The 121,793-nt window shown below is 39.2% G+C and overlaps 1 protein-coding gene across 4 annotated transcripts; it reads right to left on the bottom strand.

Annotated features, from left to right (window-relative positions):
* Nucleotides 1–9,078: 9,078 nt before the first annotated feature.
* LOC111143098 (interleukin 12 receptor subunit beta 2) lies at nt 9,079–76,169 on the bottom strand. 4 transcript variants are annotated; one of them, XM_022496571.1, is made up of 16 exons: nt 76,005–76,169; nt 73,976–74,087; nt 71,908–72,195; nt 64,585–64,699; nt 63,473–63,657; nt 61,998–62,140; nt 60,317–60,467; nt 50,921–51,000; nt 39,476–39,695; nt 31,168–31,368; nt 26,405–26,503; nt 26,156–26,314; nt 21,462–21,599; nt 18,181–18,271; nt 15,037–15,136; nt 9,079–9,967 (listed from the first exon to the last, which is right to left on the bottom strand). In XM_022496571.1, exons 2-16 carry the CDS (start codon nt 74,049–74,051, stop codon nt 9,428–9,430), a joined length of 2,586 nt encoding a protein of 861 aa, XP_022352279.1. In that variant the 5' UTR covers nt 74,052–74,087; nt 76,005–76,169; the 3' UTR covers nt 9,079–9,427. The 4 variants fall into 4 exon arrangements, with proteins under 4 accessions (XP_022352279.1, XP_022352278.1, XP_022352281.1 ...); XM_022496570.1 differs by lacking the exon at nt 76,005–76,169 and having other exon boundaries at nt 9,110–9,970; nt 73,976–74,051; XM_022496573.1 differs by lacking the exons at nt 15,037–15,136; nt 76,005–76,169 and having other exon boundaries at nt 9,110–9,970; nt 73,976–74,051.
* Nucleotides 76,170–121,793: the final 45,624 nt, after the last annotated feature.

The raw sequence follows: 121,793 nt of genomic DNA, 5'->3' as shown, positions 1-121,793 counted from the left end.
GGGAGAATATTAAATGCTCATTCTGATTTTATTATTTTTCTAGTTGCTAGAGGTCTTTGCACTGAAATAGAAAAGTTTTACTGTGCCATTAGGGAGTTGCATAAAAGTATAAATATTATGTATTGGATATTTAAACTATGGCATATTTAAATATGCCTTTAGAGCATTAGTATTATGTGGAAGGAACCAACAGGTATTAAAAGGTTAAAAAAAACCACACAAGTGTGAAGCTACTGGAACCTGAATGATACTAACTACAAGGTAAGATTATATCAGGTATATTAATGGTCGTCTGTCCCAACTTGGATGCAGCCGGTATGCACATCCTAGGGTTCTCAGGTATACTTAAACTGTACTTTCTAAAGAAAGTAAGTTAATGCTTAGATTTTAACCCATACATTTGTAATTTTGAAATTAACCTGTGTTGAGTGAGTAAAAACATAAGCCACATTTCTAAATCAGCTGGAAAAAGCCCAGAGTGTGATTAGTAGTACATTTTACAGAACGTTTAGTGACAAGTTGTAAAATGATCTCTTAACCAAATTTTCAGACCTAGTAATTACTGAACTAATTTTTTGATGTGATTTGCAAAATTGTCAAAGTTTTAGCATTAAGATTGTATTGACTGGCAGCTTTTAGAAATTTGGGTGGTTTCTTTTTGTTCAGCTTAGGTTTACCTTGGTCATGTTCTCTCATGTTGAAAAATCCCACTTGAATTTTAGGTTAAATAGAGATGATGTACAAGGACTGATTGAAGTAAGCATGTTTCAGGCTCGGAGGAATTCATTATATCAAAGAATATAAGGAAAGAAAAATTGTAACTAAAGGATGAGAAGCTCAATTTCAGGAAATGATTAGTAGGATATAAAGATACATTAGTGAAGCTGTCAAGATTTTGGCCTCAGAAAGATGACATTGGAAATGAGTACTGTTTAAATAAGTTCTATATCTAAGCTAGGAGTCCCCAAACTAAAGCCTTTGGCCTGCTTTTGTACAGTTCATGAGCTAAGAATACTTCTACATTTTTAAAGGGTTAAAAGCTTACTATACAAAAGATGGATGTAACCCACATCTGTCCCTTTATAGAAAATCTTTCCTGACTCCTGATCTAAGCTGTCATTCCCAGGTCAACATAAAAGAGTTCTTTCAAATGAAAGTTTAGTTCTAGGTACAAATTAAATCATCCTACCCCATGGGAAGTTGTGAAGTTAGAAGTATCTTAAATCAAGTTACCTCTTAAATTCTACAATCAGAATAAGGGCAAGATATCTGGTAACATCTAATAAAGATGGTCTTGTTATTTTAAGAAAGATTATATAACTTGTAATTTAAATATATGTCCTGAAAACTTTAGGAAAATATAAATTTACTGCAAGTATGTTTAATGCCGTGATTACAGTTTGTTATTTATAGTACTCGTTTTTGTCAGTCTAAACTCCTGTTCCAATGGGTTTTTCCTATGAGGTGAGACTTATGAGCATTTTGTATAGGTGAGAAAACGAATGTCTTTTCATGAACTCCATAGGTTGAGTTGGGGTTGAATTGCTTCTTGATGACTGAGTTCTCAGAGCTGCTTCTGAAGTATATTCATTTGGGCAGAATTTAGATTTTGTGCCATTGATTACCTCGTAAATAGCTAGAAGTCAATATTTCTAAATGGAAGGAAAGAAAAGAGGAAAAATGACCCATAGAAGTTAAGAAATTACCAAATTATGTTTTTGTTTGAGGTGTTACTAATTATGTAGGTACTTAATTAAGTGTTTTAAATTGTTAACATTGTCCCTTTTGCTGCCTACTTGGCAGGGTGTGGTATTTCCTAGTATGCTTAGGTGTATGCTGAGCTTCGTGCTTGAAGACATATAAAGATAATTGTGATAACTAATATCTGATAATTCTGATTAATTATGGATTTCTTGAACCTATTGGATAACTGATACCAGGTGTTGAGAGAGGTGCTCTGACCTGGTTTTGATAACAGTTTTATTTCTTGAATAGCTGTATAAAGTGTTAATGGTATGGGAAGGTGGAGAGCAAAGGGCTAATTAATATTCAGGATTTTGATACTTGGTGAACTGAGTACTGGAAATGGACAGTATTGATTACACTATATTACCCTCAGTTGCATTTGTAGCTGATCATTCAAAAATTTTAGGACTTAGCTGTCTTAATTTGAAGAAATGGCACTGGTTTTCATCAACCTAGCATGAAGATTCCTTATAAAGTAGTCCACCTGAACGTGGTTCTTGACATTTGAGTGCACAGAGTTATCTTGGGCATAAAATTTGTTAGCTGATGAATAATGTCAAAAACTTTGTTTTGGGAATTTGCTGAATTTGTTTTACATCTTAGGTGTAATAATCTATAGTGAAATATTTCTTTGACAACCTCACTCAAAGTGCTGAGACTGCAAGAGGTGGTTGTAGAAATTGATGGCTAAACACATCAAAGAAGATGGTAGTTGTTGCCACCCACCCACCCTGCTAACTTCCAATTTCTTGGCTGAAAATGCTGATGCCAGTATGATTGGTAAATTGAACTAAACAGATAACCTTCCTGTTTAGAGAGAGAGAGTTGGTTTGTCTTTGATCTAGAAATACTGAATTTCCAGTGAAGCTTCTACACTTTTTTTCCAGTAAAGGAAGAACTTTTCCAGAAATTACAGATAATTTTGTTTCAGCATGATTTTATATACATAGTTACCAAGGTGTTAAGTGCTAAAGTCTAAAGAGTGAAGAGTGCATGAGAAGAATGGATTGGATAAAGGTACTTTTACAACCTGTTACTGGTCACTAGGAAGGAAATCAGCATAATTTAGCAGGTATATTTTATTCATAATGGATGAGTGGCATTTAGTCACTGTATTAACAAAACCCAGTAAATTTTTTTTTTTTTTTTTTTTTTAAACAATTAGACCCCCTCCTTCCCCCCAACACACATACTTGGGTCATGGTGGAACTCTGGAAGTCCTGTTGACTGAAGTGGAGAAGGGCATTGGATGCTGTGTAATGCTAAGTGAGATAGAATCTGAGAAGACATTCCTTTCAGGAGAAAATGGGCAAGATTTATTAGAAGATTGCCAATATATTGTTGATGAAGAACTGAAATAACAAGCACCTCCAGTTAAGGGAGGGCATTGATGTTCCCCCTTTTTCCAGGATCATCAGCCTTGCTACTTAAGAGTTATTAGACTTTAAAAATAACTGCAGATTTTTAGAGGAAAGAAATCTGAATTGATTTGAAGATTGCATCTGTAGCTGGAGAAATGACTTATGACTTAATTATCCTTGCAAGTTATTTTAGTCTATTGGAAGCAGGTCAAAGTGGGTGTTTTCTAAAAACTGTCTGCAGCTGCTTTGAAATCTACCCTGCCATAGACCAGGGGGCCTAAACTAAAGGGAGTGTATAGGAATGGAAAGGAATCTAGTCATAATGAAGTTGTAGTGCAAGTATGAGGAGTAAACCTTTAGGAAAAGTATTTTATGCAATGTCGTGGAAAGGTGGCAAGTGATTTTTTTATTCATGATGGAATAATCTGTTTATAAATGATACCTTGTGACACCCTATTTTCACCTTGAGAGTTTTTGTTTGGGGAGGACTAGGGATGGGTTGTCTTCAGGCTCCTTGGTTTAGGTGGCACAGAAAGTGCGCCCTCAGCCTAACAGGCCACATTTGCTATGATTGCCATTTTAGCAGGTGAATTGAGATTTTCTTTCACAAAGAACAAGTGTCTTATGTTACTGGTTTTCATCTGATTTTAAGAATTTTTTTTGCAGCTTTTTGAACTAGTAAAAGTATCCTGCTATGGAGCGTTCAGGGCTTTTGAGAACAGTTTTTTTATTCTCTGAGAAACCCCTGATAGTTATTACAGTATTTCTTTGGGGTCCTATTATTAACTTATAGTCAAATGTCTGAAATTGACAAGGGAAGAGTATTTTGAACTTCATCTTACATTCTTTTGCCAGGGGTAAGGCCAGGGTCTCTTATGGAAGAATTACTTAAATTTGTGGAAATTAAAAAGAGGCATGAATTTACTTTTAAAGGGAACCCATGACAGCACATGAATAAGTTTGTATGTCACTTAGAGATGTGATTGGAAATCTCAGTAGAACCAACTTAAGAATGGTTTTGCTGCCATAAATAAATGACCACTAGCAAAATGTGGAACCAATCACCACAGAATGGAGGAACAATTCACATACACAACAAAAGTCAAATGCAGCCCCAAGAAAGCCTTTGTGGAAAAAATTAATAGGTAAGTTGGGTGGGGTAATAGCTATTTTAATTAAAGAGAAAACACATTGCTCTGGTTATTTTTCATTTAAAAGCATAATGTACTTAGAGCTTTAACTCAATTTATCAACTCCTTAAGTAATGGGCTTTAGTGGGAGTGTTACCTCCTTTCTGTGGCCTAACTGCCTTCCATTACAGGATTTAGATTAGCTGGGTAGATAAATTTGCAAATTCAGGAGTGACAGATATTTTCTGATCATTTGAGCTTTACCATGGTTTTAGGTAGCTTTCTCAAGAATCAGTAATCTAGAACTTCAGAAGTATGGAAATGCCATTTTTTGGTTACCTAGTAAAAATAGGAATCAAAGATTTTTATGGCATTAACAGCCAATTACAGTCAAAACATCAGTTGATATAAATTTGTAGAGCAGTCTTACATAGGAAGGAGTTACACAGTAAAGTTTATGCTCTGAAACAAGACTGTTCAGTATCAAGTACTAGTTATGTGACTTAGGTTGTTTGTTTTCCCACCTCTATAGTTTGAGTACTGCATCACACCCTTCAAAACTGCATGTACTAAGGACTGTGTTAGATGTTATTGATCGTTACTCTTGTTATAAGGGGGATTTGGGAAACGTTGGCTTGTCATATAAACTTTGTATTTCTAAGAACCATCGTTAAGTTATTACTCTAAAATTTCCAACACCCACCCTCACCGAGTGTGTCATCTACTTTGCCTTTTTCACTTTTCTGCTATGCCTTCTGACAGGAGTACTATTGGTCAGTGAAAGTGCCAGACACGGTGGAGGATGAAAGCGACATGGGCTTAAAGTGCTCAGTAGGGTCTGTCTCTAGATCCACTGTTTTCAAGTCTTCGGAAAGAAATTGGTAATACTTCATATTTTATTAACTTTTTCCAATTATAAAAGTAATGAGTATTTGGTGAAAAGAATGCAAAAATGTAATTTATAAACCTATGTCTGGAGATAACCACTAGCATTTTGGTGTATATTCTTCCAGTTTTTGTTGTGTTTTGTTTTTGCATTGATTTATAAAAAGTGAGAGGATTCTCTTCAGCCTTTTGTAACTAACCATTTCCATGTCAAGTATCTTTATACTTCTATAAAGACTGTATAGTATGCTTTTCAAGCAGTTCTACAATCCATTCCTATTTCAGGCATGTTAAAATGGGGGGTGGGTAGGGGGAACGTCCATGATGGAAATTGATGAAATATTAGTTTAATTAGCAGTTTTTCCTACTCTGAACATAAAGTAATGTATCTGAAAACTGGTAGAATCAGATTCCATGAAATTGAGTGTTTCATTATATGGATTATGCTATAACCAGTTTCCTACTGAAGGGCATTTAGGCCCCCTCTCCATTTTCATCTGTGCTGTAATCAGTCCTTTATCCAACTTAATTTATACTGTTCTTTAGTCTACGTTGCTAGGAATGGAGTTACTTATTCAAGTCTTACTGAATATTATTGCCCAACTGCTTCCCAAAAGGAGCCAGCTAACATTCCTATTTGTGAATACCAGTGTCTCTGGTTAATACTGGCTAATTTTCCCCTTGATTTTGCTAATTTGGTAAGTGGAAAAATGGTATTTAACTTTCATTTCTTTGATTATAGGTGATTGTTTCATGTTTCTTGGGCAGTTACATGTATTTTGAGTTGGCTCGGTCCATTTTTCTTTAGTGTTTGCTTTTATATTAATTTCTTAAAAACACCTACGTTATTTTGGGCATATATTGCAAATATTTTTATCTAATTTGGTGTAAGTATTTTTGCAAAGTTTTAATTATTCTTTATTATTAGTTTATTCTTATTTAGGCTATGATGTTAAGATCTGACGTTAAGATTGACAGTCAATTGATTGAGACCTTTCTGCTCGCTAATTATTCTAGAGAAGTGATTTTACTTTAGAGTTCACCTATCAGCCTTTCATAGGGTAGGTAATATGAATGTCCAGGAGTCCTTAAGATCGGGAAGAGAAAAATGGGGTTCTTTTGGAATGTTTGGGCTGCAATATTGGAACAGATCACAACTGTACCAGATGAAGGAAAAGGCTAATGGAGAAAAACCAAGAATCAAACATAAGGGATTGACTAGAATAGAATGTGCCTAGCTTGGCATGTCTTTCACTGGCCTCAGGGCATTGGTGAGTTGCAGCTGTGGGCTATTAATGGAAGCTGAGAAATTAGGACAGAATGGAAGGGAAAAGTCAGTAAAGGGAAAGAACTAGATAACACTAGTTAGACTTTATTGCCAAAAAAGAAGACAGGCCCAGGAAATAGGATCTCTGGCTTTTGGGAAAGAGGGCCCTTTTGAGGGGCAATTTAAGATAAGGATCTCTGCACAAGAATTAGTGGTGGAGACTCCCATGTATCCACTAAGAGTGAACTTGAACTCTATTTGTGGTATTTAGGTCTCAGAGAATAAGGAATTTGATGTGTTTCAAAGGAGCAGAGATTTCTGGGTTGGCTTTGGGATGTGTAGAAGGAGTGAGGATTGAAATAAAAGGTAATTTTCCTGAGTAATAAAAACTGAGCATAAGAGTATTCATGAGCCTCTCCTAGTCCTGGTTAAAGGAGGCAACCTGATTTGGTATTTTGACTGCATCTGCAGGATGAGGGGATTGTGAAAACTACTTGGCAAGGGCAGAACAACAGTTACACGTCCTCTACTGTTCATGAGAAGAGGTATTTTATCTGGCAAAGTGAGCAGCTAAAGCTCAAAGAGATCTTAAAGAGCTGCTGCTACATGTATTATATAGCAATGTCAATGAACAGTAGGGTAGAATGTTGGGAATGAAGAACAAATACAAACTCGGTTGTCCCAATAAAGAGGAAGCAGGCACAGCTAGACTGGCTTCTGGAACAGAAGGAACAAAGTGATAACAGTGGCAGGTGATGATTCTTTGTTTTTATTGATGGCCTACTATGAAACAGGCATGTGCTGGGAAGGCAGATTACCATCGTTCCTGCCTTCATGTTATTTACTGTCCAGTAGAAGAAGTAAGTGGGCATCATGCTTAGGGAAGCAATGAGGGGGTGAGACCTCTGCAGTCTTAGAAGGAGCCTTTAGGAATCAAGGAGGTCTGTCTTTTTTAAATGACTTTTTAAAAAAACTTTTTTTTTACTTTTTAGGAAAACAAATGCATTATCACTCAGAGACAGGAAAGAGTCTCTAGGGGGAAATAAGATTGGAGCTGGGTGTTGGGTCCAAGGGAGGGGGGATGAATGTCGAAGATGAGTATCAGGCAATCAAAATCAGAGATAAATAAAGCAGGTATTAGAAGAAGAGAAGTTTGCCCCCACTGTCAAGAGGTGGTAAGTTATCCAGCTTCTAAGGAGGTGGCCTTGTCTGTTACAACCCAGTTTAAACAGTCAAACATGGGGCACTAAATCCTGGGTATAGACAAGCCAACACTGAAGCTGCTGAGCTGGAAGAAACCATGTGTGAAGGTGTTAATTCTTAGCACCTAAATAGAGAATAGAGATGTAAGGAAGGAACTTAAGCTTTTCAAAGAAAGCCTGTGGAAACTAAGTATGTTTGGAGTGTCAGGGAGTATAGATAAAGAATTAAACATGAAAAGGCATAGCAGATGTTCACGATTTCAATTTCTAAAGCTCTGAGGGACAGCTGGGAAAACCAACACTGTCTCAGTCCCCATGTTTGGGTGGTGTCAGGGTAAGGGGTAGGCTCCAGGGCTTGGCAGGGATTTAAGAAAAAGGTTCTTGGACCTTTCTTCCTATTTGGGAAGGACACTAAGCATTTTGAAGGACTTCCCTACCAGCTTTGCAGAAGGGCCTATAGTGAAGGGACAGAGGCATGATGGAATAAGGAAGGGGGAAAACCAGGGCCACAGTTTTAAATGAGTAAAACATATCATGTTCCAAGTTCATGCTGAGAAAAAGAAAAGTATCTTATAGGCTCAACTTGGAAGACCAGCTCAGTCTTCCTGAGGAAGGAAAAACAGGATGACTTGGGGGGAAAGGGATGACACAAATATAACCTTAGTGATTCGGGTCTTAGACCCTGAGACAGCCCTGATCCTGAAGGCAACAGCTGCTGCAGCAGAAGGAAGAGGAAACAAGGTGTCAGCCTTTGGCCCACTACTTTCCAAGACACTGGATTTCAGAGAGGGGAAGCTGTTGGCCCAGGGTCTTCACGGAAGGTTTATGGTAACTTTCCACCATCAAGCTGCTCTTGATTCACTGAAAGAGGGTGACGATGAAACAATAGGAAAAAGGTACATTTGTGAGGGTTTCATAAGGATAGTCACGACTATCTTGGGGGGACTTTTATGTCCTTATCTGTAAAACAAGGTTGATCTGTTTTGAAAACTCCCTATAATGCTTACTGGTGTATCCGTCATTTTGATCTGTGCCCTCCAATACAGTAGCCACTAGCCATGTGTGACTAATAACAGTCAAAATCTGCTTACTCCCTCAGTTATACTACACAAATTCCAAAGTGGCCAACAGCCAATGTGGTTCATATCTACTGCATTGAACAGTGAAGATATATAAACATTTCTACCTTAGGCCTATTGGATGCTACTGACTTAGGTGTATGACCTGCTATGGAGTAGCTCTGTTGAGTGAACAGTCCCCTGCACTGTTAGTGATTGCTAGTAAGAGCCTTGGTTTCCACTCTACCCTTTCCCTTCCCAGAGCCAAGAAGATGTAGGAAACCAGATTGGAGTCTAGGTGCACAGTGTACACAAGTGACCATTGGACAACATGGGTTTGAATTGTGCGAGTCTATTTAGGTGGATTTTCTTCAGTGAATATAGTATAGTACTATGAATATATTTTTTGTATGACTTTTGTAACATTTTCTCTAGCTTTATTGTAGAATACAGTATATAATACATCAATAAGAGTGGTCATCAGGCCAACAGTTATCTTTCTGGGGAGTCAAAAAAATATGCTGGTTTAAGCTTGTGCCCCTAACCCTCACATTGTTCAAGGATTACGCACAATCCCAAGGCTCTCTAGAGAAGGCAAGATGAGGTATCTGGGTTAAGGCCAATTCTCAGTTCCCAAGATTGATCCTAAGCTGCTTGTCTGCCCTCTAGTTGCAAACCTGATGGTAGCACCCTAGAGGTGTTGGCCACTGGAGTAGAAGGCTGGGGAGGTGGGACACATTCAGGGTTAGGGACACATTGACTGTCCAAACTTCACCACTTACAGCATGAGGGAGTTGCATCCCATCTTTAACCGATCCAGAGTCAGCTTCTTGTCACAAGAGAAGGTGAGTGGGTGAAGGGAACTTGAAGGGAAAATGGAAAGAGGTATGTGTTGAGGCTCTAGTTCTTCCATAGGGTCAGTTATAGGAACCTCATGTGAAGGGAGATACTCTATGTTGGAGGGTAAGTATCCCTCATGGGTGGGAAGGTAGTCCACTGGGAGAACTGTCAAGGGGCTCGCTAGGTGTCCTGGCTTTGAGTCAGGGCCCCTGCTCCCCAGCATCTTGTACAGATCCACTAGTTGTCCTGTCTCTGCTATGAGAGCTTTTGAAGGTGGTAGGCTTGAAGCACTGTACTGTGTGTCTTCCTCAGAGGTATAGTGACCTTGGACTCCTTGCCCCTTGACTGGCCAGTTGGGGTGATAGGGATGTCTGAAGAGTGGGGTTACTTGATGAAGGACTTCAGTGATGACCAGGGTCTCAGGTTCTTCAGGATTGGGCCGGTCTGTCAGGAGCCTGTCCAAGGGCAGCTGCTGCTTCTCCTGAGAAAGGGGAGGGAGAGACTGATACAGCTATGTTATGTAAGTAGCCCTAGGCAACCGACTTTTCCAGGGTTATGAAAGGCCTCGCAGCCTGCACTGCCTAGTTGGCTCAAGGTGGGACACTGTGGGCCCTTGACTTTATGACAGGAGTGAAGCAGTTAACATCGTCAGGGAGCAAGATAAGAGCCATGGACTCTTTAACGCCTCCAGCCAGTGAGTGAGTCGCTACGCAGCTCAACCCTCAACCAGACTTTCTGATGGGTCCAGCTGCACTAGCTATTTCTCTAGGATAGAGGGCATGGTAGGTGCAAAGCCAAGGCTGGGCTTGCTCCTGTCTAGGGGAGGAGCCAGGAAAGCCTTTCAAAAAGTCACATTGGAGCTAAATCTTGAGAAAGGTAACTTTTCACGTAGGGATGTAATGGATCAGGAGGACTGGTCTGTTCTGGAACCTGTTAGTTCTTTTGCCAGGCAAACAGGCTTTGGAAATTTGAGGTCACATGATGAAGAGATTTTTTTTTTTTTTTAAGGGATGCTAATGACTTTGGGCTTTGCTGAAAGGTTCAGGGTAAACTGGAATCTGGAGTTCCTTGGAAAAAATGTTCATTCTTTTTTCCCCTATGGCTGATTTTGTCTGCTACTTCTCTGCCTTCTCTTTGTCAGTATCACATCAGTTACTGACTCTTCAATATCCTAATTCTTTCCTTTCCCAATTTACTGCAGATTCCCGAGTCCAAGTGCAAGCACTTTGTTAACATTTCTCTTTCCATGCTTTAGTGGGCTCTACCTGCCCCTCAAAACTATCTTTCCCACTGACTGCTTGATCTTTCTAAAGCAGACTTCCAAAGCCTTCATCAACTCAGACTTTATCTGCAGTGAAGCTTCTAGCCCTTAGTCAGGCACCTGCACCTTCCTCTCCTCCCCATGTCTCCATTCAGACACTACTTAAGGCACACCATCCTGTTTTAAAATTTTTAAACACATTTTTTCACAGTGCCACCACCACATTGGTGCTTCCACTGCTAGCCTCCACCGTGCTTTTGTTTGCTGCACCATTTCCTGCTTGATGCCCTTCCTCTCTCATGAAGCCCCTCCTGATTGTTTCTGCCACTGGACTCCTACAACAGCAAAGAAACCACCATCAGGTTCTTGGCACATGGTATTTTATACAATCGCTTTTTTTTTTTTTTTTTTTTTTTTAGCATGCCCGTATACTATCTATAAACAAGGATCATTCATGCCTTAAGAGAGGAGTAGGATGACAAAAAAATAGCCTTGGTACAGTGGTAACCCTGAGGACTAGTCCCAACTCTGATACTCTACAGGCTAGGCAAATTCCTTCAACCTCTCTGGCCTTTGGTTCCCTCATCTGTCAAATGCCAAGTTGTGTAAGAGTGTTTAGGTCTGGATTGGCCTCTGATGTCCCCTTCTTTCCTCGAGCATGGCAAGCATCCAACAAGTGAATGATGGTGCTGTCTCAGGACACACTTCCACAAAGGACACTGACAAGCTAGAGGGTAAGTGTGTGTTTCTTTTTTGGGAGTGTGCTTTTTCCTGATCATCACCCAAACTGGCTGTGGCAGAATGGTCTGGCTTGGTAGATGGCCTTCAGCTCTGGGAAGCAGAGCTAAAAAAGCACTGTAACCCAGATGTGGGAGAGACTATACAGAATGCAGAAATGGTTTGTTTCTTTTGTAAGGTGAGGCATTTGCTATGCCTTCTTGAAAGCTTTGACAATATTGATAGGGCCTGCTCCTCAGAGCTTGTACAAAGCAGGCCCTCTGGCTAACAAGGCCTGGGGCAAGGCCTCTGGGACCACTATTAGCTCAGGTACCTTATGGACACCGTTTAGTTTCTGCAAGTTCAAAATGGAGAACATCCCTGCGATAGTCTTTATGATTTAGCTTTTTCTCTAGAGCTTGGAGACATGTTACATTTTAGCCACATCTTAAAAAGTGGTAAGGGGGAATCTAAGGCCTGGGAACTCAAAGAATTCTGAGAATTTTGTTAGAGGTGAAAGACATAGTACTGTGTTTCTAATGTTTGCCTCAGCCTATTGCCAGGAGAACAGTTTGGGTCTTTAAAAACAGTCCACCTACTTTAGAGGTCAAGTGACATGGAGTTCTGAGGCTACCTCAAGGCCATCATAACAGATGCCATGTTTAAGCAAAATTTTTCTAATTTACCAGTTATTTTTTCAAAAGATACATATGCTCTTAGTTTTGTAAAAAAAATTTTTAAAGTTTGAAGGGACTTCGTAATGAAAATTAAGTGACCCTCTTACCTCCAACCTGCTACCCAAAGGCAACCAATATTAGTTTCAAATGCAGGCTTCCAGAAATATCCTGTACATATGCTGCAATTGTGTATGTGTATAAAATCTCCCTCCTTTTTATACAAATGAGAACCCATTTTAGACAACTGTTACAAACTTTTTTTTCACCTTCAAATATCTTAGGGATTTTTAGACATGTAGATCTCTCTCTTTTTTTTTTTAGTAGTTGCTTAAATACTATTGTATGGATGTACCCACATTTAATCTGCTCCCCTGGTGGCAGGCTATATTATGCCCAATTTTTTGGCTTCCATTTACAGTGCTACAATGAACATATAAACTATACAACCTTGGACACATGGATGGCAATTTCTATCTTTTCTCTGTGCTACTGTCTCTAACCTTTTGTGTGTCTTTCCCAGCATTTCTTCTAGGTTTTTACAGTCTTCATGGGCCCTACATGCCTCTGTTTCTCTTCATGCCCAAACAGGCAAACAGACTATGACGCCAAAGCTGTAATTTTGGGAGCCAGGTGTCCGGGACTGACCCAGAGATGCTTCCCACCATGCTATTTCAGGCTCTTAGGATGTGGAACTGTGGAATCTCAGCAATGGAAGAGAGAGATCTTAAAGCTCAGCTGATGGAGCTTCTACTTGGATCCTCTCTGACACAGACAATGGCATCCTTATCGAATGCATGCCCATAGGTCATCACAGGACTGCCACCAAGTGAGAGCCCAGTGCGTGAACACCTCTTCGGTTAGTCTGTTCAGCTCAGAGGTATTGACTCCTAGAAACCCTCCCCTGACCCTATGCTTAAAGATCTTTAAGAGCATGTAATATAATGGCAGGTAGCACATCCTACTTGTATATGAATCCAGGATCCACCATTTACTAGCCAACTAGTGTTGGGCAAGTCACTTAGTCTTCTGTGCCTCAATTTTCTCATCTGAGAAGTGAGGATAAAAATAATACAAGCTAAAAAAAAAAAAAAAAAAAAAACTAATACAACCTCATAAAGCTGTTGTATGGATTAGATTTTAATGCATGAAAGAGATTTTTAAGTGCCTGGCAATGAAAAGCTATATGGCTATATATACCTTATTTTTTCATGCTTGGCTTTATTGCACTTTGCAGATACTGTGATTTTTGCAAAATGAAGTTTTGTGGTAACCCTGCTTCAAACAGGTCTGCTGGCATCATGTTTCTAACAGCATTTGTTCACTTTGTGTCTCTGCGTCACGTTTTTATAATTCTTGGAACATTTCAAACTCTCATTATTATATTTGTTATAGTGATTTATGATCAGTGATTATGACTTGCAGAAAGCTCAAATGAAGATTAGCGTTTTTTAGTAATAAAGTATTTTTTAAATTAAGGTATGTATATTGTGTTTTTAGACAATGCACTGAACACTTAATAGGCTACAGTATAGGATAAGTAATAACTTTTATGAGAAACCTAAAAATTCATTTGACTTTATTGCAATATTCACTTTATTGCAGTGGTTCAAAATCAAAGCAATAAATCAGAGGTATGCCTGAATATATGTATACGTAAACATATGAATATATTATTTAATAATACAATTATATACTGTATTACATATAATACAGTATGTATATGACATATATGTAATTAAATATATGTCTACCTATATAAAAGCTACTGTTGTTATTATTGTTCTTGCTATTGAAACTTAACAGGGACAAAATTCCTCAATAGTGAACGATGTCAAGTGTGAGTCTTCCTGGGAAGAAAGAACCACCTTTGCCTTGTATGATCCACGTGCCTTACGTGACATCTTCATCCTCATAACCGTTTACATGAGAGATACTGTCAATTCCTGTTTTACAGAGGATGAAACTAGGGCTCAGATCATCAGGACAGTTGCCCAAGCACAATCCACTATCATAAGTGGCAAAAGTGGGGTTTGCACCCAGACTTTATTTCAAAGGCACTAACAGCAGTGACTTCAGTTCTCATTGAGGCAGACATGGCTGAAACCTGCTCTCTCCCTGAGCAACAGCTGGTACCACTGGCTTCTGGCCTGAGGAAGGGTGTGGATGAGAGAATGTGCTGTGTAACTGAGGAGAAGAATCTTGGAGGAGAATGGTTATGAGGTGCAAGGAAGAGTGTGGGGCTGCCAGGATCCTGGGCAAGAATGCTGGCATACCGCCTTCCTCCTCTTTGCTCCCCTGAAATGCACAGTCTTGCTCCATGTTCAAATGCCTCCAACTCCCAGAACCCCCACCCAAGATGGCCATCTTGCCCACAGTGAGCTATTCTTACCTCCTTGGGCTGTGCGGCAGTGCCCTTCTCATCCTTTAGTCTCCGCTTTCCTATCTACTAGTCGAGCAACCTCTCCTTCTTTAAAACCTTTTCCTTACACAATGGAATGACTTACTGGCTTCCTGCCAACACCAAAATAGTCTGAGCTCTATTTATCTGTTCTATGCTCAGGACAGGAAATGTCACGGTAAAGCTCCAATTCTCTTGAATTTGGATGAGTCAGGCTAGTGCTCAGCAAAAGGCAAAAATACTTGCTTTTTTATTTCTTTTGAATTAGTTGAGGTGAGGAGGGGAACATAAGGCAGAGAGAGGAATGAAAAGCTGTGGGTCTTTTAGTCTTTTGGTCATAAGCTTCAGAAAATTTCTGTGCATGGGAGTGGTGACTCAGTAACCTAGCACAGGGGGTTCCACCTATTCATAGGAACTAAGCACTTGGTAACTAGAGTGGGAAAATTACATCACTGGAATCCCATCAGCTCACCAGTAAGCCTTTATAACCTTACCTCCACGATGGGGTATTTCTTGGCCCAGGTGCTGTTCGCTGGGTCTGGAATTTCTTTACTACACCACTGAGGTCTGAGGGCCAAAAGGAGAACAAATACCCTATAGATAAAACAATGACATCTGGTTAAGGGTGCCCACAGTGGCATGACAGCACTGGTGCACTGATTTCATTGTAGAGGTAGTTCAGTATGGGGGTATGCAAATGAATACAATAAAACCCTGAAGGAGAAAGATGATGCATCATTCAAGGCTAGACTAGTTTTCTCTGAAGTTTGGATAGACGATAGAGTCATGATGCAGCCATTTGGGGTTTGCTAAATAAACAATGAAACTTTTACTCAATGTAATGTTTAGCTGTCACTATCCAGCCGTGCATTCATTTCTCAGTGACTAAACTCCTAATGTGTGATGAGCACATGCCACATACTGGAGATGGAATAGCAAGCAAGAAGACATGGCTCCTATCCGTGGAGAGTTTACTATTTAGGTTAGAATGTTTATAAAGTGTTCATGATAACAGGTAAACTATTATGAAAAAGTTAAAAAAAAACACAAACCCTTAAAGAACAAAACAGGATACAAATGGCATAAGTAGCTTGAAAATAACCAAGTTTTTAAAAAATGCCCAGAAAAAAAAGCCAGAGAGAAATAATCCGAACTGTTAACAGTAGTTGTATTTGATAATCAGAAGAAATGTGGGTCTTTTTTTTCTTTCTATCATTTCTGGGTTTTTGAAAAAAAATTTTTTTAAAGATTTTATTTACTTATTTGACAGAGATCACAAGTAGGCAGAGAGGCAGGCAGAGAGAGCAAGAGGAGGACGTAGGCTCCCTGCTGAGCAGAGAGCCTGATGTGGGGCTCGATCCCACGACCCTGAGATCATGACCTGAGCCGAAGACAGAGGCTTAACCCACTGAGCCACCCAGGTGCCCCATTTTTCGAAAATATTTTAAAATGTGTTCATATTACTTTTGTGACATGGAAGGAAAAGATTCCTAAAATTGTTTCTTATAAATGCCTGTGACTTAAATGTTTTATTTTTTAAAATTTGAAACTAATATGAAACATTTTTGAAAAATTGGCTTTAATAAGCTTTGATGTTTAATAAGAGTAGAAAGCTTCCAAGATAGTTAGTCCTTTGAAGCAAGAGATGTGCCCCTGTGACAGTTTTTCTCCAAACAAATGTGAGCAGATCATGCAGATGAGGACAGTGCCCAAGGGATTGGGGGCCAATAAAAACCTGGAAGAAAACGGGATCCCTAATGGTTGTGTGGAGCACAGCTGCCAACCAACCTGGATGACTCACGTCAGGACTACTCTGTGGGAGAGCAATAAACTATTTTATTAAAGCCACTGATCTGGGGATTTTTTTTTTTTTTAACAAAAAAGGCTTCACCCTAACTGGTATTTCCCTGAAGAAGATGAATGTGATCCTCCTTGACTCTATTCGAATTAAACTTTTTCAAAGTCTACCTAAAGAGAACTTTGCTTTGAAGTATCTATCACACATGGGAGCTTCAATAAATGCAAAGCTTTTCAGTCAAGTTCAATGGCTAGTAGAATGACTTTGAGCTTGTATTATTTTGACCTCTCCTTACTTTATACATTTGGAAAAAACTGTATCGAATAACTCATTAAAAAATTCTCTTCACAAAATCATACCTGTTTAAAGAAATTGTAGAAAATAGTCAAACAGGACTACAATCACCTGTTATTCTATCCTCTGATAGAACCACCATTAACATTTTGGTGCATATCTCTGAGGTAGAGAGTGTTAATCAGTTCCCAATACTCCTTTACCTTCTTCCTTAGGTAGAGGACCCTGATATACTGGGATGACAATGAGCCCAGATGTAAGACAACAGTTTTAAGTTTCCCTTACTCTACCACGTTCTGGCCAATGTGGTGTAACCAAAAGTGTCCTAACTTTTTCATTAAAGGCTCCTCAACAGGGATGTGTGGGCGCTCGCTCTCCTTCTGCCTGTAGTTGTAGAATGCAGACATGACGACTATAGTTCCTGCAGTCATTGGACCATGAAGTGAGCCAAGGGATGAAAGCCAAGAGAGGATAGTGGCACAAAATGACAGAAGGAGCCTAGATCCCTAATGACTACATTGCTACTATACCAGTCCTCAACCTAAGTTTACATCATTAACTTGGGTGAGAAACAGTCAGCTAGTTTAAGTCCTATAATTGGCTTTTTACGTTACATAGAACCAAATTTATTTTATTTATTTATTTATTTTTAAGATTTTATTTATTTATTTGACAGAGATCACAAGCAGGTAGAGAGGCAGGCAGAGAGAGAGGAGAGAGGAGGAAACAGGCTCCCCGCCGAGCAGAGAGCCCTATGTGGGGCTCAATCCCAGGACCCTGGGATCATGACCTGAGCCGAAGGCAGAGGCTTAACCCATTGAGCCATCCAGGCGCCCCCATAGAACCAAATTTAATGCTAGCTGATATATCTTGCATATGGGTGTGTGTGTGTGTGTGTGTGTACTTCTTAAAAAGTGAAAGTATGTAATTCTTTACAACCTTTTTAACATGTAATATTGCGAATATTAACCATTTAATTTTCTTCTACCTCTTTAATGGATATAATATGCCATACAGCATGAGATACAGTTTGATGTAGGAAACCAGTCCCATATCACTGGGCATTTAGGTTCTTTCAAATTGTTCTCCCTTAATGAAAAATAATTCGGTGAACATATTTGCCACTAAATATATGCATATACTTACGATACACTTGTAATAAATTTCTTCTTATAAATTGCTAGGTCATAGGTATGTTTTAATTTTTTTAAAAGATTTTATTTATTGACAACACAAGCAGGGGAAGCAGCAGGCAGAGGGAGAAGCAGGCTTCCTATTGAGCAAGGAGCATGATGTGGGGCTCGATTCCAGGACCCTGGGTTCATGACCTGAGCTGAAGGCAGATGCTTAACTGACTGAGCCACCCAGGCGCCCCAGTATCTTTCAATTTTTTTAAATTAATATACACTGTTGTCCAAGAAAGTAGAATAAATTTAGTCTGCTACCAGAAATGTTTGAGAAAACCCATTTCTCTGACCCATAGTGGCAACAGCTATTATCATTAAAAAAATAAATTTACTGAAATTTGAAAATGTAACCAACTCACTTTTGCCGGAAGTAACGCATTGAGAAAATGCCCACTATGACGACAGCAACACAAATGCTTGGTGCCACAAACACACTCCAACTGGCTTTACCTGAAAAGTTAGCAAACCCTGTGACTTAGTTATCTGCAATGAACATATAAAAATACATTTTCGTGAACCCTCTGGCACCTACCCACAACTACTGGTTAGCTAGGCTCAAGAACAAGGTCAACTTGTTTTTGTCCCTTCAGTTGGGGAAAAGGGGCCTATGGTTCTAAGGAAGGGGCTCCAGCCCTACAAGGGCTCCTTCCTCTAACAGGGGCAGAAGGAGAAGGGGGTGTGGTACACAAAGCATTGGCTGTGAACAGGGAGGCCAGAATTCTAGTCCTGGCTTTGCCACTGACGGCTATGAGATCAGTGGACTTCAGATTCTTGATCTATAAAGGTTGAATGATGACGTCTACCTTGCAGGTTGCTGTGAAGATTAGAGATGGTGCATATGAAGCACATGGAGATGTATCTGAATATAAGCAGCCTTTGAGAAATGGTATGACCTATTTCACCAAGCCATTGGAAAAGCCTGCTGTTTTTTTTTTTTTTTTTAAGATTTTATTTATTTAGTTGACAGAGAGAGATCACAAGTAGGCAGAGAGGCAGGCAGAGAGATGGGGGGGAAGCAGGCTCCCTGCTGAGCAAAAAGCCCGATGCAGGGCTCAATCCCAGGACCCTGAGACCATGACCTGAGCCAAAGGCAGAGGTTTAACCCACTGAGCCCCCTAGGCGCCCGAAGGAAAAGCCTTCTGTTTTTGTAGGGTCTTTGAAATTGTTCTGATTCCTTGCTATGAATATGCAGTTTGCAATGTGTTAGGATTCTTCATTAATTCATCCAGTTAATGAGTACTAACACATTAGGCCCTCTTGGGTGCTGGGTTGCACAGATCACTAGGACATTGGCTCTGCTGACTTAAGTCATGAATCTAGTCCAGGAGACATGTGTAAACATGTAAATAAACCACGATGCCATGGGGTATACATAAAGGCATGTACAAGGCAGTGTAGCAGGGATCAGCATGGGAAATGATATCAAGGGGAGCCCAGGGTGTTCTCCCAAAGACACGATGTGAAAAGTGACAGATCTGAAGGATGGAGCCAGCAAAGCAGACAAGTTAGCGAGGCAGACTAGACACAATTAGGCAAAGGCATGGAAAGAGCAAACAGTGTGGCACTTTCTGGCAACTACGGGTAGCCTGGTCTTGCTTTCAAGTATAAGTGATGAGCGTATGGCAGAGGACGAAGCTACACAGGTGAACAGGAGCAGATCATGCCGGGCTTGGGAGGGAGCAGTTTGAATTCCGGCTTGAAGGGCCTTGGGGAAACACAGGAAGTGGAATGTCAGCATGGAGCAGGGTGTCTTGCAGAAAAATTCTTCTGTTCCACAGCAGGGCAGGTAGAGGTGGGAACCCGGGGGTAAAGGGTGAGCAAGGAGGGATGAGAAGCCACAGCCCTGCCAGCCCCCATGAGAGGTGTGTCACGGGGGCTGAAGGGGGGGAAAGTTGACGCAGGCAGCTTTGCTACTCCCACCACTCAATCAGCACGATCTGACATTTCTTTAGCATCTGCTGTCCTTCCTGGGCAGATGGGACAAGTCTGGAGTATCACAAGTAGAAAGATGCTGAGTCGTTAATCCAATTAATCCCTCACAAGTTAGTTTCCATGGGAGTACTAGGAGATGGGGTTTGTCAGCTTTCCCAGTGGAGAAGTACCTGGCATAGAACAACAAAGTCCCGAATGATCAACCTGATACCCCATGTTGCAAAGCAAGAACAGCTTGTTTCATGCTTGGAGCAGATACAGACAGGTGCTGCCAGAGAGGACAGCACAACTTAGCCCGCAGAGGGAAGCGCATGTTAGCTAAGTCACTTATTTATATACTCCAATTTAACTGAAGTCACTAAAATCTAAGTTTGAACTGTAGTTCTACCATTTGCCACTTCTACGACTTTGGGTAATTTTCTGTACCTTCTCGGCCTTATAAAAAGGCATCCTCATTCCATATTTCTTTATTCATTTTGAATAGAGTGCCTCCTGGTACTGTAGCCAGGTACAATCATGTAAAGCAGACACTTTATGTGGCTGTGGTCAGGATTAAATGAGTAAAAGCATGTGTTACACAGGCTGAATTGTGTCCTCCCACCCCAAAAATACTATGTTGAAGTTCTAACCTCCAGTACCTCAGAAAGTGACCGTATTTGGAAATGGGATCACTGCAGATGTAATTAGTTAAGATAAGGTCAGACTGGAGCAGGGTGGCCCTAATCCAGTATGATCAGTGTCCTTTTAAAAAAGGAAATTTGGGGACGCCTGGGTGGCTCAGTTGGTTAAGCAGCTGCCTTCGGCTCAGGTCATGATCCCAGCGTCCTGGGATCGAGTCCCGCATTGGGCTCCTTGCTCGGCAGGGAGCCTGCTTCTCCCTCTGCCTCTGCCTGCCACTCTGTCTGCCTGTGCTTGCTCTCTCTCTCTCTCTGACAAATAAATAAAATAAAAACAAAATCTTTAAAAAAAAAAAAAAAGGAAATTTGAACAAAGACACACACAAGGAGAATTCCATGTGAAGATGAAGACAGCGGTCCATAAGCCAAGGAACACCAAAGACTGCCACTCAACTTGGAGGGGAGAAGCAGGGAGCTGATTTCTCTCATAGCCCTCAGAAGAAACAACTCTGCCGACACCCTGAACTCAAGACTTCCACAAGTGTGAGAAAATAAATTACTATTGTTTAAGCCACTCAGTTTGTGGCCCTTTGTTACAAGAGCCCCAGCAAAATAACTACAGTATGCAAAGTACTTAACACAACGACTGCTGCATAGTAACTATCTGATATGAAATATCTGCTATTATTGAGATTATTCTCATTGGGCACTGGAACAGATATTTAGTGAACAAGTACCGTACTAGACCTTGAAGATAAACAGATACCAGTTCCTGCCTATTGGATTCAGAGTTTTGAATAGGGGTCAAATGTAGTGCATTATGAAGGAATTATGTTGATGCATTTGGGAGGGTTTCCTGGAGGAGGAAACATTTAGGCTGAGTTTTGAACGGTAAGTAGGTACTATCTCCAAGCAAACCATGAAGTGGTAGGGTACTCCATTTAAAGGAAACAGCAAGTGCAAAGGTGTAGCAGCAAGAAGGTAAGTGATGAATGAGAGAAACTCTGATCATCTCTATGCCAGACATAGTGGGAGTGTATGCCCACGTAGGGTTCCAGGGTGGACACACCATCTTTGAAGTTATTTCTTACCTTGCAGACAAAACTCCCTCTCGTTTCCTGGGGGGCTTTCCCCAGCCGCTGTCAGAGCTGTCATCCACAGGACATATGTCACTCTGGGCTGCAGATTGTCTATTGAATGTGAATTTAGGGATACCCTGTAGGGAATTTCTGAAAGAAGGATAAAGATAAAAGAAGAAAGGCATGTATTAAAGGAAATATTTGAATGTGAGCTTTACTTATTTTTATTGTTGTTGTTAATGATTTATTTAATTTGAAAGAGAAAAGCACATTGCTGTTTTATAAGTACTAACTCATTAGTACTTAATACTTTGATAGGCCCTAGACACTGTCATTTATGGCGGTCCTACTTCACAGCATACCAAAATAATTAAATATATTTTCTGTGGTAAAAATCTTTTGAAAGAACTTTTATCACTCTGCCTTTTTTTTTTTTTAAAGATTTTATTTGAAAGACTGAGCTTGTGCATGCACAAAAGCAAGAGCCGGAAGCGGCAGAGGGAGAGGGAGAAGCACACTCCTCGCTGAGCACGGAGGCCCAGGCAGGGTTCCATCCCCCAGGATCATGATGTGAGCCAAAAACAGACACGTAACCGACTGAGCCATCCAGGCGCCCCTATCATTCTGCTTCTGAAATTATTTAGCTGTAGTAACTCCTTTTATTTCCCATGACTATAACGTTTCTAACATTTTTAGATATCTTTGAAAATTTGGGGGAGGAAATTAAATCACAAATTGTTTTCAATAGAATTTTTAAGCAAGCTAAGTTTGGCAGTTAGTAGACAGTTAAGTAACATTAATTTTTATTTTCTGCTTTTTTTGGTAGGTCCTGGATACTGGTCTTAATGGGTTTAATATAATGATCTGCTTTGACATAAAACCTAAAAGTGGGAGCAATGGTACTTAAATTAGATTTACTTGGTGGTTTAAGCCTAGATAATTGGTCCCTTTTGCTCTCAACACTCCTACAGAGTCTCAGCAAGGAAGATGTTGTGTTTTTTGGGCAATGCACGGGTGTTGTTTTTCTCCTCCTATAGTACACAGGCAGTCTTCTCCAGCGATCTGCCGGGTGTGAGTTTTGGAGTGACTTCTCAAAAGCTGGGGATACGGGGGCATGGGGACTAAAAGATCAAGGGCAGAACTTTGGCAGGGGTTGCCTCCTGGCTCATTCAGCAGATGCGTCTGTGCTGGTGATCAAAGTGGAAACTAGAACCCAGCACTTTGAGCCTCAACATCAGTTACCAGCTCACAAACCCCAGGGCAGGTCAGACAACACTCCTGTTTGCTAAATTTATTTCAACAGTCACAAATATTTATTGAGCTTGTGCTCTTGACGAGTCACCACGTATACAAAGGCACAGAATCTGCCTCAAAGTGTTCAGCATCTAATGGGGAAAACAGACCTCTTGTATTCCCACACCCGTGTTTACTATGGGTAACCAGCAAGAAGGAGTCCTGTAATATCATGGTCACTTCACCCAAAGGGGGTGAGGTCTGAGCAGATCACCTAACAGCTGTGACTATCAGAGCACTCTCTATATTCAACATCCTGTTGAGAAAAAAGTACCATGTGGAAAATTGCAAGCCAACTCTAACCTGATGAAATTGTTTGCACAGACTTAACCAGTCTGATTGAACTCAAAAATCTCTTTCCTTATTCCTAAGGCAGGGGATTAAAAAATTAATTTTGGAGAGACCTTCTGCTCATCTTGCTGTAGCAAAGCATCAGTGAGCCTCAGAGTCAGCTCTCTGACTGCGTGAAGGCATCTCCAGCTCCGAGAGTGAAATGAGACCTCAGAACAGAAGGGAAGGGATTTGAATGGTTTGCTGGTCAAAGAATGGTCAAAGAAGTTTACATGCAAACACACACACACACACACACACACACACACACACACACACACACAAGCTTGCGCATATATTTGAAGAACAAAAATCGTAACTCTGTGGAGGGAGCAATGAGGTGGTTGATGGAGCCAGCAGTGTCGCTAGCAAAATAATTTGTGTTGAGTAATGGGACAAAGAAGTCACGCCAGAAATACTGGTTCTGCTGCCTGGTCCAGACTGTGATCTCCAGCAGAGATAAAAGGGGGCATTTAATCCATAGGGGTCTGAAATTTTAGGCTCCGGTGGTGAAACAAGGAGGCACCAGTTTAGGAAGATGGGATAGTTGCCAATCTTTTGAAAGGCTGCAGGTAGGAAGGTCAAGTGCTACCAGACAAAACTTAGCTGCAGTTACTGGAAACTAGTTCTAACCTGACAGTCTCCACTGGTTTAACAAGTGTGGGGCAGTATTCACTCATGTGTCAGTCAACAAATACTGTTTTTACGCACACCTCCTATATGCCTGGCAGTATGGTAGGTACAGGGAGACAATGATGAGCAAACCGCCAGGGCTTCTTCCTTCAAGATTCTTTGAAACTGTTGACAAAAACAGCCAGGAAGTAACAATGCACAATGTGTGCACTGGTAGAGACATGCGCTCTTGGAGCCCATGGCAGTGTCGGCATGTATCCAGTGGAGCAGCTGTGTGCCAGAATCCCCTGAGCAAGATACTGACATTGCACAGCTGCACCCCTCCTTTCTGCTCAAGCAGGACTATGTACTCCTCCTGCACTCCCCAGGCTCCCTTTGTGCTGCTGCCTGGGGTGGGGGGGAGCACCCAACGACAGAGGACAGGGCCCCTTCCTCCTTGGCACTCCATCTTCCTCTTCCGTTTGTGATGTCTCTTGGACGTCTTTTTCCCTTGTCCTCACTTGCTGCCCTCTACCGCTCTCCGGAAACTGTACTTGTGGGTCTGCCAATGATTGCTGGTTGCCAAATACAGTAGGGAGCTGTCAGTCCTTGATTCTAGCGGTTACATCACCTTTGTGGACCTCTCCATCTCCCTCCGTAGACCCAGAGCTCTCGGAAGACAGGGCACAGGTCTGATTCATCACCGAGTGCTTACTGAGCAAAAGGAAAACTTATTTTAAACTGGTGTGAAGTAGGATTTTGAATCTCTACCTCCTTTCAACTTATTTTAAAATGCCCTTACATAGGGGGTGCCTGGCTGGCTCAGTCCCTGGAGTGTGCCACTTTTGATCTTGGGGTCTTGAGTTGGGTGTTCAAATTACTAAATAAATAAATAAATAAATAAATAAAACAAACTTCAAATGCCCTTACATAGACTTTAGATTCATCAGATTTGTGATAAAATAAGGTGGAGATTTTCTTCAACATGTCTAAGAGTAACTTTAAGAACCAATTGACTGTGTTGATTGTTAATAGGCATCGTGGTCTTAATTCTGTAAAATGACAGTTGGGGGTGGGAGGAAGGAGCACATTTCAAGTGGAGAATTCCAAATGGCCCACAAAGAGGTCAATGAAGTCACCAGGTTCTGGGGTGCATTTCTGGACTGACTTATCCATATAGGCCCAGTAGGAAGCAGCTCTGTTCAGTGATGGGTTCTACTTACCAATGGTGGATTAGTTAAGTGACTGCTTGCAAGGCCTTATAATAGAATTATGTAGAGCTTTTGTTAAAAAAGAGTGATGCAAATCCATACGTACTGATGTGGACTGATATATTATTGAGAGGTAAAAAGCAAGGTGTAGATCAGAATATAGATGATGGTCCCAAATATATGCTTTTATGTGCATTAAGGTTTTTTTTCTGGAAGAACATGTGAAACACTGCTATAGCCTAAGAATGGAGGAAGAGATAATTTCCATTGTACAGCTTTCTCAACTATTTGAATGCTTTTACCATGTGCAAGGGTTATTTATATAATAAAAATAAACTAGCATTAAGTGCTAGCATTAACTAGCACTCTTAATGCTAGTTCATTTTTATTATATAAATATTGAAAAATATTGAAAATCAATATTGAAAAATCAATACTGAAGATCTGCTGAGGTCAAGAGAAAGGACCATCCTGTCCTATCTCCTAGGTAAAAGTCCCTCTTGCAGAAAGCTCTCTGGCGCCCACATCTCAGCTTGGATTTGCTGCATTCTTCCTGGACCTAACAGCTCTCACGAAGGAATAAAAATATTGCTTCTTTATGATAAATGCTCCTGAAAGAAAGCCAGCTTGCTTATGAAATAAAAAGAAGGTCAAGCCAGGAAGAAGAAAAAAAAAAACCACGACTCTGAATAAATCAAAGATTAGAACATCAAATCTGGCAAGGAACTTGGAGCTGCTACATAAATGAGAGATGAAATCATCTGAGATAATGTCCCAGCCAGAATTTAATTGCTTTCGTTTTAGAGTTATAGAATAATTACAGGTCAAAAGAAGTTACTTACCCTGTATTGTATTTTACCTATTTTAAGGAGAAAATAATATGCTATGATAGTATTTGCAAATGTGAGGATTCAAAATTTCTCCCAACTCATCCCCTGCAAACCTCAAGGGTCTGCATAATAGTATTCAAGTGCTATTACTGCTTTCTGAAATGCCGTCTCACTACGTGAGCCATTCCTAAGAGCCTAGTCCATCACCTTCACTTCTATTTGCTGGGCACTAACATAGTCAGTCACTCTGTGTGCGTGTGTGTGTTTATATCTTTTATTTTTCTTCATTCAGTTAATTTCACGGATATTTAGTAAGCACCTACTATGTGCCGCTCATAGCGCTAGTACCTGTCAGAATGCACATGCGTGATGTTACATGTCCCCGACACCTAAATGAGAAAGACCCACTGCATTTGTCTCTCCCACATACCGCACACTTGAGGCTGGGAATTGGAGTCCTGTTCCTTCCAGTATATCCTGTAATGGAGGAGGCAGCCCATTTGCTCCTGGGCTGGAATTTCGTTCCATGAAATTACCATACTCCCCTTTTCCTCTGAGATGGCATTAATGTGGGGGCCACTCCGTGGTGCTGCAAAGTAGAACACAGAAGGCTTTTGTCACCCTCCAAATCCAAACTGTTGAACAAAAGCAAAATTTGGCAAAAGGTCCCAAGACTCACGTATGTGCTTCGAGTTACCCCGGATGGAGCTGCACCCTCTCTGGTCCCCGGATATCGCACACACGCTGATTTCATAACAGCTATAGGGTTTTATGTTCTCTGTGGGGAAAAGGGAGTTCTTATAACAGGTTTGGCATCATATGTGAGTCACTGAAGGGAGACATTTAAGTATCTGATATGGATGCATTCAAGGCACTCCTTTGCTCTCCTTCATTTGAAGATAGTTCAAGGACAGTCTGGGCTGAGGGTGAAGGGATGACCTAAGTCACAAAATCTCAGCATCCTGTTTGCCACATCAATGGCTTCAGGAAGCCACTGCTCCCACCACCAAGCCCAAGTTCACCTCATGGTGAACAGACAGACCAACCTGAAGTGTCTTTTCAGGGTCATCACAATCAAGGAGACAAAAGCTATTCCACTTCCAACAAAGATCTAAATATAACCACACAGACTGCTTTTGAAACAGAAGTCACTTTCTCTCTCTCTCTCTTTTTTTGAGATTTTATTTATTTGACAGAGATCACAATTAGACAGAGAGGCAGGCAGAGAGAGGGAGGGGGTAGCAGGATTCCTGCTGAGCAGAGAGCCTGATGTGGGGCTCAATCCAGGACCCTGGAATCATGACCTGAGCTGAAGGCAGAGGCTTCAAACCACTGAGCCACCCAGGCACCCCAGAAGTCACTTTCAAGAAAAAGAAAAAGAAAGAAAAACCATGGACTTCTACAAACCAATTGTTTGCTATTTACAGAGAAGTGCAGCTGGTGTTTTCCAGCACAGAACCTGGACAGGCCTTCTTACTCCAGGGATGCTTATGGGGATCTGCCCCATGCGGCTGGGACACACTGGGACAGCTCAGGGCAATGCAGCCTCTCCTGCTGCCCTCTTCCCCTGAGTTTCCCTCAGCTCCAGTCAGATTTCACTTGGTTCACAGCCTGGAGATTAGTAGGATACCTGGGAATGTTAATGCCAATTCCTCGCTTTTAAAATGCCAAACTTTGCAATTTTCTGTTGGTCATGAAGTTGGCTGGCAAGTTGCTCTTTCCTGTCAAAACTCCTTATATCCATGAATTTCAGATTCTACTTCTTGTAAAGAAAAGGCTCTTTTTGGGGCACCTGGGTGGCTCAGTCCTTATGCGGTTATGCATCTGCCTTTGGCTTGGGTCTTGATCCCAGGGTCCTGGCTCCCTGCTCAGCGGGAAGCCTGCTTCTCCCTCTCTAGCTCCCCCTGCTTGTGTTCCCTCTTTCTCTGTGTCTCTCTCTGTCAAATAAATAAATAAATAAAATTCTTTAAAAGGAAAAGAAAAGGCCCTTTTCACAGATACTGTGCATAACATAGCTTTAAATTCCCAAGGAAATTTAATGGGAAATGAGAAAGAATCCTTACCAGACAACGATAGGGTCACATGGTCAGAGTAAGCACTCTCTCCCACAGTGTTTAATGCCCTGTCATGAACAGATCTGGTCCCCTCCACTGACAATTGATTAGGGCATAACATTTTATTTTTGAGGAAGAGGAATTTTGTATCACAGAATAATTTACTAAATAATGTGTGTTTTATATGAAAATCCATTGTCCCTTAACTATCCCAGCAAGTATCACATAAAGCTCAGATGGCAACAATACTGTCAGAAGAGACCACAAGGAGATCCAAACTCATGCCACGGTGAGTTCCCATTTGTATTCATGAACCAAGTGATACAGAGAAAAGGACATGGTCAGCTTAGTTCGGTCATCCAAAGATTCTTCGCCATGGCAGGCAGACCCAGAAGCCTAAAGGGCAACTTGGAATACAGAATCATATTTCATTTGGGAGAGGGTTGGGCCTGGCCGCTGTTTCTAGTCCTGGAAGCAGCCGACCAGCCACCGTGTCATGTGCAGGTGTGGGAATTCCAGAGGAGCTCATTAAGCAATTAGTATCATTGCATTTTGCCATGCAAAACGTGAGTTCAGGGCAGAGGCCTTGAGACTGCTGTGGGTTTCTTGTGAACAGCCTACCCTTAGTGGAGGAGGGAAGAAAGTGTGGCTCTATAACTTAGCTGGTATTTCCCTTTGCATGTAGAAAAGAGTCCTAAAAACCTTGTTCCCTGATTCAGACTTTAGGGATTCCTGTTTTATTGGCTGGTTCTTACACAAACATGCCCTAATCATTAGCCTTCAGAAATTCACCTCACAAAGTCCTTAGCTTTGCTGTCCAGTGTACAACATCCACATTCCTGAGATTTTTCTTTCTTTCTACACGCTGGCCCCAACTTCCAGGCTCATTTCCCACTACTCCTGTGCCTACATATATACCTCCCATCCTTGGGCAAAGGCTCTGACTCCATATTTATAAACTACCTCTTTGGTGGATTTTTTGTCAAAAGCTATTTTCATCTATTAAGTATGGGAGAAGACAAACATTAAATGATCAATAACGAGGAGTCATCACCGAGGAAATAGAGTGGGAGCATGCAGAAGCCCAGGCATCGGGGAAGGCATTTCTAGACACCTACGGATTCTGACATATTTGTAAAAGGAGTGGCTCTGTATGGTTAGAATCATTTTTACCCACAAAAGACAGTACTGACGGTCTCTAGCTTACAACCAACCTATAACCCAAGAGCTGGACTGTGTTCTGGCCTCCAGAATATACTCCAAAACACCAGTGCTGCCCTGGCAGCTGGGAAAAGGCTGGTAAGGATCCTAATGGCAAGGAGTCACCTTACTGACCGGAGAGTGCCATACTGAATTCATAAATATGAATTACTTAACTTTTTAAGTGTTTATTTCCAGAATGTAACATCAACACTAATAGCTAAACAAGTGTTTTCAAGCAGGGAACAACTTTAATTAACAAAGTTATTTTACCCAGTATTATACTGATTTCATTCAAATGAGTATTTCTAAAGTGCTTAAAAATATTTTAGTTCCCTAAATACGCAAAACATTCTCTCTTATCATCTCTTTTATGGTATTTGAGTGTTATTACAGAAATTCTAAAAGTAAGAAACTATAGGGGCCACAGGGTCTAAACTACCCCACAGAGGTCAATCCTAATATAATTTATAATAAGCGTTTACAATTTTGTAGCAGTTTGGAATTCAGTAAATGCCTTTTCTAGCCGCTGTTTCATTTGATCCGATAGGCGTAACAGTGCTAAAGGGAAGTTGCTTCTACTGCAACAGTTCTAGGGACAGGGAACACATCGCCCTGAGGGCCAACTGATTGTCCTCTTAGAGACTATCACATGTAAGGCAATTTCTTTCTCAAAACTGAGCTGATACCTGGTTTATAATGTCTATGTAGAGGACTTAGTTTCATTCTCCAGAGCAACAAAGGACAGACACATAGTCTTTCCCACATATACATCAAAGCCAGCAACAGCCATCAAACTGCCCACCCATATCTAGAATTGTTTTCTACAGGATGAATGGTTCCCACATTATTACTATTACTATTACTAGTATTATTACTATAAAGTAGGTTCTACACCAAGCATGGAGCCTGGTGTGGGGCTTGAACTCATAACCCTGAGGGCAAGACCTGAGCTGAGATGAGAGATGCTTAACCAACTGAGTCACTTAGGCACCCCTAAATGGTTTCCATATTAAAAGTTCCAGACCCCCAATAACTAGTTCATCTTCTTCTGATATTCTTTGGGTTATCTAGACAACACCATCTTTAGGTGTAGTGATTATATCTGAACACAACCCACTAGAAGTCTGAACAGTTAACCTGTACAAGAGGCTCACGGTTAAGGACTAGCTCACATACTGTTTGGTAGTGTGGTCTGTTTATTCCATTTGTCTTGTCTCCATAGGTAGGGCATGTGTATCCTCTTGGGGAGATGTAATGATGGCCACGGTGTAATAAAAATATTATAGAGTTTAGAGTTTGAAAACCTATGAAAATCTTAGCCCTGTCACGTATAACAGTAACAGTGACAGCTAAATTATTGAGTACTTAAAATATGTGAGATATTGTTCACAATGTTTTCTCTCCATTAATTCAGTCAGTCCTCACAATAACCAAATGAGGTAGGTATTGTTATTTTCCTCATTTGACAGTAAGGAAACTGAGGCAGAGAGACATTAAGTAATTTGCCCTAGGTCACACAACCTAGTAAGTGACAGAGCCAGGGCTTAAACCCAGATAGTCTAGCTGCAGAAACAGCACTTTTTAATACACTGAGTTTATTCCTAAAAGTGACATTGACAAAGTTCTGTCTGATCATTTTACTATCTTTTTGGATGCTTTCTATCACTTGATAGAAACCACTGACAGATTTGGATTTGAGGACTGGGATGCCAACTATCATATAGATAAATCTGGATTTATTATCACACAAATAATATGCAACAGAATTGGGATTGAAAGATCTCCTGGTTTCCTCATCTGTCCAAAGGGCAGAGTTAAACACTTGTTGCGCATGATTGTTCTGAGAATTACGTAAACTCCCACGTGGAAGGTGCCTGTCACACTGACGGGTTACAACCTAGCTCTCAGCCATGCTTGTGTGGGTCAATGATGCATTTGTCTTATATGGCTCTGTGCCAGGCACATGAACTATCCATAAATACTAGAGGCTTTGGTCAATCAGCTGGTCTTCCATGGCTGCAGTGCTGTGTTTTAAGGTAGTGTCCTAAAGGACTCAAGGTCATCACTGTCCCTCTCATGCAACTGCCTGTAATTGAGGAAGGTTCTGGGTTCCCATCTGCGTGTTCTTTAAAAAAAAGGGAGGGGACTTAATAGCTTTTGAAGAGGAAGGTGAACAACTAAATACCTGAAATCAGAGCCGACACGTTGAGTGGGGTACACCGCAGCCAGTTTAGACGGGGCTGTGTGCCACCCCTAGGACGGAGCTCCCTCCATTCCACCACATACTCCTGGACAGCAGGTGCAGCTTTCCCAGGAGGCTCCCACGTCACCATAATGTTGTCCACACCCTTCGAATTTGCAGAGACCTGGCGAGGAGCCAGCAACCCTTTGGGGGAAAAATGGGGAAGCACTAAAACAAAATCACAGGTGGATAAAGATATAAAAAACAATTCATCCAGCAAAGTGTTAGGAAAAACCAATTTCTTGTTAAGAACTTCAGATTTGGGGCACCTGTGTGGCTCAGTGGGTTAAGCCTCTGCCTTCAGCTCAGGTCGTGATCTCAGGGTCCTGGGATCAAGACCCGCATCGGGCTCTCTGCTCAGCAGGGAGCCTGCTTCCCCCCGCCCCCCCCCCCCCCGCCTGCCTCTCTGCTTACTTGTGATCTCTGTCAAATAAATAAATAAAATCTTAAAAAAAAAAAAACCCTTCAGATTTGTTTTTATTAGTGCAAGGACCCTGTGCAGGGTTATTGGTAGAATTATTTTCCCTTCATCTTCCACTTCTGTGTCCCCAAAGGTAACTGCTGTAGTGATATATGCATACTTCTAAGCCACCTCCCAGATGTTTATTTAGATATCTATGTATCCTTGAAAGTTAGTGTGGCTTTGTGCTTGTGTTCTGTATTTTCATGAAACGTGCTGGGAGTAAATTTAATGCTTTTTCTTACTTTTTTCCTTCCCACTCAATATTATATTTCTGGAATATGTCCATCCTGCTGCTATATGTAAATACAGCTCATTCCTTCCAACTGCACCTCAAACCTCTTTCTGTCCAGTCTCCAAGTGACGATCAGGAGGTTCCTTCCAACTCTCAGCTAACACAAACAAGGAGGCAATGAACATTCTTTGGCATGTCCTCACGTGAGCCTATGCAAGAGTGTCTCTGGATATATCTGCACAGAGTTGCTCAGTTATAGAGTAAATCCACACATTATTTCATTAAACACAGCGAGTGATCTTTAATATAGCCGGTCAATTGACACTGCAATAAAAAAGGCATGAAGATTCTTATTTCCCCACCAACACTGGGTATTATCTGACTTTCAAGTTTCTACCAATCTGGTACATGCAAGGGGGCATTTTACTGCGGTTTATTTTGTTTTTCCGATTTTTTAAAATAAATATGTTTTCCAATTTTTTATGAAGCTGAGCTTATACATGACTAGCGATCTGACTTCCCCCTCTGTAAACTCCCTGCTTATATACTTCACTCGTGTTTTTTGTTGAGTTTCCTATCTTTTCTCTGATTTACAGTAATAGGTTTTATGTTCTAGATATTATTTGTTAGTTTCCAACACTAGAAACATACTCCAGTCTTTCAACTCTCTGATAACTTTATGATATGTTTGTTGCACATAAGTATTTACTTTGATATAGGTGAATTTATCTATGGCTTGTGCATTTTGAGTCTTGTTTACAAATTTCTTCCAACCTGGGATGATGAAGATACTGACCTACATTTTCTCTTATTGGCTTTTGGTTTTACCTTTCCCATTTAAGTTTGTAATCCAAATCTAGCTAAAAGGCTTTTTTTTTTTAAAGGGAATAGATTTTATTATATTTTTCCATACTGTGAGTCAATATTTCCAAATGTGATGCCATCCCTAATATATACCAAGTTCCATACATTCATGGGTTTGTGTCTGCAGTCAACTTCTTTGCCAGAACACACTGTTCACATTACTAGGCACTGTGATGTATGATTATCTGGTTGATAAAGTCCTTTCCTCATTTTGCCCTTCATTTTTCAAAGTGGTCCTGGATATTTATGACACTTTATTCTTCCTTTTAGCTTTTAGAATCAGTGTATCAGAGTCCTCAGAAATGTCAGCTGGTACTTTTTATTGGAATGAAGTTAAATTATTCCATTTGTAAATATGCTGTTTCATTGAAATTATTCAGCTCCTCTTCATAAGCCCCAATTCCTCCTTAATGGAGGTAAGGCTTTTATGCATTCTTTGTTACAGGCTAATTCCTAGACACTTTATATTCTGACTTTGCTTTTTAAATGGCATCTTATTTTCTACCATCTATTCTACCATTAATTTGCGTGTATTATTCTTATTTCTGGCAAGCCTGCTAAAATTTCTAATTAGTTTTAGTAATTTGTCCACTGCCCTTGTTGAATTTTCCATGTAGTAATCTTATTAGCTCCACATGTGAAATATCTTCTCCTTCCAATCTTCAATCTCCAATCTCTTACTTACTATTTTGTTTTTATCTTGTTGCAAATTTTAAAGAGAATTTGCCTACCTACCTTCATAAGGTGATATTTGCTGTAGATTTTTGGTAGAAAGTGTTTAAAAAACTAAAAAGTTTTCTTTTTCTTCATAGTTTTCAAATAGGTTTATTTTTATAAAATACTTATTTACTAAAAAATTTTTTTTCACCAAATACTTTTCACATCTGTTAAAAACATATCCCTTTTCTCTTTTTTTATTATTGTGATGAGTTACATTAATACCTTTTTCTTATGTTGATCCATTTTTGTATTCTTGGGGTCAAACCTCTTGATCATTCTGTACTAGTTTTCTTCTCTCCACCCTCCCTTCCCCCTGCTTTTTTTGTTTTTGTTTTTTTTTTTTTGGCAGAGACTTTTCAAAAGCAGATTTTATGTTTTAGAGAAGTGTTAAGTTCACAGCAGTGTTTTCCATATACTCCCCAAACCCACATGGGGACAACTTGTCCAGCTGACAATGTCCCATACCAGCATGGCACCCCAGTGTGGCATTTATCACCAAAAGATTTTTTTTTTATAAATATTTTCAAGTACTTTTCCCCTTCATTTAGTTTTTCTGTTACTGGGACTCTTTTTAAGTAGTTGCTGTAATTCTCTTCTATTCTTTCCATGTTTTTTTTTTTTTTTTTTTTTTTTTTTTTTGACAGACAGATCACAAGTAGGCAGAGAGGCAGGCAGAGAGAGACAGGAGGAGGAGGCAGGCTCCCCGCTGAGCAGAGAGCCCGATGCGGGACTCGATCCCAGGACCCTGAGATCATGACCTGAGCCGAAGGCAGAGGCTTTAACCACTGAGCCACCCAGGCACCCCTATTCTTTCCATGTTTTAACTTTTCTCATGTTTTGACTTCTTTCCCACTTTGGATGGCCACTGGAAGATTCTCTCACCCAATCTTCTGCTCACTCATTCAGTCTTCAGATGAGTCCTTTCTGCTATCCAACCTGTTGGCTGCGTTCTTGATTTCAAAACTAACTTTCCATATTGAATCTCTTTATTTGGGGCTTCTTCATAACCACCTATTTCTGACTGAGCCATGTTTCTAGCATCCTCTCTAATCTTTCTAAGGATACTTGTTATGCTTATTCAAACTCTCATTCTTTCTGTTGCATTAGTGAGATTTCCTATGGCACAGGTTGCCTTTCCCAGAGTGTGTGCCTCTCAGATTTCTCCTAATTTTCTCCTTTGGGATCTTGTGTTATTTTCTTGGATTGCTCAGCAGCCTTGGCCTTTATCTTTCTGCAGGGGGAAAGTGAAAGATTTCCCTTAGTTTGTGCTTCTCCTGGCAAGTTCAGGTGGGGAGGACGAGCTGTTCAGGGTGAAAAGCTCCAGTGATGCAGCCTGAGCTCTACCTGTCTCCAGGTTCCCCCAAGATCTACCTGGTACGTCCAGAACCTACCCAAGCTGCCATGGCTGGAGCTGCTCTTCACCGGGGATTCAAGGCTGTTACTATCTTGTAATTGCCAGGCACATGGGGGTGGATGGCAGGAGAAATCTCAAGAGCCAGCCAGTTCACAGATACTCTGCTTTCAGTCCTCCTCCACAGTTAGGTGTTGGGGCTTCCTTGAAGTTACTTTGTTTTGCTCTCTAGACTTCCCTGCTCCATAGTAGAGATGTCCAAGCAATGATCATATCAGGGCAACGTGAGCTAGAAGGAGGAGGAAAGCCAGAATGTGCTACCTCACTGCTCCCCCTTATCACTATTCCCTACTGCACTCAGCCATCTATCCTGTCCCTCCTGTGGCATCCTCAGAACTGTGCTTGGTGGTGAGAACCTATAACCCATGCACTGGCTATTTTGCAAGGAATTGAATTCCCCAGTAGGGGTTCCCTTATATTCATTTGCCTTGGTATTAGATGTCTTGGTTATGCCAAAAGATTTTTTTTTTTTTTTTTGAGAACGGAGTGCATTCATTTAGTATTTATTGAGCACCTATATCTATCTTCTAGTACCGTTTGGCTGGTGATGGGCTAAAAGAGCCAAAGAGCCCTTCTGACCACTGCTTTCTTTGGAATGGGCTAAGCAAATCAACTTGGCACTACCCTGTCTGAATCATCATATTTACCAGGAACCGGCCTGAATTTCCTTCCCATGATGTTTGCCAGGGCACATTCTCTCTTTCAGAACTCTGCTAACAACTCACCTTCTTTCTATCACTTTTCAAAATTATTTCTTTAGCTTCAATCATTCAACTTCCCATCTCCTTTCCCCCCTGAGAGCTTCTGAACAGAGTTATACAATTCATATGGTATTTGGAATACGTGCCCACCTAAAAGACAGGTGGTCTGGTTTTTCAGTCCAGCTCTGCCACTAATTGGATGTATGGTCTTGGCTACGTTCCTTCAGCTCCTGGGGCCTCAGTCTCTGACATCTGTGTGGGTCTCTGTTTATGACTGTACTGGCTTCTGACTCTTCCTGTAGTTTCAAGAATTCTTGAACACAGGGACTAGTCTGAAATATTAAATATGTTTTTACTTGTTGACCGCAAGTTTTAGCACACATTCAGTTTTCATTGTAGACCAAAAAAATCACTCTCACGGTTCTTTATAGGCAATGCTGTGGCAGGTGCTTTTCACAACAAAGTTGTCCCTACTTTCTTCCTGCGTGAGGGGGCACATTATTTTTCCTTTCCTAAAAGGAAAACTATATATGTGAGTACTGTGAACATATCCTGAAAGAGAGGGAGACAAAATCATGGTATGCTATTCCTATAGATCATTCAGAATTTGTGTAAGAGCACTCAAGGATGGGACCGTGTTATTTGCCAGTATGCCCTCCATGTCACTCTGGGATACCCAGAGTATTGGGTGGTTCAGATGTGGTCTTAGGAGAGAAAATAGACCCTCGAGATTCCAAGATTTCTAGAACCAGGATGCTCTTAGTTACAGCTCAGTTCAAGTACTCTCCTATCTTACCTCCCCAAGATGTTCATCCTCATTGAGCCTCATCCTTATGCAACACCTGCCCAATCTGGGAGAAACAGGTGTTCCTTTTACCTCTCTCTTTGTCATTGGTTTCCATTATCTTCCCACTCCGCATGGATGTCATTCCATTAATTAGCTCCTCTCTCCCCTTAATCTCCAAACTCTTCCCTACCCAATTCTTTTCCTTAACTTACACATTTGCTCAGCTCTCAATTTAAAGCAAACCCTCATGCCGACATTCCTCTCCCTCACCTGTCTCCCACGAACTTGTCTCTCCATACTCCAGTCACATGTTGCCTCCTTCCCTGGCCATCTTCTCCAAGCCCATGTTTCATCTTTCCTCTCTTCCTAGAGTTACCCTGGCATCCATCTAATCTCACACTTATACTGCACCACAGTTTCCTTGTTTATGTCTGTCCCTCCCATGTGACTGAATATAACTGGAGGACCTCAACAGTATTTTTTACCTACTGCTGGATTCTAGCTCCCTTATGTAGTATATGCTCAGTAAAGAACTGTTTAATGAATAAAGTAGAGGCCAGCTCTAACATAATGAATGTGTCATTTTGAGATGTTGCTACCACGTCTAAAGAAAGCACCTGGAACAGACCCAGAAAATTCATGAAGTTTATAGCCTCAAGACCCGTATGCAGTGACACCTGAAGAAGTAAGGTATTCCGACATACTACATTTTAACAACAGCAGGATACTATATAGTGGTATGAGTTCAATCTCCCCGACAGAATTCACCTTAAAAATTATATATGTGGTACTTACCCAGAGAAGAAAAATTTTTAAATATATAAAGCAAAAGGGAAGGAAAATCACCTGTAGTCCCATGATGCAGTTGTGACCTCTATTAACATTTCCACATACACTCTACTAGATTTTTTTACCATGCAAAAAATGTGTATTCATGTAAATACATATTTTAAATGGCATCATCCCATATACACTATTGAAAGTCCTCCTTTTAACTTATTATATGCATCTTTCCTTGCCAATAAAAGCATAGCTACAACACCACTTTAACCCTGGTGTGGGTTAAGGCAAGTAAGAGGCATGATATATTATTAAACCAGTCCCTTCTCTGTTATTTTATATTTAGGTTGTTCATGCTGTTTCAGTATTTCAAAAAATTTTCAATAAACATCTTTGTCCTTTACTTTAAAGCACTTATCATTTGCTGAAGATACATTTCCAATGGTAAAGTTTTTTGGTGAAAAATACATTAGTATTTAAAGTTACACATGGCCAAATTGTCTTCAGAAAGTTGTACCAATTTACATACCCATCAGCAGGGTAAGCCTATCTTTTCCTCACACACTACCCACATGGGGTACACTAATTCTACTTATTCTTTCTCGGTCTGATTCAGTTTCTCAGGCTTCTCAAATTTTGCATCTCATTGATTGTTAGTTAGGCTGAACATATTTTCATATCTTTATTGCTACTTTTCTATTTATTTTTTGAGTTGCTTGTTCATATCCCCAGTCTCTTATTTATTTGAAAAAGTAGATAGGTAGATAATCAATCTTCTTTTGCCAAAAAATGTGGTATATGCTTCTCTTAAACTGGTATTTACATTTTTAAGGCTTTGTTTGTGGTGTTTTAAAATTTTTATTTTACTATGCATAGCGTTTGAGCTTTCCTCCCCCACAGTTAATTCATCTTTTCAGGTTTGTACCTTAGGTACATACCCACATTAGTCACAGATTGCCAGTTGCCTACCAAATAGTCTCTCCTTTTTAGCAAGGGAACACTGCTGCCTGAAATACAGTTCTAAGCCTCCTTTGCAGCTGGGTGTGACCAGGTGACCAGTTAAGAGTCAATGACTACAAGTGTATTGCGTGACCAGGAACAAAGTTCCTCAAGTGTGAGGGGTGGGTCCTCCTCTCTTCCTTCTTTTTCTAGAAGAAAGTAGATAGAGCTCTGGTAGTCATCTTAGATCATTTCCATCTTGAGGACAGAAGCCAACTTGGCAGAGGAAATAGAAAGAAGGAGCCTGGAATCCTAACGATGTTCCCAAGCTGTCACACCAGCCCTGAACTGTCTACCTCTGGACTTCTTTTATGTGAGAGAACTGATAAGCCACTGTAGTCAGGCCTCTGGTAAGAGCAACCGTTACTCCTAAAAGCAATTCCTAATTTATATACCAACCTCGTTACATCAATATTTACTCGTATTTTCTTCTAGTTATTTTTAACTACTCTATCATCTCTATGTTTATGGATATATGACTGAAAGGATATATAACTAAGATTTAACAGTGTATATAAAATAATCATGTTTGGGTAGAAGCTTCTTTCAAATGATGATTGCTAGACTCATATGTAGATAAAATTGTTCCACTGAATTTTAAGAAAGGATTTAATTATAGTTTTATTAGGCATTTTTGGAAAAGTTAGGCCAATGATCTTGACATTGAGAAATAGCACTTATAGCCACTTTGTTGACTAATCATAGGCTTTTATCTTGAGAAATCAATTTTCAGAACAAGCAACTATAAAATGTGTATAGCTAGTTGGGAGATTTCAATGTAGATAATTGGATAAATATCTAAATTTGCATAATAAAGACCATTAGTATAGAAAAATTTTGCTACAGTTTCATTACAGCCAGAATTTCATTTTAATACTATTGGCTTTAAAAATATGTTTTGACTGTAAGTGTGGAATGTTTTTTCCTAGAACTTGACAACACATACTATTCTTATACTAGAAAAATTAGCCAGATATTAGTGTTCAATTTAATGCAACTAACATTTGTTAAGCACCTGCTGTCTATTAGTCTCTATATTTAAATCTCACAATGACCTGCAAGACAGATAATATAACCCTTATTTTAGAGAGGGGGAAATTGAAACTCAGAGGTGTTAATTCACTTGTCCAAAACCACTCACAGACTAAGTGCAAAAGAGCCTCTGAAGGTTGTTGGCTCCAAAGTCTAAACTCCTGTGTTACTCATGCCAGGCCCTGGGCTGAGCCTGTGGGGGATAAGAGGTAAGTAAGACACAGTTTACCATAGGCGATATTAAATCAAAGTTGGTACTCACCTGTCCCACACAGGTCCGTTATGTTAATACGAGTGGGCAGGGAACTGCCTTTTGAGTTAGCTGCAGACACAGTCAAAACCCAATTTCCAGTTCTGGGAATGACCCACGTCCAGGAGGTGTGTTCTGTGATGTTCTGTAGTGTGACTTTCCCCCCGGCCACTTCCTGCAAGGTCACGCGATAGTGGAGAATTTTTCCTTGTGCCTCAGATACAGTCATATTCTGCAACAAAACACATTCACTTACTTGTGTACTCCCAGACAAGGTCACTGGATGCTTTGTGGCTGGACCTGATGGCCCCTGCAGCAGTAGGTAACATATGAGTGACCTTTTTATTTAAATCTCATCTCCTCCACTGCATATTTTTATATGCACCCAAGCCTACGCAAGCCCACAATTTAGGGAAAAAAATCAGTTAACTTTTTTAAGATTTTATTTATTTATTTGACAGAGTGAGATCTCAAGTAGGCAGAGAGGCAGGCGGGGGGCGGGGGGAGGCTCCCTGCCAAGCAGAGAGCCCAATGCAGGGCTCGATTCCAGGACCCTGGGTTCATGACCTGAGCCGAAGGCAGAGTCTTAACCCACTGAGCCACCTAGGCATCCCCTCAGTTAACATTTTTAAAAGTTAATTCATAAAAACACATTGATTTTCCTTTCTTGCTTCAAAATAAAACTTCCTAACAGTAGAAAGCTCAATTACATCTAATGGAACAAGTGCGGAATCTGAACTCTGATGATGTGGGTTTCAATTCTATCTCTACCAACCACCACTAGCTGTGTGACACAGAGCAAGGCAGTCAGCTCCTCTGAATCTCCACTTCTCAATCTGTGAAATACGACCCCCTCCACACACACTCCTTTTCATATAGAAAGTGTAATGCTGTCCATTAAATAAAAAATGAGATTTTCAAGAGCTAAACTCATAAAATCCACACTTAGTGAGCTGGATTAGCCATCTGTGCTAGGAAAGTAAGACACTGTTTATAAATGTGTGACTAATGAGTTTTGGAATTGCAAAAATTCCAATTGAGATCATTTGGGAGCAATCCCAGAAAGTAAGCAGAAAACTAATTATTTGTATTTTAACCCTGTTTGGATAAGGACCATGGGAAACAGAAGCAATGAAAATGGAGAGTGGCCAAGGTCAGTCCTGGCAGTGCCCATCCTTGCCTTGTGCAGGGAGAGGAAGGTTTAGCTTGCCAGACATAAGCATGATGTTTTTTTTTTTGGCAAGGCTAGTCCTTCTTTGGGTTCAGATGCTGAAAAGACACACATTAGGATTGGTAAATGCCCCTTTCTCTGATTTTCGATCTCTTAAGCAATCTTCTAATAATCTCTCAGGAAAGGCTGAAGTAACATGAACATCTGGTTCACTTAAAATTTGTCTTTTTCCCTTTAAGTGAATAAATTGGCCTTCTGATGATAATTTGCCTTCTGAAATAATTAGCATGCTGAGAGAGAATGTTCCTATCTGCTGACTCAAGTCTTCTGGGTAGCCCAACAGCTGCATTCCTCACTGTAAATTAATCCATGAACATCTAGCTTTTTATATTTCAGTCTCTGGGAACTTGATTAATGCAGGTCCTATCCCAGGTGCCCTTCTGGATCCACAAAGTCCAGGACTGGATCTCATGGTCAATGCACCAGGGGAATGCCATATTGCTGAGGACTCTTCCGGGTGCATATTCAGCCTTTCCCTAGAAGATATCTTTGTGTTCTGGCAGGAACCAAGGAAGTTAACATTTTAATTGTCCATCACAATCAATTTTAAAGGCCTGTGGTGTGGATTAAAGTTAAGTGTCTGCTTTTGAAATTGTGGTGTTCTGAACTGTTATTAATAAATATGCCCTTCGTCACAGGAGAAAAACAAGATAAATTAAAGCAAAAGCTGGCTAGGGAAGAAGATCCCCTCAGGTCTTTTCTCAATCCATCCTTCCCTGACTCCTCTGTAGGTCCAGAGATAGGACTATTTTTTCACTCCCACACCATGCACCTTCTCCTTCAAGGCACTCTTCAAGAGTTAACTGAGCTCACAAAGCTCCCCATTCTTGGCAGGAACCCAAGGGGCTTCAGGCTTACTCTGACAACTGAGGAACCAGAGCCCTAATTGAAAAAACAAAACAAAACAAAAAAAAAGGAAAGAAAAACACCTCGCAAATCAGCCCTTATTACCTTCCCCTCATTCTCCTTCATAGACACCTCAGCAATCCCAATCAATCCTATGGTAGAGCACTGGAAGAAGGGGAAATGTCAGGTCATCTTGGATCCGATGAACTTGCCTCATGACTGCTGTAGAAATCTAGCTGATTTCCACACACTACAGTGATCTAGTAAGAGATGTGGGTCTGAAAGATGAGTAAAGGTTCCTAGAGGGTAGTGAAGGGCCTAGACCCAAACCCTTGCATTTTCTCCTTCACATCTCATATTTTAGACTTGAAAATATTGAGAAGGTAAAGGTGGGGTTAAGGTAGTTAGAGAAATAAATACGATATCCCATGAGTTATGCTTATATAAAATATCAAGCTCAAATTTTGGGATAAAAGTTAACATCTCTCAGGGAGCTGGCCTCCTTCACCAATTTGAAAATGGGCTTAACTTGTCCAATATGGTCCATGGAACAAAAAACCAATTTAGTCAATAGGAAATCAGGTATTTATCCAGCTGGGCATAATGTCCTGAGGCAACTGAAAAGAGTTTAATTTGGTTTTTAAAAAATAGCAACATAAAGTTTGCAAATAATGCACGTTAATCCATCACCTCTGGATTATATTGGTCCTGATGTAATGGAATATCATCACAAACCACAGAACCAGAAAGGATTCTATAGTTTAACAATTAATTCAACATTTCATTTTATCAATAGGGAAATAAGTCCAGGACTCAAAATGACTTGCTTAAGGCCACTCAAGGAACAGAGGGAGGAGCTGAGAGTGGAACCCAGGGCTCCTGACTTTGAGACTAGTCCCTCTACTCTGACGCGGTGCTCCTTACGTTGGCAAGCCTGAGACAATGAACGGGTCACTATAGGGCGCTATGTTTCATAGTTGGAATCCCAGTCAACCTTCTGGCCAGACATTGGAAAGCGGCTTGTCTCATTGTGAGGGTGTAGGACATTCTGAGGTGGAGCATCAACAGCAGACATCAAGTCAGAAATTTTGGGAAAGTGGAGATCCAGAATTCTTCTTTTCCAGAGTCAACAGGCCTTAGGTCACAAGGAGACTAGCTGTGAACCCAGAAGAACTACCATGTGAGGAGCCAGCTAGATCCTTCCAGATGAACTTATTTTACTCTAATGTTTATATATTTGGGTGTGTGGTGAGGAGAAACTTTTTTGGGGCATACCTTGAGTCAGACGCTTTATATCTACTCTCCCATTTAGTCCTCATATCTCCCCATCCTGAGGTTAAGAAATCGACTAGGCTTCACAGAAAAAAAGTACGGGGAGATTTTAGTGCGCCCCCTGGTGGGCATGAGAGAGGAAGGCGTTGTCCTGAATGTGTGCGGTGTCCCTGGTACTTCTTGTACATTTATGAGCAGTGCTGAAAGGGGTGTCAAGCCAGGGTTCCTGCATTGTTACCCTCTCCTACTGGTAAAGGTTTGCTAAACAGGAAAATCTGTCTTATTGTGTCCTTCAGTTTTCTTTTTGCTCTGTGTGTGAGAAATGATTTTAACTTAGTAAACGTGACTTTTCTGATTTAGGTTTGTCAAAGAAACAAAGAGTGAGCAGCTCCCTTATAAAACTATTGTGAGAGTTCTGTTGGCTGAAAAGCCTTTCAGCATCAAAAATAACGTGGTGAATATAGGACATGATAGGACAAAATCTGGTCCATGTCAGAATGCAAGTCCTCTGTGTTTTGTTTTTAAAATTTTCTTTTTTTAAAGTAATCTCTACACCCAACATGGGGCTCAAACTCACATCCCTAAGATCAAGAGTCACATGCTCCAGTGACTGAACCAGTCTGGTGCCCCTGTTTTGTTTTTAAGTATATGAGAGGAAAGGTGTTTCTGTGAGTTGATAAATCATTTCTTCTTAGGACTTGAAGAAAAAACTACTGTACTTATCATAAAATGATATTTTATTCTGAAATTCCCCTGATGCAAACACACACACACACACACACACACACACACACACACACACACACACCTGTCAGAACTAAGCCTCCATCAAAGAAGAGAGTCTGTAATCAAAACCTCCTAGAAAGCTGGGGAATTCGAATATGTCACAGTTTTGTCATGAAGACTTTTTGCAGAGCGAGGTCAGTTTTTCTTATTAGGGCAGATTGTTCACTTTCCTGCTCTACCACACAGCAGCTATGTGACCTTGAGCAAATTATTTTACCTCTCTGAAGCTCAATTTACTTATCTATAAAATGAGGATAATTCTATGTACAGATTAGTCTTACTGGAGGATGCAATGGGTTGAGGGAGGCAAATGGTTTCAAAGAGTGCTTGGCGTATGGTAGATTTCTGCCACTTGGTGAGTTCCCCGCTCTCAGTTACTCTAATATATAAATCATCATAATTGACACTTTTCCCCATTGTAATCATATGACTCTTCTACCAATCTATGAAAGCCCAGCCATCTTGACTCAGTTCCCACCATAGCTCTGTATGAAAGTCTCACCAATGTCATACTGTTGATTACAAAGTACATACAGTATGTGGGTTTAAGCCTGGGTACCTTGATTTCAGAACTCATGACTGTTTTCAGCAACCCTAGTCCAAATTGAAGAAATCACTGTATTGAAATGATCCATCTGTGGATCTGTCCTCCCACTAGCCTGTCAGCCCATCTTTGCCTCTTCGGCATCCTGCACCATGTTTGTCTTCTAGTGACTTAGCAAACACTTTTCATAATTCTCTCATTAATCTTTGCAGCCATCTCATGTGGTAAATTCTATTACTGTCTGCACTTTACTTGTAAGCAAAGGAAGGCACAGAGAGGATAAGCACCTTTCAGAAGAACACACAGCCAGTAAGCGGTGAAGCTACTACTTGAACCCAGTTAGCACAGCTCTACCTAGAGGATGAACTCTTAACTGTTGTCCTATTAGCACTCAGTAGATAGCCCCAGGTGTTTTGCTACCCTGAACCTATTTAACTGATAGTAATCCCTCATGCTAATTACCCTAACACAATGATTTCTACCTTATTCTGCAGTAGAGGAACAGCAAAATAATAAACTTGGTCGGAGCAAAACTTTGTCAGAGCAAAACTTGAACTCCCCTTCCATCTGTTTTCTATCTTGTTAATTCTCTGCTACCCACTTTCTTATCTTCGTCATTGACCACATTCTGTCATGCAACTGAAATTCCCTACATAACAGTTAGTATAATATGTATGACTAGTAAGCAAGGCAAACAACCTGTTCTTTCCAAAAATACCTTCAGAAATGCTGTGCCAGCCTGCTGGGAAAGGGAAGGAGACAGAGTTGAATATTACAACAAAACTACCAAAATCTTCTCATTTGCTGCTTTTGTATTTCAATACCAATTCTGAAATTAGATGCCTCCTTTAATTATATAAAGGCCTCAGGGTCCCGACAGCCAATCTTCCCTGTGGATTTATGATAGACCTTCATTCTACATCAATATAAATCAGATTACAAGTAATATTTCCTACATTTACTGGATTTCTTTCATATGAGGAGGCCAAAGGACACATCCCCTTTGTGCAATGTGATATGGATGGGAATAGTCTTCATACAACACAGAGAAATACAGGGAGAAAGAGACAAGGGGAATGTGCCAACAGGGCTGCCTCTGGCCACAGCAGCCTTTCTGAGGTTCTGCTGTGAGCTGCTGTAAGAGGCTTGTTACTTTCTCTTTCTTCTCACCTTCTGTGGTTTGAGGGTAGCTGTTTATCCAAATGAGTTACTTCATTTAGCAAATGAGTAAAACCCACCAAATCTTCCCCCCATTTTTAGAACTGAGTTTGCTTAACTCTCTTTTAACTCTCTTTTCTACTGCTTGTGAAGGGCCCTGCTCATTCCAGGAGGCAGCCGCCAGCCGCACACAGCCACGGAGCTCTTGAAGTGTGACTGAGATGTGCTGCTCTCTGGTGGGGGAGCTCTTAGCCACTGTACCCATGAGCGCTTAGTAGATATGCCAGTTTTCAAAGACTTGGTAGGATAAGGAGAATGTAAAATAGCTAAACAATAATTTTAAAATATGACTACATATTGAAGTGATAATAATCCATACATATGTGGGTTAAATAAAATACATTATTAAAATTAATTATACCTTTTTATTTTTTATTTTATTTTATTTATTATTTTTTAAAAGATTTTATTTATTTATTTGTCAGAGAGAGAGAGAGAGAGAGAGAGAGCGAGCACAGGCAGACGGAGTGGCAGGCAGAGGCAGAGGGAGAAGCAGGCTTCGCACTGAGCAAGGAGCCCAATGTGGGACTCGATCCGAGGACGCTGAGATCATGACCTGAGCTGAAGGCAGCTGCCCAACCAACTAAGCCACCCAGGTGTCCCCTTTTTATTTTTTAAATGTGGCTACAAGAAAATTTGAAATGATACATGTGGCTCTCATTTGTGGCTTGCTTTATATTTTTATGGGATGGTGTTTCACTACAGTGATCCTTTATATCCTTTACATCCTACCAAATGTTCTCCCACCCTTGTCCCAGCTAAAATGTTCTTCTGGGGTCAGCTCCAATATTACCTTGCAAGAGGTCTTCTGTGACTCCTCACCCATTCCCCTGCTCTCCTTGCTGACCCTGATCATCATTCCCCTAGCTGAATCTTGAACTGCTCCTTAACACCTAACTGCCCTCATCACCCCCATTTCTGTCCTCCTGGTCTGTGAGCTCAAGCACCTGAGGACAGCACTTGTCTTACTCACTTCCATATCCCTGGCATGGAACAGTGCCCAGTACTAAAGAGAGGCTTTAATATGTTTGTCTGTTTGAGTGAATGGATGATAAACAAAGTGAACTTGGCTTCCTTTATAAACACATATTTCTCTTTCAGATCCAGGCCTCAACCACAATTGCAAGAAAGTTTATGGTCTGCTGTGATTAAGAAATTAACAGAGGAAACTGGAAAGGTTAATGTGATTTAAACCCATTGCCGTATCTTTTCATACATTATCTATCTATCTATCTATCTATCTACACAGTGATTTTCTCTTAAAGAATACATGTTGTGTTAACTGGAAGAAAAGTGTATTGGAATCATGGATTGAAATGCTTAAACAAAGAATAGGAAATAATATAAAACTTGCACAGAAGGAAGAGACAGGGAATCCGAGGGAGAGGAGGCTAAAAGCACCCTGTGAAGGACTCTAACATTACACTGGGGCTCTTTGTGACAGAGCAACACTTTCTAATTGTCATTGCATTTATTGTTTTAACAATACCTTGGTATTTTTGTTTTATTTCATAGATTAAGTTGTACTTTTTGGCTTCAGTACAGAATGAATATTTGTCTTAAAAATAGCTACAGCAAAAAAAAAAAGTACAACATATTTTTGAAGAAAGAGAACTTTCGGAAGAAACCTTTGAGCAGAAACCTGAAGTAAATAAGTAAGAACCAGAACAACAAAGCAAAGGTCTCCTTCACCCTCAACACATTGCCACAATCACATTCACATACACACATATTCTCAAACACAACCACACTCATACCATACAAAACCCCTTTACACACTCATACTCACTCACTGCTGTAGTCTGAATGGTTGTGTGTCCCTCCCTAAGATTCACATATATGTTGGAATCCTAATGTCCAATGTGATGGTATTAGGAGGTAAGGACTCTGCGAGGTGATTAGGTCATGAAGGTGGAGGCTTCATAAATGGAATTAGAGCCCTTGTAAAAGAGACCCCACAGAGCTCACTAGCCCCTTCTTCTTCTTCTTTTTTTAAAAGATTTTATTTATTTATTTCAGAGAGAGAGACAGCACAAACATGAGCTAGAGGAGGTGCAGAGGGAGAAGTGGACTCCCGGTTCACTGAGTAGGGAGCCTGATGTGCAGGTCAATCCCAGGACCCTGGGATCATGACCTGAGACAAAGGAAGAGGATTATTAACCCACTGAGCCACCAGGCACCTCTCACTAGCCCCTTCTGCCATGTGAGGATATAACAAGAAGTCTGCAACCCTGAAAAGGCCCCTCACCTGACCATGATGACACCTGATCTTGGACCTCCAGCCTCCATAACCACAAGGAATAGATTTCTGTTGTGTATAAGCCACCTGGTCTATGGTATTTTGTTATAGCACCCACATAGACTAAGACACTCATCTATATGCACCCACACTGACATATACTCATATATACATACCCACACTCACACCCCACACACATAATCTCACACCCATTCACACTTACCCTTTGCACTCACACACATCTACAACACACATGCATACACATCACTCACACAGATGCACTCTCACCGCACATACTCACACTCACCTACATTCATCCTTCACGCAAGGGCTATACCCATTCAGCACCAAGTTGTTCGCTTCTGATGTAAACATCCTATAAAAATGAAAGGTCATCTCACATTTCCCTGGTTGCAAGAGAAACATGGTCTCACTTTATTTACAGACTAATGGGGTTTTACCTGGGGCTTCCTTTGGTGCCAAGACCTGAAATCCCCCTCTCCGCAGTGACAGGGTGTCCCTCTCATTGGGTTTCCCAGTACTGATCAAAGTGAAAAAAAAAAAAAAAAAAAAAAAAAGCCACCACACACATACGTCTTTGCTTCCTTTCCCAGTGAGGTCTGATTTGGGCCCCACCACAGAACACCTGATCTGGCTGCAGTGTTTCTTTTTAGTCTGTCATTTAGACGAGTCCCCATGTAATGGCAATATCTCATCAAATTCCCAAACCTGCCTGAGAGTAGCATAAGGAATCCCCAGTTGGATGAGTGGGGCAGGAGGGGCCTCCAGACAGAAGGGGCAATGATTTCTACTCAGGAAAGGCTCCTAGCAGCAAGCACCATAGTACCTGAAATCTTCCTTAGGAATCACTTCATCTCCCTAGAACTGTTTCTGTGTTTATAATGTGAGTGATGGGACTGCACACTGCTTTCATTTCCTCTGGCTCTTGGGCTCTATAGTTCTGTGGTCTGAAGCTGGTCTATTCATCTCAGTAACTCTGGTCAGTCTTTTATTCCCACTCCCAGATAAGTGGTCTACTTGGGGCCCCTGAATAAGCCTAGGATTTTGCAGACAAGGAGTTAATCCTGTTATGGCCCCTAAAAACTGAGGACTAGATCCAATACTCCTTAAGGAGCCCCTTAGTCTGGATAGTCACCAAAGGTTTTGAAGGTGCCCTGTCTTGGCCACCAAGTTGGAGAAGTTTCTAGTATCTACATTTTTGGCTTTGTATTCAAGTCAGTTCCAGTCGAGCACCCACAATTCTGGCTCCACAAAAGGGGAAATTTTTTTTTTTAAGATTTATTTATTTATTTTAGAGAGAGAAAGAGAGAGCATGCGAGCAAGTGAGCGAGCGCATGCGGAAGGGGCAGTGGGACAAGAACAGTGAATCCTCAAGCAGACAACCCCCTGAGCATGGAACCCAATGCAGGGCTCAATCCCAGGGCCCTGGGATCATGACCTGAGCTGAAATTAAGAGTCAACTGCTTAACAGGCTGAGCCACCCAGGTGCCCCAAAAGGGAAAATTTTATAACAATAAGAGATGCCCACCACAGCAAGGACTGCTTACGAAGGGGAATTCTCCCTTTCCCAGATGGTCCCAGCAGAGGCATCTCTCTGTCCTGGGTGGAGTGGGAGCAATGTTTATGACAGGAAGGGTGGACTAGAAGAGAACTGAAGTCTTCTTGAATTCCAAAACCTCACTTCAAAATTTAGGCTTTTCAAGGATTAGGGGCAAGATTAAAATGAGAAGCAGAGAAGAATTTGCATATGCACGTGGGCTGAGCCTTACCTGTGGCTAACAAATGTTTATTGGAACTAAAACAGTATATCTTTTCAGATCACTGCTGAGGACATTTCAGGAGAAGGAATCTTTATGGAAGGAGGAATTTTGGTTTTAACCAGTGGCTGACTTGTGAAATGAAAACCAACAGCCAAGAACTGGACTGGGTTCTTCTATAATACCGATTATGGCTGCTCTAAATGTCTTGCTTTGAGAATTGCCTTGCTCTTAAACATGGCTTTATTTTAAAATAAATTTTAAGCTGCAGTTTTAGTTTCAAAGTGAAGAGCTTGATTATGACTCACCAAGCTATTTATAGTGGTCTCATACCAGACATTTTGTGTGCGTGTGAGAGAGAAAGGAAAAGAGGGAGAAAGAGCTCTGGCTCATTTCTGAAAACTGAAGAAGATTGAAATTATCAAAATTTATCATGCTAACCCCATCAGAGGACTTTATACTCATTTCTCTGACTGTCTGCGTTTGGCACTCATCAGCTTCCTAATTCCAAAACTGTTGACTTACCCTTACGTGGAAGAGGTGTAGGGAGAGGGATGCAGGCTTGGGGAAGGAAAGAGGAGCATAGCTCTCCTGGAAACCTCTTACGAGCATTCCAGTCAGGAGCTCAATTCAAATAGTATTTTCTTTTCATAAAGGTGAGTCATGATGTAGCAGAAAGAGGTCTGGATGGGGTTTCAGTCTCAATTCTGAACTTAGTAGTTGGGTAAGTGTAGGAAGAACATCCCCCCTCTCTCAGTTTTTCCATTTGTTAAGTGGGGATGCCTTGTACCTACCTCACAGGGTTTTTAAGGGATTTCGTGAAACAACTGCCCCAGATTTCAGCACTTTGTGAAACTCTCACACCCTGTAAAAACATTAGGTCTTACTGTTTTCTGGAAGGTTCTTCCAGTTACTACTGTTTTACTACTATTACTGATGAAGAGCTGCTTTCTGTTCCTGTTCACACTATTTTCTACTATTACTTGAGTTCTTGAGGTAGAGCAGCCTTCTTTCCACCCTCTACCTTTTTGGTGTCTACAGAAAATATATTCCTGAAAATCCATATCCACACACTTCTCATCTTTAATTTCAAAAAAAAAAAAAAGTGAATAAGTAAGGTGGCACAGTCATGGCTGGACATGTGGTCTGTAGGGAGGATAGGGTGACTGGGAGGGGCAACTGTCAGAAGAAATGCTGCAGTGGGGTCAGAGGGTGGACAGGCCTGGGGAGGAAGGCGTGGAAGTGGCTGAGGAAAAGATGCGGTTGTATGGAGGCGAGAACACAGTCAGAGCTCTCACCCTTATCTGGCAAAAATAAATGACATTGAGTCAAGTATCATGAGGATACTGTTGAGAAAATGAGTTCTAACTAAATCTCTGAAGCCTCATATAAAGCCATTATGGAAATAAAACATATTTTTGACCTTGAGACATTGTCCAAACATATAATTCTTTTTATATAAATTATATCTCAGTAAAAACAAAATAAGACAAAAAATAATTATATAATTCTCTTGAATTTTACACTGACACTGAAAACTTACCTTCCAGAAAAGAGAAATCTGTTGTCTACTGTAGTCGATGTGCTGTTTCATGTACCAGACATCCAATGTCCCAGAAGGCTCTATTTTGAAGGGGAAAAAACATATTTTTGGTATCAGACACACACACACACACACACACACACACACACACACACACAGATCCACAGATGCCCAGTATAAAACCTTTCAAAGGCAATTACTTATTTAATAAATAACTCTGGGAGAGTAGGATTATAGAACAATTTCAATTTTCTTTGTGCCCCAGTATTGTTTTCCTTTTGTTAAACAATGAACATGTATATTGTTGGCCATAGAAAATACAAGGTTACCTTAAAAATAATTTTAAAAAATGGTAAGGAAATTAGATTCCTAACATACTCTTAAAATAGGTATTGATAAAATAACTCAGAGAAAGTATGTATGGTTTCTTCTTTTTTGTTGGAATGCAGAAAGAATTCTCAGCAGAAAAATAAAACCATTAATCATATGGAAAATATTTTCTGATCCTGTAAAAATGTAAAATACAAATGATAAACTGTGTTCACTTCCATTCCTGAACTTACCATGTTGTGGCATAATTACTTGGTTTTATGATCATTAGGCAATGATCTACTTGACAGGAAGGCCTATCTCATTCATCTTAATATCCCTCACACCTATGTAGTGCTTAGAAGGTAACAGGCTTCCAAAAACTCTTTTTTAGGTGATGAATGAGCAAAGGGACAATTCAGGCAATATTAGCTACTTCATGCTAAAACACAGGCTGAACTGATAGAAGGAATAACCACTAATTCATAAGATAATGGTCAAATATGACCTAATTTAATTCAAAAAAGTCAATCAAAGAGATTAGAAAAGGAACTGAACAATCAACTCCTGTGTGTGTGCACATGTGAGTGGGTGAAATAGTTTATTTCTCTCATTATCAGATTTGTTTTGATTTACAGGTCAGGGGTGGACTCCACAGAAAGAGTCCCTGAAATTAGTCTTCTACTACAACAATGTAACTTGTTTATCACTGACACTTAGATTGTATTGAGATGAAGCTACATAGGAGTTCCTTTTCGAGTGACAATTTCCATTTAACCAGATGGAAGTTTCCAGAACATTAAGTCCCAGCAGGAAAACAGAGGACAAGCAGCCAGGGAGAGGAGAAGAGAAAGAGGGAAAGGGAGGGAGCACATGGACCTGCACACACTATGGGCAGGTCTTGCGGGGGCCCACTCACAGTTATCTCCTCTGTCCTCCTTATCCCACAACATACGCAGCTCTAATGCAGTGGTTAAAGTGTGAGCTCCAGAGCTAGACCATCTATGGGCAAATCCCAGCTCTGCGATCTTGAACAAATGTTAACCACGTCCTTAAGCCACTTTCCTCATCTGTAAAATGAGTGTCGTAGTTCTATACGTCACATGGGGCTGTTGTGAGAATTAAATGAATAACAGCATCCTGACCTGTGATAAGCATTCAATAAATTTAGCTGTTGCTGTTTTGGAAAATGAAATGCTAAGAGCCTAAGGAGCTTGTTCAAGGTTCCAGAAATAGTAAGTGGAGAAGCCAGGTTTTGAACACTGGTCTGTTTCATCCCATAGCCCGAGCTCTTTGCTCTGTACCCTGCAGTTATCTGGCTCTGAGAAGGCTTACAATTTCTCTACAGTACTTCCACCCTCAACAGGTGCTCTTTCATATTCTAATCTCTTCCTTTGTCACTTCCTTTTCCTGCCTCTCTCACCCTCTTTCCTATCTGTTTTTTTCAAAACTATCTTCATTTATTTTCTTCCCCTCTCTTCCCACTAGTGGTAACTTATACCCTTGCAGTGAGGACCTAAAGATAAGAAATGTTTATTTAAGACATTCTGAATATGCTCTCCATCCTTCAGGATAATGAACAGAGACTCAGAAATCAAGCCTAGGGCTTTTTTTCCTACTAGTCCAGATGCAAAAAGGTGGGGGAAAAAACAACAACACAAGCAAGAGAAGGAAAGGGGACCTGAGAGTTATCAACCACCTACTATGTTCCAGGAACATCTGGACACTTAATAATCTGTACATTATCTCATTTAATCCTCACACAATGCATGGGGTGCTTGTAGCTACACCTGTTTTAGAGCTGAGGACTAGGAGGCTGACAAAGGTTAAATGATCTACACAACACTTGGGGCTGGTGAATGGCAAAGCCAGGAGCTGAGCCCAAGTTCCACTGTTTCCAAAGACCCTGTTCTTCCATTACAGTTTACTACAATAAACAAAAATCTGAACAAACTAGATAATCCAGACATTGACTACATAATCAGGATTTGGAAACCTGGGTGTGCTCAATGTCAAAGCCAGCTGACTTGTTAGTGCTAATGTCTCCAGTTAATTACATATTGGTAAGAAATTTGAAGGAACACTCATTGCCTTATTAAAGATCTATAACCTACCAGATTACTGTGGAGCTAAGAACTGAATTCTAGAATCACAGTCTCTTCAAAGGAAAAATTGCAAGTGAAACTGAAATTTTAATGGTGCCCACCTGCAGAGTTAGCCTCTATGGGAGAGAAATCATTAGTTGAATCTGTGTGAGTTTCAAAGTGTAAAATTTCATGACCAGGGGTGTTAAACCACTGCTGCTTAAAGCAACATAAGAGCTGATATTAAAGAGAATCTCTGACATTCAACTGACACAAAATCACTTGAAGTTCTAACCTCAGTGTTATCTAACAAAGGCAGATAAAACTATTACAGGCAGGCCAGAAAAGGAAAGTCAAAGGCCAAGTCCAAGTGATTACAAAACAAACGGGCACAGATGATTAAAAATACAAATATTGAGAAATGGAAGTCAGGTCTCCTGAGATGAAACTACCTCTTATATAATAAATGGGGAAACTATACGGTTGAATATAGTCACCCGCATGAAAAGAAGCAAAGATCCTAAATTAAGCAGGAGATGGGCCTAAATGACCTTGAGGGTGCTTCCAACTCTAAAATCCAAAGATTCTGGGTTTCTGTGAAACAGTACGTGTGGCAAACAAATCAGAGTCAATCCATGTGCTTCTGAGATGAGCATCCATATCTAAAGTCAGGCAAGTGCAGGGATGTGGTCAAGGGCAACTGAATCGCAGGTGGAAAGCAATCCCTTGACAGAGGTTTTCACAGGTAGTGAGGAGGAGGAGCATAAAGATTTCCAAGAACAATGAAAATGGAGAATTTACCACAAAGAGAATATGGAAAAGGCATTATCTTGGGAGAATTTAACACAAAGAGAATATGGAAAAGGCATTACCTTGGGAGGTTTCAGGTAGTGGACTAAATGCAACACATGAGATTTTTTTTGGTCCAAGTCATGCTCCAACAAGGGCAAGGAAGAGATAAGTTATTTGTTGCCCTGGTTCCTCAATGTCCACTTTTTGGGGATGACACATTTATTTAAAATCTAGTTTTAAACAATTAGATTCAAACAGATCTTATAAGTATCTACTTGATTAAACAAGTTTTAATTTCAGAAGTTATCACCAGCTATGCCTGCACAGGGTGCCCTATACAGACTCCCCCATTCCTCTTCCTTCTTGATTAATTATGTTTAACACTTGATTCACTCTTTCTTTTCACCTCTTTCTGTCATCTCTTTTACTATCATGAAAGGCCACCATCCACAGATTATTCCTTCCCAGTAGCTGGTACCGTCATTCCCTCTGCCTGCCCACTTCTAATGATATGTTTCTCTCAACTGATGTTTTTGTTTCTTACTTCCCTGAGCAAAAAGAAGTAATCAGGCAGGGATTCCCTCATCTTTTCACCATGGAAACTTCCAAAATTCACCATTAATTCCCAAACATAGCGCTCCTACTTCCATTAAATTTCAACCCCTTAACCTGAGTGCTTGATCCTATCCTCTCTTGCTTTATCAAGGATCATTCCTCCACTTCTCATGCATCATTAATTTCTCCCTCTCTGCTGGGACCTTATCATTACCTCGAAAATCACTACATTTTCTCTGATCCTAAAAACAAAACCAGCCAAAGCATTTCCTGATACCTCGTCCTGCTCCAGTTACTCCCCTGCATCTCTGCTCTCCTTCATAGAACTTCTTGAAGAGCTGTGAATTGTTCTGTCTTTAGTCCCTCACCTCACACTCACTCTCAACCTACAGCACCTTAGATTGTCTCCCCATCATTCTACTGACACTGCCTCTGGTTGGCAGTGAATCTGTGTTGCCAAATCTAAGAGTCACTTCTTTGTTCTTATGTCATTGGACTACTCAGCAGCCTTTGACATAGTTGGGGAAGCTCTCCTTTTTTTTTTAATATGTATTTTTTAGAAATATAACCTTCTAAAATTTTTTAAAAGATTTATTTATTTGCAAGAGAAGGGAAGAGAGAGGGAGAGAGTGCCCACCAGGAGTGGGGCAGAGAGAGAGAGGGCGAGAGAGGCTCTGAGTGCAGAGCCCAATGCGGGGTTCAATCTCATGACCCCAAGACCATGACCATAAGATCAGGACCTGAGCTGAAATCAAGCATTGGATGCTTAACTAACTGAGCCACCCAAGCACCGCATTTTTAACATTTTTAACATCCAGGTCACAATAGAAGAGCTCGTTTCTTGATAGAAGCAGGGAGGTTTCACCCATAATAAAATTAATGGAGGCATTGTGCCAGAGTGCCGATGGGAAACAAAACAAGTTGTATTACAGTATATAATTATGATTAAGTTCAGAAACAAGCAAAACTAATTATTGTTTAGAGATATATACATTTCTGAAACCTATGAGAAAAGTACTGATAAATGTACAGGATAATAGTTACCTCTGGGGAGGCATGACAGGGGTAAGAATATATCGGTAATTTTATAGTATATAAATTTAATGGTGAGTTCATAACTGCTCATTCTGTTGTTATCCTTTGTAAGGAGAAAGTAGCTTAAACTAGGATAATCATAGTGGCAACAGAAGGAATGAAGAGATTCTGAATATGTTTAGGAGAGTCAAGTGCTAATATCGGGGAATGGGGGAAAAGGAGAATTTTTTTTTAAAGGAGAATTTAAGGATAATTTCTTGATAATTTTTTGACTTCACTAACCAGGGAGATGGTGGGATTGTTTACTGAAATAGAAAATATTGAAACTGAAGTATTTAGAGGTTTTGTCTAGGCTATGTGTGGTTCAGAATATCTGCTGATATCTATGTGAAGATATGGAACAGGCTACCAGAGCACAAATCTGAAGTTTTGGAGGGAGTCCAAGACTGAAACTATATACTCTACCTACCTACCTACCTATCATCTGTCTGTCGAGTTTTAGAGCCATGGGACTGGATAAAGTCACCTGGGAAAACAAGGGAGCCATAGGGATTGACACTGAGAAGAGAAAAATGACCAGTAAGAGACCAAGAAGAACTGGCCAATAAAGCAAAATAAAATCCAGGAATATGAGATTTCACAAAATTCAAAAGAATCTAGTACTTCAAGGAGAAACTAGCTCCCTTCTCCTACTGCAATGACCTTGGAAGCCATATGTTCTAGGTGAGGGAAGGCCACAAAATTCCCTTGGAACTTTGCATTTCTTCTTGGTGTTGTATCCTCCAGGAATCTTTCCCTAATGTTCCAAAATAGACTATAAGTTTGAGTTTGAGGATCTGACTGGTTATCATTGTATCCCAGCACCTGGCATAGTTCCTGATACACAAACACCTTCCTCACAGATCAGCCAGAGAAGCATATATTTTTCATTGGTTTCTGTTTGGAAGGCTACAGGGAAAGCATTTTTTCCTTTGGGATAATCACCATCTTATCAAATAATTGAACCCAGACATTGATTTCTTCCAGGATAGGTGCTGGGCTTAGAGGGGACCAAAAAAAGAAAGAAGGGCAGAGACTGTCATTAGATCTCAAGCAACATTTTCCTTCTAATGAAAATGTTAGCATGTAAGCCTCTTTCAAAGGCTAAGAACCTTTTGTTCTCATTTTCTCAGGTCTTACGCAAGAAGACACAAATATATATTCAAGTTTAGCTAGTTTAGGAGTCAGCAAATGATGGCCTCTTGGCCAAATCTGCTCCCTGTTTTGGTACAGCCTGTGGACTAACAATGGTTTTTTATTTTTTGTTTTGTTTTTACATTTTTAAATGGCTGAAAACAAAGAGAAGAATAGTTTTTTGTGACATGTGAAAATTACATAAAATTCAAATTTGTGTCCATAAATAAGGTTTTATTGGGACATAGGTTTGTCTACATATTTATACACTGTCATTGGCTGCTTGCACACTGTAATAACAAATTTTAGTACTTGACAGAGATATGGTCTGCAAAGCAGCAAATATTTACTGTTTGGACCTTTACAGAAAATTTTGCTGACCCCTAAGCTAGACTGTTATGAAGTACTTGCCAACCAAAATGGTAAAATAATCTCTAGTATTTAATTGGCCTTTTCAGCCCAAGGTAACTGAAGGATGCAGAGTAAAGAGCTCAGGCTATGCAATGAACAGACCAGTGTTCAAAACCTGGCTTCTCTACTTATTCTGGAACCTTGAACAAGCTCCTTCTCAAATGAAGAAAACAATAGCTAAATTTATTGAATGCTTACCATGGGTCAGGGCTCTTGTCTTCATTTAAATTCACCCATCTTGGCAATATTTCAGAATTACAAATGAATAAATGAATTGCCTAACATCTTAACTTTAGATGGTTGCAATGGGTAACCCTACATTTTCTCCCCTTTGGGGGGTTTCTCACCAATCACCCATGCCATCACCTATGCTGGGGAAGGGTTATTCCTTTACTGCTCTGGCATGAGTTTGAGCATGTAGCATTTTCTTTATTCATTGTCCATAGTATAGATTACAGAACATGTAAATAATACTTTAAAAAATGGTGAATGAGCGGACAAAAACACTTAATTGATACTACAGCTCTGAGGAATGGCTTGTTCATCTTTATTTTGGAGTCTCCTCCTGGGTGTTCTGAATGCTGAGGGAATCACCTCCCCCCAACACCTGGGTGTATTCTCAGGCATGTCTGGAGCCCATGCAGCCCAAACTCAGCTGTTTTCCACTACAGTCTAAATATGGTTGCTCAGTTCCCAGTATCAGGCCTGCTTTTGATAGATAAGGACTGAGGGACTGTCTTCCTTAACAGAGGAAAGCAAGTTCTTTCCTCCTACTCCTTATGTAGTGGCCATTTAAAAAGTGTTTTTCATGGAGGACCATGACAGAAGTTGAATTTGATGACATAGGAAAGAGCCATATGGAGTAAATAAAACTCTCCTTCTCTGCTGACGTGATCTAAATAACTGCCCAATCCACCAGGAGATAACATTGCTCTCAGTTTTGAGCAGCAAAGGCTGCAAAGAGCTCTATCGTAAAGTCATTCACAGTTTTAAAAACTAAAAAAAAAAAAGAGAGAGAGAGAGAGAGAAAGCTTACCAGTAATTTTTTAAATGCCAAGTTACATATGAGTACAGAGCCAAAGGCTGAAAAGGAAGACGTGCTTAAAAAAAAAAAAAAAATTCACACCTTTTAGGTGATATCAGTTGTTGTTTCATAAAGAAACTGATGACAGAAGCAGTGGTAAGGGGTGAAAACCATACCGCTCAGAGTAAGAGGGAAGAGGTCTTGCATCAACCCACAGAAAGATCAAACACAGCCAAGGGAAATTCAGACATTGAAAGGAAGCCAGCAGAGCTTGGTAAACGTGGTATCTCAGAGGATGGGTTTCTTCACAAATGCCTGCGATTACTCTGAACGAGCCAGTTCCTTGGTTTAATTCATAACTGTCCACGAGTTCACAACCATAACAAGCTGCTGCACTCATTGTTATGATAGTGGTTTATTTTAGGGGCTATGAGAAAGTTACTGTTCTATCTTGAAGTGTTTTTAATTCAACACGTAGACACTTAAAAAAAAAAATCCTTTTCACACATCTCCAAACAGGTCATTATTAAATGTCAGTAAAAATGACAAGGATTCACAAGCCCAGAGTTTCCCTGGTTTATAGTTAAGCCTAATGTCATAGAACCTAAAATCTTCTCAGCCTATTTACTACCTTGGCCTTGGACATAAAATATGGCCCATTTTCAAAAATTTTATCTGTAGGACACATAAAGTATAATCCATGAGGTATTTAAAAAATACATTACGTTGACTATGTGTAACAAAAGAATAAAAAGAGTAAGCTCTGGATTAGAAAAAGGACAAACATTTAAACGGAGAACAAATTAAGAGATTTATATCATAAAATGAGAGGGAATAAATTAGAATTTGTTGGGTGGATTTATTTTAAAATATTTTTTTAAAAAATACAGAATGCAATTACTATAAGAATAAAGGAAGAATACACAATTATTCTACAATTTATATATTAGGTATTTTATTTTATCAGATAGACACTTTGAGTCCTTGAAAGTCACTGGGGTATAACTGGTAAGTGCCATCAACTCTCAAAGGTCATTAGCAGAAAATGAATGTAACTTGTATCATGAGACTAACTTACAGGCACACATATCCATAAATTTTACAAATAAGCACTTAAGATTTTCTCACTTGAATACTTCAAAATCTCCACGTAATAAAATAATGGATTATATGACAATAATTTTTCTTCTGAGCCAAATATACAGATTAAGAGAAGCCGTATAGTATGTCACTAAATGAGTGTTTTTAAAAACTAATATTCAGATGGCTACTTCTTGTGTATCCAAAGATTTGCTAATATTGACATAAAGCTCAGACAGGTAATTTTGCTCCAATAAAATTACACCTTCATAAGCTGTCTTTCCCATAATTGCCAAAAAGAAAATCCTATCAAACTGAGAATTATATTTGATATCCTTTCCGTAGCTATGGGCAGTCTGGTGGCCCTCATTTGAGCAGTGAGTATCAAAGGCATGATGAAGGCACTGCCATATTATTTAGAGGAGAGAGGATTGCTGGATGTTAAACTTTATTTAAAATGTTATGTCTCCAGAGTCTATCTTCTTTAAAGCTTTTAATTTTCATAGAATACAGAAAGTAAAATGTATCAGGTTTTAACTTCTATAAAGGAATGAAATTACTGGTTATGGTTTTGTGGAATGAGAGCGTTCCTGAGATAAGAAGTGAAATAGAAATAAGAGTTATCACCAAACATCACTAAAGCATCAGCTGGTAACCACAGGACAACACATGGCAAGCAAGAGTAGGACTTACTGAATGTTAAAATTTCCTAGCAATATAAACATATCGCCCTGGACAATTACAATATTTAAGCTAATGTCAAAATTGACTTGTTAATTAATATACTCATTTACTTGTTCATTAATGCATTAAATTAACTCGTTGGTTTAGTACCAGTACTTAGAGATCCTATTCCAAGGAAATCCTTATATCTTCCTCTCCCTCTCCTCTCTCTCCTCCCTCTCCTCCCACTCTTCTCTTTAAAACACATACCTTCTTCTGGTGTTTGTGTTCTCAACGATTCACTCCAATCACTCCAACTACCTTTACATAGATGTAGCTTAGAGGAAATCTGAAATTCATACTCTGTGAATGGCTTCAGATCCAGCAAATCATGTCTTCCTTTGGCATTTGTAGTACTGACCTTGAATCAGACAAGATTTTTTTAAAGGGGTCTGTTTAAATTAAATTAAAGAATTCTGACATACATAGGTAAGAAACTTGAGTTGATAACTCTTTCTATTTTTTTTAGATCTATCATTCATTGAGAAGACAATGACAGGGTTATTGAATACAAAGGATGTTAATCTGAATTAACTTCTCAATAAAAACAAACTCTGGGGTCTAAGAACCCATCTATAAAGGCCCAAGGGGCATCCTGAAACAAATTGAAAAATACCAATTTTCAGAAGAGCCATGGAGAATTTTCTAGAGATTATTTTTTATTTGGTCATAATTACAATGTGATAAATGTTTCTTTTAAAATAATTCTTTTGGGGGCTCCTGGGTGGCTTACTCATTAGGCATCTGCCTTTGGCTCAGGTCATGATCCCAGGATCCTGGGAGGGAGCCCTCCCTAGGGCTCCTTGCTCTGCAGGGAGCCTGCTTCTCCCTCCCCCACTCCCCCTGCTTGTGTTCTCTTTCTTGCTGTGTCTCTCTCTGTCAAATAGATAAATAAAATCTTTTAAAAAATAAGATAAATATTTTATTTATTTGAGAGAGAGAGAGAGAACAAGAGCAAGCATGAGCAGGGGTAGGAGCAGAGGGAGAGGGACAAGCAGACTCTTTGCTGAGCAGAGATCAGGGCTCAATCCCAGGACCCTGAGATCATGACCTGAACTGAAGGCAGATGCTTAACTGACCGAAGCATCCAGATTCTAACACAGACATAGAACTGACTTCAAAAAGAAAACTTTATGTTAAAAAATTAATTACTATATTTCTCCTGAGTTTCAGCTATATGTGGAACTTACCTTTTGTTATTATTATAAGTCATTATATTTTACAAAAATACTAGGAGGAATTATAATCTTAAATTTAATTGTAAAAAAATTAATGTCTAATATTAGAGCAAATTGTGGGTCTTTATCTTTGGAATATTCAATTCCATATGAGTATCTATAGACATTTCCTAATACTCCTCCTTCTAATATGTTAAAAAAATTACTAAAAAGTAATACAGAGGGAAGGGTAGCAGAAAAAGGTGAAATGAGTCCTTTAGTAGAAATAAACCACAGAAAATTAATATTGGTTTACAGAAGCCAATGGCTTCTTAGCCATGAAATGGCTAAAAAAATTTCAGAATCAGGGACACCTGGGTGGTTCAGGTTATAATCCCAGGGTTCTGGGAGTGAGTCCCACATAGGGCTCCTACCTCCACAGGGAGCCTGCTTCTTCCTCTGCCTCTGCCTTTCCCCACCCTTCCCTGCTTGTTCTCTCTCTCTCTCTCAATTAAAGAAATAAAATATTTAAAAAACATTTCAGAATCAGTGATCAGAACTAAAGATAGTTCTTAACAAGTAGAGATATATGTGACTATCTGATATGTCCCAAGTATGTACTTCAGGCTACACAGTCTTAAACTCCGTATTTCACCAGCAAGAAAATACAGAGACCTGTGCAGTGATATTAAGAGCCCCTCCCTGATTTTCCTGTTTACTCTAAAAAGCATTACCATTTCCCAGGGCCCACTGCTGTTGGGCCGGTATCTGAGTCGGTTAAGCAGCACCAGCCCCTCATCTCTCCACCGAAGGATACATCTGCTCACAGAAGCGTTTACACATTTGATTCTGATGTCCCACGGGGGAAGAGGTCTCACTGGTAATCAGGACAAACAAAAGAGTGCGATTCAGGCTCCACAATCGGAAATAACCTTTGTTTTGATGTGAGATAGAAAGACTTGAACAAAACTCATTTCTAAGATACATGAACACCAAAGTTGGTGAAATATAGAAGACAGAAACCCCTGGCTTTCAGAGAAGAAACAGGTTGATTCACTATGAAATAATTAAAATAATTCTCCTTGATCTACCCTTATTTTTACCAAATAAACTACCTCCAACATTAGTGATAGTGTCAATTGCATTAAATCCAATATATCAAGAAAACCAGTGTGCCAAACCTGAGAGTCCCAATGGCTGAGAAGACAGAGGTGGCTAGTGGTGATCACCTCTCGGAAAGGGAAGAAATGCTAGTAGGAGAAGGTCATGTGGAAGGGGCAGAGGAACAGAGAACACAGGAAAAGAGGAAGAAGGAAAGAAGGGACCTTACAGAGGAATAGTCAATGTGAAGAAATGGAAGGTAAGATGGGGAGAAGAATGATAGGAAAATGTATAGTAAATGCCTATGTCAAGACTTAGAGCATTATGTGAGCAAAGAGGTGCTGTGGGAAGAGAGAAGAGACAAGCACAGTGGAGGCCAGAATTTAAGGCGGGCCAAAAGCCCAGGCCTACTTCGGATAGTCAGAACTTGGAGATGCTTGAGATTGGCCTCTGATTCAATTGCTAATTATATTTGCTCAGAAATGTGCTGGGATTGACTTTGTCTGGCTCCCAAGGTGATGAGAGGAATGGAAGTAGGTATTCTCAGAGAAAGATGCATTTGTACCTTGATACACTTTATCAGAGTTGTCACCTCTGCTGTGGCCCAGCAGGCCCACAGGTAGCCTCTCTCAGAACAGTGGAGTAACCATGGGGCTAAAAAGACACCTCTGCCAAGATGTGCCTTTACTGAGCTTCATGAATAACCTTGCAGGACCCTCTCCTCAGTCAAATGGTATCACTGGTAGCTAGTGCCTCCGTAGGACTGGGTTCTTTTTTCTCCAACAGAAAGAATAATGTTGAATATTTCATTTCATACGATCATCTCTATAAAGTTCTAGCATCATGCACCCTTTTGCTTGCATCAAATATCTATTCTTTGTGACACTGTCCCTTTTAAAACATATATTTTTTTTGTTTTTTAAATTTTTTTAATTTTTTATAAACATATACTATATTTTTATCCCCAGGGGTACAGGTCTGTGAATCGCCAGGTTTACACACTTCACAGCACTCACCATGAAACAAACATATAGAACATTCAAGTGATGTTTAAAATAATGTTCATATACCAATGAATGATACCTGTAAAAAGTAAAATAAATTGTACCTATGTCCAAGAATGTAAATGTGGATGGAAATGATGAAGCACTTCCAAGGCTATTGTTAGCAGTAACCTTGGCTATGTAGCTGGATTCAGGCATTTCAGGGGTTAGACTGACTCCAAGGTCCAAATGGTCACAATAATGACCATTACATTGCTTCTGCCAAGTTAAATTTTTTGGTCCACTTAACCTATAAATAAAAGACAATTGTGTTTAGCAAGATACTTTATGAGCTACTTGCTCCTTCTAGTACAAAGGAATAAAATATTCAAATATTTAAAATTCTAGACATTTTGTTAAGGTCAGTCTTATTAGTAGGAGATACATTATGGGAATATTTGTATTCTATGGTCATAAATAGGAGCATACTTTCTCCCCTCTCCCCTTTCTCAGTAGGACTGAGACTTTTTGATGTTCATATAGATAAGTAACCATAGCTACACTGCCTAAATTCCCAAAACCCTGGCTGACATCCTGGCTCCTCAGGGCAGATCTAATTTTTATACAAAGCACCCAAGGCCACCTAGGCATTTTCTGCACTGAAGTGCCAGTTTTTAGTACAGACTGGAACCCTGGGCTCCACTTCCTTTCCCCCATTTCCTGCTCACTTTGGCATAGAGCAAACCAGCTGGATCTTTGGATGGGATTATGGGATCAACTCCAGGGAACAGACTCCCAGACTCTCCTTTGTGGGGACTTTCAGGTCAGGCGAAGGTGCTTTAATAAGAAACTCCTCCAAAGCTAATGGAAAGCTACCACAAGGATGAGTCTATTTATGTATTATGACCCACAAGAGTTTGCAGCTGCAAAACTGGGAAGGGATATAATGCAGCCAGTTTAACCCTATTATGGCAGGGAGGAACATCCGTAACATGGACCTCGAATGCCCTGAAGAAATTTCCGAGTTAGAGCTCAGATCCAAGACCTTAGTTCCCACACTGCAGATGAAATGAACCAGTTTTAATTGATGAACCCTAGACTTTTTTCTTAAGTATCTAATTACCTAGAGGTGTCTAATGCTTCTTCTCTCTGGTAAAAATAAAACTGTTAGATATTTCTAAGTGTAGACTAAGATAACACCTCCAAAATAGCTGCAAAAATACAGTCTTTCACTCACTGTAAAGTATACGCAGTATATAGATGGGTGTCTCGTCCTCTGTCCCAGGTGCAGGTCACAGTCCCACGTTCACCCTTCTGTATACAAGATAAGTTTTGAGGCTGTTCTGGAACAACTTTAAAGACAAAGTGCAAAGCCTCATATTTTAAGCAGCACACAGTCGATATCTCAATCATATTGTTATTATTTGGCAATAAGATAACAATATTTCCCCTATGTCTAGATTCCATCAAGTTTAAATTTGTTTCCAAGGCATGAATATCTTCTAAGAAACAATAGTGAATATGGATCAAACATGACCTGCCAAGTCCTATACATTATATGAGGTTTTTTCTCAATTAGACCTCACAGCAGCACCATCAAGTATTTATTGTTATTATCCTCAATTGATCCAAGAGGAAACTAAGCCTTAGAGGCAAACTATCTTGTCCCAAATTATAAAACTGTGAAGTGGCAGAGTCAGGGCTCCAGCCTAGGAGTAGCTGACTTGAGTCGGAGCATTTTACCACCACATTCCTCCATTCTCCCTGACCGGTGAGCATCCAGGGCTAGCTCTATTACCACTGGTGAGGTTGAGTTTACTTACCTAGAGTGAAGTAATTCAAATATTAGAAACCTCTAAAGATTAGGGTCTCTTTCTCTCCATGGACTGGGTATTCGCTGCCAAGACATTTCCAACCACCGGCCCTAGACATGTCCTTTTGGGTTGTACCAGCTAAATCTAATTTCTGTAGCATCACCTGGAACACTTTATAAATGTTTATAAACTGATTCTTTATGTACATGGACACTGAGTACCTTCCATGGGCTGGGCATTACTAGCTATGGACATACAAATATGTATAAGGCAGGCAAGGTCCCTTATATTAAGGGTGTGTATTTGTAAATTAAGCCATTTTCTAGTCAAAGGTAAACCCAAAGCTAGGAGTTTCTCAGATTTAGTGGAGGTAAGAGAAAATACTGTTACTCATTCATCTCATTCTACTCTAATAGTGCTACCCACATGTAAGAGACGTTTCATTTGGGTGAGATAAAACAGTTATACCACTGGGGCACCAGGTGGCTCAGTGGATTAAGCCACTGCCTTCGGCTCAGGTCATGGTCTCAGGGTCCTGGGATCCAGCCCTGTATCGAACCCCGCATTGAGCCCTGCATCAGGTGCTCTGCTCAGCAGTGGGCCTGCTTCCCCTTCTCTCTCTGCCTGCCTCTCTGCCTACTTCTGATCTCTCTCTGTTAAATAAATAAATAAAATCTTAAAAAAAAAACACCCTAGATATTGTCTGTACCAAAACAAAACTATAATGGATGGGATAAATGGCTTTTTTGTGTGTATGTGTCTTTAGCAAACATCACAGACCTGGGCACGATAATTGCCCCCTATGTGATAGTAGACAGATTAACTTCTCACAAGTTCAGTTTCTTCATCTATAAAATGGGTATACAATATGTAGCTCATATAGTTTTATTTAATGGAATAATAGACTTTCTTTTCCTGAAAGAAGACCCTCTCTCTCTCTCTATATATATATATGAAATATGTATATCTTATATTGAATATATATGATCTATATATGCACACACACACACACACATACTGTATAGAGTTCCCTGGGAAAGGGTGCAGGGAAGGAAATATTTTGAGCATGGCTAAATGTATATATACACTGTATATGTTTGTATACATAACTACTTATGACTGATCCACTTAGACTACTACCTTAACTTCTCATTTTCTGTAGAACTTTTTGTTTATCTTGGAGCCAATAAAAATTGTCTTGTTCTTCCATTAGTTTTCTTATTATTAATGTAATTCCAAACTCTCAAGCCAATTATCTGAACCACTGTTCCACATATTCAAATGCTATTTCATTTGCCTGAAGACCTCTTTCTTGGGGCCTTGGGAACTATCCAACAAGACAGGTTTGCCTCTGTGCCTGGTACACAGCTGTTATTCTGATATTGCCCGTCCTTAGTATAATGGAAGTTCCTTCATTTTTTCAGTGTTTGATCTCCTGTTTCTTAAATCCAATTCTTTCTTCTTCCCTGATTCAATTATTTGTGTTGGTGAGGTACATCCTCCAGTAATTCCTTCGAAAAGGGTTCAGGGAGGAAATATTTTGAGCATTATTAAAAATGTCTTTATTCTACCCTCACACTTGACTGATACTTTGGCTATGTATTGAATTCTGAGTTGAAAAGAATTTTCATCCAGGATTTTGGAGATGATGCTCTGTTGTCTTCTACATTCTTCTAAATTCAGGTCTGAAGCCAGGGACACCTGGGTGGCTCAGTTGGATAAGTGTCTATCTTTGGCTCAGGTCATGATCCTGGGTCCTGGGATTCAGTTCCACATGGGAAAGGGCTCTTTCTCCCTCTATCTGCTCTGTCTGCTCTGCCGGCTGCTCTCCCTACTTGTGCTCTCTCTCTCTAACAAATAAATAAAATCTTTTAAAAAAAAGAAGCCTGAAGCCATTTTGATTCTTGAACCACTGTTTTTAATTTTCAGTAGACTATAGAATCTTTTCTTTGTCCCCACTTTCTGAATTTTCACAAAAATATGCTTAATGAGGGTCTATTCTCCTCTGGATTCTCAGAGTTCATACATTCTAGGAAGTTTTATCCTTCAGTTTGGGAAAAAGTCTTGAATTATTTCTCTGTTGATTCTCTCCTATTTTTTTCCTTTCTAAAAATCTCTAGTTTTTATAGGTTGGATCTTCCTCTAATTTTATACCTTATCTTCTATATTTTTAAGCTCTTGGTCTTTCTGCTCAACTATCAGGGAAAAATCTCCTCAGTGTATAGATCCACCCTCCTATTAAATTTTTAATTTATCTATCTTTGGGAGGAATATTTTCTATTCTCTGAGTATTTCCTTTCCACACAGCATCCTATTTTCATTCTATATGCAATAGTTTCTTATAATTCTCTGAGGGTATCAAGGATAGTTTTTGTTTTTTAACATTTCTTCTCCTTGAATACATATTTCTTCCACTTTGTTTATATACTTTGTTCCATATCCTTATTCTGGTTTCTATCTTTCATAGTAGACATTTTCCCCGGATTGTTATATTTTTCCTCATGCATGGGAGTGAGGGACACTAAATTACCAATTGGAGCTCTGCATGTGTGTCAGCTGAGGGGTGTCTGCTGACTCTGGGTTTCACTCCAAGGTGATCTCACAAGGTTTTCTTGGGAACCCATGTTTTAAGTAATTTTAGATATTTCCTCTTGGACTTAACAGATTTCCCCGAAAAAGATATTCTAACTTGAGTGGAGGAGGGTACAGGGCTGAAGGGAGCTGTATGTAAATCCCCTCTGTTTTCCAGCACAGAACTACCATCTCAGCTGAACTGGCTGGAACTAGTTTAGTGATCCTTTAATGCCAAGCCTCCAGTCTTAAGCCAGAGTAGGGCAGTGAATGTCTACCTACATGGAATTGGGAAAGAGATCTGAGAATCTGTTTTTCAAATAGATTTTTCAATAAAATCTCCCATTTTTAGTCCCATTCTTACTCACTCCCAGAAGGACATGGTATCACCACTTTTTGAGTGTGGGTGGGAGCTTCTGCATTCAGTCATGTTGTATCATGACATTTCTCACTGCCAGCTGCTGGCTAAGCCAATTATCACTGGTCTACCTGCTTTTCAGCTTCCAAAAGTTTGTTGATATGTCTCCCTTCCCATTTCTTTTGTCCTTTAGGATTTGTGCCTCTAGAAAACTTTCTCTACTGCATCCTGGCTTAATTTCAGGGGGATCAATGTAAATACATGTGTTCAAACCACCATCATTACCTCCATAGGGTTAAGGTAATGATGACCAAATGAGATATAAAGCATGTGGCCCCTTTAAGTAATGAAACAGTTAGTTCTCACTTGTACCTTTATTTCTAAAAGTTCGCAGAGACTCTCATTTTAAAGAGCAAAACTTTTTGTTTGTTTGTTTTGTTCTTAAAGATTTTATTTATTTGACAGACAGAGATCACAAGTAGGCAGAGAGGGAGGCAGAGAAAGAGAGAGAGAGGAGGAAGCAGGCTCCCTGCTAAGCAGAGAGCCTGATATGGGGATCATGACCTGAGCCAAAGGCAGAGGCTTTAACCCACTGACTCACCCAGGCGCCCCTAAAGAGCAAAACTTCTACTGAAAAAACAAGTCAACGTTCTGAACATGAGGTCCCTACACCATGAAATCAAGGTATCTACTTCAGCCCAGGACTTGGTTTTGGCAGAGACTATCTGTCCCAGGGGAAACAGATTTCATTCTCTTTAATACAAGTGCATAATAGCTGACACCAAAAAAAAAAAAAAAAAAAAAAAAAGAACAGAAATCAAAGCCTCTGAAAATTAAAATAACTTGCAATATAATAGTTATGAGCATTATAGTTGTTATTATTTTTGGTTTTGTTTTTAGAGAGAGAGTGCAACAGGGGGAGGAACAGAAGGAGAGGGAAAGAGAGATTCCCAAGCAGGCTCCATATGGAGACTGACATGTGGCTCAATCCCACAACACTGAGATCATGACTCGAACTGAAATCAAGATTCAGAGCCCAACTGACTGAGCCACTCAGGTACCTCATGGTTGTTTTTGTATGTAAAAGCCCTACTTACTATGGGAAATTAAATGTCTTAGAAAAATAGCTTTCAGAAATATGAATAGTCAAGGATATATTGAGAACAGCCAAGCAAGGATCCATTGTCTTTCATTTATTACCTTGATTTTCTAAGTAGTTTGTGGATCAACCCTGCGAGGTTAAGTTAGAGCACTGATGGCTTAGTTACTACACGACTTGAATAAGCTCTTGGGAGCAAAGCCACCCAAGCCCAGGGAAAGGCTAGAAAGAAAAGGCTAAATTACCTATTCCTGGTTCTGAAAAACCAGCCAACTTTATGACAGCATTCTCAGGATATAAAATGGCATTACAAAAAAGAATACCACTTGTCACAAAAAAGAAAAGGAGCTGTTTACTCCCTCACTAGACAAGATTAAGCTTACTACACTAGGTGAAACCAAAATTCATTACGTTTTTTCTTGGAATGACTAGCCATACTCAGAAAAAGCTATTGCTTCCAGTCAGTCCTTTACCTCAAAGGTGCTAAACTTTCTCAAAGAGCAGTCATTGATGGTGTGTTTACCACGAGAGCGCACTGGACAAGCAACATTCTGGCAGTACCACCTAACTTAGCTGCACTATGACAGATACTCTTAACCATCTCCTTAGGTCTTCTGAGGCTGTAAGCCTTTACAAATCTATCTCTGGATGGAAAAGTCCTGCTGCTGAGATCAAGACCTGAGCTGATATCAAGAGTCAATTCTTAACCGAATGAGCCATCCAGGTAATCCACTAGATGGAAAACTTTAAACTTTAAAAATAGAAAGATGTCAAAACACTCTAACACACCTGAGAAAAGGTAGGAAATACAACAGGATGGCTAAGGACGTGTACAAAAATATTGACCTCCAAGGCTATTGTTAGCCTATAAATATGAAGAAAAACAGCAGCAGCAACTGACATCACAGGCTTGGGAACATCTAATACAAATACATGATATTGGTCTGCTAAGATAATGAGTTATGGAGTGAAATATTCAGGTGTTCTGAGGACAAAAGAGGTGAGGACCAATGGTGCTTTTCAAAGAAATTTTCATTTGTCTATCACTTTCTTGTACTTTTTTTTTTTTTTTAAGGGAAATGGACGCATACCCAACATGCTGCACACAGGAAGAAGAGTCAAGCCAGCTGAAACCACCACCCTAGGGCTTATCACCTCAGTGCCTTCTATGTGTCCGGTACTAGATTAAGCACTTTGCATACCTGGTGTCATCTAATCACTACAACCATCTTATGAAGAAAGAAAAACTGGGGCTCAGAGAATTAAAACTGCCTATCAGTACACTGTTGGTGACAGGGTTAGGCTTCAAAGCCCATGCTCCTTTTAAGATACCACAGGCAGTTGGAGTTGAGAGTACATGACCCATGAGCGGTGTGAATAGGAGACCATAAACTGGAAGAGGAGGTCTGGACCTGGTTTATGTCTCCACGGCCTCCAGTGATTCATTTGACTGTTTGCTTGGTGTTCTGCTCAGTGCTTCCAGTGGCTCTCCAGCAAGATTGCTTGGCACCAACCATATTCTTATAGTTTACAGAAAAGTGATTTCCATCTTTCCTGAAAAGAGTCTCACTGAGCTTTGTATCACTGTCTTTATGTCAGGGGCTCTGTCCTCACATCTTGGTAGGTCAGCCTGCAGTCCTCCTACTCTTCCCATGCCTCTTACTGGCAATTCCAGAGCTTCTCTGGAACCATGGAGGCAGAGTGTCCTGGGATAACTCAGAGGTCATGGATGGTCACTGGTTTGCCTTGCTGGGCCTTCAAGGCTAAGGGTGTGGACTGTAGTCTACAAGTTTTAGGCAGGTATATTGCTGGCTCACCCAGGGCACTGTGGCTCATGTATAGATGCCAACTCTGATGTCTTAGTTCTTACTCCCAGCAGCTTCCCGGAGGGACCAGCTGTGCAAGCCAGCAAGTAGGGGGGCTGATACCCTATGGGTATACTTTGACCAATGACAGTTAAGTTCTCTCCCTGTCATTGTATTCCCATATGTTTTTTCTGGGACTGTCCCCAGTGACTAAGCAACCAGCTATGTTTTCTGTTGGTGCTGTGGCCAGCTCAGTAACTTGACCTCGTGTTTGCTTTGGTCCTTTCCTTGCTCATTCCCTTGCTCTTGCTTCCTTGAGACTATATAACTCAACTTTCCTGACAAAGCATGAGCATATTAGTTCTATTCATGGAGCTTTCTAGAAAACCTAGGAAAAGAGGGTGAGAACAGTTCTCCTTTAACTTCTGCTAAGTATGATAACCAGTGCTCAGAAGTTAATGTGGATGTAAGGACTATTAAGTTAGGGAAAGGTGAATTGCTCAGCCTTGGGTAGTCAACCTGAGCTTCATAAGTCAAAAAAATTATCTCTTTCTTCTTTTTAGGTGGCTGTAGCTTTGAAAAAATTCTCATAAATCAAGAAGACATGAAGATTCAGCCGCACAGATTCTCTTTCATGCCACTGGAGTCCAAGGACAATTAAGTCCTTAGTCTTAATGGCCAAAAAAACTAGTGGGGAGGGAAGCGGGGGAGAGAGAGAGAATACTACTAAATGAGATCCCAATTCTATTGCTTTCTGGATTTCTCACATTGAGGTGCTCATATTGCTATCAAGATAAAATACATCCATGTGGCAGGAGAAGAAAGAACACTGTCCCATATTCAGATTTCTGTCTAACACATAACAAATACCAAAAGATGACTAATTTTTAAGAATTCAGAATGGAATGCTCACCACCAACCAAGATCTCTGCCCCACATATTTGTAATTCCTTGTTTTTGCTACAGGCCAGTCTGCAGAAAAACACTGTTGTGCCCAGAGGAAGACCTGTGACTTGAGAACTGAGGAAGTGACCATGCAGAAAATTGATTCTTCTTTTGAACCTGTAGAGGATTAACTTGTTAAAACTGGGATATCGTGAGCAGCCTTGTTCGGGCTTCAAAGAGCATGAAATATTGACAGCTGATCCAAGTGAAATTACACGGGAAGGCTCCACAGTCACATCTCCTCTCTTGCATGCATCTGCCAGAAGATACAAGTCAGCACATAAGAAACCCATTTCAACATGGTGGGTTTATATGATTCTCAATATCAGGGTAAAATTAATCCCATCAAACCATGGAAATATAAATAATCCACATTGTTCTGGCTGTATTGGTAATGCACCATGAGAACAGAAGGCAACCACATTAAAGCCTAACTGTACCTTAATTAAAAGATGCATTGTTTTCAAAATAGTAAGACTAAAAGTGCTGAGAAAATAGGGTTGGAAGAACATTCAGGAACAGAGGACCAGGAAAAACCAAGCTCTCTTATATGCAAATTATTCACCAGGCTACTGAGAATTATTTCTCACAATAAATCACATTTGCTTCTATCCCCATTTCTGATTTATAAGGCTTACTTCAATACTCAAAGCAAAAAGGGGAAAAAAAACCCCAGCAAAAATGAACAACCATTTATTTAAAAGGTTATTACAAACTCTAAGGGGTAGATTTAGGAATAATATTTTCTCTTGCTATAGTGGTATAAAGTCTGTATAATATATAACATTATTTTATAACAAAAGAAAATATTCGGTGGCTCTGGTATGTTTGTGGTTGGCATCAAGGATGAAAACTAGGTCGTTCATGCCACACTTTGGTATTCCTTCAAGATGCAAGACCCTGGGCTAGATGAATCATAACCCAATGCAGCTAATAGGACATTACGTGAATGTATTCTTCCTTTACAAGTGTTTATTTACTTCCTTATTTATTTATTGCCAGATACCATAGTAAACTCATTAAAAGAGAGGTCATTCTTACTCTCTAGAAGTTTTTGTGTAAATAAATATGACAACTAACCAGAAATGAAGAGCTTTTGGTGGTCCTGCCAATGACAGAACCTCAGAATTATAGATTGGCCTTGAATTTTCAGATGTGATGGAAAAACCTCCATGGAAAGGCTTTTTTTTTTTTTTTTTAATTTTAGGATTGCTTTGATCAACTACCTTAAACAGGATTTGGTAAAAAAAAAAAAAATTAAATCAAATAAAAAATGCTAAACATTAATTTTAAATAAAAAATTCTTTATTTTCAGAACTAAAATAAAGTCTCCTTTTCTCTCCCCTCCCATCCTACTTATATGTCTGTTCTCTGCCCGACTTTTATTGATTATAATGAGATAGAAAGTAAAAATGTAAGCTCCCAATAAAGAAAAGGCAAGGAAAATGTCAGCCATTATTTTTTTTTAGCACAGTTGAATTCACCCATGCCAGATACCATATTAATCTGTTAAAATACACTATCATTTTTCATTTTAGTAAAATTCGCAATGCCAGCTTTGCAGTTACCTAGCCACTTAAAAAAAAAAATTTATTTATTTTTTTTTTTAAAAGATTTTTATTTGTTTATTTGACAGACAGAGATCACAAGCAGGCAGAGAGGCGAGCAGGGAGAGAAAGGGGGAAGCAGGCTCCCCGCTGAGCAGAGAGCCTGATGCGGGGTGCCATCCCAGGACCCTGGGATCATGACCTGAGCTGAATGAAGGCAGAGGCTTTAACCCACTGAGCCACCCAGGCTCTGTGCCTAGCCACTTTTTAAATAGAAAATTATATGATTGGATCTATACATTAATCAGCATAAATTAAATAAAATGCATATTAGTTATAGAAATGGAACAGACCTACCCATTTAAAATGAGAGAAGACTGACTACAGAAGACCAACTACCAGAACAATCCCCACAAATACATATTTCATCTATAACTGAGAGTTTAAACCACAAATCCTTCTACAGATTCAATTACAGAAATATCTTACCTATATTTGCTTTAACCAACAACAACACAATGATAAAAATAAGTGCCAGTGAGCAACCTCCAACTGTATGTGCCATGAACAGTCAACTCTGGAATACACCTCTGTAATTTTCCTTGTAAAAGAAGACAAATTCATTCATGTTAAATACGTTCAGAAAATACCAGAACCAACAACATTCAGAAGGACTTAAAATGGCCCTTTAATTTCTCTATGTTGTTAAGTTTTTTTTAAGAAATATACTTTTAAAACTAGTAAATTAAAAATATTAAAAAAAATTAAAAAAAATATTAGCCACCTCTAACCCCCATTCACTTAAGCTTCTTGGCGTTGGCAAAGGGTGGGAGAAGAGACACTGAAAACCTTTAGAACTGGGCTTAAGAACGTTGAGACTGTGGGGAGACTGTGGGGTGCCTGGGTGGCTCAGTCAGTTAAGGTTAAGCATCTGACTCTGGATTTTGGCTCAGGTTATGATCTTAGGGTTGTGAGACTGAGTCCCATGTCAGGCTCCATGCTGAGTGTGAAGCCTGCTTAATATTCTCTCTCTTCCTCTCCCTCAGCCCACTCCCCTAAGAAAAAAAAAAAAAATAAAAAAATAATAATAATAAAAAAGGACTTTGAGAATGTGGGCAAGTTTCTTAACCTTCGAAGCCTCAGTCACACGCACAAAATTTTTTTCTTCCAAACAGGGCTGTACCATCATAGTCAAGCATAACAGTGTTAAATCCCAAGACTAATGAGAATTTCTGAGCTATTCATGTGCTTCTAGAAGTAACGGGAAATTAAAAAGTGGCTCATAACCCTTTCCTGGAACTTAGTAAAAGATTGATCTCTTTGGTCAGAAGAAAGGGAGTTGTTGGAGTCTTCTACAGAAGTTTATTTTACTTGTTTGTTTGCTTGTTTATTCATTACTTGCTTATTTTACTATGCATTTCTATCTTGAATGTTTCAGAAAATGCAAACTGGGGATTTCTGATTGTTTCCAAATTTAAACCTACGGAATGGCTCTTCTAGTTATTAGGAAATTTTCTAAATTCTGTTGAAGGTGGACCTAAAATCCATAAAGTAGGCTGGAAAGTTCTGTGATGTTAGGCCACTGGAAACCAGCCATTGCAAATGTTCACTTCTTACACCCATACTTAGAAATATGCCAGAACATATTGGCCATTTTCAAAAAAATTCACTTATTTATTCAAAAGGCCACATTTCATGTGCGAGGCATATTGTTAAGTGCTAGCAATACAACAGTACTGCTCTAGTGGATATACAGAAATGTCTCCACTTGTTCCTCTGACTTTCCTACCTCTAGCCTAGCCATCAATCAGGAAAGATCCAAAAAATTTAGCACCTTTTCAATAGTCTTTGATGGCTGATCTTTCACCTCCTCCTGAATTTCAACTCTGAGAGGACCTCAGCTCACTCAAGACATTTTTTCTCTATTTCTACTCCCTCCCCAGGCAATCTCATCTGGTCACCTAACTCTAGAAATTATTTATATGCTAATGACTCTCAGATGCATAGCTTCAACTCAGACATCTCTCCGTGCTCCAATCTGTCTCCTTGCGTCACCTCTTGGACCTCTAATAGAGTGCTCAATATTAACATTATCAATTGGAATTCTTGGTCTCCAACCCCAAACTGGTTCTTTCCCTGGCCTTTTTGATTTCAGTAAATAACTGAAGCTGCTCAAAAACCTGGAAGTCATCCTTGATTCCACTCTCTTTCCCATCCCCTACAACCAAACCATCACTAAGTCCCATTAATTTTACCTCCAAAATATATCACAGATCAATCTGCTTCTTTCCATTCCTACTGTCCTCACTCTAGTCCAAAAGACCATCATCTCCCTCCAAGACAGTTACAGTAGCCCTTCAGCGTTTCTCTCCAATCCATCCTTATCCCTTTCTAAGTCATTTTCACATAGCGACTACCTTTTAGAAGTATAAATCACATTACATTACTTGTTTCATACCACCACTATTTAAAACCCTTCAAATGTCCCTTGTTTTAGAATAAAATAAAAAATCCTTACCACACATGATCTTTCAGGCACCGCATGGCTTCACTTCTCCTGTCTTGCTACCATCATTTGGTCAACTTTTTCTGCCTTGCTCGCTCTGTTCCATTTGCACTGGCTTTCGGACTGTTCCTTGAATAAGACATGTCTTTTGCTGCACAGAGACTGCACTTTCCATTTCCTCTGCTAGAATCCTCTTCCTCTGTTTCTTAGCGGCTGGCTGACTTACAAACTTCAGATCACAGATCATGTGTCACTTCCTCAGAGAGCCCCTACCTGACCACTTAGCCAAAGTGGTCTTGCCCAGCTACCTTCTACTCATCATCTTATTTATTGCCTTCCTGGTACAGTCTGTAACTACTGTGTTTATTTACTTGACTACCTGTCTGTCATCTATCTTTGTGCTAGAATTTAAGCCACCATGAGAGTGGGATCACTGGCTGTCTTGCTCACTGCTGTATGTCAGCCTTAGGAAAGAGTACTTAATAAATGTTTATTAAAAGAAAGGAAAAAGGGAGGAAGGGAGAAGGAAGATGAGCTATAAAAAAAAAACTCCCTATAAACATCCCTGTGGTGGCCAGAGTAATGGCCCACCAAAGATGAACAGGCCCTAATCCCTAAGAACCTGTGAATACATTGCATTACATGACAAAGGGACTTTGGAGATGCAATTACAGCTAAGGATCTAAGATGGGGAGGTTATCCTAAATTATCCTAAATAGATTGGGCCCAATATAATCAAGCAAGTCCTCAAAAGTGGGTGAAAGAGGCAAAAAGTTCTGTCAGAGAGCTGGGATATGAGAAGGCCTGGATCTGCCACTGCTGGCTTTGAAGATGAAGGAAGGGGGCCATGAGCCAAAGAATGCTGTGTCCTCTAAAATCTCAGTGTGGCTCTCCGCTTACAGAAAATGTAAAATTTTTTTTTTTAAGATTTTATTTATTTATTTGACAGAGAGAGAGAGAGCACAAGTAGGGGGAGTGGCAGGCAAAGGGAGAAGCAGGCTCCCCGCTGAGCAGGGAGCCCAACAGACATGGGGCTCAATTCCAGGACCCTGGGATTATGACCTGAGACGAAGGCAGGCACTTAATGAACTGAACCACCCACGTACCTCTAAAAGGTATTTCTTGTAGGTCTTAGTTAAAAATGTTTGAGAAACACTGATCTAAATTGAAATCTGACAGTTTCCCTTTCTCTAAACCATACAGTCCAAGGTCATGGCATACATGGCCTCTATGAGCTAATTCCTGCCTTTATTACCAACCACATCTACCACTACTCTCTGCTGGCACTCTACTGTCTAGTAACACTGAGCTGCTTAGTTTCCCTGGACATCTCATGCCAATATATGCTTCTGTATCTTTGCTGATTCTATTCTCTTACTTTTCCACTGTTCTTGAAATTGCTAACTCTTATTCATCTATCCCAACTCAGCTCAGAAACCCTTTATTCAGCCATTCATTCAGCAAATATGTATTAAGCAGTTGCTATGTGCCAGGGGCTAGGGATAGAGTAGGTAGGATTTCAGTCTCATGGAACCAACATTCTAGAATAGGGAGACAGAAAACAAAGAAATAAATAACAAATAAATTCAGACGATGATAATAGAAAAACAAGAGAAGTTAAGAGGAGAGAAACCTGGGGAGGCGAGAGGCTGGTCAGTGAAGGCATTTCTAGGAAGTGAAGCTTGAGCTGAGAATGGCAGAGGCCAAATGAAGACTAAGGATGAAGCCTAGAGGCAGAAGAATAAATTGGCTATGGCTATGGATGAGGCACAGAAAAAAGATCAGGGTGGCAGGGCAAGTGACTGCGACTGGAGAATGGTAGGACATGAAATGGAGAAGAATCCAGAAGCCAGATCTACAACTGGATTGTTTGCCATGGAAAGGAGCCTGGATTTTACTCTCAAGTCTATAGGAAATCACTGATGTTTAATTCAAGATTTTATTTATTTGAGTTTTAATGGGGAGTACAAGATATGAATTATATTAAATATATACATGCAAAGGCAAAAAACAAACCAAAAAAGTTAGTCTTGGTTTCATGTATGGGAGCCAGAGTGGAAGCAAGCAGACCAGTTAGGAAGTGATCGCAGGTACCGATTAAGAAATGATGATATGGACCACAGTTATAGTAGCAGAGAAGGAAAGAAGTCGTCAAATCTTAGGAAGCCTTACCTATGTCTTTAGGTCAGACTGAAGCCTCCTGCATAGCATCCTGGCATCCTCATATCTTAGCACCTGCTATATTACATAGAACTAATTTATTTATGTATCTGCCTGTCTCTTCCATTTGCTTACAAACTCCTCATGAGCAGAGGCCACAATTTATGTAAAGCACATCGTGGGCATGTGCTGAACTGAACAACTTACATGGCTAAACTGAACAACTTATATGGCTTTTCTGTGCTCATCTATTTTGTTTCTAGTTTAATATAATGACATTACAACTATATTAAATCTGATTCTGCTACATTGTGGTTGACACCATTAATAATAAGTTTTTTTTTATTACCTCTACCTTGGTTGCTTCGTTACCATGCTTGAATATTCTGGCATAAAGGAAATTATGAATTGAGCTAGAAGATAACTGAATTATGAAGGAACAGTTACATGGGGATTAAATAAGTTTCTGCTTCCTGACTACATGGAGTATCTACAGGGTGTCTTTCAATATGCACTGGAGCTATGATATTCTCCAAATAAGTAAAATATTTAATATCAAAATATTTTATTAGTTACTATAAGAATTTTTTAATGTATAAATTTTTAATGCATAAATATGAAAATGTATATACAAAATACATATGAAATACATATATAAGAAATATATATGAAATATACATATGTATGAAATACATACATGTATATATGAAATAAACAAAATCAAGTTTAAGGTTCAGTTTATATTGTACATTTATCTACTCACAGACTTGTTCATTCTCTTTGAATACTCAGTAAAATACTTTCTCCTTTTATAAGAAACTCAGAACCTCAAAGACCTTCAAGTAAATGAGGTATCTTCCAATAAAATGAAACCTCCTATCAACTGTAAACATCTTTCAGACAACCTGCTTGGAGGGTTGATATTAAAACTACAACTCTATCTTGAATCAGAAAATCAAAGAGTATGCTATCTCATTGACTCATCACTCAAATCGTGACAGTTTCCAGATAGTAAAAACAGTGTCTCAGTGAGGGGGACAAGGACCAGCCAGAAATATAGTAACTGGCAGAGGGCAGAGAAAACAATTACCCCTCAGTGAATCTCTTTCCCCACTGCTCCAGGAAGAAGCACAAAATATGTACTACCGCAAAATCACATTTTACTAGGCTAGGAAAAACCCTTATCACAGGTGATCATTTCATGTAGGCAGGAGCACTTTTTACTTCTACACTTTCTTCTGTAGCACCACATTAAGTTCAAGGGACAGTGTGGAAAAGAAAAAGGCTAGTGAATCTCAGTCCCACTGTATGCTATTAACTTAAGGGTGCCATTTCTTACAGTGGGTACAGTAATACGGACCTAGACAAAGTTACTGGAAAGATTCATATGATAGTGGCATGGACCCATGAGAATACCTAGAATCAAGTAGGCGCTCCACTGAGGCTAGCTCCTATTTTCCCTTCTGGGTTCTGCTTTTCCATTTTTTTTTTTTTTTAAGATTTTATTTATTCATTTGACAGATCACAAGCAGGCAGAGCGGCAGGCAGAGAGAGAGGAAGGAAAGAAGGCTCCCTGCTGAGCAGAGAGAGATAAGGAAGAAGGCTCCCTGCTGAGCAGAGAGCCCAACTTGGGGCTCAATCCCAGGACCCTGAGATCATGACCTGATCTCAGGAGCTGAAGGCAGAGGCTTTAACCCACTGAGCCACCCAGGCGCCCCTTCTATTTCTTTTTTAAATCACTCATGACTCTCACTGTACTGGAATTACATGTTTTGTTAAACTAGGTTAAAAAAAATCATATGTTAAGCTATCTTTATTCTTAACCCTAGATATCAAATAATTTAGTAAGTCAGAGGAGGAAGGAACCTCAAAGGTTTGCTATTAATTGCCATGGTCCTGCTGCTTTCTTCCCCTCCGAACAGCTGGCATTTGAGTCTGGGCGACTGCAGAACAATCAGGTGATGTACATCAAGGCTGGTTGTCTTACAAATGAATGCCCTTAATTACCCAGTTGACTCAATGAGGCAGAGTACAAAATTCTTCCCTTTTGCTGGCAAAGCTACTTACAGACATGTCTTTCCAGTAGCAGCTCAATATAAAGACAACACTTTGGAGGTCATCTCTTCCACCTTCCCCATTTTATAGGTAGTAAACTGAGGCTTAGAGAAAAGAAAGGACTTGCCAAAGGTCATTAATAGAAGAATCCAGATCAGAACACAGGTTTCCTGATTTCTAATCCAATATTACCTCTAGCATGTGAGACAGCTCCTGATCAGTAGCGATGGTAGCAGCATATTATTAAAAAAATAGTGTTGGGGCACCTGGGTGGCTCAATGGGTTCAGCCTCTGCCTTCGGCTCAGGTCATGATCCCAGGGTCCTGGGATCGAGCCCCGAGTCGGGCTCTCTGCTCAGCAGGGACCCTGCTTCCCTTCCTCTCTCTCTGCCTGCCTCTCTGCCTACTTGTGATCTCTGTCTGTCAAATAAATAAATAAAATCTTTAAAAAAATACATAAAAAAATAAAAATAGTGTTAATGCTCACTCTACCATTAATACTAATGTTATAGTTTGTTGATCTCTTACTATATTCCAGGTGAAATGCACATTACATACAATCTTTATGATATGCACTAGTAAAGCAATTATGATGCCTGATGCTTTAATCTTCAGAAGCTTGAATCACTATTTCTTTTCTTTTCTTTTTGCTGAGATTATATGACTTATATGATTTATTATGCCTCAAATAAGGCAAGAGGCTTAGAAAATATCAAACTGGAGTCAAAGAAAGACTGTATGTTTACTGAATATACAGTAGCTTTGCTTCATGGATATATAACAGAATATGGTTATGCAAGGGAACAGTTCTACCAAGTGGCATATTGATGATTAAGTGCAACCTGATCAATTGTTCAAAACTTATTCTGCCAAAAAATTCTAATGCCAAAACCTGTGGTGTGCTTCTTATATATTTACCCTAAAATGAAGCCATTAGTCAACAAATACCATTCAAAATCAGTTTAACTACTCATTCTTTTTTTTAAAATTTAAATTCAATTAATTAACATAGCATCTTATTAGTTGTAAAGGTAGAGTTCAGTGTGAATCATTATTTCTGATACCCTCCTCACTCTCTCAAAAGAGGATGAAACCAACACAAAAACTGCATATATGCAGTATGTAACCACCTCTAATGATCTACTCCACCATGAAGATGGAAAAGGATAATCACATCGACCAAGTAGATAACTTGTAACTTGACCATTGGAATGAGCCTTCTTTTCCATGACTTCTCATGAGCTAAGTCATGAAAAAGAACGGTCTTCTGACTGAAGCATTATTTCTTTTTCCCTCCGAAGTCTGCCATATAGTGAAAAATCTCACAAGCCATAACATGGATAATGCTGGCCTGTTAGGCCCTGATCATTAAATCAGCCTCTTCATGATATCATGTTAGGTGGTGTGACGGGCAAAGAAAGTAACATCACCTCAACCCTTTCTGCTTTTTCTTCTTTCTACCCAATAGTCCCAAAACTCTTTACATGAGCAAAACTGGACAGGACAGACATCTGTTTTCCTTTCTTACACACTCTTGAATTTTCTTTCATTTCACTGGTAAGTATTTGTAGTTTAAGTTTACCTATACATAAGAACATTCTAATCCAATTTCTTGCTTGAAATCATGAGACTTCTGAAGTTTTGGTCCTTTTTTTTTTTTAAATTTCTGTGGGAGGGTTTTCTCCTTTCCTTCTTTATGACCTCTTTATCATGTTTCTTTTACTTACTTACTTTTTTTTTTTTTTAAATAAGCTCCATGCCCAGTGTGGAGCCCAAAGTGGGGCTTGAACTTTCCATCCTGAGATCAAGCCCTGAGAACCAAGATTAAAAGCCAGACGCTCAACCAACTGAGCCACGCAGGTGCGCTACTTCATCATTTGTCATAACAAAAGTTCCCTTACACTTTTACCCTTTCTTTTATATTTTTCTGAAATGTTCTTCTGTCAATTTTATTTGCCTTTATTTACATTTCAGATATACCACACTGGACATAAAAGATAGGCTTTTGAAATGTTATATGTAAACAAATTACCTTGAAAATGCATTAAAGAATCTTATCCCATCCCCACCATCAAATCATTTGTAGTGTGAATTATCTTATAAACTGAACAAGCATTCCCACAAGAGAACTACAAAAAAGAAACGAAGGAGAAACAAGACATGGATGGAGTCTTGAAGAAACAAGGAACTTTCAAATCAACTTGTGTTATTTGTTATGTTTCTTTTTTTCTTTCTTGGATTAGCTCCAAAAGCCGACAATTTTCACAGCACTTGTTCAATTAATTTTTAACAATCCAACCTTCTCTATTTTCACTCTCTGAATTCTTCTAGAGGTAGAAATAAAATAAGCCATTTACTTTTGGGAAGGATGATATACTGGAAAGAGCACAGTATCTTAGGGTCTGAGGAACTAGATGCCACTGGTTCCTCCACTTTTGTCTGTGTTACCATCACAGTTAACTTCACACTTCAAAGCCTCTTTTCCTTGTTTGAAAAATGGCAATTAACCTTTATCAAGAAAAATAAATCTCTTTCACTAAAATTTTCTTCCTTGGTTTATTGGAAGCGTCTCCTTCCATCGTGAAGTCTCTATTTGTGGACAGTGGCATGAGGTAGGAGGTTTATCTTTGGATCTTGGGTATTATGAAATCCTGGCAAGTTTTGCTTTACCTTGTAGCATCAATCACCTAGTCTTTATAAAGTGCTAGAAGACATCAAAAATATTAAAGCACATTACAATTACTTTGTTTTGGAAATTTTCTAGGCATTTCACAACTGACGATAACTGGAGGCATACCGACAGGAGGTGTGGTGAGCTAAGACTAATGATCATCATACCACAATTTTCCTCAAGATTTCTTATATAAATGAATACAGCTGAAGTCTCAATACCAACAACCCTATGGTTCAACATCTCTGCCTGATGTTTTACTCAATGTTTACCTCTTCCTCTGCATACCATATAAAAGAGATATAAATTAAGATTCTATTCTTTATCATCTTTTATAGGCATTTACTTAGCAATTTGTCACAATGCAGAGCATATAATTGAGTTGTTAATATTTGATCATCTGCCACACAAAGTAAATATTGGTATCTCAATTCTATAGAAGGGGAACTCTACAAGTTGACAAGACAATACAGAAAAACCAGAAGCAAATTCAGAATTAGGTAAATTAGAATCACCTACCATACTTGAGTTTCTTCATCTGTAAAATGAGAATAAAAATAGCACCTTCCTCACCGAATTATTGAGAGGGTTAAATAAGAAGCTCTTATTACAGTGCTTGGTATATAATAAGAGCTCAGTAAATATTATTATCTGCTATTATTATGATACGAAAAAGGGTGTTATCACTTATTTACTTTTCACTTATTTTTCAAGGACAGACTTGCTTTTTGACCCCTCTCTTTACCTATTCTTCTGGTTCATCACTGAAAGATTAATTTGATCAAAACTAGGTCCCATAACTCCTTTATAATAGGTGAATTTATGCCACCTATCATCTTTGACGAACTAAGTGTTCTCATAATTATTCTCTTCCCAAAGACTTTTAACATCTTGAGGACAAGGATTACATCTTACATTTCTTTATATTCACTACAGTGACCAGCACAATGTCTTGAACATAATAGCTATTCAATACGTTTGTATTTAAAAAATTATTGTTACCATTAGCAAAGATCACCACGATTCCAAGAGCAAAGAGGACTGGACAAGACTTCTTTGGGATTTGGCTTACTTTTTTATGTTGGTCTGCACAAATTTAAGTGTAGAAGTTCGGAACAGTGTTATTGCAAAGATGACATATAACCAGAAAACAAAGCAGGTATAGTAATAAAAAAATAAGTTCATGCTTGAGAAATAACGTACAACATCTATAGAGAAGATTCTTCTCCCATAAAAAAATCTTTCGTATGTATTAGAATTTTTTTCACCCTAGAACTCATTCTAACACAGGATTCAGAGCTTGCCAAAATTTGGAAACTGACCATCCTATGTAATCATCATGATATTTCAAGAAACAAGACACATCAAAAAGGAATGTTGCAGACTCTTACAGAGCTTTTCATGCCTAACAAAATGCTGGTAATGATTGAGGATTTTACATTACCATAACTCTTAGGCAGAGAAATAGGGCACTGTACCATTTCTAGTCAATGGGAAATGAGAATATAATGTTTGTCCAAGTGGAAGTGGATATAATGTTATCAGCCAGAGGAGCAAAGGCAAGAAGCAGAGAGTCTGGAGCCAGAAACCTGTAACTTACCATCTCTGTGAAAGTTCCCACATCTGTAAAATGAGAATATTAATAACAACTTCCCAGTTTTTTAAAGAATTATATAGGCTAACAATATATACCCAAAGGCCAGGTACATAGTAGTGGTTCAACAAAGACTTTTATCCACATAGGATATACAGATAAGGGATTATAATAATTATTCAGAGTTAAGGGATAAAGACTGCTTTTGTCCTGTTCTCTAGATATACCTGGGAACAGCCTTTTTGTATGCTTCTGGGTTACCATATTTAAGATGTCCATCTAACAATGCAGACACTTAATTTCTTACAATGTTTATATTTAGTGCCCCTAAACCAAGTGAGAAGGGCCTTCCTAAAGGCATTTTACAGATGAAAAAATTGAGTCCGGCCAGTGGCTAGCCAGGCGGCTTGTCCCAGAACATCCACTAGTAACTAACTGGCCAGGTAGGGACTCTGGGTCTGTCTACAGAGGCCACAGGAAAGTGCTGCCCATAATGGGACTTTACACTCCTCCTGCGAGACTAAGACTCCTCAACATCCTAGTCAGAGAAGGTCTATTTTCTAGGCCGAGTCATGCCTGCAGGCCTGGACCAAGACCGGACCCGGAGTGGTGCCCTCAGCCGTCTCCCAGATGCCAGCCCTCCCTGTCCGACGCACCCACCATCTGCGTCCTGCCCCAGGGAGAGCCCGGGAGGCTCAGTCTGAGCGCCCCCTCCCCTCCAATCGGCCGAACTCCAACCTGGCACCTTCATGGGCATATCAACACCCAGGGAGTGAGCAGCTCCATGAGGAGAGAGTCCCCGCCAAGCCTCCGGGGAGGAGCGAGGCACAGAAGCCCCAGGCATTTAGACACCCCGCTAGATCCGGATCCGGAGGTCCCCGGTGCCCCCACCCCACTCAAGCCACTGGTCACTCACCACGCGTCGCGGATGTGCGGGCGGCTGCTCAGGCCGGCGCGCTCCCGGCGCTCCCCGCGCACGTGTCGCGCTAGCCCCCGGCGCTGCGAGCTTCCCGCCGCCAGCGCGCGCCCTCGGGCCGCCGAGTCCGCGGCGCGCGGCTGGTAGACCCCGAGGGTGGGCGCGGCGGCGCTAGGGCTTGCGGATGTGGTGGCGAGCGAGGAACGCGGTCGCAAGTTTCAGCGGCCGGACGCTGGGCCCCGCCGGCTCCTGCGGTTTCCACGCCGCGCTCCCAGCCGTCCGGGGCCGGGGCCGGGGCCGGGGCCGGGTCCTGCCACCGGTGGGCTCCCAGCGCCGCCTTGAGCAAGGTAATTATCGCTCCGCACCTGCCTTCCCCCTACACAAAAGGCGGGCAGTAAAGTCTTCGCGTACGATTGAGCGAGAACTGACTGAATTAGTGCGGGCAGTTCTGTTCAGGGTATGACAAGCACAACAAAACCATGTTCTCGGCTTGCACAGCCACAGAGGAGCCACTTTGCTGACGCTTATTAGAGTGAGAACTTTCCTCAGAGAGGTTCTTCCTCTGCGCGCCCCGGGCGGCCCGCTCTCCCCACACGCAGGTGCCAGGCTCTCCCCCGTGGGCCCGGCGAAAATACTAGCGCTTTTATTTGGGTCAGCTATCCAAAAAATGAAGAAATGAACATTCAATAGCTGGCATGACACCGACCCTTAAGGATCCCACTTTCGATGTGTTGTTTCAGGGTTCTGAGGGAAGAGGGAAAGCTGCGCAAAATGCAGAGGGGATGACCCAAGTGCCCTTCACTTATGACAGTATTTACTGAATCCAGGAATTCAACTATACAACATACCATTTTTTAACGTAGCGGTAAGAAATAAGAACTGTCACACAGACTACGACACACCGGTTCTTATCACTTAATAGACTTTCGATTAAAATGTTATTGAAATGTCCCTTTTAGACTTATTTAGAAATACGTGTTTATTATCCAACACTCCTGTTCATTCATAAAAGGAAATAGCAGAATAAATTGGTTAAAATATTCTTCAGATACATTCACATTGAGTCCAACACCCCTGATCATTTTTTTGTTTCACCCAGCATCATCCTCAGTGACATAAGTTTTTTTTAATAAGGCAGCATCCCACTGTTGTGTCTGGGGGATTCTTCCAATCCACTAAAACCAACCCAAGTTTGCTGAGCATCTGCAGAGCCAACCACATCTCTGTATTGTTTGGGCAGAAGGCATAAGACTCCCAATTTTGGGACAAGTTAAATACCAAAAAAATGTGCATTTTAGAATCAACAATGTACACTAGATTACTTTTAGGAGATGGTGACGTATTGTAGTTTACACACTTTGGCAATTTGGCTCCATAAATAATTTGATAAAAATTAAAACTTTAAGTTGTAGAATCTTAACATTACTGGTGAATGATTGTGAAAATCATTTGCAAGAAAGTCAAAGAGTTATCTTGTTAAAACTGAGTTATTTTTTATGCTATTTATCTTTTTCACCCAGAAAAGGCAAATATTGTGCTTGTTTTGGCAGCACATATACAAAAAAGGCAAATATTCTAAATTTGCTGAACTTTTCTTTAATGTTATGCATCTCTCAGTAGTATGTTACCAAATAGAGTTTTCTGAAAAAAAAAAAAAAATCACTGTCCCGTCAGGGTAAAAATAATATTTTAACACTGAGTGAGAAGGTGCTATGAAGAGAACATTCGAAAACAAATATCTCAAAATGTTACCATTATTGGGTTTGCGGGGGAGAGGGCTGGTAAAATTGTTTGTCACCTACAAACATGAACACTTAAAAAACCTTGGAAACAATTTGCTATTGTTTTTCAATTTTTCAGTTGAGTAGTTCAGCAAATTTTAAACCCATTTGTTAAAAAAAAATAGGAAAATGCAGCAGTTTCTGAAAAACAACTGATCATTAGCAGAGAATAAAATTATGGTAACAGGGATACCTGGGTGGCTCAGTTGGTTAAGCAGCTGCCTTCGGCTCAGGTCATGATCCCAGTGTCCTGGGATCGAGTCCCACATCAGGCTCCTTGCTCGGCGGGGAGCCTGCTTCTCCCTCTGCCTCTGCTGCCACTCAGCCTGCCTGTGCTCTCTCTCTCTCTCTCTCTCTCTCTGGCAAATAAATAAATAAAATCTTTAAAATTATGATAACAAAATAATAATAATTCATAATATTCAAGGATAGCATTATTTTTTCAAATTTTTTTTGGTAAAAAGAGAGGCTTTTATTTGATTAATTATTCCAAAATGTATTTTACTCTATCTCATATTAAAGTTTAATTTATATTTTGTGTACATTTTACTACATATAGTAAATATATATGTGTAACACATATTTATTTATGTATATATAAAAATGTTTTTTTAAAGATTTTATTTATTTATCCAACAGACAGAGATCACAAGTAGGCAGAGAGGCAGGCAGAGAGAGAGAGATGGGGGGGAAGCAGGCTCACCTCTGAGCAGAGAGCCCGACGCGGGGCTTGATCCCATGACCCTGGGCTCATGACCCTAACTGAAGGCAGAGGCTTTAACCCACTGAGCCACCTAGGCGCCCCAATGTATATATAAAATTTATAAGGAACCAAAAAACCAGCTAAACGTATATTGGCAATGTATTCTCAATTCCTTTTTTCCTTTAGGAGTGCACAATCTAGGGGCATCTGGGTGACTCAGTCAGTTAAGCATCTGCCTTTGGCTCAGGTCATGATTCTTGGGTCCTAGGACTGAGCCTCACGTTGGGCTCCTTGCTCAGGGGGAAGCCTGCTTCTCTCTCTCTCCCTCTGTCTGTTTGTCTTCTCTCCCTCCCTCTCTCTGTCTGTCAAATAAATAAATAAAATCTTTAAAAAAAGAAGTGCACAATCTAAAAGTGCACAATCTAAAATTCTAATTGCAGCATATTATAAAATTGCTAAGTCAGATACAGGCTGGTGTCCCAAACGCACTTGAGCCGTTTTCTTTAAGAGAATGAATGAATATATTGGAGAAAGGACTTCAATCTGATGGTTAAGCAAACAAAACAAATTATAAAAATACAATAAGATGCAGGCAACAATGATGGCCTTCATTATTCTCTTCTTTTCCCTAGATGCAAATAAACAAGATGACCAGTCTTACATAAATATTATTAGAGAAGTTATCATCTAAGTCCATCAGTATATCATTCAATTAGGGTTAAATATTGAGAGAAGACTTGTGTTAATAGTTTCTGGTAACAGAAGTTCTCTCCTCCTTCATGTTCCTTCCCTGTGTTGTAAGCTCCATTAGCACAAGGACCACATCTGTCTTGCTTATTCTTTTATCTCCAGCACCTGGCACAATGAGTGGCACATGACTGGTGTTCAACAAATGTTTATTGAGCTGAATTGACTTGTTCTAGAGAGATCTCATTCTCTTTGGTCAACCAAATTTATAGGTGGTATTGAATCTTCAAAACTTTCAAGTTAAAAGAAAAGTATTTGGAAAATTATATGTAGCTTTTCTTAGCAATCCAGTGACCCTTCCATATGGAATCTAGCCATCTTTTTTTTTTTTTTAACTGTTCTTTGATAGACTGTAAAGGCCTTTATATTTTCTTCCTTTCTTTCTCTTCCTTTTTCTCCTCCTTTTTTTTTTTTTTTTTTTTTTTTTTTTGTACTATCTGGGAGTTTCCCTCATAAATGCATGTCTATTATCAGGGGCTAACTGTGTAGTTAGAAAAAAAAAATCTTGCTTTTGAGTTTCTGAGAATAAGCCCTAAATAGTGGAGAAAACCTAATGAGGCAAGAGCCTAACATACAAACCAAAATATCAACCTAGTATGATTATTAAGTCTACGGGTATGAAATGACCTTCTGTAAAGCTGTAGCTAGATGAATGTACTTGCAAATCAAAAGTTCAATTAAGTGAATAACCACAGTGACAATGACAAAGACTTTTCTAGGAAATACTAGTTCAGTTTCCATTTCTGGTACTTTTCCATTCCTTTACATGTCTATTTTGTTTCATTGTTGATACCAAAAGTTCTAAAAATACTAACTCACACAGTGCTATGACAATTGTGTGTCATTTATCAGAATAAGTACTAAGAGATGGTTGCCAACAGTGATTTAGGGCATCAGAGAAATGCTGGCCCCTGTTAAACTTGGTAAGAAAGTTTGATATATATCTTAACCTTTTACTTTAATAAGGAGATAAGAATCTAAGATTAATTATTCACCCTTGCTGCTTCACTTTGCAAAATTTCATTTCTGAAAGTTTTCACTTAATTATTCATCTGTCCAAAATGTTACACTTATAGGGATACCAATATAGCTCCTAAACATATTTGTAGTATCATTATGTTGAAAGGCTTAAATAAAATAGTGTAGTTCAACATTCTTAGATTATTAGTAATCCCCAAAGATTCTTAAAATGCAGAGTTTTAATGTTTCCACAACTGACATTTAGGAAGCACAGATGTTGTTTACAGATGAACAAACTACATGGAAAATGTCATCTCTTGGAAAAGAGTGAAATGTATTCAAGAGATTTCAAGATTGCCATAGGCTTTAGTAAATGAAAATAAGGTTAAGGAGTAAAGTAAGACATGAGGCAAATTTAAAACACTGACAACCACAGGGTCCCACCCAAATAAACTTGATTCACAGTCTGGCTCTGCTATTCTCAACAGCTAAATCTAAGAGACACAGGAGTTATAGGATCCATGGATTTCATTATATAATGGCTTATATCCCCGTCATCAGAGGCAGAACTTTGGTGGCCCAAGAGAAAGTGTTTTCTAGATTCTTATGAAGACGAGAGTGTTTCACATAAAGTACAAATTTCTCACAAATATTTCTATACAAAACCACACATTTCCTTTAGTTAGTTATAGAGCTTCTCAATGAAAGCCTAACAAAGAACACTCTGAAACATGGATGCTTGGTGTGCATTAACATTCTATTCTGTATTTCATTACTTGAGGCTCCAAATAGGCTTTTGCTCCATGCTTCCCATATATAGAAAATAGTCCCTGATTTCCTAACTGAGACAGCCAAAATCCTGTCCTGTCATTGCATCCAGCTGAGAGCCAAGCTCTCTCTGGGAAGTGAGCAGCGGTGGCTGCCTAGTGGGATAGGACTCCTCTGTTTGTAATCCCAAAACACATGTACCTACACCCCACACCCCTTCCACAATGTAAAGCAGTGAAACAGGAACAGAGAATGCTCCCCTTTGGAACGAAGAAACATGTGAGATGCTGGATGTCACCGGTCTGATCTGCTGGGCGATGTGTTAGGGTTTTTGATTTTGATCTATAATATCTGTGCTAAAACTGAACAGGAGGAATCTCAATTAAGACAAACACAATAAAGTAATAGCAAATTTTAATAATTTGTCATCTCTCTTCCAATCTCTTCTCCAAAAGTAATAGTTTTGTGAGAATCTTTCCACATTTTTCTTCATGCCTTTATAGGTGTATAAAAGCATGACAGGCTTTCCTCCCGCTACATTGAAACAAAAATTGAGTCGTGCTATTATTCACCTATCTGTCCATCTATCTTTGTTTTGTTTTTCTTTACGACAAAGCATAAACCTCATTCCGTAACATACACAATTGATCTAATTCTGTTTTCAAGAGCTACGATTTCCATACTGTGTATGTACTAAAATTTAGTTAACTATTTTCTTATTTATAAGTCTTCAGGGTTTGTTTGTTTTTTACTTTTCCCCACAAACAAAAGTTTAATATATTCACCAAAATAAAAATATTTTATGTATATACAGATATATGGAAGTTTTATGTGTTTGTAATAGAATAGATTCTGTTTGTAATAGAATTTTGTTTGTAATAGAATCTCACATATGGTTTGTTGAATCATAGAATATGAGCTTTTTCACTTTAATGGATTATGCCAGATTTTTATCCCTGTTGTAGTAATTCACACTCCTACTAGCATACAACATTATCACTAACAGTGAATGTTATCTATCTTCTGTAATTTTTATCACTCTAACCTATGAGAAATGGTATCTCATTATTTTAAACTGTATATCCCTCACTACCAACATCTTTTCATATGTCCGTAGTTTTTACAAATAAGTATTATCAATTAATCTCAGTGTATCTTCAAATAGCATATACTTTAAGAATGTCACAATATACTTCTATCTTCATACCTCCCAAATATTTCCTTGTACGTTTTACTTTCATATATAATACAAACCCACAATACATTGTTACTACTTTTGTTTTAACTATTTATCTTTTAAAAAGAAATTTAAAAATAGAAAACAAAAGTTTTTTTCCCACATATCTATGATTACCAGCACCATTCATTCTTTTGTATAAATCAAAGTTTCCATGAGGTAATATTTCACTTCTAAAGAAATTCCTTCAACATTTCCTATAGTGCAGATATGTTAGTGACAAATTTTCTCAGTTTTTGTCTAAAAATGTTTTTATTTCACCTTCATGTCTGAAGAAATTTTTTAGTGTATGTAAAATGACAGGTTTCTTCTTCTCAGCACATTGAAGATATTATTCCACAGTCTTCTGGCTTGCATTGTTTCTGATGAGAAGTCAGTTGAATGCTCATCTTGTTTTGTTGTATGTAATGTCTTTCTTTTTCTCAACCCCTTCGATATCTTCTTTCACTGATTTTCAGTATTATATTTTGATGTGTTCCTGTGTGGTGTCCTTGGTGTTTATTCTGCTTAGTGTTTGTTGAGCTTGTTAGATCTATGGGTTTTCTTGTTTGTTTGCTTGGTTGGTTAGTATTTTCAGTTTTTCCTGACTTAGGAAAATTTTTCAGACATTCTTTCTTTTTTTAAATTTTATTACCATGTAATGTATTATTTGCTTCAGGGGTACAGGTCTGTGAATCATCAGTCTTACAGCACTCACTGTAGCACATACCCTCCCCAATGTCCATAACCCAGCCACCCCATTCTTCTCACCTCCCTCCTTTCCAGCAACCCTCATTTTCCTGAGATCAAGAGTCTCTTATGGTTTGTTTCCCTTCCCGGTCCCATCTCATTTCATTTGTTCCCTCCCATCCCCCCATGACCCTCTACCCTGCCTCTTAAATTCCTCATATCAGTGAGATCGTATGGTGATTGTCTTTCTCTGATTGACTTATTTTGCTTAGTATAATACCCTCTAGTTCCATCCATGTCGCTGCAGATGGCAAGATTTGGGGGTGGGGGTTTGATGGCTGTATCATATTCCATTGTATATATACACATCATCTTCTTTATCCAATTATCTGTTGATAGACATCTAGGCTCTTTCCATAGTCTGGCTATTGTGGACATTGCTGCTATAAACATTCAGGTACATGTGCCTCTTTGGAGCACTACATTTGTATCTTTGGGGTAAATGCCTAGTAGTGCATGTAATAGCTGGGTCATAGGGTAGCTCTATTTTCAACTTTTTGAGGAACCATCATGCAGTTTTCCAGAGTGGCTGCACCAGCTTGCATTCCCACCAACAGCATAGGAGGGTTCCCCTTTCTCCACATCCTCGCCAACATCTGTTGTTTCCTGACTTGTTAATTTTAGCCATTCTGACTGGTGTCAGGTGGTATCTCACTGTGGTTTTGATTTGTATTTCCCTGATGCCAAGTGATGTTGAGCACTTTTTCATGTGTCTGTGAACCACTTGGAGGTCTTCTTTGCAGAAATGCCTGTTCATGTTTTCTGCCCACTTCTTGATTGGATTATTTGTTCTTTGGGTGTTAAATTTGATAAGTTCTTTATAAATTTTGGATACTAGCCCTTTATCTGATATGTCATTTGCAAATATCTTCCCCCTTTCTGTCAGTTGTTTTTTGGTTTTGTTGACTGTTTCCTATGCTGTACAAAAGCTTTTGATCTTGATGAAGTCCCAATAGTTCATTTTTGCCCTTGCTTCCCTTGCCTTTGGTAATGTTTCTAGGAAGAAGTTGCTGTGGCTGAGGTTGAAGAGGTTACTGCCTGTGTTCTCCTCAAGGATTTTGGTGGACTCCTGTGTCACATTGAGGGCTTTCATCCATTTGGAATCTATTTTTGTGTGTGGTATAAGGAAATGGTCCAGTTTCATTCTTCTGCATGCTACTGTCCAATTTTCCCAACACCATTTGTTGAAGACCCTGTCTTTTTTCCATTGGACATTCTTTCCTGCTTTGTTGAAGATCAGTTGACCATAGAGTTGAGAATCTATTTCTGGGCTTTCTATTCTGTTCCATTGATCTATGTGTCTGTTTTTGTGCCAGTACCATACTGTCTTGATGATGACAGCTTTGTAATAGAGCTTGAAGTCTGGAATTGTGATGCCACCAACTTTGGCTTTCTTTTTCAACATTTCTCTGGCTATTTGGGGTCTTTTCTGGTTCCAAATAAATTTAGGATTATTTGTTCCATTTATTTGGAAAAAAAAAAAAGGATGGTATTTTGATAGGGATTGCATTAAATGTGTAGATTGCTTTAGGTAGCATAGACATTTTCACAATATTTATTTTTCCAATCCATGAGTATGGAACGTTTCTCCATTTCTTTGTGTCTTCCTCAATTTCTTTCATGAGTACTTTAGAGTTTTCTGAGTACAGATTCTTTGTCTCTTTGGTTAGGTTTATTCTTAGGTATCTTATGGTTTGGGGTGCAATTGTAAATGGGATTGACTCCTTAATTTCTTTCTTCTGTCTTGCTGTTGGTGTATAGAAATGCAACTGATTTCTGTGCATTGATTTTATATCCTGACACTTTCCTGAATTCCTATATGAGTTCTGGCAGTTTTGGAATGGAGTCCTTTGGGTTTTCCACATAAAGTATCATATCATCTGCAACGGGTGAGCATTTGACTTCTTCTTTGCCAATTCAGATGCATTTTATTTCTTTTTTTTTGTTTGATTGCTGAGGCTAGGACTTCTAGTACTATGTTGAATAGCAGTAGAGATAGTGGACAGCCCCGCTGTGCTCCTGACCTTAGGGGGAAAGGTCTCAGTTTTTTGCATTGAGAATGGTTTTGCTGTGGGTTTTTCATAGATGGCTTTGATGATATTGAGGTATGTACCTTCTATGCCTACACTGTGAAGAGTTTTGATCAAGAAAGGATGCTGTACTTTGTCAAATGCTATTTCAGCATATTGAGAGTATCATATGGTTCTTGTTCTTTCTTTTATTAATATATTGTATCACATTGATTGATTTGCAGATGTTGAACCAACCTTGTAGCCCAGGAATAAATCCCACTTGGTTGTGGTAAATAATCCTTTTAATGTACTGTTGGATCCTATTGGCTAGTATTTTAGTGAGAATTTTTGCATCCATGTTCATCAAGGATATTGGTCTGTAATTCTCCTTTTTGATGTTGTCTTTTTCTGGTTTTGGGATCACAGTAATGCTGGCCTCATAAAATGAGTTTGGAAGTTTTTCTTCCATTTCTATTTTTTGGAACAGTTTCAGGAGAATAGGTATTAATTCTTCTTTAAATGTTGGTAGAATGCCCCTGGGAAGCCATCTGGCCCTGGGCTCTTGTTTTTTGGGAGATTTTTGATGACTGCTTCAATCTCCTTACTGGTTATAGTTGTGTTCAGGTTTTCTATTTCTTCCTGGTTCTGTTTTGGTATTTTATATGTCTCTAGGAATGCATCCATTTCTTCCAGAGTGTCAAATTTGATGTTGTATAGTTGCTCATAATATGTTCTTATAATTGTTTGTATTTCTTTGGGGTTGGTTGTGATGGCTCCTCTTTCATTCATGATTTTACTTATTTGGGTCCTTTTCCTTTCTCCTTTCTTTTTGATAAGTCTGGCCAGGGGTTTATCAATCTTATTAATTCTTTCAAAGAACGAGCTACTAGTTTCATTGATTTGTTCTACTTTTCTTTTGGTTTCTATTTCATTGATTTCTCCTCTGATCTTTATTATTTCTCTTCTCCTGCTGGGTTTAGTCTTTCTTTGCTGTTCTTTCTCCAGCTCCTTTAGGTGTAGGGTTAGGTTGTGTACTTGAGACCTTTCTTGTTTCTTAAGAAAGGCTGGTATTGGGGCGCCTGGGTGGCTCAGTGGGTTGGGCCTCTGCCTTCGGCTCGGGTCATGATCTCAGGGTCCTGCGATCGAGTCCCGCATCAGGCTCTCTGCTCAGCAGGAAGCCTGCTTCCCTCTCTCTCTCTCTGCCTGCCTCTCCATCTACTTGTGATCTCTCTCTGTCAAATAAATAAATAAAATCTAAAAAAAAAAAAGAAAGAAAGGCTGGTATTGCTATGTTCTTTCCTCTCAGGACCGCCTTTGCTGTGTCCCATAGATTTTGAACAGTTGTGTTTTCATTTTCATTTGTTTCCATGAATTTTTTTAATTCTTCTTTAATTTCCTGTTTGACCCATTCATTCTTTAGTAGGATGCTCTTTAGTCTCCATATATTTGAGTTCTTTCCAACTTTCCTCTTGTGGTTGAGTTCTAGTTTCAAAGTATTGTGGTCTGAAAATATGCAGGGAATGATTCCAGTCTTTTAGTACTGGTTGAGACCTGATTTGTGACCCACGATGTGATCTATTCTGGAGAATGTTTCATGTGCACTAGAGAAGAATGTGTATTCTTTTGCTTTGGGATGGAATGTTCTGAATATATTTGTGATGTCCATCTGGTCCAGTGTGTCATTTAAGGCCTTTATTTCCTTGTTGATCTTTTGCTTAGATGATCTGTCCATTTCAGTAGGGGGTGGGTGTTAAAGTTCCCTACTGTTATTGTCAATGTTTTTCTTTGATTTTGTTATTAAATGGTTTTTATAATTGGCTGCTCCCATGTTGGGGGTATAGATACTTAAAATTGTTAGATCTTCTTGTTGGACAGACCCTTTAAGTATGATATAGTATCCTTCCTCATCTCTTGTTATAGTCTTTGGCTTAACATCTAACTTATCTGATATAAGGATTGCCACCCCAGCTTTCTTTTGATGTCCATTAGCATGGTAAATTGTTTTCCACCCCCTCACTTTAAATATGGAGGTGTCTTTGGGTTTAAAAGGTGTTTCTTGCAACAGCATATCGATGGGTATTGTTTTTTTATCCATTATGATACTCTATGTCTTTTGATTGGGGCATTTAGCCCATTTGCATTCAGGTAACTATTGAAAGATATGAATTTAGTGTTATTGTATTGCCTGTAAGGTGACTGTTACTGTATATTATCTCTGTTCCTTTCTGGCCCGTTAGTTTTAGGCTCTCTCTTTGCTTAGAGGACCCCTTTCTAATTTCCTGTAGGGCTGTTTGGTGTTCGCATAGTTTTTTAGTTTTTGTTTGTTCTGAAAGATTTTTACCTCTCCTGTTTTCAATGAACAGCCTAGCTGGATATAGTATTCTTGGCTGCATATTTTTCTCATTTAGTGCTCTGAACATATCATGCCAGTTCTTTCTGGCCTGCCAGGTAGGTCTGTTGCCAACCTATATTTCTACCATTTTAGGTTACAAACTTCTTGTCCCAAGCTGCTTTTAGGATTTTCTCTTCGTCACTGAGAGTTGTAAGTTTTACTATTAGATGATGGGGTGTGGACCTATTTTTATTGATTTTGAGGGGGATTCTCTGTGCCTCCTGGATTTTGATGTTTGTTCCCTTTGTCAAATTAGGGAAATTCTCTGTTATAATTTTCTTCAATATACCTTCTGCCCCTCTCTTTCTTCTTCTTCTGGGATTCCAATTATTCTAGTATTGTTTTGTCTTATGGTATCACCTATCTCTTGAATTTTCCCCTTGTGGTCCAGTAGTTCTTTGTCTCTCTTTTGCTGAGCTGCTTTATTCTCTGTCATTTGGTCTTGTATATCACTAATTCTCTCTTCTGCCTCATTTATCACAGCAGTAAGAGCCTCCATTTTTTATTGCACCTCATTAATAACTGTTGTGATTTCAGCTTGGTTAGGTTTTAGTTATTTTATTTTTCCAGAAAGGGATTTATTGTTCCAGAAAGGGATTCTGTAGTTTCTTCCATGGTTTTTTCGAGCCCAGCTAGTACCCTGATAGTCATCATTCTGGACTCTAGTTCTGACATCTTACTAATGTCTGTATTGGCTAGGTTCCTAGCCATTAGTACTGCCTCTTGTTTTTTGTTTTTTGTTTTTTTTTTTTGAGATGAGTTTTTCTGCCTTGCCATTTTATCCAGATAAGAATAGATGAATGAAAGAACAAAATACTAAAAGGGTAGCAATGGCCCCAGAAAAATATACACTAACCAAATCAGAGGAGACCTGAAACCAGGGGGAGAAGAAAGGAGGAAGAAAAATAGGGGTGTGTGTGTGTGTGTGTGTGTGTGTGTGTGTGTGCGTGTGCATGTGTGTATTAGAGTGGTGAATAGAAAAGAGCCACACACCTGATTTTGGGTGTATTTTTGTCCGTTAGAAGAGACTGCCTTCTAAAATTAAAAAAAAAGAAAAACATATATATAATATATATTAAACATATATATAATATATATATATAACACAATGAAGGGATGGAATATGTCCATAAAGATGAAAATTAAGACAGATTCTAAAAAAGGATAAGAAGTTGGTTGAAGAAAGAAAGAAAGAAAAAAAAGAGGAAAGAATGTGATCAGGCTGGAGACTAGAACAAAGCCATGCACTAGGTTTAGGGCATATTTTGATCTGTTAGAAGAAACTGTATCCTGAAATTTTAAAGAAATTTTTGAAGAAATTTTTTAAAAAGTTATTGATAAGATAAAGTAACAAGGTTGAAATAGGAAAGAGGAAAAATTAAAAAATAGAATAAGAAAAAAATAACACTTAAAATTTTTAACTTTGAAAGACTAAAGAATCATGGGGAAAAAGCCATGAATTCTATGTGATGCATTCCCTTAGCTGTGGAGTTCTGCAGTTCTCATTGATTGGTGAACTTGGTCTTGGCTGGATGTTCTTGCTAATCTTCTGGGGATGGGACCTCTTGCAGTGATTCTCAAATGTCTTTGCCCAAGGCAGAATTGCACCACCCTTGCCAGGAACCAGGCTAAATAATCTGCATGGTTTTGCTCTCATAGGTTTGTTCCCTGAACACTTTCTGTACAGCTTTGGAGGATGAAAATGAAAATGGCGGCTTCCCAGTCTCTAGTCCCTGTAGGAGCTGAGAGCTCAGGGCCCCACTCCTCAGTGCACCCTCACAGAAGAGCAGTCAATCCCTCCCATCTCCCTGGTCTCCAGCTGCATTCTGTGCTCACCCAGCCTGTGACTGAGCATTTCTATCTCTGGTGCACAGCCCCGTTTGGGGTCTCCAAACCCAGCAGTTTCCTGCAGTGTGCTCCCGTGCTTCTCCTCCCAGAGGAGGAAGGAGGGAATCTCCCTGGGTCTGCCACTTTTGGGGTCCCTGCTTGAAAAGCAGTGGCCCAACTGTGCCTCAGATCACAGTTTAAGGTAACTCCAAGCTGAGAGCCCCCTCCTAGGCTCATCTCTGTAGCTGGCTTCCCTGCTCTAATACTTGGGAGCTCTGCCACACTCAGACACCCTGGTCTTTTTGTGACTCTGTGGGTCCTAAGACCACACTGTCCCCGTGAGGGCTCCACCCTCCACTTAGCCTATGAAGTGACCTCCCTCAGTGGGGCAGACTTCTAAAAGTTCCAATTTTGTGCTCGGCTGCTCTACAGCTTCCTGGGTGCCTGCCCCTCCCCCAATGGTCTATCTTCCTGTATATCGCCTCAGGTTCAGTTCTCTGCATGTCCTACCTTCCAGAAAGTGGTTGCTTTTCTGTTCCTAGACTTGCTGCTCTTTGTCTTTTCAATCTCCTGTTGACTTTGTAGGTGTTCAGAATGGTTTGATAACTATCTAGGTGAACTCCTGGGACCTAATGATTTTTAGGTCTCCTACTCCTTCACCATCTTGTTCCTACCCTCCAGACATTATTTCTTCAAATATGTCTTCTGTCCCCGCTCCTAGTTCCAATGACATAATTTTAGAATGCCTTATATTGTTTTCTGAGGCTTTGTTGTTTTTTTCTTCCCAGCTTTTTTCCCTCTCTTTTCTTTAGTTTGGATAGTTTCTATTGCTGTGTCTTCAACTTTATTACTCTTTTATCTTCAGTGTCAAAGCTGTTAAATGCATCTAATTAGTTTCCTATAAGATATTAAAATATTTATCAGCTCTACAAGTTCCATTTGATTTCTTTTTATAGCTTCCAAGTCTCTTATTCAAATCCTTGATTACATTTATTATAGTTGTGTAAAGTTCTCATCTATTTCTATCATTTCTGCTATTTCTAGGTTTATTTCTATTGTCTGATTTTTCTCCTACTTATGAGTCACATTAATTGTGCTTCTTTGTCCATTTAATACTTTAGTTTATTGAGCCCTAGAGATTGTAAAAGTTATACGATCTACGAAGGCTAAAATATTTGCTATCTGGCCCTTTGTAGAAAACATTTGGTGACCCTGCTGTAGATGTATAGAATTGTATTGAGTATAATTGTTAGTATATGAAGTGCACAGCATGCAATTTTCTTTTAAAGTCCTACTCCCCCCTTTTATTACAATTAATACATCAGCCTCCTCTTTTTTGGTAGAGATTCAATACAAAAGAGTGAAAAACAATACGAACAATCCCCTTATTCCCCACCCCCATCACAAACTCAACAGTTGTCAACCTATGGTTTAGGGAGATTTGAGTTCTCTCATCATTTCTATCAGTCCTTCTACACTACACTCTGAGAGCGATGCTTCCTATTTTTTCAATTTATGCAAAGTTTTAAGCAAACACACCTTTGACCTGGGTCTACTGTTAAAAATTTCTAATCTCTACACCACCTTCTATTCATTGTGTTATCAAAGATACACCTTCATTGTGTGAGTGTATTTGGGACCATAGAATATGTATTATTCCTTTATTAGCATTATTCATGTTGGAATTCTTTCCATGTCAATATATATAAGTCTACCTTATATTTTTCTTAAACAACTTCATTGCATCTGTAGTAGAAATAAGTCACAATTCATGAACTATTTCCATTCTAATGGAAATGGACATTTTGTTTGTAGTTTTCTATTATTGCACATAATATTGCAAGAAATATTCTTTATATAGCTTACATATATGTTTATGAACATGTGTGGCTATTTCATAGGATTTTGGAAATAGAATTTCGGTATCAAGGAAAGTGCATGTTTATAATTTTTTTCAGCTGTAATTGACATATAACATATTCATTTTAGATGTATAAGATAATGCTTAAATATATGTATATATTGCAAAATGATCACCACAGTAAGTCTAGTTAATAACCGTCACCATATATAGTTACAAATTTGTTTTTCTTGTGATGAGAACTTTTAAGGTTTACTATCTTAGCAACCTTCATATATACAATACAGTATTATTAACTATAGTCACTTTGTTGTATATTACATCTCTAAGACATATTTATTTTATAACTGGAAGTTTGTACCTCTGACTCCCCTCACCCATTTCACAAGCCACACACACCCTGTCTCTGGCAACTACCGATCTGTTCTCTGTAGCTGTGAGTTCAGTATTTGTTTATTTTTTAGGTTTCACATGTAAGTGAGATCATACAATATTTGTCTTTCTGTCTGACTTATTTCACTTAGCATAATGTCCTCAAGGTCCATCCGTGATGTTGCAAGTGGTTTAATAATATTCTGAGATATCTGTGTGCACCACAACTTCTTTATCCATTTATCCATCAGTGGACATTAAGGTTGTTTCTGTATCTTGGCTATTCTATATCTTGGCTATTATAAATAATGCTGCAGTGAACATGAGGATGCAGATATCTTTTTGAGTTAGTGTCTTTATTTCCTTCAGATAAATACCCAAAAGTAAAATTGCTGGATCATATGTTAGTTCTACTTTTTAATTTTTTGAGGAAATTCTATCCTATTTTCTTTTTTTAAAATTTTTTATTTATTTCTTTTCAGCGTCTATCCTATTTTTGATAGTATAGAAATTTACATCCCTACCAACAGTGCATAGTGGTTTCCTTTTCTCTAATCCTCACCAGCATCTGTTATTTCTTGTGTTTTTAATGAGAGCCATTCTAACAGGTGTGTGAGTTGATCTCTCATTATGGTTTTGACTTGCATTTCCCTGATGATTAGTAATGTTAAGCACCTTTTCATGTGCCTATTGGCCATCTCTATCTTCTTTGGAAAATTGTCTATTTCAGATCCTCTGCCAATTTTTTTAATCAGATCATGAGGGTTTTTTTTTTTTTTCTGCCTATTGAGTTGTGTAAGTTCTTTATATAATTTGGATATGAACCCTTTATAAGCTATATGACATGCAAATATTTTCTCCCACTCAGTATGTTGCCTTTTCATTATTTTGATCGTTTCCTTTGTAGAAGACTTTTTTGTTTCATGTTGTCCCATTTATTTATCTTAGCTTTTGTTGCCTTTGCTTTTGGTGTCAAATCCAAAAAAATCATTGCCAAGACTGATATCAAGGAAATTGCTGCCTATGTTTTCTTCTAGGAATTTTATGATTTTAGGTCTCACGTTCAAGTTTTTAATCCATTTTGAGTTAATTTTTGTGCATGTAATAAGATAGTGGTCTCGTTTTATTGTTTTTCACATGGCTGTCTTTTTGTGTTTGGTTATTACAATTTTGTTTTATAGTTTGAAATTAGGAAGTGTGATATCTCCAGCTTTGTTCTTCTTTCTCAAGATTGCTTTGCTATTTGGTGTCATTTGTGGTTCCATACAAATTTAAGCATTTTAGGGTTGTTTGTTTTATTACTGTGAAAAATGCTATTGGAATTTTGATAGGGATTAGATTGAATCTGTGGATTGCTTTGGTTAGTACGGACATTTAAACAGTATTAATTCTTCCAATCCATGTGCACAGAATATCCTTTCACTTATTTATGTCTTCTTTAATTTTTTTTATCAATGTCATAATTTTCAATGTACAGGTCTTTTACTTCCTTGGTTAAATTTACTCTTGGGTATTTTATTCTTTTTGATGCCATTGTAAATGGAATTGTTTTCTTAGAGTCTCTTAGTGTATAGAAACCTAACTGAATTTTGTATATTGATTTTGTACCTTGCAAATTTACTGAATTCATTAATTATTTCTAACAGTTTTGTGATGGTGTCTTTAGGGTTTTTTTTTTTTTAAGATTTTATTTATTTATTTGAGACAGAGAGTACAAGCTGGGGAGAGATGCAGAGTGAGAGGGAGAAGCAGACTCCTCCTGAGCAGGGAGCCTGATGTTGGGCTCTGTCCCAGGACCCTGGCATCATGACCTGAACCAAAGGCAGACACTTAAATGACTGAGCCATCCAGGTGCCCCTTTAGAGTTTTAATATATGATATATCTGCAAGTAGAGATAGTTTTACTTCTTCCTTTCCAATTTGGATATGTTTTATTTCTTTTTTCTTGCATCATTGCTCTGGCTAGGACTTCAGGTACTATACTGAATAAAAGTGGTGATAGTGGGCATTCCTGTTGTGTTCCTGATCTTAAAAGATAGCTTCCAGCTTTTTACCATTGATTATGATGTTAGTTATGGGCTTGTCATATATCGCCTTTATTATGTTGAGGTATGTTCCCTCTATACTCATTTTGTTGAGAGTTGTTTTTTTTTAATTGAATTTTGTCAAATGTTTTTCCTGAACCTATTGAAATATGATCATATGATTTTTACCCTTCATTTGTTAATGTGGTATATCACATTGATTTGTAAATGTTGAACCATTGACATATATCTGGAATAACTCCAACTTGATTATGTGTATGATCCTTTTAATGTATTGTTGAATTTGGTTTGCTAGTATTTTGAAGATTTTTACATATATGTTTATAAGGATATTGGCCTGTAATTTTCTTTTTCTATAGTGGCCTTGTCTGATTTTGGTATCATTGACAGTATTGCTTCTTCTCCTATTTTCTGGAAGAGTTTGAAGACTGGCATTAGTTCTTTAAATATTTGTTAAAATTCACCAGTGAAGCCATCTTGTCCCGGACTTTTCTTTGTTGGGAGGTTTTTGATTACTGATGTACTCTCCATTCTAGGAATCAGCCTGTTCAGATTTTCTATTTGTTCATGATTTGGTATTGGTAGGTTGTATGTATCTAGGAATTTATCCATTTCTTTAAGTTGTCTAATTTTTGACATATAATTGTTTATAGTAGTCTTATGATCCTTTGTATTTCTTTGGTATCAGTTGTAACATCTACTCTTTCATTCTGATTTGAGTACTCTTTCTTTTTTTGGTGAGACAGGTTCATATCCCCTTTTCAATTTTTGTATTATCTTCTTTTTATTTTTTTAAAAGATTTTATTTATTTGAGAGAGAGAGAGAGAGAGAAAGCATGAGCAAGGGGAGAGGCCAAGGGAGAGAGAGAAGCAGACTCCCTGCTGAGCATGGAACCCAATGTGGGGCTCGATCCCGGGACCCTAGGATCATGACCTGAGTTGAAGGCAGACTTCAATCATCTGAGCCATCCAGGCGGCCCTGTTTTGTTGTCCTTTTTCCTCTTTTATCTTCCATCTCTAGTTCTATTCTCCCTCCCACCCAATTGATGTTCTCATTTACATAATGTCTTTGCAATCCATATTCCTAGTGTTTATTTATATACATATGAATCCATGATAAAAATGTAACATTTGTATATTTTAAAATTTAAATGAATGGTATTATTTTATGAACTTATATTGTTTTTAATTTTATCCTTAAACATCTTTAAAGAGGATTTTATTCCTCTTTAAACATATTTTAAGAGGAAATAAAATTATGATCAATCCATATTGTTACAAGTAACTTTGGTGTATTATTTCAGCTTACTGCATTGTATTCCATCAAAAGCATAACCCACATTTCCACATCCATATTCCTACTAGTGGGCTTCTAGGGCTTCCAACTCCTTGCTACCACAAATAATACCCTGATGAATAAACATCTTTGTGTATGTCTCTTATGCATGCATGTGGATGTTTTTTGAGGTATATACCCAGAAATGGGAGTGCTGGATCATAAGTGATGTACACACTTCAGTTGCACCAAGTCCTACTATGTTGTTCTCCAAAATTGGCTATACCAGTTGCCATTCACATGAGTGATACATGAGGATATGTTTCTCCTCATCTTTTTCAGGATTTATATTATTCAATTGTATTACTTTCCTGTTGCTTTGCAACAAATTACTATAAGCTTGGTGGCTTAAAACAGCACAAATGTTTACAGTTCTAGAGGTCAAAAGCCCAAAATGGGTCTTACTGAGCTAAAAACCAATGTTTTGGCAGGGCTGCATTCTTTTCTGGAGACTCTATGAGAGAATCCATTTTCTTGCCTTTCCCAACTTCTGCAGTCTACTTGCTTTCCTTGGCTCATGGCTCCCTTCCATCTTTAAAGATAACAATGGCCAGTCAAGTATTTTTCACATTGTATCACTCTGACACTCCCTTTTATGCCTTCTTCATTCATATTTAAGGACACTGTGATTACATTGGGCCTGCCTGGATAATCTCCCTCTCTCAAGGTCAACTCATTAAGAGCTTTAATTCTACCTGCAGCCTTAATTCTCTTTTGTCATTAACCTAACCTAGTCACACGTTCTGAGGATTAGAATGCAGATTTTTTTTGGGGGGGGGTAGGCATTTTTCTGCCTACCACACCAAATTTATAATTTTTGCCAATCTGTAAAGCATCTCAATGTAGCTAAAATGTACAAAGAACTATAAGTTGGTATGGAAAAAAATGAATAGGAAACTAGTAATGGATATAGACAATTCACAAAAGAAAATAACTGAAAAGCAAATAAATACATAGATGCTCAACTTCACAATAATAGCAATGCAAATTAAAACTATGCTGAGACCATTTTTTCTAAAAATTTGAGATACATTCAGATACAGTTCGTGTACCATATAAGTTAGTCATTTAAAGTGTATAATTCAGTGGTTTTAGTATATTTACAGAGTTGTGCAACCATCACCACAATCAACTTTAATTGTTTTCTTTTACCCCCAAAAGAAACACTGTAACCTTTAGCTATGCCCTCCAACTGCCCCCCCCTTCATCCCTCCTGACCCTGAGCAACCACTTATCTATTGTCTGTATCTCTGGATTTGCCTATTTTGGACATTTAATGTAAATGGAGTCAAATGTGGTCTTTTGTGGCTGGCCTCTTTTACTTAGCATAATGTTTTTAAAGTTCATCTGTGTTGTAGCATTTAGTATTTCTGTACTCCCCTTTTTATGGTTGAATAATATTATTCTCTTATATTGCTATACTACATTTTGTTTATCCATTCATCAGCTAATGGATATTCTGGTTGTTTATGTCTTTTGGTGGAATGATGCTGCGATGAGCATTCTTATACAAATTTTTGTGTGGATATATGTTTTCATTTTTCTTGGGTGTATTCCTAGGGATAAAATTGCTGGATCAAATAGTAACTCTATATTTAAATTTTTGAGAAACTGCCAAAGTGTTTTCCAAGGTGGCTGCATCATTTAAAATTTCTACCATCAGCAGTGTATGAGGGTTCTTTGCCAAAACTTACTATCTGTCTGTTTGATTATAGCCTAGAATCTAGTGTATGTGAAGTGGTATCTCCTTGTGGTTGCCATTTGCATGAGACTGTTTTCACCTGTCACGCTGACAAAGATGAAATTTTTTTAAAAACACTGAGGTAGAGGATATATTGGGAGAAAACGAGTACTGGCGTACTTTGCTGGTGGGAATGTGATTTAGTGCAACTTCTGTGGAGGTTGATTTGGTTTATTTATCAAAATTTGAATTGCACATACCCTTCAACTTAACAATTCCTCCTCTAGCAATTTGAGATATTCTTACACATGAAATTGTGGAAAACAATCTAGGTACAGAGATTTCACAACAGCATTGTTTGTCCTCCAATTTCCATTTGTATGGAATGGATTGTGTAAATGAAATATAATGGTACATTCAAAAGAATGAGGCAATTTTATATGTCTGGATATGGAATTATCCCCAGATATATTGATAAGTGAAGAAAAGTGGGATGTCAAGCATTCTACTATGCTGTCATTTTGCAAAAAGAAAAATAGGAAAACATGTATTTGCCTGTGTATGCCTAGGATATCTCTGAAAGAATGCATAAGAAACTAAGAGGGGTTGCCCCTGGAGAAGGGAATTGAGTGGCTAGGAAAGGGTGGGAGGGAATTTTTAAATATTTAATACTTTCTGGGGATGCCTGGGTGGCTCCGTTGGTTAAGCTGCTGCCTTCAGCTCAGATCATGATCCCAGGGTCTTGGGATCGAGTCCCACATTGGGCTCCCTGCTCAGCGGGAAGCTTGCTTTTCTCTCTGTCTCTGCCTGCCACTCTGCCTGCTTGTGTGCTCTCTCTCTCTCTCTGATAAATAAATAAATACAATCTTAAAAAAATATTATTTCTGTATTTAAAAATTTCAAACTATATGTATACTACAGTTATTTTAAAGATAATTTTAAAAATTTTATTTATTTATTTGACAGAGAGAGACACAGTAAGAGAGAGAACACAAGCAGGGAGAGTGGGAGAAGGAGTAGCATGCTCCCGCTGAGCAGGGAACCTGATGTGGGCCTCGATCCCAGGACCTTGGGATCATGACCTGAGCTGAAGGCAGATGCTTAATGACTGAGCCTCCCAGGTGCGCCTATAGATAATTTTTACTTAAAATTTTCTACATAAACTCCTGGTGTTACTTATTATACAGATTCCAACTTACTTTATTGTCTCCTGCTATTATAATTGAAATCTTTTGGCTGTGTTTTCTAATTGGATATTGCTGGGACAAGAGACACTAATAATGTCTTTGTACTGATCTTGTTTTGATAAAGTATTGTAATAACACTTTATCATAGTTTATCTTTTCTTTTTTATAGTTTATCACCTAAAAATAATGAAACCTTTTGTTTCTTCACTTCTAATTCTTCTGCTTGTTTGTTTCATTGTCTTACTTTGTTGGTTGGGGAGAGTTTTCCTTGTCCCATTTTCACTAACAGGATAGCTTGTCTTTTATAGGATTATTCAAGCTTTCCATCAAGCATGGGTATAAGACTGTCTGCTTATTTTCTTCAGAGGTAGTAAAACTCTAGTCCCAAAGGTTTTATAAGTATCTCCTTTACCCTGTGAACTGTTCAGTTTTTAGCTCTTACTTGATGCTTTTATTTTTGGCCTCACTTCATTTCTTGCCAGTGGGGCTGTGCTTTCCTGCTTTTGGCTTGGCTCTTTATTTTATTTTCCTTCAGAGAGAAAGAGAGAGGGCATTTGTAGGTGACTGGGGGTGTCGAGACAGTGGCACAGGAGAGGGAGAGAGAGGATCCAAAGCAGGCTCCATACTCAGCATACTCAGGCTCAATCCCACAACACTGAGATCATGACCTGATCTGAAATCAAGAGCTGGATGGTTAACCATCTGAGCCACCCCAGTGTCCCTTGGCTCCGTATTTTAAAACAATTAAAAAACTTGTTTAGAATTTCTGTGTGTTTGAAGTTAGAGACACCTTCTTGCGTCAGCTGGTGTATTATTATCTGGAAGCCTCCACCTGCTGTGGATGGAAAGTTTGTGTTTCCCCACCTGAGATTCATATGTTCAAGCTTTAATCCCCAATGTGATCATATTTGGAGGTGGGGCCTTTGAGAAGGAATTAGATTTGGATGCAGACTCCAGAATGGGATTGGTACTTATAAAGGGTTGAAGAGACCAAGCTCTCTCACACTGAGGAAACCAAGAAAAAGACTCTAGCTAGCATCCGACTCTACTAGTACCCTGATATGAAACTTCTAGTCTCCAAAATTGTGAGAAATAAATGTTGTTTAAGCCTCCCAGTCTTCTATATACTTCTTATAGCAACCCAAATTAAGACAGCCACCCCCATTTAATAGCCATTACTTTCCCTGTTTTTTTCCCCCAGTCATGCAAATGTGGTATATTTGACAGATTTTTTTAATTTTTAATTTTTTATTAACATATAATGTTTTATTTGCCCCAGGGGTACAGATCTGTGAATCACCAGGTTTACACACTTCACAGAACTCACCCATAGCACATGCCTTCCCCAATGTCCATAACCCAACCACCCTCTCCCTAGCCCCCTCCCCCTGGCAACCCTCAGTTTGTTTTGTGAAATTAAGAGTCTCTTATGGCTTATCTCCTTCCCAATCCCATCTTGTTTCATTTATTCCTTTCCTACCCCCCAAACCCCCCACATTGCCTCTCAACTTCCTCATTATCAGGGAGATTATGTGATAATTATCTTTATCTGATTGACTTATTTCGCTCAGCCTAATACCCTCTAGTTCCATCCACATCTGTCGTGGCAAATGGTAAGATTTCATTTCTTTTGATGGCTGCATAGTATTTCATTGTATATATATACCACATCTTCTTTATCCATTCATCTGTTGATGGACATCTAGGTTCTTTCCATAGTTTGGCTATCGTGGACATTGCTGCTATAAACATTTGGGTGCACGTGCCTCTTCAGATCACTACCTTTGTATCTTTAGGGTAAATACCCAGTAGTGCAGTTGTTGGGTCATAGGGTAGCTCTATTTTTAACTTTTTGAGGAACCTCCTGCTGTTTTCCAGAGTGGTTGCACCAACGTGCATTCCGACCAACAGTGTAGGAGGGTTCCCCTTTCTCCACATCCTCACCAGCATCTGACATTTCCTGACTTGTTAATTTTAGCCATTCTGACTGGTGTGAGGTGGTATCTCATTGTGGTTTTGATTTGTATTTCCCTGATGCCGAGTGATGTTGACCACTTTTTCATGTGTCTGTTGGCCATCTGGATGTCTCCTTTGCAGAAATGTCTGTTCATGTCCTCTGCCCATTTCTTGATTGGATAATTTGTTCTTTGGATGTTGAGTTTGATAAGTTCTTTGTAGATATTGGATACTAGCCCTTTATCTGATATGTCATTTGCAAATATCTTCTCCCATTCTTTGACAGAATTTTTTTATACACTCTTTGGTTTTCTCCATATTCTTCTTCATTTAGTGTGTTGGTATTCTACTGTTCTATCACAAATTGTCGCCGATGTAGCAGTTTAAAACAACAGATATGTATTGCCTTACAGTTGTTTTAAGTGAATAGTCTAGGTATAGCTCAGCTGGGTTCTCTGCTCAAGGGTTCACAGGCTGTGGCCAAAGGGTTGACCAGGATGTGATACAATCTGAGTCTTGGGGTCCCTTTCCAGGCTTACAGAGTTATTGGTAGAATTCATTTCCATGCCACTGAACTCATGATGGCTTGCTTCTTCAAGGCCAGCAGGAGAGAATTTCTTTGAACTCAGGAGGGGCTTCAGTTCCTTGTTGGAAAGGCTTATCTAACTAGGTTAGTTCTATCCAAGATAATCTTCCTTCTGATTAACTCAAAGTTAACTGATTTTGGACCTTAGTTACTCTGCAAAATACTTTCACATTTGCCATATATGATAATGTAATTATAGGAATGATAACCTATCACCTCTACCATGTTTTATTGGTTAGAAATAGGTCATAGGCTCCACCCAAGGAGAGAGGATTACACAGAAGTGTGAGTACAAGGGAGCTAGAAGGATGAGGCCATTGTAGAATTCTGCCTATCACACTTGGTAATCTCATACTTAGGTATGTGAAATTCATTCCTCAGCAGGAATGACTCTCAAATCCATATCTCAATTTCAGTTTTTTTTCTAATAATTATTTCAACAATCTAATGAGCATCCCTGCCTCTGCAGCCCATTAGCATTTCAAACTCAACACGTAAACCTTGATATTCAAGATAACGGAACGTATCTGCTAATTCTCTCATAAAGAAATGCTTGTTTAGATTCATAATTTAAATTATCCTTGGGGCATCTGGGTGGCTCAGTGGGTTAAACCTCTGCCTTCGGCTCAGGTCATGATCTCAGGGTCCTGGGATCGAGCCCCACATCAGGCTCTCTGCTCGGCAGGGAGCCTGCTTCCCTTCCTCTCTCTGCCTGCCTCTCTGCCTACTTGTGGTATCTGTCTGTCGAATAAATAAAACCTTTAAAAAAAAAAAAGAAAAAAGAAATTATCCTTTAAAGTAATGATTTTCTTTTGCATATACCCATTCCATAAACTAATTTTTTTTACTTCATTAGGGAAGTTGTATAAGCCAGTTAAGTTTTATTTGCTATGTGTTCAGTTGGGCTAATTTCTAAATGACTTGCTGTTATATAGCAGTGCCTCAGGATTCAAATATGCTTCAGCATTCTTAGAAATTACACATGTTCCCCAAGGGTCTCCCCAAGGGTGTCAAAACAATGTACACTCTAAGGTCTTCTGTTTTCTCAAAACCCAACTTCATTCCACTCCTCTAAACCAGCTATTTCTCAAGTTGTTTATAGGTTGGTTAATTTTGTCACCATCCTCCAAACCATCTAATCTCACAACTTTAAAGTAGTGGTGTGTGAACTGAAGTGAGGATGTTTACAAAGGGAATTTCCTGATTTAACGTGCAAAACAAAAAGGTTTGTGACTGAGCATATGCGCATTTTTTTAAGGAATAAATGCCCTTAGCTTTCCTCAGATTTTCAGAGGTGGATAACTGAATAAAATTGACCTACAATTAATTTTGTTTATTCTTTCTCTTTCTTAACTTTTGCTTGATTGTCAAATCCTTTTAACCTTGTCACCTTGATTTTCTTAGTATTTCTATCAATACTAGCAGCATCCTAATTCAGGTCTTCATTGTCTTTGTAGTTTTTTAAAAGATTTATTTATTTACTTGAGAGAGAGAAAAGAGAGAGAGAATGGGTGGGAGGGGCAGAGGGAGGAGAGAGAATCTTAAGAAGGCTTTGAGCTCAGCGCAGAGCCTGACTTGATGCTCAGTCTCACGACCCTGAGATCATGACATGAGCTGAAACCAAGAGTCTGTTGCTTAACTGGCTGTGCCACCCAAACAGCCCCATTGTCTTTGTATCTTACTCCTAATTACGTTTTTTGCCAAGTTAGTCTTCCTGAAGCCTATATTTGAACATTTGTTTAACCATGCAACCATTCATTTGGTTTGGAGTGCCAATGGCTGGGAACACCATGATATGTAGACATTTCATTTCCCATTTTGGTGAAGAAAACAGATATAAAGATATATTTTAAAAAGACCCAACAACATATGTGCAAGAGTAAGTTTTAGACTGTATGCATTGCTATGGGAGTAATCAGAAGAGTATCTAACTCATTCTGAAGGGATCAAAAATAGAGTTCTACAGGATATAACACTTGAAGTGGGTCTGGAAGGATGAACAGGAACTTTGCAACCCCAAGGAGTGTGGAGAGACCATCCAAGGAGATGGAATAGTATGGTTAGAATAAGGAGTTAAAGTGCAGGTTGAGCTTGGGAAGGTTTGAGTAATTTCTGTGAGATAAGATTCACGAAGTAGGGTGCTGGGAAATGAGCTGAAATAAAAGGTGAGTCAGATTGGGAAGATACTCATTTGTCCTTTGTGAGGACCCACAAAAGATGCAGCCATCCATTCCATTAGTAACAATTTGTTAAATGCCTGAAATAGGTTGAAGATTATGATAAACCCACAGGAAAGAGATAAGAGACACATTGAAATTTGCTTGGAGAGTACTCTTAAATGTTCTCTCACACACACACACATAAAGATAAATATGTGAGATGATATATGTATTAATTAACTTGATGGTGGGGGGAATCCTTTCACAATGCATATTTATATCACATCATCTTGTTGTATACTTTAAATATCTTATAATTTTCTTTCTCAATTATACCTTAGTAAAGCTAAGGAAGAAAAGGACCTATAAATAAATAATCATAGTACCATCTGATAAATTCTATGACAGTGATCATCTTATGAAATGAGGAGACAGATCCTAGTGTTTTGCACATGAAAAGCACTCATCAAATGTAACTGAATGATTACATGGACAAGAGACTGGCAGGCTGATAAATGGGAAGGGTCTTTCAGGGAGAGACTGAAGGAAGGGTATGTCATGTGGAAGGATAATTATCCTGAAGTATATAGGCAGCTCCTGAGGGACTGAAAATATTTTAAGTCACGTTTTAAGATAAATAGAAGAATGACTTGGAGGAAGGAGAGAACGAGTACTCTGCCAGTGGGGCAGAGAGTTGCAGAGGAGAGGTTGGAATTAAGAAACTCTAAGGTTTGATCAGGAGATCATGGCATGTCTCAGAAAAGAATGAGTCAAAGATGGCTTGGGAGATTAAGAAACCTGAGGAGCATCAGGTATGGCTAAGAAAATAATGACTTCAGCTTTGGACATGATGAGTTTGAGACAGATTGGGGGATGTCTAGTAGACAGCTGGTTATATAAGCCTGAAACTTTAAAGAGAGATCTAGCTAAGATTTATGATATTAAAGTCATCATCATGAAGGTAATAATTGAAAACGTGAAAGTATATGAGATCATCCAGGGAGATTTTATAAAGTTTTTGGGACCCTTAAGAACACCAGTCTCTAAAAAACTTGGAAATGTGGGATGCCTAGGTGGCTGAGTCAGTTAATTGTCTGACTCTCGATTTCAGCTCAGATCATGATCCTGGGGTTCTATGATTGAGGCCAGCATTGGAATCTTGTGCTCAGTGGGGAGTCTGCTTGAGGAGTCTTTCCCTCTCCTCTGCCCCGCCCCCTGCTCTCTCTCTCTCTAAAATAAATAAATAATTTTTTTTTTTTAAAGTAAAAGATGTGAGAATATGAGATAGACAAGAAGTAGTGAGAGGTAGGGGTAGAGAATGAGGCTATGGAAACTGAGGGAGGAGCAAGTGTAAGAACGGAAGGAATAGTCCAAAATTCTAAGTTCTGGTTCAAAGGAATACCTTTAGTCATTAAATTCAATTGTAAAAGAGTAATTGGGAACTTAGTCTGTGTTAGGTTCTAAACATTAAGGGTAGCAACTCAAAATTGGGCAGCTTATATTCTAATAGAGAGAATATATACATAAGCAAATATGTGTGGTGAAATATTTAAGGTGCTTGATCAGAATTTCCATAAGATTCAAAAAAAAAGCACCAGTGCAAGCAAAATCAATTCTACCTGTGGAAGGCAGGGAGAAAGGAAAGAGTCACCCAGGAGGTGACATAAATGAAAGTTTCAATTGTATTTGGCATCAAGGAAGTCAGTTATCTGCATAAGAGGAATTTTTTAGATTTTAGTTAAGGGAAAAAGTCAAATTGTAGTTGTTGAGGAGTAAATGACAATCAAGAAATGTAAGTTATTCTTTCAATAAATTTGGTTCTGAAAAGAAGAAATTTCAGATTCTGTCTCCTTCTCTCCCAACTTCTCTCTACTGTTTCAGCTTCTGGGAACTTCTGTCTATATGTGTTAATCATGTTTTTCATTTTCTGTATTTTTTGATGCTTTGACATTTGGGGTCCTAAGGATTCAAAGAGAGACTGACCCTCCCAGAACTAACTGATTCCTGAGATAATAAACAGCTTGCCTAAAAACATTTCTTTCATGTACAAACCACTGTCTTTGTCAGCTCAGGATGCTATAAAAAAAATGCTATAGGCCGGAGGGCTTAAAAATACAGACATCTATTTCTCAGAGTTCTGGAGGATTGGAAGTTTAAGATCAAGGTGTCAACAGATTCCGGTCCTGGGTAGGAACTTTCTTTCTGGCTTGTTTATGGCTATGTTTTTACTGTGTGCTCACATGGCCTTTACTCAATCTGTGCGTCTGCATGTGTGTGTGTGTATGGAGAAATCTCTCTCTCTCTCTCTCTCTCTCTTCCTCTTCTTACAAGGGCACTTATCCCATCATGAAGGTCCCACCTTTCTGACTTAATCTAATTACTTCCCAAAACCTGTACCTCCAGGATTAGGGCTTTAACATACAGATTTGGAGTGGGGGAGGAACAAACATTCAGTCCATAACACCAATTAATCCAAAGCCCATATCTCCAAATATATAATTTTATCTAATTCCCACACATTAAGTCTGTATTTCCCCTGCCTTAAACCATCCCATGTCCTAATACCAGACAACTAAAGACTACCCCTATTGCCCAAAGCCTACTGAAATTATTCTAACTATCCCAATTCTAAACTTGCTTAAACTTGCTGCCTTGCCCATTTCTTCACACACACACACACACACACACACACCCTACCAGACAGTCTCTAGATCATGCTATCCCCTTGTTCCTTCTGCTTCTTGACCAGTTCTGAAACTTCTCCATGTGGTGTGCCCAGTGTGATATGCCCCTTTCTCTTAGCATCTATGAGTAATAAAGCTTTTTTTCAATGGCATTAACCTCCCCATGTCATCACTCTATTGCTTCTATAAATGAAATCCTGAGCAATCAGAATGATGTCTCAGACTCAATACTAATGAGAGAAGTTATGATTAATTTTCTTAGTCACTGTGTTAGTTCCTCAGGGCTGCTGTAACAAATTGCCACAAACTCGGTGATTTAAACTATCGAAATTTATCCTTCTACTTCTGGAGGCTAGAAGTCTGAAATCAAGGTGGGCCTCTGAAGGCTGGAGCCCATTAGGAAGAAATCCTTCTTTGCCTTCTTTGCCCCTTCCTAACTTTTGATGGCTCCGAGCAGTTCTCAGTTGTGGCAGCACCCAATCTCTGCCTGTGTCTTCACATGACCTTCTTATGAGGACACCAGTTGTTAGATTTGGGGCCTACTCTAATTCAGTATGACTCTATCTTAACGAATTATATCTGTAAGGACCTTTTCCTCAATAAGGTCATATTCTAAGGTTCTAGGGAAACATGAATATTTGGAGGACACTATTCAACACAGTACAGTCATTCTTCTGTTTGGCAGAGTTTTCACATCAGGCTGCTCACACAGAGTGCTCATGTTGCTGGCTATGCTTCCATCCAAAGCCCAACTTCAAGATGAGGTTTATCATTTGGTTTAAAGTATATACAGATTTGGCTGACGTGTTGTGGAAAATGAATGTCTTTAAAATAGTAATTCTCTAGAGAAAGTATTTTTTGTTTTAAAGATTTTATTTATTTATTTGAGAGAGAGTGCCAGCATGAGTAGGGGTATGGGCAAAGGGAGGGGGAGAAGCAGGCTCCCCAATGAGCAGGGAGCCCACCCAAAGCCAGTCTATTCCAGGACCCTGAGATCATGACCTAAAGTCAGATGCTTTACCAACTGAGCCACCCAGGTGCCCCCAAAATATTTGTGAAAGGTTTACTTGGTCCCAGCTGTATATACTCCATTCTGTTAGAGAAAGCCAGAATTGGTGATGGGGCTTCTTGCTCTTAAGGCAATAGTAGTGGTTCCATGAGACATCCAAGTATAGCTCAGCCAAGAAACCAATGTGTCCTGACAGTGGAACCCTTTGAGAAAGTCAGCTTCCCAAAAGCTGATTCTGGTTACTTCTTTTCTCATCCAGAACTAGCTGGCAAGAGGCCAGGGAAGACAATGCGAACTTGCTGGACCAAGACTAAGAAGAAAAAGAAAGCCTAGATATGTGAGTTCAACATTTTGACTCTCTTTCCTTTTATAGACTTGGGACAAAAATGGTGACAAAGAAGCTCCATGAGAAGTGGGACAAAGAATAGAGGGACAAAAAATGGAGCTCAGAAAAATTTACCTGGCAAACATGCCAGACATTCAGTTGAGATTCTGAAGGGCCTCATCCTAGAAGCAAATGTAAATGGGAGATGGGCTTCACAAGAATTGCAGTTTAGCTTTGCATTATTTTAATCCCAAATTACATTAAGTCTCCTCTGGCCAAATTTCCTGCCAGAAGTAAAGGTCAACCAGAGCTTCAAATTGCTTTTGTAATTTTTCGTGTACAATGTCTAGAACTCAATAAAGAATAACGAAGCCTATGGAAATAATAACTGACCCAAACCAGAAAGAAAATAGAAACAGTGCCATAGGAGATACAAATATTAGAGTTTTAATTTTTATTTTATTTTTTTAAATATTGGAGTTTTTAGACATCCTAAAATAAAATAGGATAATATGTTTAAGAAATTAAATGATAAGATGGAGAATTTTGGCTGAGAGCTAAAAATGGTAAAAATCAAATGGAAGTTCTACAACTGAAAAATACAAATTAAGAACTAAATGAATTGATTTAATAGTAGATTAGATGCAGCTAAAGAGAAAATAAGCAAATTGGCATGTAGGTCAGAATACAATATCCAGATTGAAGCAGGGAGAGAAAACAATGTAAAGGACGTGAGAAACAATGATGAGGTCTAACATACATCCAGCTAGAGTCTAGAGAGAAAAGAGGGCCAATAGGACAGAACCCAGGATATATCAAGAGCTCCTAGCAGCAAACACCTCAAAAGAAAAATGGGCAAGAGACTTGAAAGACACTTCTACAAAAGGGTGTTATGGGCCAAATTGTGCCCTCCCACTGATATGTTGAATTCTTAATCTCTGTTATCACAGAATATGACTGTATTTGGAGACAGAATCTTTAAAGAAGTATTTAAGTTCAAATGAGATCATTAGGATGGGCCCTGATCCATTATGACTGGTGTCCCTATAAGAAGAGGAGATTGGAACACAGACACACACAGAGGGAAGACCATGTAAAATCATAGAGAGGCCTCAGAAGAAACCAGCTGTATTGACAACTTGATCTTGAACTTCTAGCCTTTAGAATTGTGAGAAAATAAGTTTCTGTTGTTTAAGCCACCCAGTCCGTAGTACTCTGTTATAACAGCCCCAGCCAACGAATATAGAAGGTATTCATAAGGCCAAGAAATACACAAAAATGTGTTCTACCTCATTAGTCATCAGGGAAAAGCAAATTAAAACCATGGTGGGATATGACCACTTATCCATTAGAATCGCTAAAACTTTAAATGTCTAATAGTGCCAGGTGTTAACTAGTAAAACAATTACTGACCCACTTCACAGATATTTATAAAACATTATCTCAGGTACTATGTTAGAGAAAGGAGCCACAAAGATAAACAAGATAAATACTCTCCTTACCTTCCTTGAACTTAGAGTCCAAGAGGGAAGATAGATAACTAAACTAGTTAACAGAGATAATATGTACTAAGTGCTGTGATCCTGAAGGTGTACTTTGCTTTGGGGACTCGCAGTAAGAATACCTAGCTAAATATGGGAGTAAACTCAAAGGCAATTAAAGACATGGGTAAGCATTTCAGTGCTCTTCTAATGAGAGATGGACTGAGATATGTAGGTTCCACAACCAGGCAAACAACTGGTGTTCCTTCAGGGAGATGGTTTTCAAATAACTGCTCAACATTTGTGCAGAGATGAGGCTACATCTGAGAAGAGCAGAGAGGATCACAAGTTCTGCCTCAACCCTCCCCTATTCACAGCAATCTCACTCTAGCCTCAGACTCATCAAAATAGAAGTCTGCAAATGAGGCTGGCTTCATGGGTGTGTGACCTGTGCAGTTGCACAGGCCACAAACTGAGAAAAGTTGTGCTTAGTTTAATTCTCTGCTGTTGTCTTCTCGAAATTCTTAATGTTTTTTAATAAGGAGCCCCATGTTTTCATTTTGCACAGGCCCCTTAGTTTATGTAGCTGGTCTAGGCTGCAACTAACTACACTTAACAATCCTTAAACAGCCATTTAGCACACTGAGTGGGAGTTTCATATGGCCAAGACTGTTGTAGATATAGACAGACTCTCTGGACCTACTACAGACCTGCTGAATTAGAATCTGTATTTTAAAAGTTCCCCTGGCAATTTAATGCACATTAAAGTATGAGAAGTGTTCATTAAGAACACCTCATTACCATAAGTGCCCAGAGTGTAGCTAACCTCCACTCTCCTCTGGTGGGCATGTGACTTGGCCTGGCCAGCAAGAGCAGAGCATTCCTGGACAACAGTGATTGATTTGTTTAGAAATACGTATATGATGCATGTTATGCCAAACACACTGTTGGAATTTACGTAGGAACTACTCAACTGAGACTGTCTCTTTTTCCCTGGGACTGCTAACAGTTAAAGTGACCTGGGTGTGGAGTTGTTGGGGCCACCGCACGAAGCCTGAAAATAAAACCAACATTGCAGAAAGATAAGCTAAGAGATGAGGAGAAACTGAGTCTTAATGCTGTTGCCTTTGCACCTGGGTCAAAGTGTACTTGAAACTAAATCTACCCTGAACTTTTGAATTACTTTATCCAATAAATTTCCATTTTCTTTTAAGTTCAGTTGAGTTGGGTTTTCTCCTCTTGAGTACCAAAAGAGACTGGATGGATAAACTCTTACTCATTTCTACATAAGGGGACTCTCAGAGGTAGAGAAGTATGGGTTTTTGTTTTTGTTTTTTTTAGATTTTATTTATTTATATGACAGACAGAGATCACAAGTAGGCAGAGAGGCAGGCAAAGAGAGAGAGGGGGAAGCAGGCTCCCCGCTGAGCAGAGTGCCCGATGTGGGGCTCGATCCCAGGACCCCAGGATTATGACCTGACCCGAAGGCAGAGGCTTTAACCCACTGAGCCACCCAGGCGCCCCAAGAAGAATGTTTTGCTATAATTATGTGTGTAAACCAATATGTGCCTTTTTTGCTTGAACTATCCAGTTTGGTTATCAAGCTGCAGAAATTCAGTGGATAATTACTAAATTTCCTCTTCATCTTACTTTAAATAATACCAGTCCTGGATCAAAATTATTTTTCTTTGCTTGTATTTTTCTATTTCAAAACATGCCTTTCAATTGTAGCTATTAATAAATGACCAATTTCAATGTGTAATAACATGTTTTCTTTTGGACTGTAACTTCCTTGGGCAGTTGACTGAGCCAACAATGCTAAGAATGAAAAACTCCTGTTTTTATGTCAGGAATAAATGGCTAAAAGCATTTCTCCAACACTTGCCCTTCCCCCAACCCCTATTCTTTTTCTCCTTTAATTGTAGCTTAAGTTATGTTATCTCAAGGAAATGATTGACCCACATTTTTTCTTCAAGGTAATATTAGAGCTTTTTTTCCTTCAAACTATTCCAAACTAAATTTTATTTATCTCTGACTACCTGGTAGGTAGCTCAGTGCCTTGCACATTTTCTCAACATGGGCCTTTTGAATTCTGTTAAATTAAGTCTACAAGATAAAGTTTATAAGGTTTGTTAAGGTAACAAATCTAATTTGAATATAGATCATTGGAGCTGGAAGGGACTGAGAGATTCTTTAGCTGAACGCTTTTTTACACTCTCTCTCCCTCCGTCTCCTTCTGGCTCTTCCTTTTTTCCTTCTTCCTTCTCCCTCTCTTTTTCCCTCTCCCTCCTTCCCTCCCTCCCTCCTTCTGTCTGTCTCTGAGAAATAAAACGTCATAGATACAACTAAAGCCCACCCTACCATTCCCTCCCTCTGCCTTCCCCTCTAGGTAAGCTATATGGTGAAGTTGGTGTCTATCAACCTAGCGTATGTTTTTATATTTCTATGATGTATTTTAATGTCTGAACATTTTTATAAATGGAATCATTTTAATGTATTATTTTGCAGTGTGTTTTTTTTTCATTCATTCTTATATTCTTGAGTTTATCCCTCCTGATACATTTGGATTAATTCTAGAACAAGTTTGTATATGAGCATAAGGAACCATGTATAGAGCTGCTCACTGTGGCATTGTTAGTAATAGTGAAAAAGCCAAAACTACTCAATGTAGGGGAATGGATGAGCCATTTCTTATAATGGAATGGCAATCTATATTTAAAACAGAACTTCTGTGTTTTACATGGTCAAGAGAGGTTATGTGAAATGAGACATGCCATTCAGGCAGGTAACAGGAAACCTAAGCCCATACCCAAGACTCTAGGTAGAAACCAAGTGCTCCTTTTTACTTAATTAACATTATATGTTGAAATAACTTCAAACTTACAGAAAAATTGTGAAAACAATATATACAAATAATTTTGATATACCTTTTACTGGATTATTTTTTATGTTTTGTCACTCCCCTCCACTTTCTCTTGAAGCAATTTCTCTCTTTTTAAAATATGTTATATAGTTGACACAGAATGTTACATTAGTTTCAGTTATACAATATGGAAATTCCTATTCCCTATACATTATGCTATGCTCACCACAAGTGTAGCTACCACGTGTTACCATACAATGCTATTACAACATCACTGACTATGTTCCCTGTGCTGTGCCTTTTATTCCCATGGTTTATTCATTCCATAACTGGAAGCCTGTTTGTCATAATTTCTTTACTAAGCCATCTAAGAGAGGTTGTTTGCATATATTATGTCTCTTTAGTTATATTCTAGTGTGTTTTCATATAGATAAAGATATATTTTTAAGTATTCACATTACAGGTATCAAATGCAGGAAATTTAACTTTGATACAGCATTTTAAAAATAATCTACAGTTTATATTAAGATTTTGTTGAATGGTCTCATAATAATCTTGACAGCAAATCTCCCCTCTTACTTGTTTTTGGCATAGGTTTCAATTTAGGATCTTGCGATGTATTTGGTGGTCAAGCTTAGATTTTAAATGATTATTATTGCTGAATCTGAAAATATTTCACAGGTGTGCCTTTTGTAATTCCTCTATTACACATACCTGCAGACTTTAATATATTCTTGGTGTAACTGTTATATTCTTGGTGCTGTACACATTATTATTACCAAGAAGATTCTAGCCTTGTATGGCAAATGTTATAGACACTATTTAAACAGTACCTCCCATACCTTGAGGAATTCACACTAGGATACAGTGCTAAATGAGGGACATGGTGCAAATGAGGTGACCTATGTTCAAAAGCTAGGTAAGCGATGCAGGATCTCTCTGACCCAGTCTCCTCAGCTATAAAATGGTGATGATAATGCCTCACAAGTTGTTGGGAAGTTAAGTGAGACATGGGAAGCTCCCAGTATGAATTTGTAGAACTCATTTATGGCAGATTTTTTTTTTTTTCAATTTGTGCACTGAGATTTAATTTTATGGCAACTAGTAGCTCTTAAGTCTATTCACACCAGGAGATGTGGGAGGTGACACTTAGGTCATTTCTTCCCCAGTTTATGACAAAGTTACCTGGCTCCTGTGCAAACACAGAAAAAGTGCTTTCTCTTTTACATGTTATACCACATAAAACTTGGTTCCGTGCAAAAGATTTTTGTTTATGTAGGCATAGAAAAGGAAATTTGCATCACTTCACTTGAACATTTTGGTTAGCCATGCTTTACTTACATTCTGAAACTCAGTCATGTAATTTAAAGGGATTTTCCTCTTCTCAGATAATGTGCAATATCTTTATCAAGACATAATTATTGAGATGGTAAGATAACAATTATATATGTTTACAAAAACAAAAACATTAGAATTTGGTTTCTATTTTAGTCTTCCAGATAGGATGCATAATGAGTTGATAATGCAATCCAGTGGTCCTTCACAGGCTTTTAAAATTTATGGGTGTTTTCTTTCAGCTGAATTGCATTTATTGCCAATTCCTCTGTCTGTAATGGCAAAGAAATTGATGTAGGGAGAAGTCAGGATGGCTTGAGATTTAACCCAGTAACATTTACTGAAAGCAACACCAAATACATCTTTGTGC

Source organism: Enhydra lutris, unplaced genomic scaffold, assembly GCF_002288905.1.
Source record: "Enhydra lutris kenyoni isolate GAN:26980312 unplaced genomic scaffold, ASM228890v2 scaffoldscaffold9, whole genome shotgun sequence".
NCBI lineage: Eukaryota > Metazoa > Chordata > Mammalia > Carnivora > Mustelidae > Enhydra > Enhydra lutris.
Note: the sequence above shows the minus strand (reverse complement) of the source record. Positions and strands in the feature narration are given on the sequence as shown.

Coding starts and splice junctions, on each gene's coding strand:
- LOC111143098 (XM_022496570.1), bottom strand. CDS start 74,051: ATGGCACATACAGTTGGAGGTTGCTCACTGGCACTTATTTTTATCATT. Junction 64,700..71,907: donor GGCAGAGATCTTGGTTGGTG/GTGAGCATTCCA, acceptor TTGTCTTTAAAG/TTGTTCCAGAACAGCCTCAA. Junction 63,658..64,584: donor TATACTGCGTATACTTTACA/GTGAGTGAAAGA, acceptor TTTTATTTATAG/GTTAAGTGGACCAAAAAATT.